Source organism: Bos mutus, chromosome 25 (assembly GCF_027580195.1).
Source record: "Bos mutus isolate GX-2022 chromosome 25, NWIPB_WYAK_1.1, whole genome shotgun sequence".
Classification (NCBI taxonomy): domain Eukaryota; kingdom Metazoa; phylum Chordata; class Mammalia; order Artiodactyla; family Bovidae; genus Bos; species Bos mutus.
Window position 1 is genome coordinate 32,516,818 of NC_091641.1, and position 142,720 is coordinate 32,659,537.

Genomic DNA, 142,720 nt, shown 5'->3' on the forward strand with positions numbered 1-142,720 from the left:
AGGCATCTTCCAGTCTCTGGCTCCATCCGCACATGGCCTTTTCCTCTGTGTCTGTGTTTGACACAGCTTTCTTCTCTGTGTGTGTGTCCTCCCTCCTTCTTATAAGGACACCAGTTGCTGGATTTAGCACCCCCTGCCCCAGTGGCCCCCATGGGTAATCCAGGAAGATGATCTTATTTCCAGATCCTTAATTACACCTGCAAAGACACTTATTCCAAATAAATTCACATGCTCAGATTCCAGGCATTAGGATGTGGACAGATCTTTTCTGGGGCTGCAAGTCAACTTCCTACAGTTATGGTGGGCAAGGAAGGCCTTTGAGGGTGTGTCTGGGTGTGAAGTGTTCCAGAAGCTGACCCCAAGGTGTGGGGGGAGCGGGGTGGGGTGGCAGGAAATGCTACTGGGAGGCAGAGAAGAGAGACCTTGAGCAGCGGGAGCCTGGGGCTCCATCCCACTGGGAACCCCAGGAGGCCGCACAGAACGGGAGTATCAGAGACACCCATCCACTCAGGGATGAGGGCACTGGGGCATTTAGACACCAGCTCCTGAAAGCCATTGGCGCAGGGAGCTCCTGAGGATTCACTGCCCCACTGCTGGGCCTGGAGGCTTCTGGAAGACAGAGAAAGCCCCCAGCAAAGAATGGGAGGTGTTTGCAGGCATGGGAACCACGAGTGCCCAGAGGTGCAGGGTGGGGGTGAGGGGCACCAACTGTGGCTGTTCCAGGAGGTGACATTTGAGGAGCCACTTGAAGAATGTGACACTGTTGGTCTGTGATGGGCATGTCAGGACATGTTGGGGACATGTCAGGCATAGAAGAAAGAGCAACCCCCCTCCCCCACCCCGAGGCAGAGGTGAGCTCCCTGACCCAGAGAGCAACGAAGATGGAAGTACAGCTGATGGAAGTTGCCTGGGGAGGGGTTGGGGCGGCAAGAGCCGGGTGGAGGCATCTCCTGGGGGCTTCACACAGAGCCCAGAGCTGAGATCGGATTATGTGGACAGGAAGCCTTCGGAGAGTCTGAAGCGGGAGTCCCACAGGATCCAGTTACAGTTTGACAAGTCTCGCCTTGAGTGAGGGCCAGAGGGTGCGTTGCAGGAGGAGCAGAGCGAGAGAAAGCAGAGAGACTGAGCGGATCGGGGTCCAGGTCTTCCTCGCCCAGCTGTGTGGCCCACGCCAACGCCTTCCCTTCCCCAGGTGTGAGCTGCCCATCAGAAAAGTGAGGGCCACAAGCTGAGTCCTGTTGGTTGGAGGGGGGCGTCTGGGGATGCAGTTGAGGTCCCGGGAGCAGAAGTGTCCAGAGCACAGCTGGGTGAGGACTTCCTGGCTGTGCTGGGGACAGAAGGGGGGCCTTGACACAGCCCCTCATGCAGAAGTGGTCAATCAGGTTCAAGGTGGGGCCTTTCTCAAGGTCTCTGCCCGGTGGCTGGGGTTTTTCCAAAAGCGAACTGAGTTAAAACTATGAATTAAGGATGCTGTGTCTTAGAGGCACGAAGACCAAGTGAGTCTGAGAAGTGAAGATTGAGTCTTTGAGGTCCCTTGGCCACGTCCAGCCAGCCTGGGGGTTGGCCACTCACCTTGTTCAGGGCTCTGAAAGGCAGGAGCTAATGCTGATTATTCTCTGAAACTGGCAATATGGCACTTACTCAACATTCACACCTGTAGTGTGAAGTGTTTCACTGAATTCTGAGGGAAGCTGAGTAATTGTAGACATTTGGGTTTCCCCAGATGGAGTCCAAGTGTAGTCATGTTGTAGTTAAAATCTCAGTATGCCTGATCTCTCCTGCCTACCAGGAGGTCCAGCCTTGTCTATCGTTTCTCTCCCCCAATATGTCCAAGAACCCCAGCGGTCACTACAGGTACCTGGTAATGCTGGATGCTTATTTATCAAGGGTTTACCATGTGCCAGAGTCAGACATGACTGAAGCGACTTAGCAGCAGCAGCAGCAACCATGTGCCAGGCACAGCGCTAAGCACTTTTCATGAGGGAGGGCTGTCATTCTCATTTTTCAGTCAAGAAGATGGGACCCCAGAGGCATTAACTCACCTTGGGGAAGATGCTGATAGATATCCATCAAAAGCTGTCTTCTCAATTCTCTATAAACATAGGATTCAAGAGGGAGAAGACATATGTACACTTCTGGCTAATTCATGTTGATGTATGGCAGAAATGAAACCAGTATTGTAAAACAATTATCCTTCAATTAAAAAGAAATACCTTAAAAAACTTGATAACTTGATTGGAAAAAAAAAAAAAGGAAGATTATAGCCAAGCACAGAGCTGGACCACCTTTCCCAGCCTCGCTTGCATTTGCGTGTGGTCATGTGACCAAGTTCATGCCAGTGGCATCTCTGCCTCTTCTGGGTCCTTTAAGAGAGTGGGTTCCCTCCCCCGCGTTCTCTTTCCCCTTCCATTTTCTGGGTACGGAAGACAGCAAGATCCAAGGGCAATGGAGCCACGGGATAGAAAGAGCCTGTGTGTGTGCTGGTTGCTCAATCGTATCTGACTCTACAACCCCATGGACTGTAGCTTGGATTCTTCAAAGTGGAGAATATCCTGCCAGCCTGAACATCAACTCAAGGCTATTAAGTGAGCAGGAGAGAATTTCTATCATGTTAAGGTTCAGAAAATGTAAGATCTGTTTGTTCAAACAGCCTAGCCCAAGCTAAATTTCAATGCTCAGAGCTGTGGCGGAGCTGGGACAGGAACCAAATTGTCAGACTCCAGGGGTGTCAGCTGTGATGTGCTCTGGTGTGTGGCCTTGAAGTTGGCTCTACAAGCAATGACACTCCCACACCAAGCTTCAGTCTTTCTTCCATGTCTGCTGGCCTCAACCACCCTCAGCTGCTAGGAAGTTCAGTGTCAGGGGTTCAGAGGGTGGGATCGGGGCCATTTCACAGCTGCCACCGTGAATTCATGGAGCTGCACAGAGCACAGACAGACCAGCTAGTGCTGTTGATCAAGCTGGGATTTCTAGTTCAAACCTTGATGTTCTCAAAGGTCAAGGCTGCCACCTGCCACCACGGCACAGTTCCTCCCTAGGGTCGATGTCTGTGAGCCTCTCCCAGACCACACCGCTGCCTTCTTCAAGACATCTTCCCAGCAGGTGATCCACAGCAAGCCTGCCTGGACCCCCAGGCACCTGCACACAAGTAGCTTAAGTGTTCAGATGACTGGGGTGGGGACCACTTTTATCACCTTTGCACATGCAACCGGGCACCACTCCTGTCTGCCCACTGCCTTCACTGCTGAATCATATTCTCCACTCGAGGACCCTATTTCCTCAGGAAAGTGAGAGTAGCTCAGTCGTGTCTGACTCTGTGCGACCCCATGGACTGTAATCCTCCAAGCTCCTCCATCCTTCGGATTCTCCAGGCAAGAATACTGGAGTGAGTTGCCATTCCCTTCTCCGGGGTGTCTTCCCCACCCAGGGATCAAACCTGGGTCTCCTGCATTGCAGGCTTATTCTTTACCATCTAAGCCACCAGGGGAGCCCATAGTTATCCTCATTTCTGGTGTCCCTTCCTGCTTTCCAGGTGGCTCAGAGGTAAAGAATCTGCCTGCAATACAGGAGACACAGGTTTGATCCCTGGGTGGGGAAGACACCCCAGAGAAGGGAATGGCAACCTAACTCCAGTATTCTTGCCTGGAAAATCCCAAGGACGGAGGAACCTGGCGGGCTATGGTCCACAGGGTCGCACAGAGTCAAACACGACTGAGCATCCACACTGCACTTCCTGCCTACAGATGCCACATTTCATGAGATGTGGTTTCCGAGCTGGGAGTCCCGTTTGTCCCAGGGCTCCTCAGCCCCTATAGGTGAGGCTGGCAGGTATGAGGGCTCTGCACAGCCACCTGCCACCTGTCCTTGAGTACCAGCCGGGTCAGGGTACCCATGGATTGGGGGTGGATGTGTATGGTCCACGCCCACCCCGGCAGCTCCAGTCCAGCTAATGTGGCCCGTATATGGAAAAAGGAAGACCCTGAGACACCAACCCACACCATGCACATGGGTGGCAGATGTGGGCTGAAGGCTCTGTTTTCAGTGTATCCCATGGATGGTGGGCACAGCAGATGCTCATATCTTTCAGATCCCTTCCCACCTTCATGCCCAGCCACCCCCTGTGAACTTTCACTCCCAATAGCGCCAACAGCTCCTCTTTCCTGGAGGACAACCTTCCTGCTGCTGGAACCTGCTTTGCCTTTGTGTGGCCGGAGCTGCAAGTGCCTGGGAATTCCTGACCCTGCTGGGGGCAGCCCTTATCCAATGGCTGATGCGTGGCGGGAGTGGGGTTGGGGGCAGGGGTGGGTATAAATAGTTCTACTCCTTTCCCCCACGTGGAGCCTCTGAGTAAGCCACAGTTACCTTTTGGGCTGCCTTGTTTTCCCCTCCTCCCCACATTCATATGTTAAAGTCCCAGCCCCTAGTCCCTCAGAATGAGATCTTATTTGGAAGTCAAGTCATGGCCGATGTAAATATTTAAGATGAGGGGTAGGGTGGGCCTTGAATCCAGCATGACTGGTACCCCTCTAAAAAGGGGAAGCATGCACACAGGGAGAATACCATGAGAAGGATGGCGTCATGCGGTCACAAGCCTAGGGACCACCAGCAGCCAGGAGAGGGGCCCGGACAGACCCTTCCCTGGTGCCTTTAGAGGGGGCCTGTCCCTATCGACAATCGACAATCTTGACCATGGACTTCTGGCTCCCGGACTGTGAAACGGATAAAAAAAAAAACATCTGTTGTTTAAGCTGCTCCATCTGTGGTACTTCATTGTAGCAGCCCTAGGAAATTAACTAAATTAATGAAACTAAAAGACGCTTGCTCCTTGGAAGGAAAGCTATGATAAACCTAGACAGCATATTAAAAAGCAGAGACAACACTTTGCCAACAAAGGTCTGTAGAGTCAAAGCTATGGTTTTTCCAATTGTCATGTATGGATGTGAGAGCTGGACCATAAAGAAGGCTGAGTGGGGAAGAATTCATGCTTTCAAACTGTGGTGCTGCAGAAGGCTCTTGAGAATTCCCTGGACTGCAAGGAAATCCAACCAGTCCATCCTAAAGGAAATCAACCCCGAATATTCACTGGAAGGACTGATGCTGAAGCTGAAACTCCAATACTTGGCCACCTGATCCAAAGAACCAACTCATTGGAAAAGACCCTGATGCTGGGAAAGGTTGAGGACAGGAGAAGGGGGCGACAGAGGATGAGATGGTTGGATGGCGTCACCAACTCAATGGACATGAGTTTAAGTAAACTCCGGGAGATAGTGAAGGACAGGGAAGCCTGGCGTGCTGCAGTCCATGGGGTTGCAAAGAGTCAGACACGACTGAGCGACTGAACAACAGGAAGATAATACACCTTCTGTGGGACTTTACCTAATATCTCATGTCTGCCTGGTCTTCCTCCCTCTGCTCTAAAACCTCACATTCATATGAATCCTTGTCAGTGGGTTGGGTCTGCTTCTGGGGAGTCCCACCGTAGATGGTGGGTTTTTTGTTTGTTTTTATTTCTGTTATGGTTGTTGCTTTGTGTTTTATTTGGCTGCACTGAGCCTCTGTTGCTGTGCATGGGCTTCTCACTTCAGTGGCTTTTTTTGTTGCAGGGCACGGACTCCAGGGCACGCGGCCTTCAGCAGTTGCAGCATTCTGGCTTAGCATCCCATGGCATATGCGATCTTCCTGGACCAGGGATCAAACCCAAGCCTGCTTCAATGGCAGGTGGATTCTTAACCACTAAACCACCGGGGAAGTTCCAAGACAGTGGGTTTCAAGCGGAAGCAAACTTTTCGGGAGCAGACAGTGAACAGAAATGAGCAAACTCCTGGGTCTAGGGGATCTCATCTAGAGGGGGACAGCCCCCGCTCAGCTCTGCTATAGGGGATGGCAGGCTCCACAATGCCCGAGTGCCCAGTTTCTCAAGAGAAACCAGATATAAGGATTAAAAAAAAAAAAGTGACATCTGATTTTTAAATATTGGTAATTAATTTCATAGACTCCATCTGTTGGCTCTTTTCAGTGACACGGGTCTGACCCAAACATGCCTGGAGACCAAATTCAGCCCCCTGGCCAATGCCATGCAACCCTGGGTCAAGAGCTTGACTGCAGAGCCCAGCATTACATGATGAGCAGAACTCTGATCAAGAGGCAGGAGACTTGAGATCTGTTTGGGGTTTTACCACGTGTTTGCTGTGCCCCTGCTCTAAAAACCTCTCTGAGCCTCAGTCTCCCCATCCATAGAATGGACACAGTCCAGCTTGTCTCCCGGCGTGGTCATAGAACAGACTGACAATTTATTCAGCATACAGGAGAGGCCAGCAATGTTCTGAGCACATAGTAAACTATTAACTCTTTCACTCTCCCCATCAGTCCTCAGAAGGAGATGTCACAAGTATCCTCATTTACAGGCAAGAAAGCTGAGGCTGGGAGATTTAATAACTTGCCCAAGATCTCCTGGCTGAAAAGCAGAGGAGCTGAGCTTCGAATCCAGTCAAGCTGCGAGTCTGTGTTCTCAGCCACCGCACTTGGCTGCCTCTCAGGACTCATTCAAATATCTTACAAACTGCTTTTTGTTGTTCTTTTGCAAGCGAGGAGGCAGGAATGGAGGGGTGGGGCCCCTTGGCTTTTTCTTAAGGCTCCCTCTCAGCCGACAGCCGTTCCTAGGAGGAACTGAGCTGGGTTGATGCGGTGGTGCAGGCTTCCTGATCCCATCTGGAGCGGGGCCAGTGCTGGGTCCAAACAACTCTCAGCCCTTTTCTTCTCATCAGAGCATTTCCCGTAAGTGGTGGCTTTCTGCCTGCTGGCTCTCTGACCTGCCAGGGCTGGCAGCCAGGCGACACATGGGCTTCTCCTCCACGAGACCCATGCTTCTGAACTGGAGCCTGGGCTACCCGGCCCCACTGCCCATCCCATTCCAATCTGAGTCCGTGATGCATGCGTTTCTGGGAAAAACTTGGATTCAGATCATACCCGCCAGCGGGGAGTGGAATCCAGGCTTCTGTTTGCCCTGACCCGAAATATCTTCTGCACAGTGGGCAGATATCTGCTGCCTGGCACATTCCCCAGAGTCTCTCATCTCTTCATTGCTTACTCACCAGACACTGTTCCAACGTCCACAGTGTGCCTGACACTGTCCTCAGTGGACAGAAGGGGCGTCTGTTTTTATTTTTTAAGCTTTTTTTTTTTTATGTGGACCATTTTTAAGGTCTTCATTGAATTTCTTACAATATTGCTTCTGGTTTATGTTTTGATTTTTTCACCATGAGGCATGTGGGATCTTAGCTTCCTGACCAGGGAAGGAACCTGCACCCCCTGCATTGGAAGGCGAAGTCTTAACCTGGACCACCATCTCAGGGTCACCTGTTCTTACGGAGATAATATTCGAGTGGTGGACAGGGGAGGAGAAAGAATGCTTAACTAATAAGAAACCAAGATAATTAGACGTCATGGAAAGTGCTAGAAAGAGGACAAAACATGTCTAGATTCCAGACCCTAGAGAGGGATTGAGCAATTGGGTGGAACATGGGCTGGGAGTCAGTGAAGTCTTTTTGGAGAGAGACCTCAAAATTTCAGTCCTAAGAAAATCTGGGGAGATAGGGCACTCCTGGAAGGGGAAAGAGCAGGTGCAAAGACCCTGAGGCAGGAAGGGGATTGGTGCTTCTGGAAATCTTAGACTCTGGCCCAGGGTTCCCAGAGCATGATGGGTGGAGGAGGGTGAGGCAGAAAAGATCAGTAGGCCCCCACCAAGCAGAGTCCACTGCGGCATCTTCTCTAGCGTGGGTAGGACACAAACTGGACTTCCAGCTGCTGGGAGAGAGACCAGCATTGTGATCTTCCCTGCACTGCACCCATGGGAGGGACCCGCCAAGCTCCCAGCACTCCAACAGGAGGCCAGAGCTCAAGATGAGTACCAACCACCGACCGCTCTCCCTGAAACAGCCCTGCCGTGAACTTGACATTTCTGCCGTTGGCCCAGCCCTTGAGAGGCCTTCCTCTCTGGCCTGTTTACTGACTCCTCCACAGCCTGGGGAGATGTCAGGTGGCTTGGGAGGCCAGGCCGGACACATCAAAGCTTGCCTGTCCCTTTTGTCCCCTGCTTTGGAATTTCCTCTATCCGGGGAGTGGCCTGCTGGCCTAGCGAAGGCCTCCCTTCTCATTCCAGGTGAAAGCAGAGACCAGAGCAAAGAGCAAGCTTCTGGCACAAAGAGGCAGCCTCAGTGGACTTGAGAGAAGAAGGCCTCTGCACGGTTAAGCAGTCAGCAGGGCTCATGCGAAAGGACACGCAGTGGCCCAGCTGCAGGAAGGAGCGAAAGCATCCAGCTCTTTAATTCTCATACCTCCCCACCAGGCAGGGGCCCGTGTCATTAGGACACTGCCATTGGCTAAACAGTCGCACAGCAGGTAAGTAACTCTCAGACCTTGCCAGGCCCTAAGCCCTGCAGACTTTCTGCTCTTTATCTTGTGGGTTAAGGGTGGCTGGTACAGAGGGTTAAGCAGCGAGTAGAGGGTGTTTGATCAGACCCGGAGCTGGAAGAGGCCCTGAGCTGCCCCCATTCCCCATCAGGCGGGAGCAGGGGCAGGAAACAGCAGCCCCATGCCTGTCTTTCCCAGGCCAGCAGCCTCATCTCACACTCAGCCGGGCACTCCTGCTGGATCTGCCTACCTGGCGCCTGGCAGTGCCCCTGCACCCCCCTCCCAAATTGGGGCACCAGATCTAACAGGTAAGAATAAGGGAGCCTGGTGGAATTGAACTGGAGGTGAGAAACTTTTTAGGATAAGTGTGTCCCATGCAATATTTGGGACATGACAGCGACCGTGTTAGTCGCTCAGTCATGTCCAACTCTGCGACCCCATGGACTGTAGCCCGCCAGGCTCCTCTGTCCATGGGATTCTCCAGGCAAGAATACTGGAGTGAGTAGCTGTTCTCTTCTCCAGGGGCTTTTCCTGACCCAGGGATCGAACATGGGTCTCCCACATTTCGGGCAGATACTTGACTGTCTGAGCCACAAGGGAAGCCCATTCGGGACATAGCTATACTAAAAAATTACCGGTTGTTTATTTCAACTTCAGGTTTACCTGCTGTCCTCTACTGCATCTGGGGACCCCATGGCTCCAGGCCCCCGAGGCTGCCCACCTGTTCCCATGCCCTCACCTTCCTGCTACCCCACAGAAGCTGCGCCCACTTCACAGACCTCCTCCCACCTGACCCGGGCCCTGTCCCTCTCCAGCCACGGCAGGTGCCCAGGAAGGCAGGGCAGAGAGCCGAGGCGGGGAGTAGGCTCCTCCCGTGGGCTGCCCGTGGGGCGCCCACACACCTTCCTGACGGCAGTTGGAACACAGAGAGGAGTCCTTGGTTTCTATTCAGATGGACCTCAGCTGTCTGGGCCTCTATTTCCCCATCTGTGAGATGGGTAGGGAGAGAATCGCTGTCCTACACACCCCCGGGGCCTTCACTCACCTGCTCCTCCACTTCCTCTGGGTGTGAGTCTAGACACAGGGTCCTTCCCTCCCAGCGCTGAGATTCTAGTTCTGAGGGAATACGAATGACCAAACAGCAAGCAAGAGGGATGAGTTAGGGGGCACATGAAAAGTCCCTCAAGAACTCAAAACAGAGACAGCAAAGGTGTAGAGACGGTAGCTGGGTCATTAGGCTGGGCGTCTGGAAGGGAGGCTTAGAGCCTCCTTGTTATCAGCACCGCGATAAATCAGTGTGTGCACGAGGAAGCACTGATGCAGAAAAAAACAAAAAACAAAAAACAAAACAGCCTGTGCAAAGGCCCTGAGGAAGGAAAGACCCACGTGGGTATGTTGTAATGACTGGTGGAATCTGGCCAGCATGCAGATGCAGAGTGAGCCTCTGAGCTGAAAGAGGGGAGCTTGTCCTGCCCTGCAAAGCCGTACGAGCCAGGGTGGGAGTTTGGGGTCCACCTAGTGGGAGGGGGAAGGTGGGAACCACTTACCTGAGGATGGAGACCCAGGTTTCCTGCTCCCACCTCTGTACAGGACAGGGTACAGCTCTGGCAGCAGAAACGGAAGGGGTGGAGGGCCCTGGGAAATCTGTGCAAAGTGGAAAGATAAGAGGGCCTGGGAAAGATCTTGTTTTCTGGGGACTCTGATGAGACTCCTGTAACAGTCTGTAGATAAGGCCTAGTCCTTGCTGTTTACCTGGCACCCAGGCTCTGTCGCAGGCTTCCCTGGTGGCTCAGATAGTAAAGAATCTGCCTGCCAGTGCAGGAGACTGGGGTTCAATCCCTGGGTGGGGAAGATCCCCTGGAAAAGAGTATGGCAACCCACTTCAGCATTCTTGCCTAGAGAATTCCATGAACAAAGGAGTCTGGTGGGCTATAGTCCACAGGTTGCAAAGCTGTCGAACATGACCGAACCACATGCTCCGTATGTTCTGACTGAACACACAGCTCTGTGCCAGCCCCTACCTTGCAGTGGTATTTCTTTGGCAAATCAGCTGCCACTGGGGGAGAGCTTGTGGGGTGCAATGCCCTACACAGCAGTCTGAGAATGTGGGGTCCCCCACCCCCAGGGAAGCCACAGGACACAGATCATGAGAAGATGCAAAAGACCAAGGGTCTGGGTCCTCCACAAACACATTGTACGAGAGGAGAGAGGAGAGGAACCTTTTGGTTTAGAGATCTGTCTCTGTAGAGGACTTCCCTGGTGGCTCCGTGGTAGAGAATCCACCTGCCAAGCTGGAGAGGCAGGTTCGATTCCTGGGTCAGGAAGATCCCCTGAAGGAGGAAAGGGCAACCCACTCCAGGATGCTGCTGCTAAGTCACTTCAGTCATGTCCGACTCTGTGTGACCCCATAGACAGCAGCCCACCAGGCTCCCCTGTCCCTGGGACTCTCCAGGCAAGAACACTGGAGTGGGTTGCCATTTCCTTCTCCAATGCATGAAAGTGAAAAGTGAAAGTGAAGTCGGTCAGTCGTGTCCGACTCTTAGTGACCCCATGGACTGCAGCCTACCAGGCTCCTTGGTCCATGGGATTTTCCAGGCAAGAGTACCGGAGTGGGGTGCCATTGCCTTCTCCGCCACTCCAGTATTCTGGTGTGGAAAACCCCATGGACGGAGGAGCCTGACGGGCTATAGTCCATGGGGTCACAAAGAGTCGGACATGATTTAGTGACTAATTAACAACAGTCTGCATTACTCACCTGCATGGCATGGCCCTGCTTGGGGTGGGACTGGAACAAACTATGGGAAATAAAAATATTTATGAGACAATCAGGGAATGAACCCTGACAGGATTTTGGATACGATCTCTAACACAAAGGATGCAATAGAAAGGATGCTAGGCATGATGATATTGAAGCTTTTAAAAATGGACATAAAATTTGAATACTGTACAATTCATCCTTTTAAAGTGTAACATGCAGTGAGTTTTAGGATATTCCCAAAACTGTGAAATCATCACCACTATCTAATTCAGGAACATTTTCATCACCCACAAAAGAAACTTTGTAGTAACCAGCAGCCATCCCCTTGTTCAGTTACTCAGTCGTGTCCGACTCATTGTGGCCCCATGGACTGCAGCACACCAGGCTTCCTTGTCCTTCACCATCTCCTGGAGTTTGCTCAGATTCATGTCCATTGAGTCAGTGATGCCATCTAACCATCGCATCCTCTGTCATCCCCTTCTCCTCCTGCCTTCAATCTTTCCCAGCATCAGGGTCTTTTCCAATGACTCAGCTCTTCTCATCAGATGGCCAAAGTATTGGAGCTTCAGCTTCAGCATCAGTCCTTCCAATGAATATTCAGGGTTGATTTCCTTTAGGATTGACTGGTTTGATCTCCTTGCAGTCCAAGGGACTCTCAAGAGTCTTCTCCAGCATCACATTCTTAAAGCATCAATTCTTCAGCACTCAGCCTTCTTTACAGTCCAACTTTCACATCCATATGTGACTACTGGAAAAACCATAGCTTTGGACTTTAGTCTGCAAAGTGATAATGTCTCTGCTTTTTAATATGCTGTCTAGGTTGATCATAGCTTTCTTTCCAAGGAGCAAGTGCCTTTTAATTTCATGTCTATAGTTACTGTCAGCAGTGATTCTGGAGCCCCAGGAAATAAAATCTGTCACTGTTTCCACTTTTCCCCTTCTATCTGTTATGAAGTGATGGGACTGGATGCCATGATTCCAGTTTTTTGAATGTTGAATTTTAAGCCAGCTTTTTCACTCTCCTCTTTCACCCTCATCAAGAGGCTCTTTAGTTCTTCTTCACTTTCTGCTGTTAGAATGGTATCATCTGCATATCTGAGGCTGTTGATATTTCTCCCAACAATCTCCCTTAACTCAATGAAGCTATGAGCCATGCCGTGCAGGGCCACCCAAGACAAATGGGTTATAGTAGAGAGTTCTGATAAAACGCGTCCACTGGAGGAGGCAATGGCAAACTACTCCAGTATTTTCGCCCTGAGAACTCCACGAACAGTATGAAAAGTCATCCCCTAGCCCTTGGCAAACACTAACCTGCTTTCTGTCTCTATGGATTTGCCAATTCTGGAAATTTCATATAAACAGAATCAGGTAACATGTGCATCCAGCCTCTTTCACTGAGCCTCATGTTTGCAAATTTCACTGAGGCTGTAGCAGGTATGGGCGCTTCACTCTGTTTTTTTTTGCTGGGTCTTCATTGCAGTGCATGTAGGTTTCTCTAGTTGCGGTGCCGGGATTTAGTTGCCCCACAGCATGTGGGATCTTAGTTCCCTGACCAGGGATCGAACCACATCCCCTGCATTGGAAGGCGGATTCTTAACCACTGGACCACCAGGGAAGTCTTCACTTCATTCCTTTCTATTGCAAAAGATTATTCATCATATGGATAGTGTGAGTTTTGTTTATCCTCATCAACTGACAGACATTTGGGCTGTTTCTATGTTTGGGCTACTAAGAATGATGCCTGTCTGAACATTCCTGTACAAGGTGTTTTATAAACATGTTTTCAGTTCTCTTGAGGCTGTACTTAGGAGTGGGATTGCTGTGATTTTGTTTTTCCAAGAGTCCATTTTCAGAGCTATGCATCAGAGTATTAAAGTGAAACGATAAGATGCTGGGGTTTGCTTCAAAATCATACAGAAGAAGGGGACTTTCTCTGGTGGTCTGGTGATAAAGAATCTGCCTTCCAATGTAGCGGACATGGGTTCAATTCCTGGTCAGGGAACTAAGATCCCACAAGCTGCGGGGCAACTAAGCCTGCCTTCATGATGAAACAAACATCCGGCACAACCAGGAAAAGAAAAAATCATACAGAAGAAGGAAATAGGTCAATACAAAAGGAAGACCTGGTTTGAGAATTTTGAACCAGGACAAGTACACAAGTGTTTATTACGCTGTTTACATTTGTTTCAACCTGGGCATAAAAATTCTTTTCAATGCTGAGGCTCAGTTCAGAGTGACTTCCCTGTCCTCCTTTTGAATTCCCAGATGATCACGCTGTAGAACAGAAATGTAATGCAAGCCACATGCGTCATAGGAAGTATGCTCCTAGCCACATCTAGAAAAGTAAAATCAGGGCAAGTTGATTTTAATTGCACTTTAACCCAATACACAATCATTTCAGTATGGGAGAAGTTTCAAAATTATGAGAAAATACGTTACATCCTTTTTGCCTACTAATCCTTTAAACCCCGGTGTGTATCTGATGCTGACAGAACATCTCCATCCGGTCTTACCCCATTTCAGCGGCTCCATAGTGCCTTCCCAGGCTGGACAGGGACATTTGTTTGGGGCATTGAGTGGACTTTTCAGACAACTTTTGTGCCCCTTTTTTTTTTTTTTTTAATTTGGTTGTTTTTATCCATCTACAGTTTTCCCTGGTGGCTCAGTGGTAAAGAATCCACCTGGCAATGCAGGAGACAAGGGTTTGATCCCTGGGTCGGCAAGATCCCCTGGAGGAGGGCATGGCAACCCACTCCAGTGTTCTTGCCTGGGAAATCCCATGGAGAGAGAAGCCTGGTGGGCTACAGTCCATGGGGTCGCAGAGAGTCAGACACAACTTAGAGACTAAACACCACACCATCCATCTACAACTGGAATGTTGGCCCGAAGAGGGCAAGAACCTTGTGTGTCTTGCCAAGTGCTATGGCCCTGTATCTAGACCAGTGTATCCAGCACGGAGCAGGTGAGGGCTGAGCAAGTGAAGGACCCAGGAGTGTGCAAGGCAATGCATCTCTGCCCATTTCACAGATGGGGAGTCAGAGGCCTGGACACAGCTGGGGCCCATATGGGTAGAAATCCAGGGCTCACCACAGGCACCGCCACCCCCCAGCAAGGTGGACGGAGATCCTGAGAGATGCCCCCAAGAAGGGCTCATCTCCTCCCTCGGCCCTCTGCCCTGCCTTCCCGGGTGCCGGCTGTGGCTGGAGAAGGACAGGGCCCAGGTCAGGTGCGAGGAGGCCTGTGAAGTGGGAGCAGCTTCTGGGGGGAAGCAGAAAGGTCAGAGGCCCAGGGACAGGTGGGCAGCCCCCTGGGTGGGAGCCCCCGGCTTCACGGGCCTGGATGCACTCTGACCTGGAGCTACAGGGTGCCAGAGGCAATGGAAGACACCAGGTAAATTCAAAGTTGAGAAAACTGGTAATTTTTTTAGTTGTAAGTACATCCCCAAAATTGCATGGGACATACTTATACTAAAAAGTTAGTTACCTCAACGTCAATTTCACCAGGACTTTTATTTATTTTTATTGAAATATAGCTGATTCAAAATATTATGTTAGTTTCAGGTATACAGCAAAGTGATTCAGTTACACGTTTTTTTCCATTATGGCTTATGACAGGATATTGAATATAATTTTCTGCATATACAATAGGACCTTGTTCTTCATCTATATTATATATAGTAGTGTGTCTCTGCTACCCCCCAACTCCTAATTTTTCCCTCCTCTAGTTCCCCTTTGGTAACCTATGTCTGTGAGTCTGTTCCTGTCTTGTCCCAAGTTCATCGGTATTGTTTTTTATTTTTTAGATTCCACTCATAAGTGATAACATATGATATTTGTCTTGCTTACTTCTCTTAGTATGGTAATCTCTAGGTTCATCCACACTGGTATAGAATGCATTATTTCATTTGTTTATGATTGAGTGAGTAGTATATATATCACATCTTCTTTATCTGTTCATCTGTCGATGGACGCGTAGGTTGCTTCCATGTCTTGGCTATTGTAAATAGCGCTGCTATAGACATTGCTGGAGAAGGCAATGGCGACCCACTCCAGTACTCTTGCCTGGAAAATCCTGTGGATGGAGGAGCCTGGTAGGCTGCAGTCCATGGGGTCGCTAAGAGTTGGACACGACTGAGCGACTTGACTTTCACTTTTCACTTTCATGCATTGGAGAAGGAAATGGCAACCCACTCCAGTGTTCTTGCCTGGAGAATCCCAGGGATGGGGAAGCCTGGTGGGCTGCCATCTATGGGGTCACACAGAGTCAGACACGACTGAAGTGACTTAGCAGCAGTAGCAGCCAGTACTCTTGCCTGGAAAATCCAATGGACGGAGGAGCCTGGTAGGCTCCAGCCCATGGGGTCCCTAAGAGTCGGGCACGACTCAGCGACTTCACTTTCACTTTGCACTTCTATGTATTGGAGAAGGAAATGGCAACCCACTCCAGTATTCTTGCCTGGAGAATCCCAGGGACAGAGGAGCCTAGTGGGCTGCCATCTATGGGGTCGCACAGAGTTGGACATGACTGAAGCGACTTAGCAGTAGCGGCAGCATTGACATTGAGGTGCCTGTATCTTTTTAAATGGGAATTTCCTCCAGATATGTATGCCCAGGAGTGAGATCGCTGGATCATAAGGAAACTCTATATTCAGTTTGTTAAGGAACTTCCATACTGTTCTCCAAAGTGGCCGCACCGATTTATATTCCCATCAACAGCGTAGGAGGGTTCCCTTTTCTGCACACCCTCTCCAGTACTTATTATTTGTAGATGTTTTGGTGGTGGCCATTCTGACTGGTGTGAGGTGACGCCTCGTTGTAGTTTCGATTTGCATTTCTCTAATAATTAGTGATACTGAACATCTTTCCATTGACTTGTTGGCCATCTGTATGTCTTCTTTGGAGAAATCTCTATTTAGGTCTTCTGCTCATTTTTTGTTTGGGCTGTCTATTTTTATTTTGAGCCGTATGAGCTGCTTCTTTATCTTGGAAATTCAACCCCTGTCGGTTGCATCATTGGCAAATATTTTCTCCCATTCTGGAGCTTGTTTCTTCCGTTTGTTTTCAGTTTCTTTTGCAGGGCAAAAGCTTATGAGTTTGATTAGAATTTATTTTTGCTTTTATTTATATTGCTTTGGGAGACTGACCTAAGAAAACATTGATATGATTTATGTCAGAAAGAATTTCGCTGTGTTCTCTTGCAGGCCCCTGACTCTTACTTGCTAGGTCTGGTAACCCGACGTGGGGGAAAGCAGGGCCACTGCCAGGTGCCAGGGGGGCGGATCTTAGGGACCAGTGGGGATGCCAGGCGAGAAGGTGAGAAGGGGCTGCTGCTCCCCATGCCTGAGAGGGGATGAGGGCAGCTCAGCGCCTTTGTCAGCCCCAGGCCTGATCACACACACCCTCCCCACACTCACTACTCAACCCTCTGTGTCACCCACCTTTCTCCTGCAGAATAAAGAGCAGAAAGTCTGTGTGGCTCGGAGCCCAGCATAGTCCAGTCAGGCCGACCTCCCACCTCTCCCAGCCAGGCTCTGGACACCCACGTTTGGCCATATCAATCCAATCCAAGCCTTTGCTTTCCGGTCCAGGCCTGTGGGGTCCTGTCTTAGGCAGAGGGCAATGCAAGGTACCCTGTTCTGGCTGCAGTTTGTCCCAGGAACACACAAATTGGGGAATGGAAGCCCTGTGGGCTGGGCGGCACACACAGGACCTGAGCCTCAGGCCAGAGTCATTCCTTCTGCTGAGGGATCTCCACCGTAACCGGGGGACCAACAGCTGCACATGTAGCTATCCAGCCCACAGGGGTTCCTTGGGCCCCAAGTTCCTCTCCTGATGACCACAGGCAGTATTACCAGGGCCACCATTTCCTGAATCCCTACTCTGAGCAAAGCACCTAACATGTGTTTTCTCTAGTCCTTGCATCATCCCAGCCAGGTGAGGGGAGGTGTGGTCTCTTTTTACAGATGTGGAGACTGAGGCCAGAGAATCGAAGCCTCCTGCCCCAGGCCACCCAGCCAGGCAGTGGTGGAACCACGTTCCCAGCTGGGTTGCCTGACTCTACAGGTCCACCTCCAAGAACCATCCAGAAGCCAGTGCCTGCCTGAGCCTGGAGCCCTTTCCCTTCAGTTGTTCTGGCTTCAGTGCTGGAAGCCACACTGCAGGAACCAGAGCTGGGGGCTGTTTCTCAAAGCTCTGTTCCCTAAGCCTCTCCTGGGCCAAGACAAGCAGAGGTGACTCAAGGCAGGATTCAGTGGTCATATTCAGTGATGCTGGTGTGAGGGGAGATGGTCAGCGTTTCCCAGAAGTCTCTGAACCCAAGGATTCCCCACTGTCCTTATTAAAAGCAGATTCCTGGGAATGGCCCTGGAGCTTCAGGGGCCCTGGAATCTGCATTTAACCTGCAGCCCCAGGTTACTCCATCTGCAATGCAGGAGACATGGTTTCGATTCCTGGGACTGGAAGATCTCCTGGAGAGGGAAATGGCAACTCACTCCAGTATTCTTGCCTGGGAAATCCCATGGACAGAGGAGCCTGGGGGGCTACAGTCCATGGGGTCACAAAAGAGTTGGACATGACTTAGTGACTAAATAACAATTATATATCCATATATTATGTGACCATTTCTACAGTTATCAGCCTTTCAAATAATTTTGGGCTTCCCCTGTGGCTCAGTGGGTAAAGAATCTGCCTGCAATGCAGGAGACACAGGAGACATGGGTTTGATCCCTGGGGTGGGAAGATTCCCCGGAGGAAATGGCAAACCACTGAAGTTTTTTGCCTGGAGAATCCCATGGACAGAGGAGCCTGGCTGGCTACAGTCCATGGGGTCACAAAGAGTCAGACACGACTGAGCATGCAGAGCCCGGTTAAACCACTGCAGCTGGTTTCAAAGCCAATGATGAATTTTCTGCAGAATCCTCGGGCTCTCTGCCCACTCTGAAACTCCACAGGCTGACCCTGCAGAGGATCATCCAGGTGTGGGAGGAAGAGAGGGAGGGCGCTTTCCCCAGAGTCCCCAGTTCTGGCCCCCACCTCTGCACTCTCAGCCGGTGGCCCCCTGAGGGCAGCTCAGGAGCCCGTGGCTTCCACGTGGTGGGGGCTGAGACTCTTCTCCAGGTACCCCTAACCTGAGGACTGAGAATGACAGTTTGACCCCAAATGGGGCTTCCAAGGGGGCTTTCCTACCTCCTCACCTCCTTGAGGACTCTCTGAGCCCCAACTTAACAGACACCAACAGCTGGTGATTCTCAGAATCAGAGGAAAAGCCCCTAAATGTTCTGTAACGGCTTCTCACCCTCACCTGCCCTCTGCTGTGGTCCCTTGTCTCCCCTCCCCCCGTTATCCCTCCCAGGCAGTTGTAGCCAAGCTGGGGAGGGCAGCTTAGGGTACCCTAGCCTCTCAGTATGACACTCTTCTTTGCCTGGAGCAGGCTTTGGGCTGGAAGAACCAACAGGCTTTTCTAGAAAGCCAGGCTTTGGTGGTGGTTTGGTTGCTAAGTCGTGTCCAATTCTTGGGACCCCATGGACTATAGCCCGCCAGGCTCCTCTGTCCATGGGATTTCCCAGGCAAGAATACTGGAATGGGTTGTCATATCCTTCTCTGGGATCTTCCTGACCCAGGGATCAAACCAGCATCTCCTGCACTGCAGGGATTCTTTACTGTTGAGCCACCAAGGAAGCTCTCTGGTGGTTGAGATCCTTACAGTTCAAAGGGTGGTCCAGAGGCCTGCAACATTAGCATCACTGGAGTGCTGTTATCGAGCCTCTCAGGCCCCGCCCAGACCCCCTGACTCCCAAGATGGTATTCCAGGAGAAAGTACCCTCCCTCCGCACACACCTGGCAGACCCTTCGTGGGATCAGTATAGGTAATGGTGGCGGAGGGGGGGGTGGCTGCCTGCCCAAGGCTCAGAGCTTAGGTGCCTTCTTGCACCTCTGCTCCCTACCTCTCCCTCCTGGCAGCCACCCACCCCTGTGGGATCAGCAGGGAGTGAATTGTGTCGGGACCTTGGAAACCACCAGCGCTTTTCTGAGTCACCAGGGATGGAAGACAGGTCCCTACTGCCCATGGCGGGAGGGCAAAGGGCAGGACTAGGGCCTTGGCATAGAGACTCTTTGACCTCTGCTCCTATGTGGGTGGCCAGGAGGAGGCGAGGGCAGAAAGTAGAGGGGAGTGACCCTGTCCCAGGCCAGGAAAAGCTATCTGGTGACAAAGACTTCCTTTGTGGGAGATAACTGGGAAGGCTTTTATATCCATTTGTTGTTGTTGTTACTGTTCAGTTGCTAAATCGTGTCTGACTCTATGGGACCCCATGGACTGTAGTCAGCCAGGCTCCTCTGTCCATGGGATTTTCTGGGCAAGAATGCTCAAGTGGGTTGTCATTTCCTTCTCCAGGTAATTCTTCCTGGACCAGGGATTGAACCTGAATCGCCTGCATTGGCAGGCAGATTCTTTACTACTGAGCCACCAGGGAAGCAGAAACACTACTATTACTGCTAATAATAGTTACATTGTCCACAGTGTGTGTCTGGCACCAGGATGAAGGAAACGTCACGGTGGGCGGCAGTGGGACCCACGCCACAGCTGCAGCAGATTCACCTGTTAAAAGGCAGAATCCGAACTCCACTCCAGGCCTTAGGAATCTCCGCGGTTGGCCTGGGAAATTGTTTTTAATTAAGGCCCTAGGGAATTCTTTGGGGTCGAGTGGGGAAACACCGGCCTTCTCCAGCCTTGAGAGAGGCTGCCCAACACTGACATTCATTCTTGCACTCACTCCCTCCCTCGGTCGACATCTATGGAACATCCACCTGGTTCACTGACCCACTCGCTCTACTGCTCGCAGGATCACCGATCTGGGTTCCCGAGTCCGCCTCTGAGCCCGAATCGTCCCCTCCCTGCCGCCGCTCCGTCTTCACCCTCCATCCTTGCATTGGGCATCAGCTGTCTCTCCTAGGCGGTGTTCCCAGAGAGCCCGGGCAGAGGGACCCTCCCAAGCCCCGCCCCGGCCCGGGCAGTCGAGCCCACCTCCCCCGCCGGCGACTGCGCTCTGGGGCCCGCGCGCCCCGCCCCCACCTGATACCAGCGAGGAGCCTGCACCGGGGGCTCGGGCTCTGACCCCCACCCCACCGCGTCCCCGCGCCCACCGCCGCTGCGCGCCAGGCGTCCCAGCCCTTCCGCAGCGAGAGGTGCAGCCGGAGGCTGGGTTGTGGGCTCCAGGTGGGCTCTGGGAAGGATGAAGCAGGTAGGGCCGCGGGGATGCCGAGGATGGGAGGGTGGTGGCAAGGATGCTGGGAGCCTTCCGGAGGGCTAGGAGAAGCTGGGAGGAAGAGGAGGAGGGAGGGGAGGGATGCGGGAGCCGGGGCTTGGGCCTGCGCTGGACCCCAAGTGGGCGGGAGGGTGGAGAAGGGGAGGGCCCCGCCCGCAGAGAGGGTCGTGGCCAGAGGGCCTGTGCACCGCTGGGAAGGGCCTGTCACTCGTCATTGATGTCCCCAGGCCCTGGTGGATGATACCGAGGATGTGTCCTTGGACTTTGGCAACGAGGAGGAGCTGGCGTTTCGGAAAGCCAAGATCAGGTGCGTTCTGACCCGGTAGCTGGGCAGGCTCACTCAGTGCTGCAGATTTATTCATTCAGGTTCATTCATTCAGGATGTACTGAGTACCCGGTGTGTGCCAGACGTCGGGCTCCCAGCACACCCAGGACAGACCGGACAAGGTCCTGCCCTCCTAGTCTGTGGTCTTGGGGGGAGGGGACTAACAGGTGAACAAAGATGTTAACAAGATAATTAGTGTGAGAAGAGTTGGGAAGAAAACAGGCTGATGAAAGAGAAAGCCACTGGGGAGGCTAGCAGCCTTGTGCTTTTAATTGTGATGATGGAGAAGACTCTGGAGAGCCCCTTGAACTGCAAGGAAATCACACCAGTCAATCCTAAAGGAAATCAGTCCTGAATATTCATTCATTGGAAGAACTGATGCCGAAGCTCAAATACTTTGGCCGCTTGATGCAAAGAGCCCACTCATTGGAAAGGACCTTGATGCTGGGAAAGGTTGAAGGCAAAAGGAGAAGGGGGCAGCGGAGGATGAGATGGTTGGATGGCATCACTGACTCAATAGACATGAGTTGAGCAAACTCTGGGAGATAGTGAAGGACAAGGAAGCCTGGTGTGCTGCAGTCCATGGGGTTGCAAAGAGTCGGACACAACTGAACAACTGAACTGAACTGAGTGATGAGAGGCAGCCAGTCACGGGAGGCTCTGACCAAAACCTTCCTTGAAGAATGAAAAGCAGGTTTAAGGGCCCAGGGCTGTGTTTGGAAGGTCGAAGGAAAGCCACTGTGTCTGGAGGGTAGTGGGGGAGAAGACAGGGGTTGGCAGGAGGCTGGAGAGGTGGACAAGGGCTTGAAGTTTTATTCTTGGCCCTCTTTCAACTCTAGCCAGTGAGATATTGTTGTTTTAGTCGCTCAGTCGTATCCGACTCTTTTGCGATCCCATGGACCTTGGCCCACCAGGCTCCTCTGTCCACAGGATTTCCTAGGCAAGAATATGGCAGTGGGTTGCCTTTTCCTCCTCCAGGGGATCTTTCCGACCCAGAAATCGAACCCAGGTCTCCTGCATTGGCAGGCAGATTCTTTACCATCTGAGCCACCCGGGAAGCCCCCAGCCAGAGGTAGTGTTGGCTTAAAACAACAGAGATTTATTCTCTCACAGTTCTGAAGTCCAAAATCAGTTTCACTGGGCTGAAACTAAAGTGTCCACAGGACACACTCCCTCTGGAGGTTCTAGGGGAAGATCTGTTTCTTGCCTTTTCTAGCTTCCGGTGGTTTGCCGGTTGGTGACTCCTGCTGCTGCCTCTCAAGACGAGCACTGTAGCATCTTGAGCCTCACTTTTATTTCACATTGCTTTTTCCTCTGTAGCAGTCTCCCTCTGCCTTCCTCTTACTGGGTTACTTGTGGTTGCATTTTCGGACCCACTTGGATAATCCAGGGTAATCTTCCCCCCTGAAGATCTCTAATTTGATCACACCCACAGAGGCCCCTTTGCCATAACAACTTAGTCACAGTCTCTGGCGGTCAGGGCCCTGGATTGAGGGATTGTTCAACCTACCATAGTGACCTATGATTGTCTTTACGGAAAGTTACTGTGAGAGAACTGGAATCCTGGGATATCTTCTAGATCATCTAAACTCATGTGTTCAGTGTTGTATTTTTTTTAAATTTAGTTGGAGGATAATTGCTTTACAGTGTGATGCTACTTTTTGTTGTACAACTACATGACTCAGCTGCAAGAAGAGATACATCCGCTCCCGTTCAGACCACCCTCCTTTTGCCCCAGCCCACCCCTCTAGGTCATCACAGAGCACCGAGCTGAGCTCCCTGTGTTCTACAGCAGTTTCTTTCTAGCTGTCTGTTTGACACATGGTAGTGTAAGTCAGTGTACTCTCTCAATTTGTCCCACCCTCTCTTTCCCCCGCTGTGTGCATAAGTCCGTTCTCTATGGCTTATGTCTCTATTTCTGCCCTGCAAATAGGTTCAATCAGTACCATTTTCTAGAGTCCATATATATGTGTTCATATATGATATTTGTTTTTCTCTTTCTGCCTTAACTTCACTCTGCATAACAGACTCTAGGTTCATTCACCTCACTACAGCCGACTCAGTCTTCATTGAGCTCCTCCTGTATGCCCACGTCTGGGCTGGTGGCTGGGGACACGTGGTGTACAGGACACACCGGCTACCTCCATGGAGTGGTCTGGTCTGGAGCAGGGATGGTCAGCCTTGACACTGCTGACATTTGGGGCCAGGTTCCTCTTGGTGGTGAGGATGTCCTGTGCATTTCGGATATTTAGCAGCATCTCTGGCTTCTGTTCACCACATGCCAGGAGCATCCCACCAGTGAGGTCTGCAGACAGTGCCAAGTGTTCCCTGGGAGGCAAACTTTCCCCGGTTGGAAACCATTGGTGTCGGGGTGTAGGGTATAGGCATGTCCATGGCTGTTATGATTCAATGTTTTAAATGCTGTGATTTCAGAGGGGGAAGGAGAGGGTGGGATGAATTGAGAGAGTAGCATTGACACATGTACTTTATCAAATGTAAAATTAGATAGCCCATGGAAATCTGCTGTGTGATACAAGGAACTCAAACTGGGGCTCTGTGACAACCTCAAGGGGTGGGATGGAGTGGGAAGTGGGAGGGAGGTCCAAGAGGGAGGGGACGTATGTCTGCTGCTGCTGCTGCTAAGTCGCTTCAGGCGTGTCCGACTCTGTGCGTCCCCATAGACGGCAGCCCACAAGGCTCCCCTGTCCCTGAGATTCTCCAGGCAAGAACACTGGAGTGGGTTGCCATTTCCTTCTCCAATGCATGAAAGTTAAAAGTGAAAGTGAAATCACTCAGCCGTGTCTGACTCTTCGAGATCCCATGGACTGCAGCCCACCAGGCTCCTCTGTCCATGGGATCTTCCAGGCAAGAGTAATGGAGTGGATTGCCATTGCCTTCTCCAACATATGTATACCTGTGGCTGATTCATGTTGATGTATGGCAGAAGCCCACACAATATTGTAAAACAGTTATCCTCCAAATAAAAATAAATACATTTAAATATAAAAAAAATAAATGCTGTGATTGGCAAAAGCTTGGGCATTTATGCTGGCCAGGGGAGAAAGTGACAGCTAAGCTGAGGCCAAAGGATGGGTAGGAGTTAACGAAGAGACGTGGAGCGAGCACACACAAAGGCTTAGAGGGGAGAGCAAGAGCTTAAGGAGTTGAGACTGGTTTACTGGAAAGTAGTTTGAGCAGAGGCTCAAGGGCAGAAGGAATCACGAAACAGAAGCTGGGACCTTGGGCCAGGACACTGGCAGGGCTGATGGGGGGAAGTGGAGGGGCACAGAGGAGGCAGAATCAGTCAGTCTTGGTGGTGATCAAGATGTGGGTGCAGATGGGGATAGTCAAGGGTGATGCCCAGCCTTCTGGCCTTGGGACCCAGGTGGAAGGGCACTTATGTGGGAAAGATGTTGAGTCCAGGGTTGTCTTTGTTGGCTTGTGGTGGAATGCTCTAATGGCCGGGTTTGATTGGCTGCAGGGCAGAGAGGCTGGATCTGATTGGGCAGAGGGAGGTCATGTGGGCTGCATTCAGAGATCTGGGAGGTAGCAGGTTGTAGACCTGTGTGTGCCTGAGAGCTTCCAATCCCATAATCCTCTGCTGTGCCCAATGCACATCTCTGGTCCAGCCCTGGACCTGCCTAACTGGATTCCTACAGGATGGGCATCTCTAGTTGATTCTGATGCTCAAGAATATACAGAAGATATCATTTATATATGGGATCTAAAAAAAGAGGGGGGCGGGTACAAACGAATGTATCTACAAATCAGAAATAGAGTAACAGATGTAGAAAACAAACTTATGGTTACCAGGGGTAAGAGAGTAGGTATAAATTGGAATATTGGGATTGACATATACATGCTACATATATAAATATAAATATTATCATAAATAGGGCTTTCCTGGTGGCTCAGATGGTAAAGAAGCCTCCTGCAATGCAGGAGACCTGGGTTCAAACCCTGGGTTGGGAAGATACCTGGGAGAAGGAAACAGCAACCCACTCCAGTGTTCTTGCCTGGAGGATTCCATGGACAGAGGAGCCTGGTTGACTGCAGTCCATGGGGTCGCAAAGAGTCGGACATGGCTGAGCGACTTCACTTTCACTTTTCACTTTCATACACTGGAGAAGGGAATGGCAACCCACTCCAGTGTTCTTGCCTGGAGAATCCCAGGGACGGCGGAGCCTGGTGGGCTGCCGTTTATGGGATCGCACAGAGTCGGACACGACTGAAGCGACTTAGCAGCAGCAGCAGCGGTATAAGGTGAGAATTGTTATTTGTAAATTCCATGTTGAAATGGATTCCAGGTTGACTTTGAAGGGAGGTGAGATTATGGAAGGGGTCCTGTAGCAGGAGTCTGGGATTTCAAGGCTATGTCTTCCTTTACTGCTTGCTGGCTTTGTGATTCTGGACAGGGTTCATCTTGCCTTGTTAAGCCGCCATTGACCCATCTGTGAAAAGAGGGAACCTGTACCAACCTGCCCTCCCTACGTGATTGCTATACAGTTTGTTCAGTACATGTTTAGCCAGCATCTGTGTAGAGGTGCTGGTTACGCCCTGGGGATAGAGACTTGGTCCCTTCCCTTGTCCTCGGTTCCAGGTCAGTGAAGTGCAGTGTGGTGGGGAGAGCACCTTGCTGAATCAATGAAGGATGTGACTCTGTAGCACACCTGGGCAGGTAGAGGAAATGTTATTAATAGTGATGCTGGGTGTGTTTTTCCCCAGTGGGCTGCTTTTTTTTCTTTTCTTTTTTACTTTTTTTTAGTGTGGAAAAAAACCCACAACGTAAAATTTACCATTTTTGAATGTTCAGTACTGTTAAATATATATATGTTGTCGTAAAACGGATCTACAGAACTTTTGCATCTACAAAGCTGAGACTCTGTCCCCTTCAATACCAACTCTCTAGTCCCTCCTCCCCCAACCCCTTTTTTCTGTCTTTCTTAATTTGACAACTTAATTTTTTTTTTCCACTTTTTGGCTATGCTTCACAGCGTGAGAGATCTTAGCTCCTCCGCCAGGGATCGAACCCATACTCTCTGCCATGGAAGCATGGAATCTTTTTTTTTTTTTTTAATATTTATTTATTTGGCTGCTCTGGGTCTTAGTTGTGGCACACAGGATCTTTAGTTGCAGCAAGCGAACCCCTTAATTGCGGCATGTGAGATCAAGTTCGTTGAGCAGGGATCCATCCCAGGCGCCCTGCGTTAGTAGCACAAAATCTTAGCCATTGGACCACCAGGAAAGTCCCTGAATTTAACAACTTTAGATACTTCATGAAAATAGAATCATAGAGAATATGTCTTTTTGTGGCTAGCTTATTTCACTTAACATTAATGTTCTCAACAGGAGAAGGCAATGATGACCCACTCCAGTACTCTTGCCTGGAAAATTCCATGGACGGAGAGGCCTGGTAAACTGCAGTCCATGGGGTCGCTAGGAGTCGGGCATGACTGATCGACTTCACTTTCCCTTTTCACTTTCATGCACTGGAGAAGGAAATGGCAGCCCACTCCAGTGTTCTTGCCTGGAGAATCCCAGGGACGGGGGAGCCTGGTGGGCTGCCATCTATCGGGTCGCACAGAGTCGGACACGACTGAAGCGACTTAGCAGCAGTAGCAGCAATGTCCTCAACGTTCACCACGTTCTATCATATGTCAATTTCCTTCCTTTTAAAGGCTGAAGAATATTTCATTGTGTGTACAGACCACACTTTGTTCGTCCATCCATCTGTCAGTGGACACTTTGGTTGCTTCCATGTTTTAGCTCTTGTAAATATTACTGCAATGAACATGGATGTACAAATACCTCTTCAAGACCCTGCTTTCAATTCTTAATAGATACCCAGAAGTGGGCTTGTTGGGTCATATGGTAATTCTGGTTTTAACTTTTTGAGGAACTTTCATACTATTTTCCATAACACTTGAAGCATTTTATGATCCCACCAGCAATGCACAGGTTTCCAATTTCTCTACATCCTCATCAGCAATTGTTATTTTCTGTTTTTTTTTTTTTCAGAGTAGCGTGCAAGCTGGTGTCTTATTATAGATTTGACTGCCTCTCCCTGATGATTAGTGATGTTGAGCTGCTTCTTGTGTGCACGTTTGCAACTTGCACATCATGTTTGGAGAAATGTCTGTCCAAAGTCCTTTGCCTGTTCTTTAATGGGTTATTGGGTTTTTTGTTGTTGTTCAGTTGTTGCGTTTTTTTTTAATATATTCTGGATATTAGGGACTTCCCTGGTGGCTTAGACGGTAAAGCGTCTGTCTACAGTGCGGGAGACCTGGGTTTGATCCCTGGGTCGGGAAGATCCCCTGGAGAAGGAAATGGCAATCCACTCCAGTACTATTGCCTGGAAAATCCCATAAGCTCTTATGAAATGTATGATTTGCAAATGTTTCTCCCATTTCACTGGTTACCTTTCCAATCTGTCGATGGTTGTCCTGCAGTGAGCAAAAGTTTTTAAATTTTATGTAGTTTCAGTTATGATTTTTACTTTTGCTGTCTTTGCTTTTGGTATCATGTTGTGTGTATGGTATACGTTTTTACTGAAACGTTCACATATCATAAACTCAGAGTTTATACAATTCAGTGTGGTTTTTAGTATATCCACAATCCTGTCTTGTCCCAGGATTTTTCATCACCCTGGATGGGAGTCCTGGACCCTTCAAGCAGTCACGTCCCATCTCTCCCCTCCCCCAGCCCCTGGAAACCACGAATCTACTTTCCATCCCTTTGAATTTGCTCACTTTGGACACTTCACAGAAATGGGACCATACAGTATGTGGCCTTTTATCTGGCTTCTTTCACTGAGCATCATGTTTTCAAGGTTCATCCATGTTTTGGCATGTCCTTCACTGCTTTTTCTGGCTGAATTATATTTCATTGTCTGGCTAGAGTACATTTTCTTTATCCTTCATCAGTCGATGGGCACTTGAGTTGTCTCTGCTCTCTTGGTTCTTATGAATAACGCTGTGAACACTCACATGGGAGCCTTCCAGGTGGCTCAGTAGTAAAGGATCCACCTGCCAATACAGTAGATGCGGGTTCGAGCCCTGGGTCAGGAAGATCCCCTGGAGGAGGAAATTCCTCTACATTCCCACTACAGGAAATTCCCACTACAGTATTCTTGCCTGGAGAATCCCATGGACAGAGGAGTCTGGAAGGCCACAGTTCAGGGGGTTGTAAAGAGTTGGACACGACTGAGCGACTGAGCGTGCACACATGCACACACACTCGCACACACGTATGAACATTCAGGTACAAGTTTATGTTTGAATATATGTTTTCAGTTCTCTTGGGCAACAACCTAGAAGCCAAACTGCTTGGCCAAATGGTAACTATGTTTTAGTCATGCTGTGTTGCAGACCAACTTTTAGTGAGTATTCTGGGCTTCCAGCGGCCTTGAGGAGCAGGAGGAGCCTGGACGCAAGTTCAGGCAGTCCCAGGATTGGGTCCTGGCTCCACCATTCCCCAGCCAACTAACTGTGGTTGTGGGTTTGACATGGCAGGCAGCCTCACAAGACATAAATAGGCTTTCATATATGGTGGCAAAGTGATAAAGAATTTACCTCCCAATGCAGGAGATGCAAGAGACATGGGTTTGATCCCTGTGTCAGGAAAATCCCCTGAAGTAGGAAATGGCCCACTCCAGTATTCTTGCCTGGAAAATTCCATGGACAGAGGAGCCTGGAGGGCTACAGTCCATGGGGTCACAAAGAGTCTGACGCAACTGAGCGTACACACATACACATACCTGTTTATTTGGTTCTCTAGAAGGAAACAAGTCAGAGACACAGTATCTTCATCTCATGGAGGGACTCTGCAGCTCCCTTCTCTTATTTTCTCATCTGTAAAATGGAGATGAGGTTAGCTGTATCACAGACTGTGTGAGGAGGACTCAATTGGGTGAAGAAAGTATATGTAACGAGGCCAGCGGGTCAGTTCAGTTCAGTCGCTCAGTCGTGTCCTACTCTTTGCGACGCCATGAATCGCAGCACATCAGGCCTCCCTGTCCATCACCAACTCCAGGAGTTCACTCAGACTCACGTCCATTGAGTCGGTGATGCCATCCAGCCATCTCATCCTCTGTCGTCCCCTTCTCCTCCTGCCCCCAATCCGTCCCAGCATCAGAGTCTTTTCCAATGAGTCAACTCTTCACATGAGGTGGCCAAAGTACTGGAGTTTCAGCTTCAGCATCATTCCCTCCAAAGAAATCCCAGGGCTGATCTCCTTCAGAATGGACTGGTTGGATCTCCTTGCAGTCCAAGGGACTCTCAAGAGTCTTCTCCAACACCACAGTTCAAAAGCATCAGTTCTTCGGCACTCAGCTTTCATCACAGTCCAACTCTCACATCCATACATGACCACTGGAAAAAGCATAGCCTTGACTAGACGGACCTTTGTTGGCAAAGTAATGTCTCTGCTTTTGAATATGCTATCTAGGTTGGTCATAACTTTCCTTCCAAGGAGTAAGCGTCTTTTAATTTCATGGCTGCTGCTGCTGCTGCTGCTAAGTGGCTTCAGTCGTGTCCGACTCCATGAGACCCCATAGACGGCAGCCCACCAGGCTCCCCCGTCCCTGGGATTCTTCAGGCAAGAACACTGGAGTGGGTTGCCATTTCCTTCTCCAATGCAGGAAAGTGAAAAGTGAAAGTGAAGTCGCTCAGTTGTGTCCAACTCTTCTCGACCCCATGGACTGCAGCCTACCAGGCTCCTCTGTCCATGGGGTTTTCCAGGCAAGAGTACTGGAGTGGGGTGCCATTGCCTTCTCCGTTCATGGCTGCAGTCACATATAAATGGTACCTATTCTCTGATCATAAGTGTGACTTGGTATCCTGACTCTGGGCAGGGCTGGGGTGGAGCCTCAGTTGCAACAGGATGTCACGCTGGGATTGTCCCTGGAGCTGGGGACTGTCCCTCGGATGGAAAGTTTGGTTTATGCTTTCAAAGCACTGTCTTCACAAAATTCATTTGGACCCACATGTTGTGATTTCCAATGGATTCCCATCCAAAGTGGGATGATGTCCTCTTGCTCCAGGCAGAGTTATTGGATCTGAGGATGGTCTCAGTTGTTAGGGCTGGTTTGCTGGTGGGGTTTGGTCAGTGTTCCGTGGTTGGTCCTCGTTCAGCCCAATGGGCCTTAAATTGAGGGGACCACTACCCTCTGGTCTCAGGCACCATTGGGAGTTCCCTGTTGGTGGGGCAGGGACCCAAGGCAGAAATCACATGGAATCAAAATCCGCACCTAGCCTGTCAAGTAGGATAATGTTTTGTCTTTCAAGAAGTGTCTCACTGTCCATTCATCTTTCCATGACAGACACGCAAAGCTGTTCCTCAAAACGAGCTCCAGATGAAATTCTTGGCTGCTTTTAAGGGGAAGTTAGATTGAGTGAAAAATAATAGCAAACACTTACTATCGTGGGCACTACTCTCAGTGTTTTACTCATAATATTCATTTAAGCTGTATTACAAACCTATGAGGGCTTCCCTGGTGGCTTAGATGGTAAAGAATGTCTACAATGCAGGAGACCCAGGTTCGATCCCTGGGTCAGGAAGATCCCCTGCAAAAGGAAAATGGCAACCCACTCCAGTATTCTTGGCTGGAGAATTCCACGACAGAGGAGCCTGGTGGGCTACAGTCCATGGGGTCCCAAAGAGTTGGATACGAATGAGCAACTTTCACTTTTTCACAAGCCTATGAAGTTGATACTGTGATTTTTTAAAAAATTAATTTCAAGATGAAAGAAATTGAAGGAAAGAGTTGAGGGATTGGCTCGAGCCGAGGTCACACAGCTGTGCAGTTGCAAGGTGGGGATTTGAACCATTAGATCTGGCTCTGGAGTGGCATCTTAGGTTAGGCTGTGCTTCGGGGAGCAGGTGTTCATGCAGGTGGGGATCCCTGGGGACAGGCACTGCCCTGGGATCAGCATTCTCAGGCTTTCCATCATCTGCTTCCTCCAGGGAGTCCTTCGTATTTTCCTTGTGTAGATGAGAGTGTGGAGTTGCCCCTTTTTGGCAGAGCAGGCTTTCTCAGCCCTTGGCACTGATACACATGTGTGCTCAGTAGTCACTCAACTGTGTCTTGCGACCCTGTGGACTGTAGCCTGCAGGCTTCTCTGTTCATCGGATTTTCCCGGCAAGAACACTGGAGTGGATACTTGGGACTGGCTGGTTCTTTGTAGGGGCTGTCCTGTGTGTTGCAGGATTTTAGCAGCCTCCCTGGACAGTACCCAGTTGATGCCAGTAATGCTGCCCCCCCCACCCAGTTGTGACAACCAAAGATGACTCCAGACTCTGCCAAGTGATGTGGCCTTGGGGCAGAATTGCCCCTGGTTGAGAACGCTGTTTTCATTATTCTCTTGCTGTCTCTGGGGTTTGGATTTAGGGAAATTAAATTTGTATTTAAGGGGACGCAGAGCATGCTTGAGACCTCTGTATTTGACATTGACCCCTGAGAAGCTGATGGTGTGGCGGGACAAGGAAGGAAGTGGGCAGGTGATGGTACAGATATGCCTCAGTGGCTGTCCACTATTCCCAGAAATCAAAACAGGTACATCTCTGATTGTTCCACACACATTGTGCTACAACACACTGATGAGAAGAATAATTTTGTTTTTTCTTTGTTGTTAGAAAATCTGATTGCCTCAATTAGTGAGGACCCCTCACCCAGACCTCTGTATGTGCAACAAATCACTCTGCCCCTGTCCCCACTCTAAAATCTATTTTAAAAAATACAGAAATAATGACACATAAGTAGGTCTCACAAAAGGCTGATTGTTTAATTTTAAGGAAGGTTCACGATTACCAAGGAAAATAACCCACAGAATCAAGGAACTAGACAAATTTCAGTTCTCTTTGATTAGGACACAGAATTACATGTTTTGAAATTAACCCCTTACGTCTCCATCTCCTTTAGTTCCCCTTCTTTATGTTTCTTGTTAACATGAAATTGATTACATAAGCAACGCCAACAATATAGTCACCCAAGGGACATTTCTTCTGAACCATAACTCACACAGTTGAGGAAGGCATCAGGAACCAGGAGGAGGTGGTGGTCAGACGTTGGTTCCTTGATGTTCCAAGCTTGACCATGTGGACCAGGAGTGTTTAACTCATCATTCATTTATTCCACGGTTGACACTATTGACATTTGGGGCTGGACATTGTTTGTGGCAGGGACTGTCCTGTGCACGCTAGGATGTTTAGCGGCATCTCTGGCCTCTATCCACTAGATTCCAGAAGCAGTCCCCTAGTTGCAGCAACCAAAAACATTTCCAGACGCTGCTGGCAAGGGACCCCAAATCACCTCCCATTTGAGAGCCACTGATTTATTCTTTCACTCACTCATTTATTCGTTAAGTCAAGAACACCTTTCAAGGACCTTCGTGTGCCTAGCACTGTTCTAAGGACTGCAGAGAAAACTAGATGGGCATGGTCCCTGTCCTCGTGGACCTGACGTTTTAATTGGGAAGAGACAGTGAATGTATCAGTGAATATCTACACAAAGTAACATCAGAGGGGGTAAGTGCCATGAGAAAGGGGGCCAGGTCCAGGTGGCCCGTTTAGATTCTAGAGGGCTCAGAGAAGGCCTGAGAAGGGGCATTTGGACTGAGACCAAAATGTGGAGGAGGAGCCAGGCATGGGAAGATGCACAGGAAGAGACTTCTGGCAGAGGGAAGAGCAAGTGCAAAGGCCCCGGGGTGGGAGCATAGTCTAGGGATGGTTGGAACCAGGCCAGGGTGTAGCAAGTGGGGAAGTGGGAGGAGGAGGCAGTTGGAGATTTGTTACGGAAGAGCTGCGGGGGCTTTGAAAATTCTGATGGGAAATTGGAATTGCTCTGCTTTGATGGGCAGTCTTTGGAGGGATTTGAGCAGGGGAGAGGCATGATCTGACTGACCCTTGATAATGCTCCCGGTGACTATCAAGTGGCCTGTAGGGCAAGAAGGGTAGCAGAGAGATGTTAGGAGGCTGGTGAAGGGGCCAGGGTGAAAGATGCTGGCGGCCCAGACTGGCTGGACTCCAGGGACACACATGGGGAACTTGGCTTAAATTGACCGTTGTCCCAATTCTGCCACCTGCTGGGACTTCTGAGATTGTACAGTGACGCCTGTCCCTGGGCCTGCATTCCCAAGGGATCTCAGCTCTTATCAGCATCCCCAGTGAACTCAGCAAACAAAGGACCCAAACTTCAGGACCTCCATTCCCAAAGGTGCTGAATCAGTAGGTGTTGAGATGGGTGTGACAGGCTTCTGCAATGTGATTCTGCTCTGAGCGACTTGGCATCTATTTCTGGATTAAGTAGGGAGTGGTGTGTGTGTGTGTGCACGCGTGTGTGTTATGGGTAGGTATTGATAATGGGCTTCCCTGGTGGCTTAGCGTAAAGAATCCACCTGCAATGTGGGAGATGTGGGTTCAATCCCTGGGTTGAGAAGATCCCCTGGAGATGGAAATGGCCACCCACTCCAGTGTTCTTGCCTGGGAAATCCCAGGGACAGAGGAGCCTGGTGGGCTACAGTCCACGGGGCTCCAACAGAGTTGGACTCAGCGACTAAACAACAATAGCAGGTGGTGATGCAAGGCTCAGCCATATATTCTGGCAAGTGATGCTGATGACATCTCCTTAATCAAGACTGGCTCAGTAACTTCGGGTTGGAATCCAAGGGGAATGGCCTGGGGCTGGCCCTACTCCAGCCCGAAGGAAATTCTCTTTACACAGGGGCTCAGCCTTGGGTGTTCCATGGCCGATGACTCACTCCTCACTCATTACGGGAGTAAGGAGGCTTTCAGAATGACTCAGAAACAGCCACAGATTGTGTTAATGGATCCTCACATTTTTCCTAGCATTGCAATACAGATGTCTCTCTCCTCAGGATAGTAAAATACTTTACAAAGTGCAAAGGAACAGTCAGCCAACTGACTCCCAGCCTCTGACATGCTTTCTTGGACCAGGGATAATGATGAAGAGTCGCTCAGTTGTGACCAACTCTTTGCAACCCCATGGAGTGTAGCCCGCCAGGATCCTCTGTCCATGAAGATTCTCTAGGCTAGAATTCTGGAGTGGAAAGCCATGCCCTCCTCCAGGGGATCTTCCCAACCCAGGGATGGAACCCATGTCTCCCACATTGCAGGCGGATTCTTTACCAGCTAAGCCACAAGGGAAGACCAAGAATACTGGAGTGGGTAGCCTATCCCTTCTCCAGGGGATCTTCCCGACTCAGGAATTGGACTGGGGTCTCCTGCATTGCAGGTGGATTCTTTACCAGCTGAGCTATGAGTTCTTCCGTTGGGGGCTTCTAATGCCTGGTTGTCCTCAGCAGCTGCTCATGAATGAATGCGTTGGGGGCTGCAGCATGGTGACATTCTAAGCACACTATCATTCCATCTCCATCTGTGAGCTGAAGTAATCTAGAAAGAGAAACTTCCCCTCTTCAAATAAATTGCAGGATATACTGTACAGAGAAAAGGCATAATAAATGCTCCACGCTTGCCCTTCATTTTTCCATTTTCCAAGTGATGAGTTTTGCTCCCCAGCATCCCCCATAAGTGACCACTGAGGGTTTTGCATAAGTATCACATGACTCACGGATTCAGACATTTTTATTGCTGTTCAGGTTCTCCCATCTTTGGCCAATGGGAGTGTCTACCCGTTGGCCTCTGAATGTTTTGACCTGGCTCTCACAGTCTTTGACAGCTTCCTTGTGATCTGGGATGTTCCGATCCCGTATTCATTTCTTATTCATTTCTCCATCTGTGCCTGGAGGCATCACTTCTCCAGGGAGCTCTGGCTCCTTTGGAGAAGGGAGTTTAGAAGCCACAGTCTGCGTTTGTCTCCTGCGCCAGCTCTCCGGCTCTGTGACCAGGGAGTGCATCAGGCAGGGCTGATATTAATAGCATCTCTTAGTGGATGTATTTTGGGGACTCACTATTGTCACCAAGCCTGTGTCCCCTTTCACTTGCTCCATGGGTCTCTGCGAGACAGCTGACAGGTGGAAACTGACAGATGAAACTCTGGGCGGATTCTGCCCCTCAGAGCAGCTGCTAGCCTGTAGGGCACCTTTGTGCAAATCAGAAGAGATGACCCTTCCACCCTTCCTTGGGCAGATGGTTCCTCCAAGGCCTGAGCTGAAGAGCTGAGCATGTGTAGATTTGCAGCTTCTTTGCTGCTTCTTTGCTCCAGGCCAGGGGCAATTTGCTTCAAGACTCGCTGAGCTTCTGACCCCTCAACTGCAGAGCGGCGCTCTGTCCCTTTTCAGCCTTGCTTATGTCCTCTGGGCTCATTTATCCCCAGGTAGGTGTTGTGGGTTGAAAAATTTATATCCTTCCCAAGAGATACATGTGGGTTTCCTCACCTCCAGGGCCTCAAAATGTGGCCTCACTTGGCAATAGGGTCTTTGCAGATGTGATTAGCTAAGATGAGGGCATCCTGGAGTAGGCTGGGGCCCTAGTCCCATATGATTAGTGTCCTTGAAAGAAGGCAGCTGTGTGAAGACAGACACATGAAGGAGGCCACGCAACAACGCAGGCAGAGGCTGAAGTGATGGAGGTACAAGCCAAGAAATCCCAAGGGTGCCAGCTGACATCAGAAGATAGGAGAGGGGGACTGGGATGGGTTTTCCCCTAGAGTCTCCAGAAGGAAGCAAGCCTGCAGACACAGAGATTTTGGTGTTTGTTTTGCTTTGTTGTTGTTTTTTTTTTTTTTTTTGAGCACAATGAAATGATGGGTTTTAAGACAACATGATCTTGGTGTTACCCAGTTTGCTGTGTTTTGTTTTAGCAGCCCTGGGGAGCAAAAACAGCACTTTCCTATATTCCCTGCTACTCTGAGGGTGGTCCATGGACTAGCAGCATCAGCATCACCTGGGTGCTCATTAAAACGCAGACTCCTGGGCCCCACCCAGACCTCCTGAATCAGAGTCTGCATTTAACAAGCGAGCCAGGTGGTGGCAGTCCAGTGACCAAGACGCTATGCTTTCACTGCTGAGGACCCGGGCTCAGTCCCTGGTCGGGGAACTAAGATCCCACAAGCCTTAAAAAGGAAAAAAAAAAAAAGCGAGAGAGCCAGGTGGTGTGCATGTGGAAAAGCACTGTGTCATGCAATAGTATAACAGGAATGATTAGCCCCCAGGGCAAATGCACAGTTATTTCTGATAAGAGCGGGTATTGAACTCATTATTGAACCAGGCAGTATACTGAGTCCTTCTTTGCCTGTGATTCTCACGTAATCTTCCTGGCAGCTCCGTGCAGTTGGTACTTCTTACTCCAGAGAACACGATTCACACTAACAATGATTGAACGACGTCTCCTGGTTTGTGCAATTCAGTAGTCCTGACTCTTATCCCATTTTACAGATGAGGAAACTGGGACACACGGAGAGGTTAAGTCACTTACTCAAGGTCACACAGGTCCTCAGGGGTGGAGCTGAGATTTAAATCTATGAATTTGTCTCTGAACTTGTACCCAGGACTCTCTCTACTCACCTCGCCTGCCCTCCAAAGGAGAGCTGATGAAGGCAGCATCTCTCTCTTCCTCCCCACCCCAATTTCTTCTCCCTTTTAACTTGTAAAATAACACATAACATCAGATTGACCGTTTTAACCATTTGGGAGTGAATGATTCGGGCTTCCCTGGTGGCCCAGTGGCTGAGTCAGAGCTCCCAGTGTAGGAGGCCCGAGTTCCATCCCTGGTCAGGGAACTAGATCTCAGAATCTACAACGAAGACTTGGCACAGCCAAATAAATAATAAATATTAAAAAAATAATAATGATTCGGTGGCATTTAGGATGTTGACAATACTACACAGCCATCCTAACTGTCTCATTCCGGAATAAATTCATCACCCCAAATGGCAACCCCATAGCCATGAAGCAGTCACTCTCTGTCCTCTGATAACCGCTTACCTGCTTTCCGTCTCTGTGAGTTGGCCTGTTCTGGACTTTTCACAAGAATGGAATCCTGCACTATGGGACCTTTCATGTCTGACTTTTTTCACTTAGTATGTTTCCATGGTTCCTCCGTGTGGTTGCATGCATCGATAGTACTCAATAATTTTTTCATTTTTTTTTCTCAGTTGTTAAATATGCATGACAAAAAAAATCTACCATTTTAAGCATCTCAAGTCGGTGGCAGTAAGTCCGTTCAGACTGTTGTGTCACTGTGACCACCATCCGCCTCTAGAACCCCTTCAACTCCCCACATGGAGATCCTGTGAATGTGAAGCAATCAACTCCCATTTCCTCCTCCCTCCAGCCACCGGGACCCTATATTCTGCTTTCTGTCTCTATGAATTTGCCTCTTCCGGGTAGCTTACATAAATGAAATCTTACAGTATCTGTGTGTTTGTGTCTGGCCTCTTTCACCGAGCCTAAGGTTGTCGAGGTTCGCCCACACTGGAGCAGGTTTCCACGCTTCATTCCTTTTCATGGCTGAGTGACACCCCATTGCACGGAGAGTCCATTGATGGACTTTTGGGCCGCTTCCGCCTCGTGGTGACTGTGAACGTTGCCTCTGTGAAACTTCGTGTGCAAGGTTTTGTTTGAAGGCTTGTTTTCGGCTCTTCTGTGTTCCCGTTTCATTTGAAAATGCTGGGTCTTTAAGGAATCTGGTCCGTGGTTTGCACAGCAGCAGCGGCAGGGAGTGGGCGGTAGCTAGAGTCCGTGGGGAAGAATCACCCCTGGAGCCCTCGAGGAGAAGCTCGGGTCCCCGAAGAGGGCCCAGCCAGGGCTGAGCGGCCAGGGGCCTGCTGAACCATCTCTGGGGGTTCCCTTTGCCCAGCATTTTGCAGCTCTGCATACCCAGCTGATTGGAGAAGGGCATGGCAACCCACTCCAGTCTTCTTGCCTGGAGAATCCCATGGACAGAGGAGCCTGGTGGGCTACAGTCCATGCGGTCACAAAGAGTGGGACACAACTTAGCAACTCAACCACTATACCCAGCTGATAAAGATGGGATGTCTCTTTAAAAAGAAATAAAGAACAGAAACTAGAGGGGAAAACTGTGGCGGCCAGAGGGAAGTCTGTTCTTTTATTCACTTCCATACTCAGATCTCTGTCGTGCTGACCTTTGAATCAAAACTCTGAGCGCTTAGCAACCAGCATCTGTTGAGACATCCCAGCAGCCCCAGGCCTGCCTTCCTGGCCCAGATGTTGGGCAAGGATGAGGATGTGCTGTCATCTGAAACAAGAAGTTGGAGTCTGAAGGGTGATGGCACTAACGTTGCATCTGGAGCATTCTAGAAAAGTCCGTCTAGCCCCCACGGCTCACCTGCTGGGTTAGCAAGGCTTTTTTAAGTGTGGGTTCCTTCCTCCCTCTTTGTCCTCATGACTGAGTTTACCTTGAAAATAGAACAAAGGAGGACTCCTGGATGGCAACGAGCATGCAGATCTCGTTAAAATGAAGATTTGGGCTCAGGAAGCCTGGGGTAGGCCACTGATCCTGCCTTGCTAACACACTCCAGGGCACGAGGGGAAGGGAACAGGTGGATATGGTCTTCGTCGTCACTCTCTGGGGTCCCCTTCCCTGCCACATCTTCCTGGCGACACGCTGCTGTTAGTGTGAGAGCCACCTGACTCTAAGTGGGTGTCAGGGCTGAAGAAATACAGAGTAGCATCCTGCTTCTTTTCAACAATGAGGAAAGAGCATCCAATGGAAAGCATCCGAAAGGATCATGACCGCCAAGGCTTTTTCTCACTTTCTCCCATTCTCAAAAATTTTGACCATGAATGAATCAAACAATATGTAGAGTGATATTAACAACATGTCCCCCTCTGGTCTGGCACCGTAGGTGTTTTTCCTCCTAGAAGCCTTGGCCATCTGAGGTTAAATGCTATTCTCCCATTTTACAGATGAGTAAACCGAGGCTCTGAGCGGTTTAATGCCCTGTCCAGAACCATGTACACAGAAAGGTTGGAGCGTGAGTGTGGATCAAGGCTTTCTGTCTTTCACTGTACTGACTGTCCAGTTTGGAGGTGGGTGGGCATTTTTACTCTATAGAGAGGGGTTGCCTTTCTTTTTTGCAGAGGAACTGGTAAGCCCAGAAGGACAGACCTATTTTCTGGAATTTTCCTTATGCATCCAGCTGTAGCAGCCAGTTACTCAACTGGGGATTTTTAGGTATGATTTTTTTTTTTTTTTGACCACAGATGGCCCCCAGAATAGCAACCTATAGACCTTTTATTCTTTTTCTTCTGAAACGTGCCTTGGCTCGATGCAAAGTCAAGTCTACCTCTGATGATTTCTTTATTTTTCTATTTTTTAATTCAGATTTACATAAAAGTACAGAGAACAATGCCCCGGTGTTCCCATTACTCAGCTTCAGTCATGATCAACACGTGGCCAGACTATTTCATCTTTACCTCCGCCCACTCCCTGCCCCCAGATTATTTTGGAGCAAATTCTAGACATCATTTCAGATGCTATTTTTGTAGCAAAGTAAAGGAAGGAGAAAAGATACTGTCTTTCCTCAGACCTTTGCCACAGTGAAAAGCAGAAGGCGTTTCAGAGTATTTGAAAGATGATAGAATTGATGCTTTTGAACTGTGGTGTTGGAGAAGACTCTTGAGATCAGTCCCTTGGACTGCAAGGAGATCCAACCAGTCCATTCTGAAGGAGATCAGCGCTGGGATTTCTTTGGAAGGAATGATGCTAAAGCTGAAACTCCAGTACTTTGGCCACCTCATGCGAAGAGTTGACTCGTTGGAAAAGACTCTGATGCTGGGAGGGATTGGGGGCAAGAGGAGAAGGGGACGACAGAGGATGAGATGGCTGGATGGCATCACTGACTCGATGGACGAGAGTCTGAGTGAACTCCGGGAGTTGGTGATGGACAGGGAGGCCTGGCGTGCTGCGATTCATGGGTCGAAAAGAGTCGGACATGACTGAGCAACTGAACTGAACTGGAGTATTTAAAATTGGATGTTTGATAAAGAATTAGTTTTCAAAGTATTTTAACCAATAAAGGGCAACTTTTAAAGAAACTATTAAATCACTGTGGAATGGACAATTAAATCAAACTTTTGCCCCCAGTTTGAATGTGCTTTAGAAGTTTGTAGGGGGACTTCCCTGGCAGTCCAGTGGTTAAGACTTCACCTTCCATTGCAGAGGGTATGGGTTCGATTCCTGGTTGGGAAGCTGAGATCCCACACGCCTCTCAGGCAAAAAACCAAAGCATGAAACATGCAGTATTGTAACAAATTCAATAAAGACTTTAAAAATGGCCCATATTAAAAAAAAATCTTTAAAAAAAAGGAAGTTTGCTGGGAAGGGGATGTGTGTGCCTGGGGTACATGGTCCTCTCCAACCCCACCCCTGACTTTACTCTGGCTAGACAGAGCACCACCCCCAACCTGTGACCATTTTTAAGAGTGGTTTTAGGTTTACCGAAAAACTGAGCAAAAAGTACAGAGAGTTCCCCTAAGCCCCTCCCCACCCCAGAGTTCCCCCTATGGTTATCATCTTGCAGTACCATCACACATTTGCTGTGATGAACCAGTGCATTGTTCGATAAAGTCCACAGTTTCTGTCAGGGCTCGTCCTTGACGCTGTACCTTCCCTTGTTGCTGTTTAGCTGCTCAGTGTGTCTGACTCTTTGCGATCCCATGCACTGCAGCACGCCAGGCTTCCTTGTCCTTCACAGTCTCCCAGAGTTTGCTCAAACTCATGTTCATTGAGTCGGTGATGCCTTCTGTAGGCTTTGACAAACGTATAATGGCATGTATCTACCATGACAGTGGTGGATACAGACCAGTGGTCATACAGACCAGTTTCACTGCTCTGAACATCCCCTGGGCTCCAACTATTCATCCTCCTTGTCTCTACACGCTGGCAACCATTGATCTTTTTCCTGTCTCCGTAGCTGAGGCTTTTCCAAAATGTCATAGAGTTAGATCCATACAGTATGTCGTCTTTTCAGCCTGGCTTCTTTCACTGTGTAGCATGCATTAAGGTTCCTGCATGTCTTTTCATGGCTTGAGAGCTCATTTCTTTTTTGTGCCGGAAAATAAAATATTCCTTTGTGTGGATGTACTATGATGTATCCATTCACTTATTGAAGGACATCTTGGTGCTTCCAAATGGGGGAAGTTATGACTAAAGGGCTTCCCAGATGGTGAAAAAACCTGCCTGCCAGTGCAGGAGATGTAAGAGACACAGGTTTGATCCCTGGGTTGGGTAGACCCCCCTGGAGGAGGGCATGGCAACCCTCTGCAGCATTCTTGCCCAGTTAGAGGAGCCTGGTAGGCTACGGTCCATGGGGCCGCAGAGTCAGACATGACTGGGTGACTAAGCAGCTGCAGCAGCGCACATACGGTAAATCACATTCATCCTAAATGTACAGGTGGATGAATTTTTATATAGATGCACATGAGGGATCAAGATGTGGGACATCTCCAGCGTCACAAGCCCTCTTGTGTGTCAGTCACTGCTCTTGCCTTCACTGCTCTGACTTCAAGCACAATCCATTGTTTCTGCCGGTCCGGCAGCTCCTGCCCTATAGCTTTGGAAGTAGGTGGTGAAGTAGCGGGGAGAGGTCATTACTGGCAGTTTGATTCATTTTGGTTTGTCTTTAATGGAGCCTAATTTCATCATCAAATTCTTCCTGCCTGTCTAGAGCAGGGATTGGCATGAGTTCTGGTTAGATATTTTCAGCTCTGCCAGAGAATGAGTGAGCATGGCTGTGTTCAAATAAAACTTTATTTACAGAAACAGGAAGTGGAGTTTGGACGGGAGTTTGTGAGTCCAGGATGTTCTCAGTCGCTAAGTCATGTCCAACTCTTTGGGACACCATGGACTATAGCCCACCAGGCTCCTCTGACCATGGAATTCTCCAGGCAAGAACATTGGAATGGGTTGCCATTTCCTACTCCAGGGAATCTTCCCAACCCAGGGATTGAACCCATGACTCCAGCGTCCCCTGCATTGGCAGGTGGATTCTTTACCACTGAGCCACCAGGGAAGCCCCCAAACCAGGATAGAGCAGTGATTTTCCTTTGTAAAGTTCATGTCCATTTGTTGTTGTTCAGTCGCCAAGTTGTGTCTGACTCTTTGTGACCCCATGGACTGCAGCACGCCAAGCTTCCATGTCCCTCACCATCTCCTGGAATTTGCCTAAGTTCAAGTTCATTGAATCGGTGATGCCATCCAACTGTCTCATCCTCCGTTGCCCTTTTCTCCTTCTGCCTTCAATTTCTCCCAGCATCAGGGTCTTTTCTAATGAGTTGGTTCTTCGTATCAGGTGGCCGAAGTATTGGAGCATCAGCTTCAGCATTAGTCCTTCCAATGAATATTTAGGGTTGATTTCCTTTAAGACTGACTGGTTGGATTTCCTTGCAGTCCAAGGGACTCTCAAGAGTCTTCTCCAGCACCAGAACCTGAAAGCATCACGTCCAGGCCCCACTCCAAATCTAAACCCACATGTCATGGGACCAGGGTAGCCTTGTGAGCATTTTAAGGCCTCCTCAGGTAACTTTCAAGCACATATCATGCAAACCTACTGGCTTTCCCTCCACAGGGGGAGACAAGATGTGTGCTGGGCCCAGAACTGTGAAAGTGGCTTTGAATTTAAACAAAAGCCCAGCTAGACCCTCCTGACCTTGACTTAGGTAATCTCATTTCCCTTTTCACCACCTATCATTCTCTCTTCTTCCTCCTCTTGAGATAACAGGCTTCTGTCCTGGGTTGGAGGGGGCAGGATGGATACTGATCAGAAAATACTTCTGTAAAAGCAGTAAAGAACCCACCTACCAATGCAGGAGATGCACATTTGATCCCTGGTTTGGGAAGATCCCCTGGAAGAGGGCATGACAACCCACTCCAATATTCTTGCTGGAAAATCCCATGGACAGAGGAGCCTGATGGACTATAGTCCATGGGGTCACACAAAGAGTCGAACCGACGGAGCACGCACAGTTGAGGATGAGGAAGTTTCCTTGGTGACAGCAGAGGGGCTGGGGCATTATGGGGGAGATCAGGAGTCTTGGGGGATCCCTGCAGAGATGAAAAGTCAGCCCCTGGGGAATGAGAGAGAGAAAGTGTGGTCAGAGGGGGAATTTTACAGTTTGGCTCCTTGGGTAACGGTTTTGAGCGTGTGTGAGATTGTCAGCTGTTCGCAACGACTGAGCATGGTGTGTGTTTCAGGCACTGTATACCTGCCACCTTCACTTAATCTTTTGAAGCAAATAATCTCGGCAGGGGCTTCCATGGGTCCTCCCATTTTACAGAAGCAGAGACTGAGGCAATGAGAAGTTCTGTAGCTTAGGGACAGCTGCGGAGCTACTCAGAGGTTGGACCCTGGCAGTCGGGCATCTCTGTACTGTTTGCCTGTCAAGGCGCGGGCACCAAGTGGGTGCCTGGGATCAGGGAGCTGGAAGCTGGTGGTGTTGAGAGGTGGAGATGACTGTTGGCTCATATGTGCTCCGAGGCTGTAGAGGTGGCCAGAGAGAAGGCTGAGGGCACAGGGGACCCCATATCAGGGAAGGGTGGGTAGGCTCAAACCATAGCCTTCCAAACTCAGAATGTGAAAGCTGATCTCTGAGCTCACATTTGTGTTAGCGGAGGGAGACGGGTGAGCCGGGGCCCAGGCTAGGCAAACTGCAGGGAGAGGGGGTGAGGGTTTGAAGAGCTGTCCAGAGAACAGCCCATGTAAAACAGGATTAAAGCATTATTTGAAAGTACAACACGAGTCCTTTTCTGCTTGCTTTGGGCTTGGTTTGGATACTTAAAACAACAGCAGCAACAATAATGATACCGTCCATTCAAGTTAAGGAAACAGTTAACCAGGACTCAATTAAAGCAGAACCTTCCAACAAGTGGAATTTTTTCTGCATTTTATTTCAGGAAACCACAGTCAGAAAAAGAAAAATAGTGGGTGGGCAGGGGATTTATTTGAAGGCATAAATTCCAGGTTTCACCTTGGATTAGTGAACACTTGGGCCTCTGTACACCTTTTAAGTCTCTACTGTTCTACAAAAAAGACAGATGTTCCCAGTAAGCCCAAAGGGACTGGATTACAAGGTTCAACACAACAAATATTTGCTGAGAATCTTAAAGCCAGGTGCTCTTGGGGGTATAAAAATGGTCTCTGCCCTCAAAGGACATTGGAAAAGGATTCATTTATCTTTGGGTGAAGGGCTTCCCAGGTGGCTCAGCGGTAAAGAATCTGCCTCCAAGCAGGAGACTCGGGTTTGATCCCTGGGTTGGGAAGATCCCCTGGCGGAGGAAACGGCAACCCACTCCAGCATTCTTTTTTTTAAAATAATTTTATCTATTTATGGCTGGGCAGGGTCTTCATTGGTGCGCGAGGGCGTTCTCTAGTTGCAGAGTGGGGGCTACTCTTTGTTGCAGGCCCTAAAGTACGCAGATTTCAGGAGTTGGGCACATGGGCTTAGTTGCTCCGCAGCATGTGGAATCTTCCTGGACCAGGGAGCGAACCCATGTCCTCTGCATTGGCAGGCGTTTTCTTATCCACTGCGCCACCTGGGAAGTCCCCACTCCAGCATTCTTGCCTGGGAAATTCCATGGACAGAGGAGCTTGGCGGGCTACAGTCCATGGAGTTGCAAAGAGTTGGACACGATTTAGCAGCTAAGCATGCAATGCATGCATCTTTGGGTGAAGGGGGCGAAATTATGTTAAGACAATTAAATCCTCAATAATGTATAAGGCAAAAAGAGGTATCAGAGGTGGACTTCCCTGACGGTCTAGTGGTTAAGACTCTGCGTTTCCACTGCAGGGGGCACAGGTTTTATCCCAGTTCAGGGAACCAAGGTTCCACATGCCATGTGGCGTGATCAAAAGAAAACAGTATGAGAGATTCCCCAGAGTCTTGTCTTCTGGAACAATCAGGTTTGGAAGTGCCATGCGATCACATCTAATTCTTAAATGCCTCTGGTTCGGTCAGATGCCAGGAGAGCTTGGCATCTGAAAGGCACAGGTGAGAACCTTCGGGAGAACAGCTGGCGTTGGGCACAGCCCCTTCTTCCTTTGCAAGAGGAGGAGTAAGTGCCGAGGTCATCACACACCCTGCATCTGAATCTTAGCTGACATCCCCGTGGGAGTCAGGAGCCCACCGTGCTACAGGAGCCTCCACGGTGCTCACCCTGACCGCCTTCCTTCTCGGAGATCAAGCAGGCTCGTCCCCCGAAGGCCTGTTGGCTGCCTTTAGACGTGGCAAGTTGGAGGCTCCCAGGCCCTGTGAAACACAGCCTGCGGCATTTTATTGACATAATTAGTGGCCGTCATTTAAAACTCAGATTTCCCACAGAAGGTCTAGGTTTCTAGCTTCCTGCAGAGATATCGGGTCTGGCAATACTGGGTTAGTTTGCTAGTGTCAAGTTGCCCGCCCTCTTTCCCCAGCAGTGAATTACTACCTGTCATGGGGCAGAAAACTAAGATCACGGCATCTGGTTCCATCACTTCACGGCAAATAGGTGGGGAAACAGTGGCTGACTTTATTTTTGGAGGGCTCCAAAATCACTGCAGATGGTGACTGCAGCCATGAAATTAAAAGACTCCTTGGAAGGAAAGTTATGACCAACCTAGCATATTAAAAAGCAGAGACATTACTTTGCCAACAAAGGTCCGTCTAGTCAAGGTTATGGTTTTTCCAGTAGTCGTGTATGGATGTAAGAGTTGGACTGTAAAGAAAGCTGAGCACTGAGGAATTGATGCTTTTGAACTGTGGTGCTGGAGAAGACTCTTGAGAGTCCCTTGGACTGCAAAGAGATCCAACCAGTCCATCCTAAAGGAGATCAGTCCTGAGTGTTCATTGGAAGGACTGATGTTGAAGCTGAAACTCCAATACTTTGGCCACCTCATGCAAAGAGCTGACTCATTTGAAAAGACCCTGATGCTGGGAAAGATTGAGGGCAGGAGGAGAAGGGGACGACAGAGGATGAGATGGTTGGATGGCATCACTGACTCAATGGATATAAGTTTGAGTAAACTCCGGGAGTTGGTGATGGACAGGGAAGCCTGGCATGCTGCGGTCCATGGGATCACAAAGAGTCAGACACGACTGAGCAACTGAACTGAATGGGGCTTGTAGGATCAATTTCTTTTTTTTTTTTTAATTTATTTTATTGAAGTAGAGTTGATTTACAATATTGTGTTAGTTTCTGCTGTACAGCAAAGTGATTCAGCAGTTATACATGTATATACATTCTGTTTCGTATTCTTTTTGATTAGGTTTATTACAGGATATTGACTATAGTTCCCTGTATACAGGAGGACCTTGCTGTTGATCCATCCTCTATATATAATACTTTGGATCGGCTAATGCATCCTCAGTCCATCCCTCCCCAACCCCTTGCCCTTGCATACGGCCTGCTTTCTGGCTCCAGGGTTAAATGCTGCTCATCACCATCATTCCTTGGTGGCATGGCAAGGAAATGGCAACCCACTCCTGTAGTCTTGCCTGGACAGAGGAGCCTTGTAGGCTACAGTCCATGGGGTCACAAAGAGTCAGACACGACTGAGCAACTTCACTTCATCACCAGCACCAGTGGTTTGGACCTGGACATGCCCACGTGGCCCCCGCTGATGTGAGGCTTCTGAACCCATGGGCTGCATGTGACCACGCAGCTCAGTTACTGGTGGAATAACCCAACATTTCCCTTTGGGGAACTGGTCATTGTTGCTGCTAGGCAGGAAGGCGGTGATCATTGTCATGATACACTTGAAAAGTGACCCAGTTTCGAAGAGGGCAAGTGATATTTGCAGTCAGATTATGGGAAAGTACTGGATTCTTCGAGGGTGGGAAAAATGTTGGTGTGATGAGGACTGTTTTGAGTCTTCTAGGCGAGTGATGCTTTCTCTGAGCTGTGCCCTGGTGGAGTCTGGGTTGAGACGCACCAGGAACATGTGGGTCCTGGAAGCCACAGAGCACGTTCAGCCACTGTCCTTGGGGCCCTGGTCTGAGCGGGCTTCTGGGTTCTTTCCTAGGCACCCGGTGGCCACGTTTTTCCACCTGTTTTTCCGCGTGAGTGCCATCGTCACCTACGTGGGCTGTGACTGGTTCAGCAAGAGCTTCGTGGGCTGTTTTGTGACTGTGCTTCTCCTCCTGTCCTTTGACTTCTGGTCTGTGAAGGTGAGCCCCCCCCCCGCAACCTGTGACTCCCTCTTCCGAAACACGGGCTGCGTTTCCAGCAGCTCACTGACCCTTATGCACACTTGAGAATACTGAGCCAACATCACTTAAAAGCAGAGGAAAAAAGTACATTATATAGTTGAATAAATGGCTTCTGGGTGGCCACTGCCATGCTTGCAGACATGTACTATGTGAGGGAGACAAGTCCACAGGGTTTTAGGGTTTTTGTAAATTTCACATATCATATCATAAATAATGTATTTTAAAATTCTATAAAATAGGCGTACATGTATATATATGACATATGTGTATGTATGTCTGGGGAGTCTGTCTTTTTTGTGAATGGAACTTAATTTTTAAAAGTTTTTATTGGAATATAGTTGATTTACGATGTTGTGTTAGTGTCCAGCATATAGCAAAGTGAATTAGTTACACACACGTCTTCTCTTGTTAGATTCTTTTCCCATTTAGGTCATTAGAGTACTGAATAAAGTTCCCTGAGCTATACTGTAGGTACTTATTAGTTATCTATTTTATATATGGGTTCCCCCGATAGCTCAGTTGGTAAAGAATATGCCTACAATGCAGGAGACCCCAGTTCCATTCCTAAGTCAGGAAAATCTACTGGAGAAGGGATAAAATATATATATTTTACATATAGTAGTATGTATATGTCAATCCCAATCTCCTAATTTATCACTCCCCCACTTCCTCCCCCAGTAACCCTAAGATTATTTTCTGTATCTATAACTAATTCTGTTTTGTAAATAAGTTCATTTGCATTGGATTCCACATATATGCCACGTCATATCTGTCCTTCTTTGTCTGACTTACTTCACTCAGTGTGATAATCTCTGGGTCGATCCATGTTGCTGCCATGGCATTATTTCATTCCTTTTTATGGCTGAGTTATATGCCATTTTATATATGTACCACATCTTCCTGATCCATTCCTTTGTCGATGGACAGGTAAGTTGCTTTTTAAGGTAAGCTTAGTTAAGAATTATAGACCTTAAAACTGATTTCGAGAAAGCCCCACTGTTCAGTCCCCCTCTCCTCAGGTTCGACATGAATTGGTCACTTTTATTCATTCAGGATAAGATGAGGCCTCTTTCTTGACCTGTGATCTGATTAGGAGCATTCTGTCCACTTTTCTCAGAATGTAACCGGACGACTCATGGTGGGTCTTCGCTGGTGGAACCAGATTGATGAAGACGGGAAAAGCCACTGGATTTTTGAAGCCAGAAAGGTATCTTCCAATACTTGTCAAGCTAGAGCCGAGAAAACGGCCGTGGAAAGGCCCTATGGGTTCCTTTCAAGCTCTGCATGATCTGATCCCTGCCGGACACAAGGCCCATGGGGCTGGTGCCCGTTCAGAACCCCCACTGGCAGAAGCCTGTGTGATATTAACGAAAATCAGACCACGCTCCTTTGGGACCGTTCCTGCGAGTTGTGCAACCGAATCTCTTTCTTGCCGTAGGTCTCTCCAGACATGGTGGCTGCCACAGAGGCGGAAGCGCGGGTCTTCTGGCTCGGCCTCATCGTCTGTCCCATGATTTGGATCGTGTTCTTTTTTAGCTCCTTATTTTCCCTGAAGCTCAAGTGGCTGGTAAGGCAACACTTGCTCGGATGTCTGTACAGAACTGGCGGTTGTAGAAGTGGGTTTTTGTTCTTGATTGAGCGATCGGTGGATTGAAACAGCTTTATCGAGAAAGAATTCACATACCAGGCAGTGCGCTCATTCTGTGTGTCTGATTCGGGAGCTTCCCAGGTGGCTCAGTGGTAAAGAATCCACCTGCCAAGCAGGAGACAGGTTTGATCCTTGGGTCAGGAAGATCCCCTGGAGAAGGAAAGGGCAACCCACTCCAGTATTCTTGCCTGGGAAATCCCATGGATAGAGAAGCCTCGAGGGCTACAGCCAGCGAAAAAGCGAAAATCGCTCTGTCGTGTCCGATTCTTTGTGACCCCGTGGGCTGTATAGTGGGGTCACAAAGAGCTGGACACGACTGAACGACTGAACAACAGCAACAAGTCTGTTCTCAGGGTTGTGCAGCCAGCACCACAGTCAGTTTTAGGAAATTTTTATCACCCCTGGAGATCCTGAGCCCTTTAGCCATGACCCTCCCCATGCCTCTGTTCCCCTAGCCCCTGTCGTGAAAGTGTTAGTCGCTCAGTCATGACCAACTCTTTGTGATCCCATGGACTGTGGCCTGCCAGGCTCCTCTGTCCAGGGAATTCTCCAGGCAAGAATACTGGAGTGGGTAGCCAATCCCTTCTCCAGAGGATCTTCCCAACCCAGGAATCAAACCAGGGTCTCCCGCATTTCAGGCAGATTCTTTACCACTGAACCACCAGGGAAGCTCTCCATAAAGGTTGCCGAACACTGGTGAGCGTGGGCCGGAAACACTCCTGCTTGGTTTGGGAGGAACATTTCAATCTGTGCTCTCAGGAGAATGACCTCTGTTTGTTTAAGTGCAGGCCCTCGTGATAGCTGGGATCTCTCTCCAAGCCGCCAACCTGTATGGCTACGTCCTGTGTAAGATGGGAGGCGAGAGCAACATCAGCAAAGTCACAGCCAGTTTTCTGTCCCAGACGGTGTTCCAGACGGTGAGTTACTCAAGTCTGACTCCTGGACCCCTGATCTCCAGACACTTGGAAGTCCTGGAGGCCTGCTGGCAGTGGCAATTTATGATGGTTTTCTGTATCAGCCAGGCTGCCAGTGTTAGCTGGGTTTTTGTTTGTGGTTTGTGGTTAAAATGTGCACAACAAAATTTACCCTTTTAGTCATTTTTAAGCGTACAGTTCAGTATACCCACATCATCATGCTGCCACAACTCTTTCATCCAAGCAAACTCTGTACCCACTAAACATTTAACTCATTCTCCACCCTCCCCAACCCCAATAAACTCCAGGCAACCACCTACTTTCTACCCACAGGAGTCTGACTAATGTAGGGACCTCACGTAAGTGGAATCACACAGCGCTTGTCATTTTGTGATTGCCATTGTTGGTTTAGAGTGATTTCTTTAAACTACAGAGGGCTTCCTTGGTGACTCAAGACAGTGAAGAGTTTGCCTGCAGTGGAGGAGACCTGGATTCGATCCCTGGGTTGGGAAGCTCCTTTGGAGAAGGGAATGGCAACCCACTCCAGTATTCTTGCCTGGAGAATTCCATGGACAGAGCCTGGTGGGCTACAGTCTATGGGGTCACAAAGTGTCGGATACCGCTGACGTGACTAACACTAATACTATTACTACTACTACCCAGGTGGCTCAGTGGTAAAGAATCTGCCTGCCAATGCAGAAGATGTGGGTTCTATCCCTGGGTGGGAAGGATCCCCTGGAGAAGGAAATGGCAACCCACTCCAGTATTCTTGCCTGGAGAATTCCATGGACAGAGGAGCCTGGTGAGCTACAGTCCATGGGGTTGCAAAGAGTGGGACATGACTTAGGAAATGGCAACCCACTCCAGTATTCTTGCCTGGAGAATTCCATGGACAGAAGAGCCTGGTGGACTACAGTCCACAGGGTCACAAAGAGTCTGACATGACTGAAAGACTAAACAACAACAGAATTAAAGCCGTTACAATTTTTTTAAACCTAGCCTGAGTTCTAGAAGCAACAAACAGATCGTCTAAATGTGACCAGGCTCTTCCTGAAATGGTTTGAGCTATCTTAAGTGTGAACAGTGCAGCTTTAAGCCAAGACTTCGAGCAAGCAGCCCTGAAGGCTTTCAGTTCACCGTGGGCTTGCTCTGGCCTTGATTCGGCAGCCAGGGCACGCACACGTGGGACAGAAAGCCAGGGCTATCTCTTCCCCTTGCAGGCCTGTCCCAGCGACTTTCAGAAGCCTGGCCTCGAGGGGCTGGAGATTCACAAGCATTAGGTAAGCAGTGGGGTCAAGATGGTGGCCTGGACGGTGCGGGGCTAGGGGCTCTCGTGGAAGCGTGGCTCCCCTGGGCTCAGCTGGGCCTCCCAGCGGGCCCGAGCAGTCTGTGTGCACAGTTGGGGGCGGGGGGAGACCAACCTGTGTACTGGGCTTTCCTGGGCTGGGTGGCCTCACGGCCCTTTAGAGGGGTCCCACCTGCCTCACCTTAAACAGGTGCAGATTTGACCCTGGGCAGGCCAGGGGGGGCAGGTGAAGAGAGGAGTGGGAAAGAACAGGGGGACGTGTGCCCCTTCCACTTCCGTGCCCGGAGTCAGAGGGGAAACAGGAATTTCCTCTTTCCTAAGCTGCTCTCAGTTCCTGTGAGTCTTTCAAACTGTGAGTGTCTCAGGGCAATAAGGCTCTCTTACACTTTGGATCTCTCCTTTCATGCAACTTGAAAAACCCTGTAAATTGTCGTGTCTGGCATTGGAAATTGCGATATACATGCTGTGCTTAGTCAGTTGTGTCCGACTCTTTGTGACCCCATGGACTGTAGCCCGCTGGGCTCCTCTGTCCATGAGGATTCTCCAGGCAAGAATACTAGAGTGGGTTGCTATGCCCTCCTCCAGGGATCTTCCCGACCCAGGGCTCAATCCTGGGTCTCCTGCATTGCAGGGGGATTCTTTACCAGCTGAGCCACCAGGGAAGCCCACTGCCAGATACAGTAAGCACATAATTCCTGTATGGGGTGTCTGCACTGACCCCCAGTTCTGTTCATGCGGGTGATTCACGGGTTTTTGACTGTGCGGCTGCATCCTGTGCACTGAGCTCGGCCCAAGCCCCAGTGGGAGGCTCTGTCGCTATTTGAATTTTTCCTCTATCTGAGAAAAGCGTAGGGTCTGCGCTACACTCTCAGTGGTAAAGAATCCGCCTGCCAATGCAGGAGACTCGGGTTTGACCCCTGGGTTGGGAAGATTCCCTGGAGTAGGAAATGGCAACCCACTCCAGTGTTCTTGCCTGGAGCATTCCATGGACAGAGAAGCCTGGTGGGGCTACAGCCCATGGGGGCTGCAAAGACTTGGACATGACTTAGTGATTAAACCACAAGAACGACGCTGCAGCGAAACCACACATTCCTCCCTTTATCCCTTTGGTTCTTTTTCAGGCTTATTTTCCGAGGCAGCAAAGGCACAAGTGAGATGTTCTGTGACGGGACAGCTTCCGACAGAGAAGAGAATTCCATGACCCACGAGCTGCTGGGTTTCACGAGAAGCAGGCCTCGGGACAGAGGTTTGAGGAGCTGTTTTTATTTTTCAAATGACGCATCTGTAAAGAATGCCCTTTACATACGTTCTAAAGGGAAGGTGTACAAACGCTAGATGATTAAAGTGTCTCTGAAAAGTGATGTCACGCCACGCCCGGGGCTGGTCCCTTTCTGCCTGTGACCCACGCGCTGTCCCCACGCTGGCCAGGCGTGACGGGATGGGTCGTGCTGCTTCCGTTCTTTCACAGCCTCCTGTCTCAGGAGCCGACGAGGTTCTCTCCTTCTGGCAGACGCTGACTACAGAACTCCTGGATTCCTGGAAAACAGGACGGCAGGCGCAGAAGCACTGGGGGCTTTCGGTGGCCCTGCCCTGTGCTGGCGAGCCCGCGTCTGAATGGGGCGGAGTCCCAGGTGGCTTAATTCACCCCAGAGTCCCATCTCAGCTGATGCCCTGAATCTCTGCAAGTGAGCCCAGTACGCTGGCTGCCTGTCCGTGGTTACAGCCATGGCTGGAGGCCTCCTGTTGGCCCGTTCTCCAGAATGAGGATCCCGGAAATGTTGCTGCTTACACTGGACACCATTTCACTAGGCCGGCAGGGCTCAGCCACAAGCCTGGAGCTTTAACTACCAACACATCTGCCTCAACTTCAAGGCCTCTGACAGCTGCCCATTGACTGAATCAGGCCTGCATCTGGGTCTGGTTTGGCTCACTGTGCTTTTTTTTTTCCCCCTTCTTAAATTCTTTTTACAGTTTTACTGAGGTGTAACATTAATATTTCCTATACTGTAAACTTCACCCTCACCGTGCTTTTAAGCTATGACTTAGTTCATAACACTGATGGACTGGAAGATTTTCCCAGACTCCTGGCTTCCTGGGCTGAGGGGGTCATCCCAGACCCCTCCACCCCCATGTCCCCATGGAGGCGGCATGGCCATTCATGACCCTGAATGGGATCTTCTCACTCCCAAGCCCACTCTGCTCACGTGCGTCCCTTCCTGGCCCCGTGGCCCTCTGGATTCACAGGTCCCCTTAAGCACTTACTCTGAATTATACTTCTGTAGGCGACAGTGGCTGGTGAATCTGGTGCTTCTACCAAAAAAGACTGTCCTTTGTCGCAGCTCTTACCTTAAAGAAACAAAGGAAAAATTAAAACCCACAAAGAGAACACAGTGGTGACCTGAACCTGTGCCTGTGACACCGAAGATCTCGGGCCCACCTCTCTCGTAATGAAGATCAAAGCTGAGACAGAACGTCGGGGTCTCTGGGACCTTGCCTGCCTCCCCTCCACCCAGCAGCGAGTCGGGCTGGCGTTGCCTCATGGCTCTGACCTGTGCCTGGGCAATGCTGGTGTGTGTGTGTGGGGGGTGTGTGTGTGTGTGTGGGTGTGTGTGTGGGTGTGTGGGTGTGTGTGTGGGTGTGTGTGGGCTGGCGTTGCCTCATGGCTCTGACCTGTGCCTGGGCAATGCTGGTGTGTGTGTGTGTGTGTGTGTGTGTGTGTGTGCGCGCGCGCGCGCCTGAGAACCCTCTGGGTGAAGTGTGGCAAATGCAGGTTCCAGGGCCCCATAAAGAACAGATTTAGCAGCTCCTGGGTGGGCCCGGGAACCTGCATTTAAAAAAGATCGATTCATTCTCCAGTAAGAAGATAATGAAGACTCAGAGTGAAAGAGTATGGAGGACAGAAGGTTACACCGTGAAGAATGAGTTCAAGGGAAGCTACAGGGGTGTCAGCTGTCTTTCTAGAAATAAGTAAGTGTGGCGTATGCATACATATACACACACAAGTATTTTTTTTAAAAATGCTTGGGAGGATGCACATATTCCACTCATTGCTTTCTCCCTCTGTAACTGTATCTTGAAGGTCACTGCACCTTGGCATCAACCCATCCAGGTGGGCATGGGGGGTCCTGGGCCGGGGGGAGCTCCTCTCCTGTCTGGTCCTGAGTAGACCCTGCCCCCACCCCCCCAGCCCCCGTCCCTGCTAGAGAAGCTGGATCAGTGGTCCCACAACCCACCGCTGCTCCCCGGCCTCTGGGGGGACCCTGGCCAGGCCAACTGCAGATCAACTGTCTCCCCAGCACGTTGCTGGGTAGGACAGGGACACCCGAGGGTTTGGGGGTGCTGAGAGGGGCCCCATGCACTGGCCTGGACACTGCGGGTAGAAGCAGCTAGGGAAGCCTCCGAGTTCCTGCTCGCAGACCAGGTCTGGGAGGTCACGGGTCCCACAGAAGGCTCGTGGGGCCACTTCCTCCTGATGTTCACCCAGTGTCCTCTCACTCCTCGTCCTCCCCTCCCCAGGAGACCTGCCCGAACCTTCACACCTTGCTCTGGTTGGCTCCCCACCACCACAAACCTACCCTCTCCCTGCCCTGTCCAAGACCGCCCCCCTCATGTATGCCATCCACCCGTGCAGCCCCCACGGTGGCTCCATCACATCCCCACCTAACACGTGAGCCTGAGGCTCAGAGCCCCACAAGGACCTGCCCGAGCCCAGAGCCAGTGGAGGGGCGATGGGGGTGGGGGGTCCAGGCCTGGGGCGAGGGTCGAGGGGGCTGGGATCCCGACACCAAAGCCTGGCAGCTCCCTCGCTGCATGTTTGCACAGGGGCTGCGCATGGCCTCCAGTCTCCCTGGTGATGGGGCGGCTCCCTCACTGAACAAAGCGGTTCTGGGGGCCTTGGCAGCCTCACTGGGCCCTGTCTGCCTTGCCGCAGCCCATGGCAGTGTTCACCCCCATCCCTTCCCATGCTCGCTGCCCCCGGCTGTGCGGTTTCAACTGGAGGCGAGGTTTGGGGAGGTGCGCCCTGTCACACGGGAGTGTGCCCACTGGACGGCACCGTGTCCTTGCAGCTCAGCACTGAGCCCCGAGGCCGCCGTCCAGCCACCTCTCCTACCAGTGCCTCTGAGGACTGAGGCCGCCACAGCCTGCAGCTGGCGGGAGTGAGCACTCAGGCCCGCTGCCCACCCAGCCCTGCATGCTCGCATGGCCAGCCTGCCTCCAGGGGCGGTACCTGCTCCTACGACCCCAAGGGACACGCTGGTCAATGCGAAGACAACACTCGGGAAGGCTGGAAAAGCAGCCAGAGTTGCTTCCCGGGGGGAACCAGGTACCACAGGTGCTGCTGGATGTGGGCACCATCGAGGAGGCTCCAGAAGCCCCCCCTGCTGGGCTCCCAGGCGCTCTGGGTCTTCACGCCCCCCTCCTCGGGGCAGGCCTCCTCCACACTGTGCTCTCGGCCCCCTCTAGGCCGTCCCCCCATCATGGACATGGCCCCCTCTGCTCCTGACCTCTCACCAGCTGACATGCTAAGGCTCTGCCCGTTCCACACAGTGCCAGCAGGGAGCCGGCTCTCCCATGCTCACTGGCCCTGGGTGGCATCCCCAGCTCCCCAGGGGGGTCATGCTGGGCAGCATGGACGTCAGGGACACCTCCTCCTCCCCACCTGCCCCAGCCTGTCGCTTCCCCTCTCTGTGTCCCTTCCTCTCCACGCTGATGCCCGGCTCGGTCCTGCCCTAACCATCTCCCAACCAGTGCAAGTGGCCCACGGCCTCAGCCTCTAAACACACACAGCAACCCCCTCCCCGGTCTCATTTCCTGACAGCTGGGGTCCAAACCGTGAGGCTTGGCTGCAGAGCCGTCCACACCAACTCCCCGACAGTCTCCCTTGCCCCTTAGGCCTCATCTGCAAAACCTCACTGCCCCACTTCCTCGTCACAGACACATCTAACTGCAGCAAGCCCGACTCTGTTATGGTGGGGAAAGAAAGTCGGTGGTGGGTGTCACTGAAAGAGGGGGTGGCTGTCCCCAACTCCACGCAGCAAGCTGATGCCCTGGAGTGAGTGTGGTGTGGAGATGGGGGCCCCAAGGACTCTGGTACCCAGAGAGGTGCACAACCCTTGAAGGCAGGCCAGCAACGTGCCCTCCTGCTCACCCATCCGGGCATCAAGAGGGCTGTGCCGGGCTTCCCTGCAGACAGGTCAAGGTTGGTTGCCCTTCCTCATGGTTCTCAAGGCTAATTCTGTCGATGACTTTCACGTCAGGACCTAATTCCTGTGTGAAACAGGACTCGAATACATGCCCTCACCTCCTCCCCCTCGTCACCCCCGCCTGGCCCCTCTCCATGCTGACTTCCTCTCCTCCCGCCCCCTGCACCAGGTGCCTCCATGACCAGTCTCTCCTCCACCCTTGCGGGCCCTTCCCGCCTCCCCGAGGCCCTCCTGCTCCCTCACCACACGCCCACGTGTTTCCCTGCTGCTCTCAGCTGGAGGGCGCACGGGCCCCATGCGGGAGGGACGCACCCACCTATGCGTGGATCCAGAGGCACTTTGCCAAGCAGCGGGATCTTCAGGTCCTGGCACATGGCCTCCGCACCCCCTGTTGTTGGTGGGAATATCTGAGACTCTCTCTGAAAGGCAATGTGAAAGGGGGAGGAATCCTGAGTTTGTGTCAGAATTGTATGAATGGACCACACTTTAAACAAACTTTAAATAAAAAAAGGCTCTTCTGAGTGTGAAAAGAATTTCCATTAAACCGGCAACAGAGGTTTTTTTTTAAACTATTCCAGTTCCCAAACGATGGGGAAAGCAGAAATGGTTTCCCAGACACCTGACCCCACCATCTCCCCAAGCGTGGAGGCCGGGACCTGGGGGGAATGTGCTCTCACCTGGCATTTGGGGCAGATGAAGCCGCTCATGTTCTCCACCACCCCAATGATGGGCAGCTTCACCTTGTGGCAGAAGCTGATCTCTTTCCGGACATCCTGGAGTGACACTTCCTGTTAAGGTTCCAGAAGACTGGTTATTTCAGAGTCTGGGCACAAAGAGGGAACGATTGCGTGGTGGAGGGACGGCTGCAGGGCCACAGCGTCACTGTCGTGAAGCTTTAGAGACTCTGTATGTAAGGGCTTCCCTGGTGGCTCAATGGTAAAGAACCTGCCTGCCAATGCAGAATTGCAGAGAGTCAGACACGACTTAGCGACTGAACAACAACCGTTCCATGAGTGTTTCATGCAACCACGTGTGAGCCCTGTTTTAGCCCGGGGCGGGGGCAGCCTGCAGGCTTGCCTGGCTGCCCTGTTTTCGTAGATTGAGTTCTTCTGGAGCACAGCCTGACCTCCACATTACCTCTGGCCACTTCATCCCATAATGGTACCACTGGGGAGCTGGGACAGAGACCCTGTGATCCGCAAAGCCTGAAATAGTTCCCCTCTGGCCCTTAACAGAAAAAGTCTGCTAACCTCTGACCTTGGTTATCATGACCACAACTTTATGGACCAAAAGAAAATAAGGAATATTACCCGGTTTGGAGCCCTGCGAATTCACTTCTGGACCCTATGTGCCTTACAGCGAGAGGAGCGTGGGTAATCAGAGCTTAGTACCCTCCCCAATCCATCTGTAATTTTATTGCAGACACATGTCCAAGTGTTGTGTGCTATCAAGCACAGCTCTAATAGTCGTGGGCCCCCAGTGGACCCGGGCTTTGAGTCTATTCTCCTGAGGCCCACGTTTGCCTCTTGAGCCCTTGGAGGCTGGGGTGCAGACAAAAGGGCTTGGCTAGAAAGTAAACCTTCTGGTACTAAGCATCTCCGTAGGGTGCCTCTGGTTCTCTCCCTAGTGTCCTCTAAAAGCCCTGCTTCCTCAAAAATGACCCCCAAAGAAAGCCAGCTGCTGCATGTGCAAGGCTCCGAGGGAGTGGGTGTGCCCAGCGTGAAGTCCTGTTTTCTGGAGAAGTGACAGATACAGAAGCAGACACAGCGCACCCTCGCCGCTTCCGGAACGGCCACTGCCCTGCTCCTGAACCTAAGGGGGGCTCTGTTTCCTTTCACAGTAAATGTGGTATTGGAGAGGCCACTCTTGTGTCAACTCGATTGCTGCTGTTGCTTTTGACCATTTTTAGAGTGGTTTTAGGCTCACAGAAAGCACACAGTCCCCACACGGGAAGCCTTGCCCGCTGTCAGCACCTGCCGTCGGGGTGGACGTCCCAGCTCCACTGTCCCTGAGGTCACTTCTTTGGGACTTGCTCTCGAGAGCACGGCTGGTCTAAGGGTCTAAAAGTGCAGGGCTGGTCGCCCAGCTCTGTTAAATATCCATCAGGAAACATTTCTAATGAAGCATCCGTCTTCTCTCCACCGCCATCCTTGGGCCAGGCCCCCTTCCACACCTGCTCTAGCCAGCCCCCATCCCAGCCACCTCATGCCTCCCTGTCCACCGACAACGGCTGAACTGAAGACAAACATAAGGTTTCTGCGGATCCCAGCCAGGGTGTTGGGGGGCCCAGGGCCTTGGGCAGTGGGAGAAAAGAGCCCCCTCAGTGCGCTGCAATGTGGACCCTGCTCCGCCCGGCCCTCACTCACCTGCGGCGTGGTAATGATAACCACCCCGTCGATGTGCGCCGTGGCCAGGTACTGCACCACTGAGAGGTGTTCGTCTGAAGTCCCGGGCGGGGTGTCCACGATGAGGTAGTCCACCTCGCCCCAGTCCACATCGCGGAGGAACTGCTTGATCATGCCTGTGGGGGAGGCCACGGTGATGCACACTGGCTCCTGTCCTCTGACCCTACAAAAGCACAGCTCCTGACCCTTACGCACAGCTCGTCTATGCGCTCCGTCGGTGGGGTCTGGCAGTGCCTGGGGGCTTGTCCAAAACTAGGGAGGGTCCTCTACTCGCCTCCAGGGTGGCCAGGGAACTGCTAACACCCTGTGTGGAGGACCGTCCACCCCCAACTTCCCCAACAAGGGATTGTCTGGCTCGGAACATCACAGCACAGAGGCTGAGGAGCCTTGCCCAGGTTGGCACTTCCGTACCTGCAGCCTGGACACCCTATCAAACTGGTACTGACTTCACCCCATATCCTCTTCTCTCTGACAAGAGCACAAACCACCAGAGGGATCATTTCAGGATTAGGTGGGTTTTCAGGAGAGAAAAACCCATCAGAGATACGAAAATTTGTAACATTACATTTATTACATAAAATTGGAATTTCTATGGGCTCTCTTCAACCAGTGAAGAAAGAGGCCACCAGGGACACAGGCCATCCTGATGGGATGGGATTTGCTTCTGCCCCTGGAAGGACGTGATGAGAGACAGAAAGCAGAGTGACAAACCATTTTTCTTTGGTCCCCTCCAGATGACAGCATCGTCGGGGCTGCTGAGTAAGAAACCCACCGACATCACCCCCAAGTTGTCTTCCAGGAACTGGAAAGGATGGTGCAAGAGACATTTTACTTCAAACCACAGTGCCAGGCACTTCCCTATGTCTTGTGTCTGAGCGCGGGTGGAAGAAATTGAGGGGGCAAAGTTACTATGTGATGTGAGTATATATTCACTTTTTGAATCCTTAAATCTCTCCCACCCCCAAAAAAATCATTAAAAAAAAAGGTTACCATATTTGGGGGGATTGAAAGAATCACCATACGGCCCTAGGTGGCAATGACAATGAACTCAGCTGAAATAAACAAATACGGTCTCCTCTGAAGGAGGTCACAGAGGATGAGATGGCTGGATGCATCATGACTCAGTGGACATGAGCTTGAGCAAACTTGGGAGACAGTGAAGGACAGGGAAGCCTGGTGTGCTGCAGTCCATGAGGTCGCAAAGAGGCGGGCATGACAGAGCGACTAAACAACAACAAACTTGCTGTTTTAATCTGGCTGGCCCCACTTCTGGTTTCGTACATAAAGTTTTATTGGAAAAGGGCCACAGTCATTCATTTGCATATCACTACTTTCCATCTACAATGGTGGCAACTGTTTGGCCCACAAACTGAAAAGAGCTACTCTGAGCCAATCTCTGGTCGTAACTGGATCCCCCAGGCCCAGGAAAGTGCCTCAGTGACTACCCATTGGCTGAGAAATAGCCACCGACTGACTGCCCACCACTATCCCTTATGTACACACCACCCTGAAGGGAAGGCCTGGGGTGGGCACTCACCACTGGAGACCAGCCCGAGCCGCTCTGGTGAACCTGTGGGAACAGGAGCCTGTCTCATTTGTGAGAAATTACACACCCTGGTCATGCTTTACACGCAAAGTTTATGCAGTAGGAGGGCAGTTTTATAAATTACGATTCGTTGTCTTAAAGGCTGCCACTGAATTCTTAACAGGGAGTGAATACCAGGGGGTCAGGGTTTGGCGATACAGGTGCATGCTCAGTTGCTCAGTCATGTCCGACTCTTCGCAACCCTATGGGCTGCAGCCCACCAGGCTCCTCTGTCCATGGGATTTTCCAGGCAAGAATACTGCAGTGGGTGGGTTGCTGTGCCCTCCTCCAGGGGACCTTCCCAACCCAGGAATGGAACCTGTGTCTCTCATGTCTCCTGCATTGGCAGGCAGGTTCTTTACCACTAGTGCCACCTGGGAAGCCAGAGATACAGATGATAGGGTGCATACACTTTCCCCTCCCAGGTTGGGCGATCTGGGAACTCTGCTTAAATATCGCGTCAGGGAACTGATGTTCATCAGAGTCCAGTATGATCTGGGGGATTTTAAAAGCATGACAGAAACCGGTTGGGGGTTGCTGCGAAGATGCAGGTAACTGAGTGGAGGGACGCCCCTGAGTGACGCAGCGGTCACGGAACCCTCCCGCTGGTGGTCTGAGCTGCTGCCCCAGGGGACAAGGCCTGGAAAAGGGGTATCGGTGGGAAGCTGGGGCTATTTCAAGACCCAGATGCTTTCCAGTTAGGTGTCACTAACTGCCAGGGTGAGGGCTTCCCTGGTTGTTCAGTGGCAAAGAATCCACCTGCCAAGGCAAGAGACTCAGGTTCCATCCCTGGGTTGGGAAGATCCCCTGGAGAAGAAAATGGCAACCCACTCCAGTATTCTTGCCTGGAGAATCCTACGGACAGAGAAACCTGGCAGGCCTTAGTCCCTGGGGTCAAAGAACAGTCGGACACGACTTATCGACTAAGCAACAACAAACAGCCAGGGTTGAAGTCCACTCCGACGCTTCTCTATGAAACTGGAACTTACGCAATTTCTAACTGCACATCAGTCTTAGAAGTTATGCTTCAGGCAACTCTGGAGCCAAAAGAGAAGGCCCATTTTTCCTGGTGACATCTTACTTTTGTAAACAGTTGACTCAGATATAATTCACATACCACACAGTTCACCCAGTTAAAGTGTACACTTAAATGACTTCAGGATAGTCACAGAATTGCACATCCATCACCACAATCAACGTCAGAACATTCTGTTTACTCTAAGAAGATACCTTGCACCCCTCAAGTGTCACCCCCAACCACCACGCTTCCCCCCACTCCTAGGTCACCATGGATCTACTGTGTCTACAGAGGTGCCTGTCCCCAACATTTGACAGAAATGCAATTCAGGTAATATGTGACTCTTTGTCACTGGCTTCGAAGTCATACTTCAAAAAAAAAACAAAACATTAATTCCTATTAATAATCATTCTCTAAGTCACTGGTCTTGAAAGAGGGGGTAAACCCGATGATCCAACGGTACAGGAGAAGAAAAGGGTGGAATTTCTCACCATTTACAATGTTCAGTTTTTATAAACGACTTGTGCGCCGGCTCAGTGGGTAGCACGTGTGTGTGACTGACGATGAAGGGAGACCCATGCTCCAGAGCCTGCTGCCCGCGGGTACGCGGTCAGAGCCATGGTCCCGCTGCTCTGCCCTGACCCCGCACGGCATCAGCACCTCTCAGCACATGGAAAGCAAGTGCCAAGCCCTGACCAGAGTCCCCAGGGGCTGGTCCCGTCCACCTAGGCTACTCTCTGCCACCCTGAGGGCCACTCTGCCTGGCCCCACAGGCTACTGGGTATGAGGACAGTCCCCCAGCCCAGCATGCCTTCCTCCTGGCTTCTCTAAGCAGGGTGCCCTTGACCACCTCCTCCCAGAGAGCAGCTCCCCGGGCCCCCTCCCTGCCATCTGTCCCATCCCCTCGCTTCACGTAGATTCCTATTGTCACCCGTCCTTCCCATGAGGGCAGGGTCTTTATCTGCCTCGTTCACCTCTGAATGGCAGCACCCAGTGCTTCGTAAAGAATGAACCCATCCCGACAGCCCCGGACAAGGCTGGTCCTCCAGGCTGGCTTCAAAACGCAACCCTCTGGGGAGCCCCTTCCTGGCTGGCTCTGCGCACCAGGGTGGGAGGAGGCGGTGGCACCTAGTTCGGCTGCCCCCCATCCCCCAATCCCACGTCACCCGCCTGCCTCGCAGTCTCACTTCCCCTCACTTCCCCAGTGACCACAGGGGCAGAAAGATTCCCTTGCTTCCAGCCTACGGAGCCCTCGCCAGCCCTGCTCAAGCTTTCCCAGCCAGGACCAAGTTTTCGTGTCTGACTTCTGCATTTGACTTGCTCTTTCCCTTCCCCTCTAAGACGGCATCGAAATGAACACTTCTCAGATGGCTTGGATGAACTTACAGATGGGTTGCCCCCCCCAATACACCCCCAAACTCACAGCTGTTGTTAAAAGTAGACCCTCGACTGAACCCTCCCTGATGTGGTCACATCCAGGTAAAAATGCACGTGCTCCGCTGACCCCCTGGCTTAGGGTGCACAGCTCAGGGCTCAGGTTCATTATAAGAAAATATTTCCCAGCGTTTTTAAAATTTTGCTCTTACCTGTTCTCCTTCCAATCCCATGATCTTGGGAATTGACGGCCCGCATATATCGATGTCTAGAAGAGCAACCTGGGGAACGAGAAGAGATCAGGGCAGTGATGCAACGCAGGTCCAATCCTCTGGGTGTGCACAATCGGGAGGGGACGGGGTTCGAGCAAAAGAAGGGAGGGGAGAAGACACAGAGAAACCAGGTGGAACATGGACTGAGTGGAGTCTCAGAGTTACAACATTCACTTCCGGGTCTTGGAGACACAGTCAAGACACCCAACAAGTGCAAAGTACATCAACACCCCCATGCTCCCCCCAACCCCTGCCACCCTCAATATGGCCTGTTTTCAAGGTGAGCTTATGAACCAGGATGTCAGGTTGTTCGCAGATTCAGGTCCAGCCGCTGTTTACCTGGTCTTTACCACATCCTGTGGGGGCGGTGGTGTGTGTGTGTGTGTGTGTCCTGGGGTGTGTGTGTATGTGTATCCTGGGGTGTGTGTGTGTGTGTATCCTGGGGCGTGTGTGTGTATCCTGGGGCGTGTGTGTGTGTGTATCCTGGGGCGTGTGTGTGTGTGTCCTGGGGGTGTGTGTGTATCCTGGGGTGTGTGTGTGTGTATCCTGGGGCGTGTGTGTGTGTATCCTGGGGTGTGTGTGTGTGTGTATCCTGGGGCGTGTGTGTGTCTGTCCTGGGGTGTGTGTGTGTGTATCCTGGGGCGTGTGTGTGTGTGTGTGTCCTGGGTTGTGTGTGTGTGTGTCCTGGGTTGTGTGTATGTGTGTATCCTGGGGTGTGTGTATGTGTGTATCCTGGGGTGTGTGTGTGTGTGTGTATCCTGGGGCGTGTGTGTGTGTGTGTCCTGGTTGTGTGTGTGTGTCCTGGGTTGTGTGTGTGTGTGTGTCCTGGGTTGTGTGTGTGTGTGTCCTGGGTTGTGTGTGTGTGTGTGTCCTGGGTTGTGTGTGTGTGTGTCCTGGGTTGTGTGTGTGTGTGTATCCTGGGGCGTGTGTGTGTGTCCTGGGTTTTGTGTGTGTGTGTGTGTGTCCTCGGTTGTGTGTATGTGTGTGTGTGTCCTGGGGTGTGTGTGTGTGTGTGTGTGTGTGTGTGATCATTATATCTGCTTTACCAAAGAAGAAACTGCGGCTCAGTCTAGGGGTGTGTGTGTGTGTGTGTGTGATCATTATAACTCTGCTTTCCCGAAGAAGAAACTGCAGTTCAGAGATGCCCAGAGACTTGTTCAACAAGCAAGGAAGAGAGCTGGGACTTAAACCAAGGTCTCTGGACTCCAATACCAGGGTTCTTCCCACGGATCCGGGGGCCTGGCTAGGAGGGCCAGAGTGGACCCTCCAGCTGAGTTCTGATCAAGCCCTGTTTTCCTGTAATGCTGAAGGTTAACAGTGGCGTAGGTTCAACTTCTAAAGGAGAAAGTAAGAATAAGGAAACACACAGAAGTTCTTTGCTAGTGACATGTCCAGCCCAGGAGGACTCTTTCCACCCCAAATGCCCCGCTTTCCTCATGTGATACGTGAAAAGGTCTGACACAGCTCTCAGAAACTCTCTAAAGAGCAGAGCTATTCATCCTGAAAGCTCTTATGTCTTAGATCCAAAGTGCAGCACCTCTGGGTAACTTTTTAACTTGTCCCAAATTCGTTTCTTGCTTCCCTCTTCCATTCTCTCAACAATCCCTTATGATCGCCTCCTGTGATCCTCACATGACCTCACACCGGGGTCAGCAAAGGGGTTCATACACTGGATCACCATCTGCCTCCTGCGCCCTCTGCTGGACCTCAAGAAGAATGCAACAGAACTCATCCTAAAGACCATTCTTGAGGCTTCAGGCTGGTGTGTGTTTAATGGTCCAGAGATTTTACATCAGAGCCTGAGGACCTGGGCAATTACACCATCCCTACAGCCCTAATGGGAGACTTTTGTCAAGGCTCTTGAGTTTCTAGCCTCTCGGTCTAGAATGTCTCACTCTCTTTTGGGAACAGTTTAACCCGTTTCCTTTTAAGGAATTATTAATACATCCCCTCCACCCCCAACAGAAGGGGTATCTTGAGTGAAAGATGCAGGAAAGATATCCCGTGCACTCATTCCCGTGGTGGTCTTCACCCCCTCCATACTCCAGGGAGTGGAATGAAGAAATAATGATGATGACTATCAGGGACACTGACTGAGCACTTCCTATGCATCTAGTGTCGTGTTAAGCATTTTACAGCTACAGGTATCACCTCACTCAGGACTGAGTCCCATTTTACAGATGAGAACACTGAGGCAGAGAGTCTGATAACCTGCCCACGGTTACAGCAGTGGTGTGGGCAGTGCTGGGAGGTGATGGTGGGCAGACCGACTCTAGAGCCTGTGTTCTTGGCCACCACACTAGACCTCGCCCCACTCTGGCCCCACAGGTTCAGCTAGACTTCGGACCCTCCCTCTTCTCCAGCAGTTAGACCTGCTACTCCATCTCCCCAGCTTTGCTCTCATTTCCTGCCACTGGTTTCAGCCACCGCACTAGCCGTGACCTTGTGGCCCCTCATGGAGACAAGACCAATGTTTCTTGCTGGTTCACCATCACCCTCTGACAACACTCAACTGCTGCTGTAATAACATTCAGACCATGCCTCTTTCCCACGGGAATGTCCTCCTTGGGCGTTAAAGCCTCCTGGGCTGGCCCAGCCCCATTCTCGGCTCCTCCACCGTAGCAGCAGCAGCAGCGGCCCTGCCCTGCCCGCCTGTCCAGTCTGCTCCGGCGGTTCTGGCTCTGGCCTCTGCCTATACCTCCTCCCTCCACCTTCCACCAGCTGCCATCAGAGCCCAGAGGACGCCTTCTCCAACCTGCTGCCCAGCTGGCTCCAGGCAGTCCCTTCTCCCTTTCACCAGATCCCTCGAGCACACCTTAGGTAACAGAAACCAGACTTCAGAGAAGCCCACATCCGTCAGGCAGGCCAATGGGAGTGGCTCCACACATCATAAAACGATCAGAAGAGAAATGAGTTACAAGCGGAATTCAGAGCCACAGTCAATGAGAGAAACACCAAGCTTTCCAGACCCCCTAGTCCCACCTCAGCAAAGTCTCCAGAAGGCCACGGCCTCCCCAGCATTTCAGTCCTCCTGCAACAAAGTTCTTCTCCAGCCAGCACCGGCGCAGCTGGGCTACAAACCAAACCACCAAACCAGGGGCTGGCGAGCTGCAACCCGGGGGCCAAACCCAGAATGCCACCTATTTTTGTACAGACCACAGCTAAGAATGGCTATTATGTTTTTAGAGTAGGGGGAAAAAAATAAAAAGAATATTTTTATTTCATGACATGTGAAAATTATGAAATTCAAAGTTTTATTAGAACACAGCCACAGTCACAGGCTGCTTTTGTGTTAAAGGGGCAGAACTGAGAGTTGCTACAGAAACTGTATAACCTACAAAACCTAAAATAATTACCATCTGGCGCTTTATATAAAAAGTCTGCTGACCTCCAAAATCAACTCTTTTTTAACCCAATGATTTTAAAAATATATATATTCCTGGAGTCCTCGGTGAGATGTCTAAGAGGTCATTGTGCATTTGTGTATCTGTGTGTGTGTACACACACTGAGGGCAGGCTGGAATGGTGGGCTTCATTCCCCTGCCCACGGTAGCTGCCTTTACTGGGTTTTTTTCATGCAGGAAATTTAGCCGTTATTTTATTAAGAACTTAGGATGCTATTTCATACTGGAATAGAATGGTTTATCTCACACAAGTAGAAAGTACTGGCATTTATCCAGTTTTTAGTTTTAAAAAAATAACTGGCAATATAGCGCAGTTTTGAAATGTCAATATTAAATTAAAAGTACTCTACAGTCCCTGCTAGTACTATCTTAATAAAAAAGCCACATAAAAGGGAAAAGCCATTAGTCAGTTATAAGACAAATGTGAAAAGTTAGCCTTTATACATATAAAGTAAATTTCAACATTGAAAATGCAAAAAGAGAAAACTAATTTTCAAAAACTCATCAGTGTATGCAAGAAGGCACACACCAAGGCAGTGGAAAGAACTGAAAATGGTCTGGAACAGCTTTCAACATGAACATAATAAAACTGTTTCTATGTTATACCGAATACCCCTGCAAGGCCCCAAACAGTCCTCTAGTGGAAAAACAGTTGGCAATCTATGCAGAGTTTTGGCAAAACCAAAAAGGTGGAATGCATTCTGCGTTTAAAAAAAAAAAACAAAGAGTATTCATGGTTTCATCAGGTATAACACCATCAGTTCAGTTCAGTCGCTCAGTCGTGTCCGACTCTTTGCGACCCCATGATTCGCAGCATGCCAGGCCTCCCTGTCCATCACCAACTCCAGGGTTTTCCTTAAACTCATGTCCATTCAGTCGGTGATGCCATCCAGCCATTTCATCCTCTGTCATCCCCTTCTCCTCCTGGCCCCGATCCCTCCCAGCATCAAGGTCTTTTCCAATGAGTCAATTCTTCGCATGAGGTGGCCAAAGTATTGGAGCTTCAGCTCCAGCATCAGTCCCGCCAATGAACACCCAGGACTGATCTCCTTTAGAATGGACTGGTTGGATCTCCTTGCAGTCCAAGGGACTCTCAAGAGTCTTCTCCAACACCACAGTTTAAAAGCATCAGTTCTTCGGTGCTCAGCTTTCTTCACAGTCCAACTCTCACATCCATACATGACCACTGGAAAAACCATAGCCTTGACTAGATGGACCTTTGTTGGCAAAGTAATGTCTCTGCTTTTTAATATGCTGTCTAGGTTGGTCATAACTTTCCTTCCAAGGAGTAAGCTTCTTTTAATTTCATGGCTGCAGTCACCATCTGCAGTGATTTTGGAGCCCCAAAAAATAAACTCTGACACTGTTTCCCCATCTATTTGCCATGAAGTGATCAAAGTGAATACTGGGGTCATGTTCTATGATCAAAGCAAAACTGTATGAGGCCCAATGAATAACATGTATTTTCTTTTTTTTAATATCACAGGGACTTCAAATTTCCAGTTGACCTTTTTGGTAAAAAATTTTCTCTTCCTCTCCCTCTCATACCTCTTATTCAAGCTGAAATTCTGAGAGCAGCCCTGGGGAATCTGAATTTTCCTGTCCTCTGTGTACGTGGGTGTGAGTGAATGGCCTAGGTCAGGGGTCAGCAAATGTTTTCTTCAAGGGCCAAATGGAAAGTGTTTCAGGCTTTGTGGGAAAAATCCAGGATGATATGTAGGTTCTAATGTAATACTGTAAAAACAACCATTTATAAACATAAAAACCACCAGAGCTCACAGGCCATAAGACAGGCTCTTGTTGGCAGACCCCTGGCTAGAAAAGACAGAAAGGGGGTTTCATAAAGACCCATAAAGAGAAAGAAGCTTGAACTGAACATAATATATAATCAGCAAGACTAGAAAAATGTACACCTGGTATCCATGTTCATGGCTAGAGAATCCAATGAAATATTCATTTCATTGCTCAACTCCCTTGCATTTCCTTGTTCCCTCTGCAGGGATATAAATTCCAAAGAGGCCAATTCAGCTGCTGCTAAGAGTCAGCCCCCTGCCAGCCATCATGAGCCCTGAGAAAGGAAGGAGCCTCTCCCAGTTTTCCCCAAGGTCCCACCTGCGTGTTTTCATCCTCCGCTAGGCCGTGGGCCAGGTGGGCGCTAAATGTGCTTTTCCCAACGCCGCCTTTCCCAGACAACACCAAGATCTTGTGTTTCACGGTCTTCATTTTTTCTTTGATTTCCTCTATGGCTGCAAAGAAAGCAAGTCAGGTGACCAAACTCCTGACTCAGTCTTTCAGTTTTTAAGTTTTTACTGCAGTAGAGTTGATTTACAATGTTATGTTAGTTTCTGCTGTAAAGTGAGTCAGTTATATCTGTACATATATCTACTTTTCTTTAAGATTCTTTTCCCATATAGGTCATTACAGAGTACTGCTCAGTTTCCTGTACTATACGGCAGGACCTTATTAGTTACCTATTTTATATATAGTGGTGTGTATATGTCAATCTCAATCTTCCAATTTATCACCCCCCTGCCCCGCCCCAGTACCATAAGTTTGTTTTCTACATCTGTGACACTATTTCTGTCTTGTATATAAGTTCATTTGTACCACTCTTTTAGATTCTACATATAAACAATATCATGATATTTGTCTTTCTCGGAATGTCGCTCTTCCGATGGGCTGGAAGGAGGTAAGTGCTCGACTATTTCAAGGGATCGTGAGTGAAACAGCACCTCACCAATGGTAGTAATAAGAGCTACAAAAAATCCAAAAAAGCCCCCAAAACAAACCCACAAGGCTACTAGCACATCTGAGAGTTCCTTACTTCTTGGTTTACTCATTTGTCTCCTCTGCTGCTGCTGCTGCTGCTAAGTCACTTCAGTCGTGTCCGACTCTGTGTGACCCCAGAGATGGCAGCCCACCAGGCTCCCCCGTCCCTGGGATTCTCCAGGCAAGAACACTGGAGTGGGTTGCCATTTCCTTCTCTACTAGAATATAAAGCCCATGAAGCAGGGAACTCAGCAGTGTTCATACTATATTCCCAGGTCCAGAACACAGCTCTGAATGCAGCAGTGATTCCCAACCTGGGGGCAAACCCCACCAGGACGCATTTGGCAGTGTCTTGGGGTATTTTTGGTTGCCATGGGAAGGAGTGCTGCCCACATGTAGCCGGTAGAGGCCAGGAATGCTGCTAAATGTCCTACTATGTTCAGGGCAGAGACACACTCACAACAAAGAATCATCCAGCCCTGAATGTCAGGAGGGCTGGGAGTGAGATGCTGACAAATACTACAGGCACTTAGTACCTGTCACGATAACCATCATTATTACACATTTATAATACTATGTCTTCAGTATTTCCTCCTAGTTCAAAGCCTTAAAACACTGTAACTGTTTTTCGCCAGTTTGCTGTGGAAACGGAGGGTCAGAGAGGTTAAGGCTTAAAAATAAGACAGATGACCTCATCTGTCTCAATCACAGCTGTGTACCCAGCACAGAACACTGTGCCTGCAAGTGATTAATTCATACTTCTGTTGAATTCATGGGAGAAGAGCTCCTCAAAAAGAAAGGAAATTTTGTCCAAAAAAAAACCAGCTGGCAGAGCTAGGATCTAAGCCCAGGCTCCCTGACTTCAAAGTTTATATCCTATTCAGGCTGGTGCCGCCCTCCTTCCGACCAATTCCACTTGCTGTCACTCAAACTTTTCGTCCCACCCCCTCACCCTGCCCACTTTCACCCCTGCCCCGCCCCTCCCGAGACCCCTATGGACTCCACGCCAGTCACGGATTCAGGCTCCGCCCCGACCCCCGCCGATCTTTTCCACGTTCTTCCCCTCCGGGCTCCGCTTCTGTCACTCATTCCTCAAGCCCCGCCCCTTATCTGCAGGCGTTCCTCACGCCCGCCCCCTCTGGGCCCCGACCCTGTCACTCATCCCTACCCCTCCCACTCCACCTACGCCCCGCCTCTTCCGGAATCGCGCTTTTCACTTCCCATTCAAGCCTTGCCCCTTTCTCACCCGGGTCCGCGGCAGCACCAGCTCCAGAAGCGCAGAGCCGCTGGTTGGGGCACCCCTGACATGAGGCCCCTCGACCTGCCTGGGCACTGTCGGCCCCTGGACAGTCTGCGCGGAGACAGGATCACAGTTAGAATGGCTCCTCTCCTTTCAGCTCCCCCTACCCGAGCCCCCTCCGCGCGCTCACCGTGAGGCACCTCCTCCATTCTGCTGCTCTGGACGCTTACGCGTTCACCGGAAACCGCGGTTGCATATTTCCGTCTCGTGGCGCTCAATCTGACCCTCCAGCTGCGCGATATAAGTCTCCGAAAGAGGACTTTGCGCACGCGCAAACCCTGTGGCAGGTGCTTAGGGAGGTTTTCTGTTCCTTTTAAAACTGAGCCTCGGTTATCTATCATAAATACTTAAGCGTGTCTACTAGAAACAAAGGGGTTTCCCTACATCAATGCCATTTTCATACCCAAGAGATTTGATTGACGCAAAGCTGTTAGCTTATATACACTTTTATTTTCAAGTTATGGAGGAGCCTGCCATCCTCGCTCCCCCAATCCCCTTGATTAAATTCAGGTTAAAGTTTTTAGCAGAATGCACTTGAAGTTGTAGCACAGCAGGAAGCGCATGATACCAGTTGGTCCCATTATTGGTGTTATTAGGGCTTGATCACTTAATAAAGATGTTGAGTGCTCAAACAGAAACACACCAGGGAATGGTACCATTTTCCATTTGTAATTAATACGGACTTTGTGGGTGACATGTTGAAGTCACGTGAATATCTTGTTCTCAATCAACCTTTCACCCAGTGGTTTTAGCCTCATTCTTTGCCCAGTGGCAGGGAGGAAAGCATCTACTGTTCTCTAACATTCCCCTCCCAACTCCTCCTCACAAGTCTGTAAGAGTGACGGTGAAGTAAAATAAAATCAAACAAAGCTTCTCTCAGCTTTGTTCCAGGTCTCCTACTCTCCCAGCCAAACTCCTGTGCCTCAGCTGGGATGGAATTTTCCATCTGTTGTGTTTGGGAGCAGAAGGCTGGAAGCCAGGTGGCAAAGCAGATTCCCCAGGCCCATCCCTGACCTACTTAATCAACAACTAGAGGGATGGGCCTGGGAATCTGCATCTTCACATTCTCACCAGATAGCAATGACATCCACTTAAGTTTGAGAACCACTTCTTAGCACGAGCACTCAAGACTCTTTTCTTGGACGACTTTTAGTGGAACTTTCCACATCTTCTGATATCCCATATGAAACATTCCCCAGTCTCCAGCTCCTATTTCTCACTAAGTTCAAACCTATGTATCTCAATCGATGCCTATTGGATTTTACTGCATGGATGTCCTGTGAGCATGACAAACATGTCCACAGCTTTCTCAAACTAGTTCCTGTCTCTGGAGCTCTCATCTCAGAGACTGATGCTACCCCTGCTGAAGCACTCAAGCCATCAGCCTGAACACCAGCCTCATTTAGTTCTTTCTGTCTCCCTTGTATCGGTTAGCAATTGCTGCGTAACAAATTATCCAGATATCTAGCGGTTAAGACAACAGTGGTTTCTTATTTCTCATGACTCCTCTGATTTTATTTGGGCTCACTCATGTGGCTTCATTCAGGCAGGGGCTGACTAGAAGATCCAAGACTCTCTCATGTCCCTCTGGATTTCCCACCACATGGCACCTCTCCACACGTGGTCTCTCATCACTCAGTGGTCCAGCCTGATCACCTTTCCATGGCCACTGGGCAAGGCTGGGATCTTGCACAGGCTCATGCTCTCACATTCTGTTGGTCAGGGCAAGTCACAAGGGCAGCCCAGGTTCACAAGGTGGGGAATCAGACACCACATCCTGATGGGTGCAGTGGCAGGCAGGCACAGGGATGGGGGTAAACATTGGTACTCACTGTTGGAGACATCCGTGGTGTCTCCCCTGACAGTCATTCAGGCATCAAGTCCTGTGGCTTCCCCCCTGGGGGGTGTGGTGGCCTGGCTGTGCAAATGGCCTGATTCTTCACCCTCCTCTTTATCTGTGTGCTTTGCTATCTGGCTTTGCAGTGCATTCTGTTCTGTCATTGACTCTGGGCTTAGGGATGTGTGTTACTTAGGTAATGAGATGTTAGCAAATGGGACCTAAGAAAAACGTCGTAAAAGCCTGTTTTCACTTCCCTCTCATGTCCCTCTGCTGTGACAGTTAGGCCATCTTTGGGCTAAACCATGGAAGGTTATTCGTGGAGCTAAGCCAAGTCACTCCAGGGGTCCTAGCCAAGGCCATTCCGAACCAGTGACCCTGAGACATGCAGGACCAAGTGCTGCAGACACACAGATGATGATAGGTGTACGAGTGAGTCCAGTCGAGTCCACAAGAGCTGCCCAGCCCACCCAATAAACACTGTTTTAAACCGCTGTTTGGGGTGGTGACAGACACGTCCCAGGCCGCCACTTCCATCATCGCTACTGCCTAGGCTCAGGCCCTGTCCTCCTGGGTCTGCGATAGTTTCTGTATCTGCCGGTCCAGGCTACGCTGCCCGACATCCCCCAGGCTGTACAGGCTCAAGGCAGCAAAGTTTATTTTTGGCTCCGGCTTCATTGAGAGAGGCCTCTGCTCACGGCTGCTCAGGGATGCAGACAGAAGTGCCATCATGTGATGCCGCTACCATCGGAACACAAATCTTCAACGGTGGAGAGTGTGAATTGGAGTGAATTTAAGCTTCTGTTGAAATACGTCTGCCCAGACATGAAAGCTGTCTGCTCACTTTCCACCAGCGAGATTCAGTTCCCACGGTCACCCCCAGAGAGACGCAGGGAGTGCAGCTCTAGACGCCTGGGGGAAGAGACCTAGAGGGTGGTGGGCCCTGACTGTTGCCCATAGATCCGCATGAGGTTTCTCTACTAGAGATCTATTGGGCTTTCCCCATACAGATCTCATGGTGTCACTCTGCTGCTCTTAAATCTTCAGTGGCTCCCTATGGCCCACAGGCTAGCACCCAATCTTCACATGACTCTCAGTGGCCTCTATGACCCAACTGACCTGTCCAGCCTCATTTCTTGTCCTGGGGTAAAGGCTGGGCCCTAACTACTGAACAGCTGGTGTTTCCCCGGGGACCCCAGCCCATTACTCTTGCTCACAGAGGTCCTTCTGGAGGGACCCCCCCTACCCCCAGACCCTTGCTGTCCATCCATCACCCAGTCCCCCCAGGAGATCTCTCAGCATCTTCTCACAGGTACCGTTCCTGGTCTGTGAAATTTGTGAAACTGACTGCGCCCCCTTTCCCGAATTCAGTGTGTTCCAAAGGTCCGAGCCCAGTTTTCTCCTTTAGGAACTTTTGAAGTATGAGCTAACTTACAAAAATTGGCATTTGCAAGTTGACATTTCCTTTACATTTATTTAGTCTCATGAGTTTGAAATAAGACTTTAAAATTTTCATTTCAGCCCTCCTGACTGTAGATGGCCACGATGACTAAAACAACAAAATTAAAGTTTAGGGGGTTCCTAAACTTTAATTCTAGTGGTTAGCACTCTGGGCTTTTATTGCCATGGTGCAGATTCAATCCATGGTTGGGGAACTGAGATTTTGCAAGCCCTACAACATAGCTCAAAAAAGACCAAAAAAAAAAAAAAAAAAAAAAAACCGAGAGAGAGAAACAAGAGAAATAACAGAATTAAAGTTTAAAACATTGTAGATTTAAATAGCTAAATGTTTAAATGATTTTAGAAATAAGTTTGTAAAACTATAGACAGTGAAAAGATTAGTGGTTGCCAAGGGTTGGAGAAGGGTAAAGAGAGAGTGACGAAAAACACAGGGGTCTTTAGGGCAGTGTCAACAAAAAAAAAAAAAAAGAAAATGTGAGAGTTGCAAGTTAAGTTTTTTTTATCTGGGGCAAAATGAGGGCTGCAGCCTGGGAGCCAGTACCTCAGATAGCTCTGAGAAACTACTCCAAAGAGGTAAGAGAAAGGTCAGTATATATGTGATTTTGGTGAAGGGGGTGTGTGTGCAATCAAGCACACATTTTTTGCCGAAGGTTCCTGCTGGTCATGAAAAGTCATCGTGAAGGATTTTAGTGCTTTTCTAGATACGAGGAGATGCAAGAATTAGGCTCATAAAATCAGCTCCTAAAAATATCTATCTGAAGACCTGTCCTGCCAGTTTCCCAGAGCACCGAGTGCCTCATTTCTGCTCTCCGCCCTGCACTCCTTTCAGGGGGTGTTGAAGGTCAGCAGCTGCAGCAGCACGTGATTTGATCCTTGCAGAGGTGGATGTTCACGAGTGCACGCACGCTCAGTCATGTCTGACTCTGCGACCCAAGGACTGTAGCCCATCAGGCTCCCTTGTCCGTGGAATTTTCCAGGCAGTAATGCTGGAGTGGGTTGTCATGTCCTTCTCCAGGGGATCTTCCCAACCCAGGGATTGAACCTAAGTCTCTTACGCCTCCTGCATTGGCAGGCAGATTCTTTACCACTGCACCACGTGGGAATCGGCAGAGGAAGACGGTAAATGCCCATTTGTAGCTGACAGCACTGAAACCATTCTGTGTGAACTGTCATGGTGGCCACAGGACATCATACATTTATCAAATCTCACAGCAGATGCGTTAAGAGTGAAACCCAACATAAACCATGGACTTTAATACTAATGTATCAATACTGGTTTACCAATGACAACAAATGTCCCACACCAATGCTTGATGTTAATAATAATGGGGCAATGGGGTGGGGGGGTTATATGGTAATGCTTTGAACTTTCATAAAGTTGTTTTTTCTGCACACTTAAAACTGCTCTAAAAGCAAAACTTGTTTATACTTCTGAAATTATTAGAGCTTAAATCTGCACTAAGACTGGATATACTGGGACCCTGGATATATATTAATACTTTCTACAGCAGAGTTTCTCCACCTGCAATGCAGGAGACCCCAGCTGTATTCCTGGGTCAGCAAGATCCCCTGGAGAAGGGATAGGCTACCCACTCCAGTATTCTTCCGCCTCCCTGGTGGCTCAGACAGTAAAGAATCCGCCTGCAATGTGGGAGACCAGGGTTCGATCCCTGGGAGGGAAAGATCCCCTGGAGAAGGGAATGGCAATCCACTCCAGTATTCTTGCCTGGAGAATCCCATGGACAGAGGAGCCTGGCAGGCTACAATCCATAGGGTCGCAAAGAGTCGGACACAACTGAGCGACTAAGAACAGCTCTACACAGTATAATCACCTGAGGTATTTTATGCAGGGGTCCTTCTCCCTGACACCAATTAAGTCACAATCTTGTGGGTGAGGCCTGGGCTGGTAAAGAGGTTCTGAACACAATTTCTAATGTGGGAGGTAGGTGTGTGTGTGTGGGGGGGTTTCCCCATACCAATGAAAAATGCCCTGGACACCAGCTGGGTGGATTATACTTCAACAACTTTGACACTATTGGAGTTAGCATCAGAGTTTCAGAGTTCACAGTTTAAGGGCTCAGTCTTACAAGGGAATGACAGAGGATGAGATGGTTGGATGGTATCACTGACTCAATGGACATGAGTTTGAGCAAGCTCTGGGAGTTGGTGATGGACAGGGAGGCCTGGTGTGCTGAAGTCCATGGGAAAAAAGTGAGACACGACTAAGCGACTGAACTGAACTGAACTTACAAGACTGCCCTCCTCCCCAAGATGCCAGTTGCAAACCTGTGCTTCAGACTGCCTGGTTATAACTCAGAGGTTCCCATGACCTCCTTCCCTTTTTTTTTTTTTTTTTTTGTGGACCATTTGTAAAGTCTTTATTGAATGTGTTACACTATTGCTTCTGTTGTTTTTATGCTTTAGCTTTTTGCCCATGACGCATATGGGATCCTAGATCCCTGGGCAGAGATCCCCAGCGTTGGAAGGTGGAGTCTTAACCACTGCACCACTGGGGAAGTCCCTCCCCTTTGGATTTGATTAATCTGCTAGAACAGCTCACAGAAATCGGAGAAACATTTTACTTACTAGATTTAAGTAAGTTTACCGAGAGGGCCGCAGTCACCTAATTAACACAACAATAGACACATTTCTCACCCTCAGTCCTTAGGAAATTCGAAGGATTTTAGGAGCTGTGTGCCAGAAATGGGGACGAAGACCAAACATACGTTTCTTATTATAAATCATATCACAGCACGTTTTTAAAAACTCCTCCAGAGTTTCTAGCAAAGGCACTACAGACTTCCATGGTTGGGGTGGGTAAGATGAGTGAAGGCACAAGACAGGTGTTTACAGTTCCTGCTCTGAGGTCAGACAACATGTGTTCAAATCCAGACTCTAATGAGCTGAGTAACTCTGGGCTAGTCCCTTCGTGTCTCCAGCCTCAGCCCGCTCATCTGTAAAACAGGGGTAAGAGCAGTTGCCCCATGATGTTGCTGTGGGAATAAAATAATTTGATTTATGCAAAGCAGCAAGCACAGAGATCCACCATATGTTTCTGTTTGAGTTTATGTTGTAGGAGAGAGTTGCAATGGTGAGATCCGCATCCTTGTTTACAGATTGGGAAACTGAAGCCTAGACAGGGAAAGTTGCCCCTAATCACACAGCAGGTTAGCAGATGAAACAAGACTAGCATCAGTGTCAAACCGGTTACAAATTCAGATGCTAATTCAGCCGAGCCTAAAACACGTTGCAGGTGGTGAAAACACTACCCTTTGGAAAGCACAGGAGGTGCATGCAGTTCCCAGTATTACCACTAGGTGACGTTCTTACCCTATCTATGACCAAAGTAGTCAGGAAATGGACAAAAATTTTAAGTACAAGAGTAGAGAATTTCCTACCTCTTCCCTGTGCGTGCCTGCTAAGTCGCTTCAGTCATGTCCAACTCTCTGCGACCCTATGGACTGTAGGCTTCCAGGCTCCTTTGTCCATGGGATTCTCCAAGCAAGAAAATGAGTGGGTTGCTGTGCCCTCCTCCAGGGGATCTTTCTAACCCAGGTATCAAATCGACATCTCTTCAGTCACCTGCATTGGCAGGTGGGTTCTTTACCACTAGCGTCACCTGGGAAGCCCACCTCTTCCCTGCTGCTGCTGCTAAGTCGCTTCAGTTGTGTCTGACTCTGTGCGACCCCATAAACGGCAGCTCACCAGGCTCTGCTATCCCTGGGATTCTCCAGGCAAGAACACTGGAGTGGGTTGCCATTTCCTTCTCCAATGCATGAAAGTGAAAAGTGAAAGTGAAGTCGCTCAGTCGAGTCCAACCCTTAGTGACCCCATGGACTGCAGCCCACCAGGCTCCTCCGCCCATGGGATTTTCCAGGCAAGAGTACTGGAGTGGGTTGCCATTGCCTTCTCCAACCTCTTCCCTAGGATCCAGCAAAAATATTTAACAAAGGATTTTCTATACTGTAGGCACTTAATATATAACTGAGTCAAAAATAAGGTTCAGATCCATTATCTACAGAATTGACTCCTGTGCTGGTTAAGAACGTAGATTTTTGAATGTCTGAGTTCAAATTCCAGCTCCCTATTTATCAGCTTTTGAATCTTTTCTTCATAGTTTCCTTGGTTTCTTCCTCTGTAAAATGACAATGATAATATTGACTACCTCGGAGGGTTAAATAAATTAACGGGAGTAAAACAAGTTTTTTTAAAAATGCCTCATACATTTGAGTGGTATATGGGTGTTAGCAATTGTTAGTTTATTTCTCAAACAGCGTTATTGAGGGATAACTGATAGAAAACAGACTGCATATATTTAAAGCATACAGTTGATAAGTTTTGACTTACATATACTGTCTGGAGAAGGAAATGGCAACCCACTCCAGTATTCTTGCCTGGAGGATCCCATGGACAGAGAAGCCTGGTGGGTTATAGTCCATGGGGTCGCAAAGAGTGGAACACAAACTTATCGACTAAACCACCACCACCATACTGTATCTTGAAACCGTCACCACAATCAAGATAGTGAACTGTGAACTGAAAAATTCAGTCACAACCTGAAAGGAGAGAGTTGTTTTATTCAGTGGGAATTCTTAGGACTGCAAGCCGGGGAGGCAGCATCTCAAGTGGCCCCGAGCGAACTGCTCCAAGGAACTGGGGGAAGGAGTCAGTTTATACAAAAGTTTGCAACAACAGGCAGGTAGGCTGAACGTCAGAGATGACTGTTGATTAAGGAAAACCAGGTATCTCAAGTTAAGGCATTTAGCGCTCGTCTATGTGTGGGAAGATGCAGGCATCTGGGCTCATGGAAATCATTCCATTCACATGCATCTCAGTTATCTGGGGCTCGTATCCTGCTTCTAGACTTTATTACATCCTTAGTTCCCATAGGGGCTTCCCTGGTGGCTCAGACGGTAAAGAGCCTGTCTGCAATGTGGAACACCTGGCTTCGATTCCTGGGTTGGGAAGATGCCTTGGAGAAGGAAATGGTAACCCACTCCAGTGTTCTTGCCTGGAGAATTCCATGGACGGAGGAGCCTGGTGGGCTGTGGTCCGTGGGGTTGCAAAGAGTCGGACGTGACTGAGCGACTAACACTTTCTTTCACTTTAATTACTGTAGGGAGTGGTAGCTGCTGGATTGCAGGCATTGTTCTCCTTTTGGCAGTGGGTTCTCAGGGCTCAGACATTCACTTTTGGTGGTTCTCAAATCGCTGACGGCGTGATCAGCCTTGTTTATTGATATGGCAGGAGATATTCTATTTCACAGAGCACACATATCATTCCCCCCCAAATTTTCTCATGACCTTTTGCAAACCTGTCCATGATGCAATACCACCCCTCCTCCAATCACTAATCTCCATCGATTAATGTAGATTTTCTAGAATTTTCTATCAGTGGAATCATATGGTGTGTGCTCCTTTTCTTCTGCCTTTTTCCAATTTGCCTCTGTTTCCTTATTTTTGGCTGCCCTGGGTCTTCACTGCTACACATGGACTTTTCTCTAGTTGGGGTGCCTGGCTTCTCATTGTGGTGGCTTCTCTTATTGCGGAGCAGGGCTGTAGAGTGAGCGGGCTCAGTAGTCATGGCGCACAGAATTTTTTTTTTCCTCCAGTGTTTTTTTTTATTGGCACCAACCCAGAAGAACAATGAGTTCTCCTGCACAGCACCTGTCCTCTGCACTAAGAGCTTGGAAAAATGTTGAAGCTTAACCAGATGCCCACCTTGGATAGTCAGCTCAATTATACCCTTAAAAACACCTAGGTGTGAGCAGTGTTACTTTCTAGAATACCTTCCAAATAATCTTTTTTGAAATGAACGTACATCCAAAGTAACAGAACGCCTCCGGTTACTCTAAAGTATATAAGCGTTCAGGAACTTCCGAGGCCAATTAGAGTAGCTGGCCTCTGGGTTCCCCTTCTGACAGTCAGTTAGTTGCTGGAGGCGTGTGGGATCTTCCCGGACCAGGGATTGAACCCGTGTCCCCTGCATTGGCAGGTGGATTCTTAACCCCTGAACCAAACCAGGAAGTCCGTGGCTTCTTTCAGCGTGTTTCTTTCAGGTTCATTCAGATTGCTGAGTGGGTGAAGTTCATTTCTTCTGGCTGGCGTTGGGTGATTACAGCACAGTTAATCCACGTACCCGTGGATGGACACGTGGGTTGCTTCCAGCTGGGGGATGTTACGGATGAGGCTGCTGTGAGCACTGCTGTGCGAGTCTCCACAGGGATGCACACCTTCATTTCTCTGGAGTAAACTCCTAGGGGTGGGGTGGGAGGAAACTGCCAAAGTGGTTCAGAGATACTGTTCATCCCTGCTCGCAGCGTCTGAGGATTGTAGTTGCCCCATACTCTTGCCCACAACGAGGGTAACCGGCCTTTTGGGGTTTTGACATTCTAATAGGTGTGTAGTGGTATCTTTGCTGTTGTTTAGTTGCCTTGTTCAGCTGCTCAGTCGTGTCCGACTCTTTGTGACCTCATGGGCCACAGCACGCCAGGCCTCCCTGTCCATCACCATCTCTCGGAGTTTGCCCAAGTTCATGCCCATTGAGTCAGTGAAGCCATCCGAGCATCTCATCCTCTGCCATCCTCCTCTCCTTCTGCCTTCAGTCTTTCCCAGAATCAGGGTTTAGGTTTAGTTGTTTACTGTGGTTTTAATTGGCATTTCCCTAGTGAGAAATTATGTTACCATCTTTGCTGGTGTTCACTTGCCATCAGCGTATCCTCTCTGCCGAAATGTTCAGATTTTAAGCTCATTAAAAATTTTTTTTCGGCTGCTTAAGTATTGAGTTTTGAGAACACTGTATATATTCTGGATACAAGTTCCTTGTCATTTATAGGTTTGGCCAGGTTTTCTCCTAGTCTGTGGCTTGAAAATGGAAATTCCCTTATTAATGTCTTCGGAAGAGCTGTTGTTAATTTTGATGAGGTCACGGGGGGCAGTGTCCTCATGACAGGATTAGTGTCTTTATAAGAGGAGACACTTGGCTTGCTACTTCTCCACACAGGAAAGGCCTTTTGGGGTCACAGTGAGTGAGAAGGCGGCTGCCTGTAAGTCAGGTAGAGAAACGACACCGGAAGCGGACGGTACTGGTGCCCTGATCTCAGACTTCCAGAACCGCGAGAAATCCACTTCCGGTGTTTATGGCATGATGTGTCTCCGTGGTATTTTGTACGGCAGCCTCTGTTGACCAAGTGAAAGTGAAAAGTGTTACTCAATTGAGTCTGACTTTTTGCAACCCCAGGGACTGGAGCCCACCAGGCTCCTCTGTCCAGGGAATTCTCCAGACAAGACTACTGGAGTGGGTTGCCATTTCCTTCTCCAACGGAATCTTCCCAATCCAGGGATCCAACCTGGGTCTCCTAAATTGCAGGCAGATTCTTTACTGTCTGAGCCAGCGGGGAAGCCCATTGACTAAAACATACCTTTAATCTCATCCTGTGCATTTTTCATCTCAGACATTGTAGTTTTCATCTCTAGAAGTTCAACTCAGGTTTTTGGTTTTTTAAATATCTTTCATGTTTCCACTTAACATGCCAACTTTTTCTCTGACTTCTTGAACACATAGAATGCAGTTATAATAGCTTTTAAAATGTCCTTGTCTACGAATTCTGTTATCCATGCCATTTCTGGTTTGGGTTTAATTGATTGATTCTCCCCTGTCACTCTTGTGGATCCTGGTTTCCTACCTCTTTGCATGCCTGGTATTTTTTTTTTTTAATTGCAGCCGTCTCCAACATTTCTGCACCAGGGTTTTGCAGAGGACATTTTTTCCATAGACTGGAGTTGGGGTGGGGAAGGTTTCAGGATGATTCAAGCTCATTACATTTATTGTACATTTTATTTCTATTATTATTACATCAGTCCCATCATAGATTGTCAGGCATGAGATCCTGGAGGTTGGGAACCCCTGTTTTATTAGACATTGTGAATTTACCTTATTTTGTGCTGAAAATTTCTTGTATTTTACATTCTTCATCTTTTTTTTTTTTTTTTTTTTTTTCCTGCACAGGGAATGGACTGGAAACATTTTAATGTCTGGGGTTCTATTTTTAAACTTTGTTAGGCAGGACCAGAGTGATATTGAGTCTAGGGCTTGCTGTTTTTTGGTCGCTAAGTTGTGTCTGATTCTGCGACCCCATGGACTGCAGCACGCCAGGCTTCCCTGTCCTTCACTATCTCCCAGAGTTTGCCCAAACTCACAGGGCTTCCCTGGTGGTTCAGATGGTAAAGACTCCATCTGCAATGCGGGAGACCTGGGTTTGATCCCTGAGTTGGGAAGATCCCCTGGAGGAGAGCATGACAATCCACTCTAGTATTCTTGCCTGGAGAATCCCCATGGATAGAGGAGGCTGGCAAGCTACAGTCCACGGGGTCGAAAAGAGTCAGACATGACTGAACGACTAAGCACATGTTAATCAAGTCGGTAATGCAATCCAACCATCTCATCCTCTGCCATCCCCTTCTCCTCCAGGTTTCAATCTTTCCCAGCAACATGGTCTTTTCCACTCAGTCGGCTCTTTGCATCAGGTGGCCACAGTATTGGAGCTTCAGCTTCAGTATCAGTCCTTCCAATGAATATTCAGGGTTGATTTCCTTTAGGATTGACTGGTTTGATCTTGCTGTCCAAGGGACATTCAAGAGTCTTCTGCAATACCATAGCTCAAAAGCATCAATTTTTTGGCACTCAGCCTTCTTTGTGGTCCAACTCTCACATCCACACATGACTACTGGAAAAACTGTAGCTTGGACTATCTGGACCTTTTTTGGCAAAGTGAGTCTGAGGCTAATTTTGCCCTAATCCTGAGGCAAAACCCTCTGGCTATTTGACCCGATGTCACACAGATGATGAAATCTACTGAGCATGGTGTGATGGGGAACAAATCCCAGCCTGGGGGATGGGGCTCTGGGGATGGCTCCCTCTGATGCTCTTGGGTGGTCCTTCCCCAGCCCGGGTCATTTCCTCACAAGTGTACACTGATCTTGCTCACCTGGAGACCCTTGGACAGTCTCTCTGGGCAGCATCCTCCTCTTCGGAGCTCTGCCCCTCAGACTCTGCACACCTGGTGTCCCACCTCCCGGCTCCCTTAACTGGAGACATTCTCCCTGCACCACGGCCTGGAAACTACCTGTCCAGGTGGTGAGCTTGGATGATAGGGGGACTCACCTCATTTGTTTCCCATCAGAGAGGACTGTCCTTCATGCCTGATGTCCAGTGTCTTGAAAATCATTGTTCCATATATTCTGGGTGTTTTTTTGAGTAGTTTCAGATGGGAGGATACAGTCAATCTCCATTATCCAATCTTAGCCAGAAGTTGATGCCCTATTAGGTTACATATATGAATATATTACATATAATATATAGTATACTATTTATGTATTGGGGGCTTCGCTGGTGGCTCATTTAGTAGAGAATCCACCTGCTATGCGGGTGACCCAGGTTTGATCCCTGGATGAGGAAGATCCCCATGGAGAAGGGAATGGCTACCCACTCCAGTATTCTTGCTTGGAGAATGCATATATTATATAGATACTAAAATAAAATTACAATGATCCTTGAACAACATAGGTTTAACTGCACATGTCTAGTTATACCTGGATTGATTTTCAATACTAAATGTTATAGTATTACACAGTCTACAGTTGGTTAAACCCAAGGATATGGAATGGTGGATAATTAGGGCTGACTATAAATTATACTTGGGTTTTCGGCTGTGTTGATGGGTGGTGCCCCTATCTCCCCTACACTGTTCCAGGCTCAACCCTGTATGTATATCAGTTTGAAAGGTTTAATAAAAACAAACAAACAAAATTCTCCCCACGTGTGTTCATTCCAGGCCTGTCCCTGCCCAAGATAATCATTCTGACTTCTGTGTATCTTTCCAGAAATGTTTGTCATTATACAATTATCTAAATATCTGCTTGTGTGTGCGTCCTCAGTTATGTCTGACTCTTTCTGTCCCCGTGGACTATAGCCAGCCAGGTTCCTCTGTCCATGGGATTCTCCAGGCAAGAACACTGGAGTGGCTTGCTGTGCTCTAGGGGATCTTCCTGACCCAGGTATCGAACCCATGTCTCCTGTGGCTCCTGCATTGCAAGTGGGTTCTTTACCCACTGAGCCGCCTGGGAAGCCCATGTATCTGATTAAGTGGTATCCTATTATATGCATTGTTCTATATCTTTCTTTCTTCACTTATATCTTAAAAATCTTTTCCTATGGGCAAATATAAGCCTAACCTTTCTTTTTTTTTTTTTAATGCTGCAGAGTTCTCCATAGAATAGGTGTTTCATATTTCATTCAGCCATCCTGTACCAAAAGCCATTTGGTTTTTTCCCTGTTACAATTAATGTGGCAGTGAGCACGTATAGACATATGTTTTAGCATACATGTACGCTTACTCCTTGGAAGAAAAGTTATGACCAACCTAGATAGCATATTGAAAAGCAGAGACATTATTTTGCCAACAAAGGTCCATCTAATTAAGGCTATGGTTTTTCCTGTGGTCATGTATGGATGTGAGACTTGGACTGTGAAGAAAGCTGAGCGCTGAAGAATTGGTGCTTTTGAACTGTGGTGCTGGAGAAGACTCTTGAGAGTCCCTTGGACTGCAAGGAGATCCAGCCAGTCCATTCTGAAGGAGATCAGCCCTGGGATTTCTTTGGAAGGAATGATGCTAAAGCTGAAACTCCAGTACTTTGGCCACCTCATGCAAAGAGTTGACTCATTGGAAAAGACTCTGATGCTTGGAGGGATTGGGGGCAGAAGGAGAAGGGGATAACAGAGGATGAGATGGCTGGATGGCATCACTGACTCGATGGACGTGAGTCTGAGTGAACTCTGGGACATGGTGATGGACAGGGAGGCCTGGTGTGCTGCGATTCACGGGGTCGCGGAGTCGGACACGACTGAGCGACTGAACTGAACTGAACTGATGTGTGTGTCTGAAGGGAGATTTCCAGAAAGACTGCCATGTCGTTGGACACCAGCCAGGACCAGTGCGCTAAACACTGAAAAGACATCTTTTGAAATTCAAAGTGAAAAAAAAAAATTAAAAAAACTACATTGTAAAACATAAATCTCATGTTTGAATGATACAAACTGACAAGGATGCTGAATTGAAAGCAGCTTCTTCCTGGACTTCTTTCTCTCTCTTTCCTGTGTTTGCCCTTATTATGCTGGCTTTTCTAAGCACTGCTTAGAGCCACCGCCTGTGAGATTTTGGCTTCGGGGAAGGACAAGTGGCAAATTCTACCTACCTGCAGGGGGCACCCAAGGAACGCTTGCTGACTTGCTGCGTTGATTTGCTCGTGGCCGGAAGTTAGTTCTATTGCTGGACAGCACTCCTCCAGCGGTCACCTAAGACAATCTCCAGGCCTTCTGTAGGCAGATGGGTTTCACGTTAATTTCACAGAGGCGGCGCTGTCCCTTCACTGGCTGGGGAAGTCAGGCAGTCATCTCAATGCGGTAGCTGCAGAGAGAGACAGAAATAAAACACAGTCAGTGGGATGCTGGCCGGGAGGGAGGTTCTGATGCCGTGGAGGCTTGGGCACACCAGTCAGGTCGTGAGTCAGGTCTCCCGTGCCCCATACGCCAGCCTCGCCTAGTCCACTTCCCCCAGATGATTCAGAAAGTGAATGCGTTTTCCATCAGCCAGAAAGTGATTGAAAAAAAAAGTTACAGTGGTGGATGTGGAATCTCTGGGCTGGTGCTAGTGGTGAAGAACCTGCCTGCCAGTGCAGGTAGATGTAAGACACTTGGGTTTGATCCCTGTGTTGGGAAGATCCTCTGGCATGGCAACCCACTCCAGTACTGTTGCCTGGAGAATCCCATGGACAGAGGAGTCTGGCAGGCTGCAGTCCATGAGGTTGCAAAGAGTTGGACACCACTGAAATGGCTTAACACGCATGCAGGAGGGATTTCTAAGCAGTGGTTTATCTAATGTATTTGACACCCAGAGTAGACAGTGATTTTAACACCTTTCTCCTCTACACAACTGTATTTCCAATAATAATTATATTCCTGCTTAGTGTCTTGGTTTTGCTATAGTTGAAAGATATATAGATTACATTTCAATTTTTTTTTTTGGCTGTGGGGCGTGTGGGATCTTAGTTTCCCGACCAGGGAATGAACCTGAACGAACCCTGTGTGTGGAAGGCAAAGTGTTTAATCACTGGACCACCAGGGAGGTACTCAGTCCAGTAAAAGCCTTTGTGCATGAACTAAAATGTCCACGTGCCAAACAAAAATATCATACCTGGAGGGTCACGCTCTGATTCACTGTTTTGAATTCTAGACACAAGTAAGAACTCCCAGTGGTCACAAAGGATGACAGATGGAAGCAGCCTCTGTTCTGGTTTCTTGGTTTTCCCATCACACCTCACCTTGTGTGTGTTGAGTCTACTGTCTGGATGCAGGGGGCAAAACACCCCAAGGGTTTGGAGAAATGAACTGAGCCCAGAGAGAGAAAGACAATTCCCAGGTGTCAGGAACTTACTGTCTAAAGCAACACGTGTGACCTAGCCTGAGTGTGAGGGGGCTGACTGTGTTGCTGGAAGTTTCCTGAGTTAACTTCTATGGATAACACAATATTTATTAAAAACCAAGTAACAAAAAGTGCTGATTTGCAACTTGGTGTTGTTGCTCAGTTGCTCAGTTGTGTCCAACTCTTTGCGACCCCATTGACTGCGGCACACCAGGTTCCCCTGTCTCCCAGAGTTTGCTCACATTCATGTCCATTGAGTTGGTGATGTTATCTAACCATCTCATCCTCCTTTGCCCACTTCTCCTTTTGCCTTCAATCTTTCCCAGCATCAGGACCTTTTCCAATGAGTCAGTTCTTTGCATCAGGTGGCCAAAGCAGTGGAGCTTCAGCTTCAGCATCAATTCTTCCAATGGAATATTCAGGGTTGATTTCCTTTAGGATTGCCTAGTTTGATCTCCTTGCAGTCCAAGGACTCTCAAGAGTCTTCTCCAGCACCACAATTTGAAAGCATCAATTCTTCAGTGCTCAGGCTTCTTTTATGGCCCAATTCTCACATCTGTACATGGGTACTGGAAAAACCATAGCTTTGACTACACAGACCTTTTATTAAAACTCAACAGTAACCAAAACAGAATTACCATATGACCCAGTAATTCCACTTTTAGGCATCTATTCAAGAAAATTGAAAACTGACATCCACACAAAAACTTTGATGGAAATGTTCAGAGCAACATTATTCATACCAGCCAAAAAGCAGAAGCAGCCCAAATGCCCATCAATGGACGAATGGTAAACAAAACGTGATCTAGCCATACAATGAGATAGCATTCAGCCACGAAAAGGAATGGAGTACGGACACCTGCTACACTGCGGATGAACCCGAAACACCCCGCTGCCCATCCTTTAGGACACGGGCACTGTCCAGAAGTTCCCCAGCTGGCACACTCAACGTATTTCAGGATTTTCTTCTTTCTAAATTTTTAAAAATTCCTTGGGCCTTTCAGACTGAGTTATCACATTTTACTATTCATTTTTGCTGAGTGTTGGCTGAACCATGGCCAACTTTTGGAATTTACCTTTCTCATTTAATGGCATTTGAAATGCTGTCACTTCATCCATTCATCCATCTGCCCACCTGAGGCAGGAGATAAATGCCCCCCCACTGCCCCCGCCGAGGTCAAAAGGGGAGTGATGCTACCTGATGGTAACTCCCCATAGGCTTCTTTGGTAGAATCCATCTTAGCTGAGAGATGGGTGTGCATACCTGGGAGGACCCTGCTGCTGCTGCTGCTAAGTTGCTTCAGTCGTGTCCAACTCTGTGCAACTCCATAGATGGCAGCCCACCAGGCTCCCCCATCCCTGGGATTCTCTAGGCAAGAATACTGGAGTGGGTTGTCATTTCCTTTTCCAATGCGTGGAAGTGAAAAGTCAAAGTGAAGTCGCTCAGTCGTGTCCAACTCTCAGCGACCCCATGGACTGAATACCAAATAGGGACTCAGAACAGGCAAATCAAAATGATTGCCCAAAGGACAGCCGGAAGACATGCCCCATAAAAGTGATTCAAAGACCACGAGGGCACAACTCTCTCTCTGAGCCCACTCGAGTGTCTATACACACATGCTGTATTCTTTTTCCTCCTAAGAACACTTCATTTGTTTCACTACTTTCCAACTTTGTGGGAGTTCTTTTCTGCAAAGCCTAAGGGTCAGGGCCTTGTCACTGACCCTGGGTCTAGTGGGTAGGATTTGGTGCTCTCACCACCACGGCCAGACCTCAATCTCAGGCTGGGAACTGAAGCCCCGCTTCGAGTGGCTGCAGGATGAGGCCACCCTAGATGGGGGTGAGGTGGGGCCACAAGCCAGAGGATGCGGGCAGACTCTGGAAGCTGGAAATGTCGAGGAATCTGATTCTCCCTGGAGCTTCCAGAAGAAACCAGCCCTCCTCACACCTTGATTTGAGCACCTTGAGCCTCATTTTGGAATTCTGACCTCCAGAGCTATTAATAGTTTAGCCCACTTCCCTCCCCAGTTCACAAACAAAGAGGCTTGAAGGTCACCTAACCAGGACGTGGAAAAACCAGACTCCACGTCCGTGTTTTCTGATGTCACACTGATTATCTACAGAAATGGTAGGATTGTCATGATAATCAACAGGCATTCTGTTGCATTTGGAATCACGTGGATTGTTAACTAGACATTGTGATGACTTGGTAATGTAGACAAATTTATTTTGTGTGGTGTGAGGTCACTAACTTTGTGGTGATTTGTGACAGCAGCCGTATGAAGTGAACACAACTCTCACCCATGGCACGAATCCTTTTTTTTTTTTTTTTTTTTGAGAAAAAAATGGCACTTAACACTGTATTCGCTTCAGGTGTACCACATATTAATTTGATGTTCATCTACACTACAAAGTGGTCACAATGTCCAGTTACCATCCACATGATTCCAAATTTAATGGAATGCCTTTGATGATCATACCTACCCTACCATTTCTCTAGAAGATAGGTGTGACTTCAGAAAACGTGGACATGGAGTTTGGTTTTTCCACTTCCTGGTGAACTTCAAGCCTCCTTTGTGAAATCATCAGTTTCTCACCCTGCTCCGTGGAGCTCTAGGGACTCACATGGAAGGGGCCCCAGCTCCCGTTCCCTCCAGCCAGAGCGTCTCAGGGCCCTATGTTATGTGCTCTGCTTCTGTGAGAGAGTTTGAAGATAACCTTCCATTTTAGACAAAATGAGGCTCAAGGGGCTCAAATCAAGGTGTGAGAAGGGCTGCTTTCTTCCTGGGTCAGGAAGATCCCCTGGAGGAGGGCATGGCAACCCACTTCAATATTCTTGTCTGGAGAATCCCATGGACAGAGGAGCCTGGTGAGTTACAGTCCATAGGGTGGCAAAGAGTCAGACAGGACTGAAGTGACTTAGCATGCACGCATAGCCAATTAACCATGTGATAATTTCAGGTGGACAGCAGAGCAACTCAGCTACACATATACATATATCCATTCTCCCCCAACTCCCCTCCCTTCCAGGCTGTCACATGACATTGAGCAGAGTTCGATGTGTGATACAATAGGTCCTTGTTAAAACTGCTGCATTTAAAAAATTGTTTATAGTAGGGAATTCCCTGGCAGTCCAGTGGTTAGGATTCCATGCTTTCACTGCCAAGGGCAAGGCTTCAATCCCTGGTCTGGGAACTGAGATCTCATGTAGCATGGCCAAAAAAAAAATTTTTTTTTACAGTAAAATGGGGGAGAAATAGAAACCCAATATCACTGATATGTTCTCTGAGCTCCCTCTCAGCCCCACTATAGGCACATTTAGGGTTTTTAGCTGACTCTCCTCCCTGCCCCCTACCTTGAGAGAAACAGAGGATACTACCTGAGCCATTTCTGAAGACTCGCTGTGTGCCCTTGGGTAAATAAAGGTAACTCTCAGTTTGCCCCCTGTAAAATGAGGGCAGGAATAATGCCATGATCAAAAGGATTAATGCAATGATGTGGCGAAGCATAGTATAATAATAATAGTAATGTCAGCTGTTGATCACCCACCATGCTGAGTACCTTGCTAGGTCTTTACTTGATTCTCATAACTTCCCTCCACAAGGCATGATTCCCAGCATTTTTCCAGGCTGGAAGAGGGGGCTGGGATTCCACTCGACAGAATGGCCTCCTCAGTCAGGACAGCACTGAACGGATTCCCCTGCGTGAAAATTTCCTAGCCACACAGCCCCTCAACCGCTGTCACTGACTCAGCAACCGACGGTTTGTAAGCAGGTTGGAGTGGAGGCCAGGACAGTGATCTGTGGATCCGAAAACATGATTCATTGAGATCAGCCTCTCCCCTACTCTCCACCCCTGTGAGTGCAAGTTCGTGTGCCCGATGCACAGGGCGGCCAAACAGACTGAAACGTTGGAGTTTGGAGCAGAGAAAGGTTGATTGCAGGGCCAGGCAAAGATAGATGGCTTAGGCCCCAAAACACTGCCAGCTCAGCTTTTGGCAAAGAGTTTTTAAAAAGTCAGGTGATGGAGGAGTTCACAGGGTATGTGATCAGCTCATGCACAAGTTTCTGATTGGCTGATGGTGAGGTGTCACAAGGGTTAACATTAGATTCCAGGAGGCCTGGGGCTGCACTCATCTGGTCATCATGTAGTTAACATCTTCTTTTTGTTGGAGGGAGGGAGGAGTTTTAGAAACTTGCATCCGAGAGGAGCTAAGGCTGAGGAGATGGAGAAATCCTGGTCGGTTATACCCTTGCATAGATTCCTGTCTCTCTTTACAGCAGAGAAAAGATGCACTTGGGTCATATAGATACTATGTATATTACAGATGAAGTTCTGTATCAGGATTTTGAGCTGAATTCTTCTCTTCAGGGAGCCCCACCTTGCCTAGGAAAATCATGCCAGACCCCCCCATGGCTGAAAGGCAGCCAGGTCGGTTTCTCTGATGACAGTTTAACTTTGTGGGTTTTCGTGGGGTTTGTCCTGAACACCTCCCCAGAGCTTTCAAGCAAGCAACCTGGAACCCAGGTGAGCAGGACCCCAAATAGATCCCAGCCTGGGGCGAGCTGTCTAGCCTATCTGGGTTTCTTTAAGTCCCCGCCCCTTCTTCCCCAGCAGTCCTGTAAGTGGTGCTAGGCAGGAGGCTGTGGTGTTCGTGCCTGGTCCCTCACATGTACAGCACCAGGCTCCTGGCCAAGGGAAACAGGCAGGAACTGCCACCTCTGACAGTCTAAATTAGAAGCCATCGCCCCAGAGCCCCACGGGTGGGAAAATCTTCAGGACAATAAACAGGCGTATAAATAATATATAGAACATATATACCCAGAGGCCCAAAGGCAGAAAGCCTTCAAGATAATACATATTCATATTAAAAAAAAATGCATGCTTTTCTATCCTGTAACTTCTTCTGGAAGTTATGCTCAGACATGCCCAGAAATGTATGTGCAAGGATGCTTATCGCTTTCAGGCAGAACTACTAAAGTGGGACGTTCCTGGTGGCCCCATGGCTGGGACTCTGTGCTCCCAATGCAGGGAGCTTGGGTTTGATCCCTAGTCAGGGAACTAGATCCCATATGCTGCAACTAAAGACTCGGTGCAGCCAAATAAATAAATTTTTAAAAAAGGAAAAGAACTACTAAGGGAAAGAGGCCAAGCTTAAAGGACTGTATTCTACACGATTCTGTTTATATGGCATTCTGTGGGGCTACCTGGGTGGCTCAGAGGTCAACAAACGGCCTGCAAGGCAGGAGATCGGGGTTTGATTCCCGGGTCTGGAAGATCCCCTGGAGAAGGAAATGACAACCCATTCCAGTATTCTTGCCTGGGAAATATGGACAGAGGAGCCTGGCAGGCTATGGGATTGCAAAGGGTCAGACAAGACCGAGCGCACATTCACACACGCACTGTAGGGATAGAGGACACGTCAGTGGTTGCCAAGTTAGAAGCAGAAGGAAGAGCACGATCTGCCCGGGTGGTGGGGACAATTTCATCCCGGTGGTGACCGAGGGCCTGTGTACCTTCAAAAGCCTGCATGCACCAGGTGATCCACTGTGTGGAAATTGTACCTCCGAAAACCCGACATAAAGAAATGCGAATGGCACTGATATATTTTAAATGGATAACCAGCAAGGACCTGCTGTACAGCACAGGGAACTCTGATCAATGTTATGTGGCAGCCTGGATGTGACAGGAGTTTTGGGGAGAGTGGGTATATAGGGCTGAGTCCTTCACTGTCCACTTGAAGCTATCACAACATAGTTAACTGGCTATAATCCAATAAAAAGTAAAAAGGTTTTCTTAAAAAAAAAAAAGAAATGCAAGAGGTAAGACATTTATTGCAGCAATGTTTAGAGGAAATACCTTTAAATGCCCCATTGTAGAGAATGATCAAACAAATCATACCACCTCTGTATAATGGAGGGATGCACAGCTACTAAATGGTAGAAAGAGAGGTTTATGGACCAAAATGAGATGATCTCCAAGAGTTACAATTATGTGGAAAACAGTGGGTATGGTGTTTATCATCTATGTAAAAAAGATATAGATTGATATAAGCTTGTATGTTGGAGAAGGCAATGGCACCCCGCTCCAGCACTCTTGCCTGGAAAATCCTATGGACGGAGGAGCCTGGTGGGCTACAGTCCATGGGGTCGCTAAGAGTCGGACACGACTGAGTGACTTCTCTTTGACTTTTCACTTTCATGCATTGGAGAAGGAAATGGCAACCCACTCCAGTGTTCTTGCCTGGAGAATCCCAGGGATGGGGGAGCCTGGTGGGCTGCCGTCTACGGGGTCGCACAGAGTCGGACACGACTGAAGCGACTTAGCAGCAGCAGCGGCAAGCTTGTATGTGCATAAGATATCTCTAGAAAAATGCAAAGATCTGATAACTGGATTTTATCTGAAAAAACTGAAAGTAGCTGAGTGGTGAGAAAATCTAACCTTTACACTCATAGATATTGCTTACATTAATTTTTATTTATTTATTTTTGTTGAAGTGTAGTTGATTTGCAGTGTCATGTTGGTTTCAGGTGTACAGCAAAGTGATTCTGTTTTGGGTATGTGTATATATATGAAACTGTTAGTCTCTCAGTCTTGTCCGACTCTCTGAGATCCCGTGGACTGTAGCTCGCCAGGCTTCTTGTCCATGAAATTCTCTAGCAAGAATACTAGAGTGGGTAGTCACTCCCTTCTCCAGGGGATCTTCCCAACTAGGGATTGAACCCTGATTTCCCGAATTGCAGGCAGATTTTTTACTGTCTGAGCCATCAGGGAAGCCCATATAGATTCTTTTTTGAGATTCTTTTCCATTTTTAGATTTTTTTTCCATCATGGGTTATTATGAGATACTGAATATAGTTCCCTGTGCTATACTGTAGGGCCTTGTTGTTTATCTTCTATTTATAGTAGTGTATATCTGTTACTGCCAAATGCCTAATTTATCTTTCTCCCCACCTTCTTTCCTCTTTGATAACTATAAGTTTGTTTTCTATGAGTCTATTTCTATTTTGTAAATAATTTCATCTGTGTCATATTTTAGATTCTACATATAAGGGATATCATATGATATTTTCCATCCTAAAGGAAATCAGTCCTGAATATTCATTGGAAGGACTGATGCTGAAGCTGAAACTCCAATACTTTGGCCACCTGATGCAAAGAGCTGACTCATTGGAAAAGACCCTGATGCTGGGAATGATTGCGGGCAGGAGAAGGGGATGACAGAGGATGAGATGGTTGGATAGCATCACTGACTCAATGGACATGGGTTTGGGTGAATTCCGGGAGTTGGTGATGGACAGGGAGGCCTGGCGTGCTATGGTTCACGGGGTCGAAAAGAGTCGGACACGACTCAGTGACTGAACTGAACTGATCTGATATTTGTCTTTCTCTGACTCACTTCACTTGGTCTGATCATCTCTAGGTCCGTCCATGTTGCTGCAAATGGTATTATTTCATTCTTTTTAATGGCTGAGTAATATTCCATTGTATATAGTATAATGTATATATATATATACATGTTTTTAGATACGTGATCACATTGATACTATTGCCATTAACATTTAGTGCTTTATAAATACCCTGAGGCTTTCTGGACTATTTCTTGGAATTCTTCAATACAAAAACACTTCCTGGGTGGGATGTCCCATCTCTAACGATCCTGCAAGCACTCTAGGTCCAGAGGGGGCCCAAAGCCCACCCTATAAGATGGGAATCTCAAGCTTTCTTACAGTCTCACTGTGGAAATGAAACAAATGAGTTTATGTAAAGCCCTATGTATACAGAGGTGCTTAATACATTTCTCTCTGCCTTAATCATCTAGTACCCACTGCATTTTTCAGTCCAGGTTTTAGGTGACTGGGGAGAAAATTCATGTTAACCATCACACTCCACTAACAAGGGCCATTTGAGGGTTGACTGTATCGTCTTTCTCGTTTCAAAAGACGGAAGAATACAATCAGTAGAATAGGGTTACGTGTGTGTGTGCTAAGTCGCTTCAGTCGTGTCCAACTCTCTGCAACCTCATGGACTGCAGCCGGCCAGGCTCCTCTGTCCATGGAATTTCCCAGGCAAGAATACTGGAGAGGGTTGCCATGCCCTCCTCCAGGGGATCTTCCCGACCCAAGGATTGAACCCACATCTCTTACATCTCCTGAATTGTCAGGGGGGTCCTTTACCACTGGGACCACCTGGGAAGCCCTCAAAAGGGAGAGGGGACCCCACAAATCAAGCACCCCTCTTGTCGAATATCTTGAGACTTTATTGCCACTCCCACCAACCAAGGAGGGGAGGAAGTTTCTTGATGGAATGAAAGTATTGGTATAGAATGGAAGGTTGAATGCTTTTTCTGGAGTAACAAAACCCTCAACCTAGACTCCCATTCATCCATTTAGTCCTGTGTCAGGTGCTGGGAGTTAACGGCGAAGCCAAACAGACGTGGCAGAGCCCCGCCAATGAGCTCACATCCCTCACCTTCCTTCTTAAGTTCAGGTTTGTTGAAGTATAATTTACATACAGTAAAAACCATCCCTTTTTTTGTTGCTCAGTTGCTCCGTTGTGTCTGACTCTTTGTGACCCCATGGACTGCAGTGACCCCAGGCTGTCCTGCACTATCTCCCAGAGTCTGCTCAAACTCATGTCCATTGAATCGGTGATGCCATCCAACCGTCTCATCCTCTGTTGTCCCTTTCTCCTCCTGCCTTCAATCTTTCCCAGCATCAGGGTCTTTTTCCAGTGAGTCAGGTTTTCACATCAGGTGGCCAAAGTATTGGAGCTTCACCCTTTTTAGTGGATGGTCCTATGAGTTTTGACAGATAGTTGCATAACCCCATCACCATCAAGATACAGGACAGTGCTGCCATCATTCCCAAATTTTCTCCTTCCCCTCCGGTCAATCTCCCTCTCACCGCCAGCCCCATCGATCTGTCTTCTGTCCATGCAATCATACAGGATGTGAGTCTAGCTGCTTCCACTGAGCTTAATCCATCTGAGATTCATTCCTGCTCTTGTGTGTGCCAAGAGCTCATTCTGATTTTTTACCCCTGAGTGGTATCCCATGATGTGCATGGACCACTCTGGTGCCATCCTGGGGACAGAGAGAGAAGGGAAACAACTAGCCTTGACCACCTTGACCCTGAGTTGATTGGAGGTACTGGAGTGGACCACATTCTCCCATAGGCAGAGTTAAGTGTGGAAAGGCAGATTTGATTATTTACTGAAAATATACAAATGCCATTTCTTGCACCTCCAACTCTTGTCGACTGAAAAACTCATTCATGTTGTTGGTTGTTTTGTTTGGGTTTCCATTGGGCTGCTATGGTCCCAGCAGGGGGTAAGTGAGCCGGTGCAGGGTGGGGACGGCCAGGGGGCCGCCCAGGAGGGCACCACTCCCAGGCTTTATGACAACAGCACCGAGTCATAGAGGCCCTGCCCATCCCTAAGAGAAGCCCCTTCCCCTTCCTGTGGTGCCTTGGCCTCCCCAGGGTAGACTTTTGCCCTAGCGGGGCTGATGGGGGAAGATGGAGTTTCTTGGAACGACTCAGACCGCCACTTACTGTGGTCCCAAGAAACCCTGTGGCGGGAGCGCGCTGCCCTCGGTGGCGTCCGGCCCGACCGTCCAGGAGTGCTACCAGCCCTACTACTTGCCAGGGTACCGCTACCTCAACGCTTGGAGACCCAGCCTCTTCTACAAGGTGGCCAATGCCCAGACCTGCCTGGACGAGGGGGCCACCTGCCGCAGCGCCCTGCGGCCGCCCACCATCCTGCCGGCCGTCCGCTCCGCCCTCTTCTGTCGCTACAGCCCCCAGGACTGGGACCAGTCCAACCGGCTGCAGTTATGTGGGGCTGAGGCGTCACGGCTCTGGGCCGGCCGGATGACGGGCGACTCCATGCGGCTCATGCAGGACAAGGATCAGCTGACGCGCCAGATGCAGGAGGGGACCTGCCGGAACCTGGGCCAGAGGCTGTCGGACATCGGCTTCTGGAAGTCGGAGCTGAACTACGAGCTGGAGAGGCTTCTGAACGAGAACCACAGCTTGGATGCCATTAAGAGGCGGCTGGAGTGTGCGGCTGAGGAGCTGGGGTGTCCATTGCAAGTGAGCATGCGGCAGGGAGGGGGTCCTGGGGGTGACTGGGATGTCAGCCCTGCAGTACAGTCCCACACACCTCCCTTGAGTGAAGGTCAAGTTGACAGGCATCTTGAAGCTCAGTTTGAGCTGCATCATCATCTATCAGTTCAATTTAGTCGCTCAGTCATGTCCAACTCTTTGTGACCCCATGGACTGTGGTACCCCAGACCTCCCTGTCCATCACCAACTCCCGGTATTTACTCAAACTCATGTCCATCAAGTCGGTGATGCCATCCAACCATTTCATCCTCTGTTGTCCCCTTCTCCTTCTGCCTTCAATCTTTCCCAGCATCAGGGTCTTTTCCAATGAGTCAGTTCTTCACATCAGGTGGCCAAAGTATGGGAGTTTCAGCTTCAACATCAGTCCTTTCAATGAACATTCAGGACTGATTTCCCTTAGGATGGACTGGCTGGATCTCCTCGCTGTCCAAGGGTCTCTCAAGAATCTTCTCTAGCACCACAGTTCAAAAACATCAATTCTTCGGTGCTCAGCTTTCTTTATAGTCCAACTCTCACATCCATACATGACTACTGGAAAAACCATAGCTTATGGACTAGATGGAACTTTGTTGGCAAAGGAATGTTTCTGCTTTTTAATATGCTGTCTAGGTTGGTCATAGCTTTTCTTCCAAGGAGCAAGCGTCTTTTAATTTCATGGCTGCAATCACCATCTGCAGTGATTTTGGAGCCCCCCAAAATAAAGTCTCTCACTGTTTCCACTGTTTCCCCATCTATTTGCCATGAAGTCATGGGACCAGATGCTGTGATCTTAGTTTTCTGAATGTTGAGTTTTAAGCCAACTTTTTCACTCTCCTCTTTCATTTTCATCAAGAGGCTTTTTAGTTCTTCTTTGCTTTCTGTCCTAAGCGTGGTGTCATCTGCATATCTGAGGTTATTGATATTTCTCCCGGCAATCTTGATTCCAGCTTGTGCTTCATCCAGCTCAGCGTTTCTCATGATAAGTTTCTCATGATAAGTTAACTCTGCATATAAGTTAAATAAACAGGGTGACAATATACAGCTTTGATGTACTCCTTTCCCGATTTGGAACCAGTCTGTTGTTCCATGTCCAGTTCTAACTGTTGCTTCCTGACCTGCATACAGGTTTCTCAGGAGGCAGGTCAGGTGGTCTGGTATTCCCATCTCCTTAAGATTTTCCCACAGTTTGTTGTGATCCACACAGTCAAAGGCTTTAGCATAGTCAATAAAGCAGAAATAGATGTTTTTCTGGAACTCTCTTGCTTTTTCAATGATCCAATGGATGTTGGCAATTTGATCTCTGGTTCCTCTGCCTTTTCTAAAACCAGCTTGAACATCTGGAAGTTCGAAGCCTAGCTTGGAGAATTTTGAGCATTACTTTAACTAGCATGTGAGATGAGTGCAATTGTGTGGTAGTTTGAGCATTCTTTGGCATTGCCTTTCTTAGGGATCAGAATGAAAACTGACCTTTTCCAGTCCTGTGGCCACTGCTGAGTTTTCCAAATTTGCTGGCACATTAAGTGCAGCAGTTTCACAGCATCATCTTTTGAAATAGGATTTGAAATAGCTCAACTGGAATTCCATCACCTCCACTAGCTTTGTTCATAGTGATGTTTCCTAAGGCCTACTTGACTTTGCATTCCAGAATGTCTGGCTCTAGGTGAGTGATCACACCATCATGATTATCTGGGTCATGAAGATATTTTTTGTACAGTTCTGTGTTTTCTTGCCACCTCTTCTTAATATCTTCTGCTTCTGTTAGGTCCATACCATTTCTGTCTTTTATTGTGCCCATCTTTGCATGACATGTTCCCTTGGTATATCTAATTTTCTTGAAGAGATCTCTAGTTTTTCCCATTCTATTGTTTTCCTCTATTTCTTTGCATTGATCGCTGAGGAAGGCTTATCTCTCCTTGCTATTCTTTGGAACTCTGCATTCAAATGGTTATATCTTTCCTTTTCTCCTTTGCCTTTTGCTTCTCTTCTTTTCACAGCTATTTGTAAGTCCTTCTCAGACAACCATTTTGCCTTTTTTCATTTCTTTTTCTTGGGGATGGTCTTGATCCCTGCCTCCTGTACAACGTCACGAACCTCCGTTCATAGTTCTTCAGGTACTCTGTCTATTAGATCTAATCTCTTGAATCTATTTCTCACTTCCACTGTATAATCATAAGGGATTTGATTTAGGTCATACCTGAATGGTCTAGTGGTTTTCCCTACTTTCTTCAATTTCAGTCTGAATTTGGCAATAAGGAGTTCATGATCTGAGCCACAGTCAGCTCCCGGTCTTGTTTTTGCTGACTGCATAGAGCTTCTCCATCTTTGGCTGCAAAGAATATAATCAATCTGATTTTAGTATTGACCATCTGGTGATGTCCATGTGTAGAGTCTTCTCTTGTGTTGTTAGAAGAGAGTGTTTGCTATGACCAGTACATTCTGTTGGTAAACTCTATTAGCCTTTGCCCTGCTTCATTCTGTACTCCAAGGCCAAATTTGCTTGCTATTCCAGGTATTTTTTGACTTCCTAGTTTTGCATTCCAGTCCCCTATAATGAAAAGGACATCGTTTTGGGGTGTTAGTTCTAGAAGGTCTTGTAGGTTTTCATAGGTCTTTTCAGCTTCTTCAGCATTACTGTTTGGGGCATAGACTTGGATTACTCTGATATTGAATGGTTTGCCTTGGAAATGAACAGAGATCATTCTGTCATTTTTGAGACCACATCTAAGTACTGCATTTCAGACTCTTTTGTTGACTATGATGGCTCCTCCATTTCTTCTAAGGGATTCTTGCCCACAGTAGTAGATATAATGGTCATCTGAGTTAAATTCACCCATTCTAGTCCATTTTAGTTCGCTGATTTTACTCCTCTGATTCCTATCATCATCTATAGTCAGCTTTAAGTTAAATATATATGTATGTATATATATATATATATATTTACATGTGTGTGTGTGTGTGCTTAGTTGCTCAGTCATGTCCAACTCTTTGCAACCCCATGGACGGTAGCCTGCCAGGCTCCTCTGTCCATGGGATTCTTCAGGCAAGAATACTGGAGTGGGTTACCACGCCCTCCTCCAAGGGATCTTCCCAACCCAGGGATCGAACCCAGGTCTCCCACATTGCAGGCAGATTCTTCACTGTCTGAGCCACGAGAGAAGCCTATGAGCACTGGAGTGGGAAGCCAATCCCTTCTCCAGGGGATCTTCCTGACCCAGGAATTGAACTGGGGTCTCCTGCATTGCAGGTGGATTCTTAACTACTAAGCTATGAGAGAAGCCCATTTATACATATGCATATATACATAATATATATTGTTGTGCATATATATTATGTATGCATACATATATTATGTATATATACATGCATATTATATACATATAAGTTATATATAACTTAGTCAGTTGACAATAATCCCAGTGCAATCAGGGTTCCTCAAACTGAATGGAATTTCCTTTCTCCTGAGGTTACAGCAGAATCACAGGTGCTTCATAAAGACATCACAAGCACACATGTATGTATATGTACGTGATGGTTTTTAGAAGACGTGTTTCAATTAACTGCTTTATTTTTCTCCGTAGCCCTTGAGACCCTGCTAATATACTAGATAATTTACATTTTTTTCTTATTTACTGTTTTGCTCCATGCACTAGAATATAGGCTCCTCGAGGGCAGGGATTTCTGTCCCCTTTTCCAGCAAAGACTGCTGTTCAGCTGCGAGGGACCAGTATGTCTATGAAAAGTGAAATGAAAGTGTTATGTCCCACTCTTTGCAACCCCATGGACTGCAGCACGTCAGGCTTCCCTGTCCTTCACCATCTCCTGGAGTTTAGCCCATTTGCTAGAACTCTTATAGGCTTCCTGGCTGCAGAGGAGTCTGAGTAACTGAGAATTTGTCCCTGGGTCCTGGCCCAGACATTTTGGGTGGAGGGACTGGCATTATCCGCCTTGGGCTGTGGAAGATTATTGTGGCCACACGAGACAGTGTCCTGCTGCTTCCTGGAGCACGTGGGGACGCAGACATCCTGCCTGCCGACCTCCTACATCTGCATCTGCTCTTTGTCAGGCATGGGGACACCTGAGGGGCTCTGCCTCCAGATCCCTTGGAGACATGGAACAGGTTCTGACCACTATGGGGTGGTGGGGGTCCCAGCTGTTTCCCTACACCCCCAGGTTGCCCACCTGGAAGGACAGTGGGCAAGGACTGCCACTCAGAGATCCAGGGTAGCATCCGAAATCCAGAGCTCCCCCCACTGCCTCCAACCCTCCTCACTCATCGAGCCTGTCTGGAAAGCCCAGCTCTGCCTCATTATGTATGGCCCCCTGTGACAGCCAGATGGAGGCACAGGGACCAGAGACATATTACTTCTATGCACTTGTTTCCAAGTCCAAGCTGACCACCTTGTTCCAGGTGCTTCTCAGTGAACCGTGATGACAGCCTCCTTCCTGGCCTCCTGACTTCTGCTCCCTTCAACCCATTTTCCAGACAGTAGCCAGAGGGATGGTTTTAAACATTAAACTAGATCTCTGCTCCTGCCCACTAAAACCCCACAATGGTTTCCTCACGCATTGGAGGGGTTAACATCCGAGTTTCTTGTCACAGCCCCAGTGCTTCCTGTCTGCTGCGCCTCCTACCCCAGTGTCTTTGCACCAGCTGTTCCTGCTTCCTGGCACAGTATCCCCATTCATTTCTGCTGCTTCTCATAATTCAGTCATGATCTGCCACCTCCTTAGGGAAGTCCTCCCTAACCACCCGGTCATTCCTTCACCACCCACTCACAGTCCCTTATTTTCATCCCAGCCCACATCACAGTCAGAAACAACTGAGATTCCTTTCTCTGTTCACGTGTGTTTATGTTCTTGCTTTTCTATTCAAACTCCACATGAGCAAGGGCTGTCTGTTTAGTTCACGCAGTGCCCCCAGTACCTTGATGGATGGTGACACAGAGAAGAGGGGGCCGTCAATTCTCCTGAAATCAAGGGCTCCTCCCCCTCCTTCCTGAGTTCCCAGATGTTTTTGCATCCCGATGCCAGATGTCCTGCTATGCTCCCTGACCCCTTCTCCTCCCATGCTCTTTGTGACACCACAAGCCCATGGCCCGTGACCATTCTTTCTCAGTCTGCTGCTGCAGGAGCTGCTCTGAGCATCTGCTCCCCTGACTGCTATTCCACTCTGCTCATGTCACATCTTTCATGGCTCGTAAGGGCCATGTGGCAGGGTTGCCTGGGTCTCACTTGGCCTCAGCCACTTTCCAAAGCTCTCCCCCCATTTAGAGATCTCCAAAGAGGGGTTTTCACATATCGTATTCATCGGTGATACTTACAGACAGTATTTTAAGTGCTTTATACTTGTCGAGCTGACTTAACCAGCATGACCTACTTGAGGTGTGCACTAATTTTACACCTGTGTACCATCTCAGCATCCCACAGCCCCCATCTCCCTTAGCATCTCGAAGCCCCCCCCTGATGGAGAAGGGGAGGCAGAAGCCCAGTCAAACACACAGTAATGGGGCCCCATGAAACATCCAGGTTTCCCAGGAATGAAACACATCATGGCAAAGGTATAAGCGAGTCACTTCCACTCAGGGTCTACAAACAGCCGCAGGGAGAACACACGATTTCTCATCACTCCATGCAGGTGGCCCTGGAGTGTCTGTACCAGCGAGAGAAAAGGATCGGGATTGATTTGGTCCATGACAACGTGGAGAAAAATCTTATCCGGGTAAAGTGCCCCCTGGGTCTGGCCAACTCCCTAAGGGAAGTGGAAGATCAGCTGGTCAGAGAGGTTTCTGAGCTGCCAGTCAAGAGTAGAAGCCACATGAGTCCCCCCCTCCCCGACCCAGCCCCCCCCACGCCATGCAAAGTTAGGACTCAGAAAGTGGGGCAGGGGTTAGGTTGCAATTTAGAAATAGTGAGAGATGAGGTCATTTGACCTGTTCATCTCCACAGTGGGCATTATGATAGTGTGCGCTGTGGTGTCACTTCAGTCATGTCCCATTCTTTGGGACCCAGTAGCCCACCAGGCTCCTCTGTCCATGGGATTCTCCGGGCAAGAATATTGGAGAGGGTTGCCATGCCCTCCTCCAGGGGATCTTCCTGACCCAGGGTCAAACCTGAGTCTCTTGCATCTCCTGCATTGGCAGGTGGGTTCTTTGCCACTAGCTCCACCTATCATGATAGTAAAGTAAAGTACAAAGTAAAGTAAAGTTGCTCAGTCGTGTCCGACTCTTTGCGACCCCATGGACTATAGCCTACCAGGCTCCTCTGTCCATGGGATTTTTCCAGGCAAGAGTACTGGAGTGGGTTGCCATTTCCTTCTCTAGGGGATCTTCCTGACCCAGGGATCGAACCTGGGTCTCCAGCATTGCAGACAGACGCTTTACTGTCTGAGCCAATAGCCAGTGTTTATTGAACACCTATTGCATGTCACACACTGTCACATATCGTTTCATACGCATTATTTAATTCAATGATAAGATGTTCTATGCATGGACCCGTGGCACATAGTAGGTGCTGCATCTTCTTTTATTCTGGAGGTATGTAAAGGAAAGGACAGGAGGGACATAGAACGTACAGCTTCCACAATCGACTGTCAGTTGCCCGGCCAGGGGATCATGCGGGTTGAGGCTGGAAATGGACTCCACCCTGACATTTCACCTCATGGGATGGAGAGTGGGCAGTGAGAGGTGAGGGGTGGGGCGCTGGCCTGGGAGACAGGGTGCTGAGTTTCTGAGCTCTTTCTGACATCTTTCATTGCAGGAAGTAGATATGATAAAATGTTGCCAAGAACAGATGAGAAAACTAGCTCAAAGGATTGATATCCAGATGCGGTAAGAGCTGTTTTCTCCTCCTCCTCTTGGAGTTTGTTTGGGGTATCCCAGGTTTCTAGGGGGCAAGACGGAAGGGTCCCCCATCTCCACGTGGTTCTTTTGATCAGTGGTGTGTTGGTAAGAGTTTAACAATCAGCTCTCCCCAGGAAAAGAGAGAAATCCTGATTTGTCACGTTTGTCAATTTCAGGGATGTAAATACTACCCCCATGGCTGATCTCAGTCTACCAATAGGATGCTACTGATTGATTTTCATGAGTCAGCACATCACTGGTGGTTCTTGTTGGCAGTGTGAGTCCTTTGGCAAAAGAAATTAGGTTCCCTGAGGGTCCTCTTAGCCTGTGGCTTCCCCGTGTGAGTCGTGAACTTTGGGATACATCCAAGAGTGAGTGGCATTGGCCATCAAGGTGAGGGGGCCTGGGAATCTCCAGAAGGGAGCTGATGGACGTCTTGAGCCATCATTCCTTTGAGTCTTCAAAGGAATCAGCTTTTTTTTTGTTGGAAGATTATGCACCTGGTGTCATGACAAGCCAGGAACCACCCCACCCCGAACCCCCCCAGCCCCCCTATAATTGAAGGGGAGGCTTGAGTTTTACAGGACTTGTGAGATTCATAGCTGAGCCCTTGGCACTCAGATCGCCTGGAGGTAGCAGCCTGGTTCTTGAGCTGGGCACTTGCAGGGCAGGCTGTTCTACTGGTTTCTCCATTCTTCATTTAGATGGGCTGGCAACCTTACCAGGACTGCCCCTTCCTGCTGTGTAGGGCAAGTGGGCAGCCTGTATGGGATGCTAAAGGGTCTGGGAGCTTATACTCAGGCTCTGGGAGCTTGGTACCCTGGTCCGCTGTATCCCCAGAAACAGCAGTCACCCCCACCTGATAAACACAGCAGCTCCCTGACCCCACTGAGGCTGTAAAAAGGGTGGCAGGGTTGGAGAGAATTGTCCAGGATAAAATGTCATCCAGGGCAATGTCGAAAAGCTACCTGCAGATCTAAGGGTGCAGTCAGGGACAGAGGAGCTGGGAAGACTCAGGGAGACCTCAGAGGTGGAGAAATGTCAAAATGAGATGCAAATACAGTGGTGACTGAGGTGGCAGTTGAATGGATGAAAGGAGAGTTGAATACCATATTTGTGCTTCTGTCCTGATTTCTGGCAGTTCATCTACTGCTTGGACTAAATTTGCTTAATATTTGTCTATAAATTAACTAACTTTTAAAAAAGGCTTCAGCAGTTGTATTTAGAACAGGAAAGTTTTAACAAAGAGAATTCTCTGGGCAGCAAATGTCTTTATTGGATTTTTCTTACCTTTATGTTTGTTGATGTTGTTGTTGAGTCGCTATGTTGTATCCGACTCTTATGAGATCCCATTGGACTGTAGCCCACCAGGCTCCTCTGTCCATGGAATTTCCCAGGTAAGAATTCTGGAGTGGGTTGCCATTTCTTTCTCCAGGGGATCTTCCTGACCCAGGGATTGAACCCGAGTCTCATACATCTCTTGCATTGGCAGGCAGATACTTTACTACAGAGTCACCTGGGAAGCCCTGCCCTTATGTTTATGATTGCCTATTTTTTTTTTTTTCCCAGCAAAGGAGCATGCTTTTGCATTTGTGGTTGTCTTGGGGCTGTGACAAAATTCTGTGTCGGAGTGACAGGAGGCCTGTAGTTTGGGAAATGGGACAGTTTGAGCCGAAAAAGTGAACAAAATCCAAGACTTGAAACTGGGGAACTGGACCCTGGAAGAGAAATCTTGAAACTGGAGTGAGCAGAGGGCTGCTTGTGCAGGAAAACTAGAATGACCAGCGTGGTCTCCTTGACTGGGAGACATAGGATGAGAGAGACAGAGCGAGAGCTGGTGTCAGAGGGAGAGAGAGACAGAAAGAGAAAGACATGAAGCTGTAAACAGAGAGAGATGACGAGCAGAGAGACAGAGGGCCAGAGAGGGACATAGACATGCTGGACAAACAGAAAAATCAAGACTGAGAGAGCTGGAAAAGACAGACACGGAGAAAGAGCAAAAGAGAACAGGAGAGGCTGGGAGGGAAGCCGTCGAGGCAGTGCAAGTCTGGGGGAGATGAGAGCAGGTGGACGGGACTCTGCTATTTGCCAGGATCAGAGGTCTGCTCACCCTGGAGAGAGTGACCTTGGGCAGCGGCTGACCTTGTGTGTCAGAGGATGCCTGTCATCTCGGAGGGTGGTGGCTCGAGTGGCCAGGGCAGCCCGGCTAACCAAGAACTGGCCGCAGCCTCATCAGAGGGTCAGAACTCAGTATGCCCTGACCCCGTGGGAAGGCTCTATCACTGACCCACCTGGGGCCACCCTGGCCCTGAGCAGGTGCTGGGCTGTGGACTCAAGGTTTTCTAAACGAGGCCTGAGGCCTGCATCTGGGCAGGGTTGAGTCCTCACCTTGCCAGATGCCCCAGCAAAGCAGAAAAGGCTTTCCTGACTGGGCAGGAGCCAAGTTCAGGCTTTTCCCGGTGGGACAACGGTAGGACAAGCTTTGGCACTGGCCAGAATCTCCTACTGGGGGTGACGGGCTGCCCCCTCCTTCCCTGGGCCTCATTAGCTGGGGTTAGGAGCTGGACCGACTAACCCGTGAGTCTGAGGCCCCAGGTCCTCCTCTGATGCTCTGGTATGCGTCTCTCCTACATTCTGGTCTTTTTTTTTGTTTTTGTTTTTTTAATCTTTTGGCCTTGCCACGTGGCATGAAAGTGAAAGGGGCTTCTCTCGTGATGCAGATGGTAAAGAATCTGCCCATAATGCAGGAGACCTGGGTTCGATCCCTGGGTCGGGAAGATCCCCTGGAGAAGGGAATGGCTACCAACTCCAGTATTTTTGCCTGGCGAATTCCATGGACAGAGGAGCCTGGTGGGCTATAGTCCATGGGGTCACAAAGGTGCATGTGGGATCTTATTTCCCAGACTGGGGATCGGAACCCATGCCTTCTGCAGTGCAAGTATGGGTTTTAACCACTGGACCACCAAAGAAGTATCCCATTCTGGTCTGTCTTCACATTCTGGTTCATAGGGTAGGATGGAGCCCCATTTCTCCATGGCTTTGCCAATTCCAATGGCCCCAAGGGCCCCAGTAGGGCTCTTCCTGCCCCAACATGACTCTCGGTGCATCCTGATGGGGGGAGACCCAGCGTGAGGATTTAATTTATTTGCTCCTGACCTGTTTTTGAAGCCTTAGGTCAGCAAACTACAGTCGGAAGGCCAGAACTGGCCCACCATCTGTTTTTGTCAATAAAGTTTTATTGGAACCCAGCCATGACCATTCATTTACAGATTAGCTATGACTGTTTTCCTACATAGTTGAGCAGTTAGTTGCAACAGAGACCACATGACCCGCAAAACCTAAAATATATAGTATTTGACCCTTTACAATAAATGTTTACTCTCTCCTGTTCTAAGTGACAACAGGTCTGTTTGGACTGGGGGGATGGGAGGGAGAGTGGGAGGAGGCCCTGGGTGTGTGGTGGGGCCTTAAGGTGGGAAGAGGGCTGGAAGTTACTGGGGGTGGACAGAACATCCTCCTGGGGTCCAGAGACTCGGTTTCCAGCAGTGGCTCTGCACTGATCTCCCCTGTGACCCTGGGTGAGGGACTCTGGGTGGAAGCACAATCTAGGGACACGTCCTTGCCTCCTAGTGATAACCGAGATGCTCAGCATGCCCTGGAGAGGGACCTCGAGGACAAAAACTCGGCCGAGTTCATTGATGAGAAGTGCCTTAACCTACGGAACACGTCAGACTGCATCAGCTTCTTCCACGGGGTGGAGAAAATTGATGGCATGTAAGTACCGGGCTCTCAGTCCCCACCTGGCTGTGCCCGAGGGGAGCCACGAGGGGGCTTTGGGTCCACTCCTGCCAAGGAATGGAAAAGGGGCATCAGGCCCCAGTCAAGTGTGGAGCCGTGGGCTGAATGGGTCGTGGGTTGAATTCAGTTGCATGCCACAGAATCCGATTCTGGCTAAGCTATGATGGAATTTACTGGAAGGCTGTCAGGGAGCCTGAGGCTCCAGGGGAAGGCTGTAGGGGGAGGTTCTGGAAGCCTGAATGAGCTAATCGGCTTTGGTGTTGGAGCACCACTGTCTTGCCCACTTCACCAAGACCCAAGTTCCAGGAAGGGAGCACAGCTGATTGGCTTGTGAGGGTCCCACAGCCGCTGCTCTTGGGGTACCTGGGTTGGCAGGTGCATTGAACAAATTACAAGACAAGATGGCTTTAACCAGGAGGAGGAGGAACAAAAGCTTGGTTGGGAGAGCCGATTGATGCCTGCCCACTCTGGTTAAGTGTGAGTTCTGGGACTTCCAGGGCCTAAAATTCCATACTTTCAATGCAGGGGGTGAGGGTTCAGTCCCTGGATGGGGAACTAAGATCCCACATGCCTCACTGTGTAGCCAAAAATAATATAAAAAGCTTAAAAAAAAGAGTGGATTCTGGAGCCAGGTTGCCTGGTTTCAGATCCAGGCTTCAATTAACCCTCAGGACAAAGGACTTAATCTCTCCGGGCTCCATTTCCCCGCCTCTACCACTGGAATAAAAATAACATCCACCTCCCAGAGTTTCTGTGAGAGTGGAAACGTGGGCGTCTGAGGCACCGAGCACAGATCCTTGCGTCGGGAATGATGATGGCTAACATTTATTGAGCGCTTGCTGTGTGACCTGATTTTCTTGTCACAACAACCATAAAATAGGTGCCTCCTGTCTGCCTGGACTGCTGTGGGCATGTCCCAGCATCACGGAATTGCTTGAAAATGAAAGCGAGCTTTCCCCATTGGTAGTTTGAGGCCTGGGATAACGACGGATGGAGAGATATGCTCTGGGTACACGCAGAGGATGGGGTCTCGGATTTCCTTCAAGAAAAAAACCCTCTAGCACATAGAATTGTGCTTTTCACATAGTCAGTGTGCAATAAATGTCTGTTGACTGAGAAAATGAATGAAAGGGAGGAGGGAGGGAGGGGAGAGAAGGAAGGGACCCTTGGCTCATGCTGGGGTCGCTTTCTGGATTGTATTAAACATGCGGCTATTGAAAGAACCCTTTGGGGTTTCCTGCAATGACAACTTCCAGGGGCCCTTCTCCTTGTCTGGGCAAATTTGACTTCCCCACGGCGGTGGCAAGGTGAACAAGGCCTTGAGGGGGGCCCAGTCCCCTCAGCCACAGCTGCCTATTTGGACAGGGAATCTGGAAGGTTCCCTTCCCAAGTAAATGTCTTCCTGGAAGCTGGGAGGCCAGGCTGGTTGGTGGAGACTGATTTCCATGCCCACGAGGGGTCTGCTATTTCAAGGAGTCTGCTATTCCAGTGACTCCAGCTGGAAGGCCAGAGCTGCCATTTGGGATGACTAACTGCTCCCTAGATGTGCTAACTCGAGGCTTTGTATATGGTTTTTTTTTTTTTTTTGCCACACCTGGCTGCACGTGGGATCCTAGTTCCCCAACCAGGGATCAAACCCAGGCCCCCCTGCATTGGTAGCATGGAGTCTTAACCACTGGACCACCAGGGAAGTCCCAGTGGGGTTTCTTAAGGCGAGGCCATGTCTCGGTAGGTCACAGCACGTTTGGAGTTTGCATTGCCGTAACTCTGTTCATGGAATTTCTCATCACCTTGGATGATGTGGATGAAGATGCTAGCCGTTGCCTTTTACCCGCTGTTTGCTATAGGCTGGGCACTATGCTGAGCCCCTCCAGAGCATTTCGTGAAAAATAAACATTTATCAAGTGCTTTCTATTGTCAGGTGCCATGATAGGGGGTCTCACATTTAGTCAGTCAGCAGCCTCCAGGGAAGGCACCATTTTTATCCCCATTTCACAATGAGGAACCTGAGACTCAGAGACGTATAGTGACTGGTCCAAGCTCACACAGCAAGTGACAGAGCCTCAGTCTGAGTCACGTGGGACACTGGGACCCTGTTTTACCACCGTGCCTTCCTGCCTTCCCAGCAAAGCCTGCTGTGTCCTCCTGTTTTTAGAGGACACAGGCTCCAGAAAGCATGTCCCCCCCTCCTGAGGCACGCCACCCGTGAGGAGACAGGCTGCCGCGGCAAACCTCCCCAGGGAGAGTGTGAATAAGTGGGCTATTTTCCCTGCGGAGCTCAGCTGTCTGCTCCTGGGGAGGGGGGCTTTGCAGCTGCTGCCCTTGACTTTGATAGCATCCCACTGAACAGCAGCAGGTACCCTCAGAGTCCATCTGTGGGTGGTTCTTTGCTCTCTTTGGTGCCTCCTCCTTCCTCGATTGATGGTGAGTAGCTGTGTGACCTTGGGGAAGACACTTCACCTCTCTGAGCCTCAAGTCAGTGTTGGATGAAAGCTCTGGATCAGACTCAGTGGCCTCTCACATCTCTAGAAGCCGAGACCTCTCCAGAAGTTTGATTTTAACTCCTGCAAAAGCCAGACAAAACAAGCACATGTTGTATGCTTTTTAAAATATTTCTAGTCACCATGCAGTCTAAGTGCTTTAAAATGTCCTGAAAGAGCCTTCTATTTCAGATGATTGAATCTCTTTTTTCCTGCTGTCTGAGAATAAAAATCTGCTTTATTTTAAGAACTGGAGACTTCCCGGCTAGAAAAGACCTCAAAAATGTATCTAATCTGGTTTACCTGGGGACTGAAGTCAGCTCAAAGGAACATGTGTATGTGTCTCTCTTTCTCAAAGGCTTCCCGGAGGAGAAAACTCTTATTGCACGGATTTACATACTCAACCGGGAAGAACTTTCTCTTCCCTAAACTGAATCCCTTATGTGTCACCGCCTCCAAGAAGCCTTCCCAGCCTGCCTTTTCTAATGTAGCCTGAGCTCTCTTCATCCTTCCAGATCCATTCTCTAGCTGCCCTGGTGTGAGTCCGATAGAGGAGTTTGCCCTCTACAAACTGCCTTTCCTGGGTGTTTGCCATCTGGTTCCCAGCAGGGTTCAGCCAATAAGAGGGTCACCAGAAGGAGATGAAGGAGAAGGATGTTGAGGATTTATTCTCCATGGCTTCCTCTCTTTTCCTTTCACAGCTGGGGTGGTGACAACTTTGTGCACTCGCTAATCTATGAGCCCCTCCGTGTTCTCTGAGTATAAATTCCATCTATTTCCTTTTATGACCTAGACTGACACATAATGACCCACTCTACTTGTCTCTCTTCCTCATTCTGCTTCTAAATTCCTTCCCAGAACGTAACACCAGGTGTAAACATCTTATTAATTTATTGTCTATCTCCCTCCCCTGGAAATTCATCACCATGAGGACGAGGATGTCACCTGCTCTATCCCAGGTGACTGGAAAAAGTCTTGGCGTGTGGTAGGTGTTCAGAGAACATTTGCTGAGTGAATAAGTCAGTGCAAGTAGTGTGGCCACAGGCTCATCCCTGAATGGAAGGGGCCCTGCAGCCAGCAACATGCCTGATGTCCCCTTCTTGAATCTATGTTTTTGGTGGAGAAGGAGGGAAGGTTAAAGAAAAGAACCCATCCAGGGGATCTCTCCCCTCTTGCAATTCACCAAGTGCCCTTTGAGGAAGCCAGCCAGGCTGCAGTTGCTTTATCTGTAAATGAAGGGTTTGGATCAGCTCAGTGGCTCAGCTAGGGGTCATTGTTCCTCCTCCTCCAAGGAACATTTGGTAGTTAGTGTCTAGAGACATTTTGGCACCCCAATCCAGTACTCTTGCCTGGAAAATCCCATGGACAGAGGAGCCTGGTAGGCTGCAGTCTGTGGGGTCCTGAAGAGTCAGACACGACTGAGCGACTTCACTTTCACTTTTTACTTTCATGTATTGGAGAAGGAAATGGCAACCCACTCCAGTGTTCTTGCCTGGAGAATCCCAGGGATGGGGGAGCCTGGTGGGCTGCCGACTATGGGTTGCACAGAGTCGGACACGACTGACGCGACTTAGCAGCAGCAGCAGCAGAGACATTTTTGACTGTAACAGGGAGAGAAGCATTACTCCCGGCATCTATCTAGTGGTTAGAGGCCAGGGATGCTATTAAACATCCTACAGAAGACAGCCCATCATCCCCACCCCAACAAAGAATTGCCTGCATGTGTACTAAGTCGCTGTGTCCAACTCTGTATGACCCTATGAACCGTAGCCTGCCAGGCTCCTGGGTCCATGGGATTCTTCAGGCAAAGATACTGGATTGGATTGCCATGCCCTCCTCCAGGGGATCTTCCCGACTCAGGGATTGAATCCGAGTCTCTTACGTCTACCTGCACTGGCAGGTGGGTTCTTTACCACTAGCGCCACGAGGGAAGCCCCAACAGAGAATTATCCTGACCCGAACGTCAGAAGCGCCAAGGCTGAGAAACCCCGGATGCAGAGATCTCCAAGCCTGCCGCAGATCCCCCATCCTCCTCGCCTGGTAAATTCTCTCTCCTGCCTCTCCTAGGATCTCCGTACCAGAGACGTGGGCCAAGTTCAGTAACGACAACATCCGGCACTCGCAGAACATGAGGGCCAATTCCATCCGGCTGCGGGAGGAGGCGCAGAACCTCTTCGATGTGTTGGCAGACCAGCTGTGGAGGCAGTTCACCAACACCAACCTGGCCTTCAACGCTCGCATCGCGGAGGAGACTGACGTGAAAAACAAGCTGCAGACGCAGTTGGCTAAGGTAAGCGAGATGCCCGGGAGGACCGTCGTCCACGCTGCCAGGACCTCACCACGTGCCTCCCCTCCCCCACTCCTGGATCTCCGCGGCTTCTGGTTGCTGCTGCAATGGTCCACGGTTTATGAGCCTGTTCACCCAAAAGGGGGTGGAGGCTGTGAGCTTCCTGAGGAGACTCCAGCATCCTGTGGGTAACTCTTCCTTGCTCACTAGATGATGGAGCTTGGCCTAGCTGGCATAGCAGCACCCAAAGAGGCTGCTGATGGCCCCCAGGGTCCTTCAGTCTACCTGAGGGCGACGTGGCTGAGCGTGACCAGTGAGAATGGTTGTCAATGCCAGACCCCCAGGAAACAGGTCTGAGCTAATCTTAAGATCTTAAGAAATGTCACATCAACATCTTAAGAAATGTAACCTCTTGACCTTCAAAGGCTTCAAGGGCACCCCCGTGGAGGGGTGGGGTGCTTTTTGAATTGGAGGAGCCACAAGGATAGCTTAATCCTGCCAGAATCCTCTGCTATTTCCTCACCGACAAGCCCCTTTCCTTACTGCTGCATCTGAACCATCATGCTGTTTCCCAACCCTGGGGGAAGCTCTGCTGCATGGAATCTATCCTCTCTGCTAAATTTAGAGCACCTACTGGGTACCAGATGCTGGGCTAGGGACTGGAATGAGAAGAGGAGCCACACGAACAGTCTCCTGGTACCCATCTTCAGGGGGCTTATGGTAGCTGTGGTGGGAAGCAGTGGTGGCTGCCAAATTTATACACAGTAAGGACTTAGGGATGACAATCTGGTTCGGGTGCGGGGGAGGCAGGGGACTAGCATTGAACCTGAACTTGCAAACACTACCCCTTTTTATTGTATATATGTTTGGTGAGGTTTAGTGGGCTGCAGCCAGGGTTTAATGGATATTATGGGGGCACTCTAAGGCCACCCACATAGGCCACCCTTTGGCGTGGAGTATGGAGTGCTATGCTTAGTCACTAAGTCATGTCTGACACTTTGTGACCCCATGGACTGTAGCCTGCCAGGCTCCTCTGTCCATGGAATTCTCCAGGCAAGAATACTCGAGTGGGTTGTCATGCCCTCCTCCAGGGGATCAAACCCAGGACTCCTGAATTGCAAGTGGATTCTTTACTGTCTGAGCCACCAGGGAAAGCCCAAGCATTCTGGACTGGATAGTCTATCCCTTCTCCAGGGGATCTTCCTGACCCAGGAATTGAACCAGGTTCTCCTGCCTTGCAGGCAGAGTCTTTACCAACTGAGCTACCAGGAAAGCCCAGTGTTAGTCGCTCAGTCGTGGGGTCACAAAGAGTCGCTCAGTGTTAGCCGACTCTTTGTGACCTCATGGACTGCAGCCCGCCAGGCTCCTCTATCCATGGGATTCTCCAGACAAGAATACTGGAGTGGGTAGCCATTCCCTTCTCCAGGGAATCTTCCTGACCCAGGAATTGAACCCAGGTCTCTGGCATTGGAGGCAGATTCTTTAGTTTGAGCCACCAGGGAAGCCCATAAAACAGAAGTTCCTCTAAATAATTGCAAGGTTGTAATAAGTGTTAGTGAGAGAAGAAGCAAGGAGATTTGCCAGAGATCTCCTGGGGTCCTTACTTCAGGTAGATCAGACAGGCAGTTGTCGCAGTTACATCAAGAGCAGGTGGATAGGGAGTTAGGCAGCCGAAGGACTGGGGTGGGGGCGAGTGTTCTCAAGATGATGCAGGTGGGATGAGTTTGGAGGGAGGGGAAGACACAGGAGGTCATGCGGATTCTTTCTTTCCTCCCTTCCTTTCTTCCTTCTTCCTTCCTTCCTTGAAAAATCAGTCTATTATTGTGATAAAATATACATAACAAAGTATTTGCCATTGTCTTAGTTGCTTTGCACTGCTATAACAAAAATACCATAGCCTGGGTGACTTATAAACAACAGAAATTTGTATCTCAGCCTTCTGAGGACTGAGAAGTCCAGGATCGAGGCCCCAGAAGGCATGGTGTTTGGTGGGAACTCGTTTCTTGGTTCTTGGATACTGTCCTCTGCCTGTGTCCTCACATGGCAGAGAGGTGTGGAGCTCCCTGACCTCTTTCAGAAGGGCCCTACTCCCATTCATCAGGCTGCTGCTGCTGCTAAGTTACTTCAATTGTGTCCGACTCTTAGCGATCCCATGGACTGCAGCCTACCAGGCTCCTCCGTCCATGGGATTTTCCAGGCAAGAGTACTGGAGTGGGTATTCATGAGGCTACTGCTGACCTAATCACCTCCCACAGACTACTCCACTTCCCAATACTGTCACAATGAGGGTTAGGTGTCAACATCTGAATCTGGGGGGACACAGACATTCGGTTCATAGCAACCATTATTAAGTGTATAGTTCCATCAAGTCCGGCTTTCCTGGTGGCTCAGATGGTAAAGAATCTGCCTGCCATGCAGGAGACCCAGGTTCAATCCCTGGGTCAGGAAGATTCCCTGGAGGAGGGCATGACAACCCATTCCAGTATTCTTGCCTGGATAATCCCTATGGACAGAGAAACCCGGTGGGCTACAGTCCATAGGGTTGCAGAGTCAGACACGACTCAGCGACTAATGCTTTCCGTCATGTTATGTATCTTCACATGATGCAAACATCACCACTATCCATCTCTAGAACATTTGTCATCTTCCCAAAGTATAAAGAACCCTGTGTTTAAACTCTGTGTCCATTAAACCATGACTCCCCATCCCCCTCCCTCTCCCCTGGTGACCACCAATTCCACTTTCTGTCTCTATGAATTGACTAGGTACTTTAGCTAAGTAGAATCATATGGTATTTGTCCTTTTGTATCTGGCTTATTTCACTTAGCACAATGTCTTTAAGGTTCATCTGTGCTGTAGATTGCATCAGAGTATCCTTCATAAAGCTGAATGATATTACATGGATGTATATACGATTCATCCCTCGATGGATGCTTGAATGGCTTCTACTTTTGGGCCGTTTGTGCAAGTGATTTCTTTAATTTGGTGTTTCCTGTAGCGGATCAAATACAGTTCATCATCAGGTTTTACCACATGAGTCTGAGGCCTGGAGGTGACTTGGGATTAAGTTGGGTCACAGCGGCTGGTTTCTCACCTGTGAAACTGGGGGTCAGGATTCCTGTCTGATGCCGACAGTGTGAGGATTAGTGAGTTGATCTTTATGGATCCCTTAGAATGTGCTTGGTACACAGTAAACTCTCAATAGAGGTGTTTATTAATCTATTTAATTAATAAAATCAATACATTATTGATAAAGAAAAAGGGATCTTTTGGGTGAGGGTAGGGAGCAAACATTTCCCCTTTCCGTGTATCTCCAGGGAAGTTTTCAAGGATTACTAACAGCCTCATCACTGCTGATCAGTTTTTGCCACCAAGTGGATTTTTATTAATCATCATTATTTAATTACCAGTTCCTTTGCAAACAAGCCAGTACTCATTCTTGCCTGGAAAATCCCATGGACGGAGGAGCCTGGTGGGCTACAGTCCACGGGGCTGCAAAGAGTCTCAGACATGACTGAGCAACTAAGCACACAACTATCTTTTTCTGTGCTGCACAGCAATTATTGACCCGGTGGTCATAGGAATTCACTTTGAAAGACCAGGTCTACACAGTTCCCTAAGCAGATTTTGAATGTCCCAGTGGTTCAGGGCTGTGTAGACAGCCTTAGCTGTCTACCATGATCATGGGGGTCTATCCCCTAGGCCAAACCCCAAGCCTTGGAACTTATCCTGGGTCCTCACACTCTGGGGCCTTGGGATGTCACCCAGTCGTACTGACCACTGCTTAACGAACGGTGGGTGGCCTCTTTGAGCTGAAGCAGTTGATGGTCACAGAGTGAGTTGCGGCCTTTGAGAACTGATAGCTCCTGAAAACCAGGCTCCCAGTGGGGGGCGTGGCTAGGGAAGGGGCGAGGCCAGAGGAGGGGCTTGTCTCTGGATTACCCAGTCCAAGGTGCCCTTTACAGGGAGACTCAAAGTTGTGGGGCGAGAGGGGGTGGTGGGGAGGGTGGAAGATACAAGGACCTCGGGGGAGGGAGGAGGGGGGAGGGGAGGCAGTGGGGGAGAGGCGCTGCGGTCCCACAGAGCTTGTTCTGCAGTTGTGGGCGTGAGGTCCCGGCAGGGGAAATGACTGGGTGTGTAAGCAAGGACGCAGCATTAATAGCATGCAATCACATGGTGAGAAGGTATTTCCTCCTTCTTAACGTTTTGGCTGTGCTGGATTTTCACTGCAGCATGTGGGCTCTTCACTGGGGTGCACAGGCTTCTCTAGTTGTGGCACGGGCTTTGTTGCTCTGCCTCAGCACGTGGGATCTTAGTTCCCAGACCAGGGATGGAACCCATGTCCCCTCCATTAGAAGGCAGATTCCTAACCACTGGACCATCAGTGAAGTCCCCTTCAACCCTTGTGATGCTCTCAAGGGGAAATTCTCCATCGGATGCTAGAATGCCTTCCTCAGCTCTTTAACTCCAACTGATCTCCCTTTGAAGCAGAGGATGTGGACCTCAGGCTGAGACCTTTGGGCTGGCAGCTGTACCCAGAGTTTAAATCACACGCTTTTACTCTCATCTTGTTCGTACATTTTAATGGTTATTTCCCTTATGGCAGATGATGCCAATTTTCCACTGATAATAGTGATATAACGTTTTATTTTTAAACAGATACATTTTTTTTTAATTTTTAAAAAGACAGTTGATTTTATTATTTTTTTTTTTTTTTTTTGACAGGTAATAGAACACACTTTATTCATAAATAAGTCTCCATGGAGTTAAAAGCAGGGGTAGTGTCTTTTTGAAAAAAAAAAAAAGATAAGAAGGCAACATGCCATTTGATTTAAAATAAAAAATTAGCTTTTTGAAACAGACAATTGGGTATCATTCAGTTCCATGCCAGGTCCTCTGATTTCTATAAAACACACTAAATCTTCAGTCCTAAACAGTCATTTCAGAAGTTGCCTTTGAACATAGATCTCATTTCTTCTCTTCTAGTAAGTTACATCATTTGGCACACAGAGAGAATATAGTATTCAGATCGTTCTGTGACTGCATTATGTAAGAAACTTCCATGTCTTCAGAGCTGGTTTCATCATCTCCACTTTCAGTTTCATTTGACAAACGGTACATGCATGCTTGTTTTGTGACGACACACGAAGCTGTGTCTCCGAGTTACTTGACATATACTTGATTTTAGTCTGAAGCAGAAGAGTCTCCTGGAAAGTCTGACCAATCCCCAGCACAAGTCCATGTCAAAGAGAAAAGGACTAAGAGTCCTCTTAATCCCGAGGAAGGCTTCATTGGCTGAGATTGGAAACGAAATCCCACTTGAGAAAAAGACAGTTGATTTTAAAAGATTATTAACCATGTTACAAATGGTGTGAAGGGATATGCCTATAGTGGTAAAGATGGTGGGTGAAAGCCTGACTCTTGTGTGCATAAGTCGCTTCAGTTGTGTCCAACTCTTTGCAACCTCATAGATTGTAGCCCACCAGACTCCTCTGTCCATTGGGTTTTCCAGGCAAGAATACTGGAGTGGGCTGCCTTGCCCTCCTCCAGGGGATCTTTTCAACCCAGGGATCGAACCCATGTCTCTTATGTCTCCTGTATTGGCAGGCGGGTTCTTTACCACTAGTGCTACCTGTGAAGCCCCTGACTCTTGGAGAACAGCAAAATAGACTTGGGTCTCAACTATTATTTTCTGTGCTGAAATCACCCATGTTACCTGGGGATTGCATCGAGATGCAGATCCTGACCGAGAAGGTCTGCAGTCGAGCCTGAGAATCTGCACTGTGAACAACCTCCGGGGTCCCCAGTGCTGCTGGTAAAAAGCAGGCAAGAGTGCAGGTTGTAGAGCAAGTTGATCTTGACAATTTTAAGCTGTCTGCTCTTCTCTCACCCCTTCCTCCTCCCTCTGTCTTCCAGACTCAAAAATATTGGGAGAACCAAATCTTTCCAAGAGGCAAGGCACAGTCATCCCATTCTAATCAGATTTTCTCTAATTGCATTTTACTTCCAAGCTTCTGAGCCAAGCCCAGCCGTTCTTCCCTGGAGGGATCCGGCTGGCTCAGGCCGGCTCAGCCCGCCACACAGATCTTCCCAGGTTTATGCAGATGTATATGTCCCTCTGGGGCTTCTGCCGTCCCTCTGAGATGCATGCCCTTGAATCAAAATCTCATTTTCCATCTTGATTACTAATGTGGTGGGAGCGAATGATGTTAGGAGCTGGGGAGTCAGGATGAGGCAGAAGCTTAGCGTTGACTGGCTGTCAGAGAGAGGAATCGGATTTCTCTGCTTCTGCTCAACAGCCTCCCCCCTCTACCTCCCTTCCCCCCACCCTCACTGCACCCCCCCCCCCGCCGCCCCTGGCTGAAGGCTTTCCTGTAGCAAACAGAATGAGCCAGCTTTCAAGCTGGGAACTTTCCTGTTGGCTCTCCTTCACCTGGAGCCCCTTCCCCCATCTCAGTTAGTAGCTCTCACTTCCAGATGCTTCCAGAAGCTTCCAGGGCTCAATCCTGAATCTCAGAGTCCACCTGGATGCCGCTCTTTCTCTCCCACGCCCCCATCCTCTCCATCAGTAAATCCTGTTGGTTCAAATTTCAGAAGCTCATCACTACCCCTCCTCCTCTGCTTCCGCTCTGACCTGAGCCTCCATCATTTCTTGCCTGGACCATTGCTGAGGCCTCCTAAGTGCACTGCTTGCTTTTGATGTTGCCAACTAATGGGCTGGCAGCTTGTTGAGAGGGCATTCGGTTCTTCAATAGGCCGACTAGATTTACAGAGAGAAAAAGTTCAATTGCTTTAGATTCTTCAGGAAACCTTGAGAGTTTAACTGGAGAATACAGGTAACAGGCTGTCTCTGCCACCATCTTCACCTTGGCCAGGCCCCTCTGCACCACTGCTGTCATGGGAATTTCTTACCATGCCTTTGCAACCTCAGTGCCTCCCAAAATGCACGGTGCCTGATGAAGTCTAAGTAAATGAGGATGAAGTGGTTTTTCTTTTTTTTTTTTTAAGATTAAAAAAAAAAAAATGTAGACCACTTTTAAAGTCTTCACTGAATGTGTTACAATATTGCTTCTGTTTTACGTTTTGATTTTTTGGTCATGAGGCATATGGAATCTTAGCTCCCTGACCAAGGATCAAACCCTCATCCCCTGCAAGAGAAAGTGAAATCTTAACCACTGGACCACCAGGGAAGTCCCTGGAGGATTTTATTTTTATTTTATTTTATTTTTTTCTAATTTTATTTTATTTTTAAACTTTACATAATTGTATTAGTTTTTACAAATATCAAAATGAATCCGCCACAGGTATACATGTGTTCCCCATCCCGAACCCTCCTCCCTCCTCCCTCCCCCATACCATCCCTCTGGGCCCTCCCAGTGCCAGGGTGCATCGAACCTGGACTGGCAACTCGTTTCCTACATGATATTTTACATGTTTCATTGCCATTCTTCTTCCCACCCTCTCCCTCTCCCACAGAGTCCATAAGACTGTTCTATACATCAGTGTCTCTTTGCTGTCTCGTACACTGGGTTATTGTTACCATCTTTCTAAATACCATATATATGTAGTATACTGTATTTATGTTTTTCCTTCTGGCTTACTTCACTCTGTATAATAGGCTCCAGTTTCATCCACCTCATTAGAACTGATTCAAATGTATTCTTTTTAATGGCTGAGTAATACTCCATTGTGTATATGTACCACAGCTTCTTATCCATTCATCTGCTGATGGACATCTAGGTTGCTTCCATGTCCTGGCTATTATAAACAGTGCTGCGATGAACATTGGGGTACACGTGTCTCTTTCCCTTCTGGTTTCCTCAGTGTGTATGCCCAGCAGTGGGATTGCTGGATCATAAGGCAGTTCTATTTCCAGTTTTTTAAGGAATCTCCACTGTTCTCCATAGTGGCTGTACTAGTTTGCATTCCCACCAACAGTGTAAGAGGGTTCCCTTTTCTCCACACCCTCTCCAGCATTTATTATTTGTAGACTTTTGGATCGCAGCCATTCTGACTGGTGTGAAATGGTACCTCATAGTGGTTTTGATTTGCATTTCTCTGATAATGAGTGATGTTGAGCATCTTTTCATGTGTTTGTTAGCCATCTGTATGTCTTCTTGGAGAAATGTCTATTTAGTTCTTGGCCCATTTTTTGATTGGAGTGTAGGAGTTGCTTGTATATTTTTGATTTTTTGTGGATTTGTTGAGCTGTCTTTTCACCTTGCTAATTGATGTGCAGAAGCTTTTAAAGGTTAATTAGGTCCCATTTGTTTATTTTTGCTTTTATGGAGGGATTTTAAATTAGAGGATAAATACTTGTAGTCCAGGGGTTAAACAAACTTGGCCCACATATTATTTGGACCCTCACGTTTTTCTTTTAACAGCTCTATTTTTACTTGACATGTAATTAACTGTTTATATTTCAAGTGTAGACTGTAAGAAGCGTTGACACACATATGTCATGAAGCTGCCACCTCAAGCAAAGTAGTGAACATACAAAAAGATTTCCTTGTGTCCCTTGTCATCTCTTCCTCCTGACCCGCCCCCCCCCCATTCCCAACACAACCACTGATCTGCTTTCTGTCACTACAGATTAGTTTGCATTTTCCAGAATAATTACATAAAGGGCACCATACTCTAGCCACTCTTTTTCATTAGGCTTTTTTCCATTCAGCATAGTTGAGATCCCTAGTTTGTTCCTTCTTATTCCTGAGTCTTACGTGTCTTGAATGGATACTGTGTTGTACTGATAGGTACTATCCCTGGTATATATTGATACACCACAACAACCCTGATATTCCTCAACAGCTCTCTTCTCCTCTTGCCCTCAGTCTTCCCCAGCATCAGGGTCTTTTCCACTGAGTAGGCTCTTCGCATCAGGTGGCCAAAGTACTGGAGCTGCAGCTTCAGAGTCAGTCTTTCAAATGAATATTCAGGGTTGATTTCCTTTAGGGTTGATTGGTTTGATCTCCTTGCTGTCCAAGGGACTCTCAAGAATCTTCTCCAACACCACACTTCCAAAGCATTAATTCTTTAGCGTTCAGCCTTTCTTATGGTCCAATTCTCACATCTGTACATGACTACTGGAAAAACCATAGCTTTGACTATACAGACCTTTGTCAGCAAAGTGATGTCTCTGCTTTTTAATATGCCATCTAGGTTTGTCATAACTTTTCTTCCAAGTTGCAAGCGTTTTTTAATTTCATGGCTGCAGTCACTGTCTGAAGTGATTTTGGAGCCCAAGAAAATAAAATCTGCAACTCTTTCCATTTTTTCCCATCTTTTTCCACATCTGCTCTGTACATTGGAGGAAATGCAAGAAAGCAGCCAGGCCTGGAAAGGACTGTAGAGAACACAGGGGCTCTGAGTTTTCACCTTGTAAGGTTTCTGCTTTCACTCTGAAGTTTCTTTGAGGTTTTGACTTCCAAGGGGTCATTCACACCAGCAGAACCTCTCCTCCCCTGGGAGGGTGTGGGGCAGTAGGGTGTGCGCTATCTATGGGGGTGAGGACCTGCAGTCACCATCTGAGGGCCCCAGTGCCTGCTGCCAGCCCCTCTATTTGTCCAACAAAGCTTGGACCCCATGGTGGAGTGGGAAACGCTTTTGTGCTTCGCAAGCAGTCGGATCCCTTCCAGCACCAGAGCCGGCAGCCAAGCTCCTGACAGCTCGTTTCCAAAACCAGCCAAGCACAAGTGCTGAGGAGCCGGGCTGCCTGCCCCTGTGCCTTGACGGATAGACTGGTGAGGAGTGGATGGGCCAGGCCTTAAAGACCATCGTGTCTACTGAGCACGTTCTTGTTTCAGGTTCCTTCTGTCAGTCCTTCCAACAGTGTCGAGCAATGAGGCCTGATGTGACACTAGTCTGTCTCTGCCATCTCTCTTTTGTTTGGGAATCTCCCTTTCCAGGCAGACTTCAAGTCTCAGGCTGCGCTGACCCTTTGAAATTAAGGTCTTTTCCCATCTTCTCTACCATGATGGGACCCTCTATCTATGGCAGGAGATACTCGCTTTCTACATATGTGAAAATTGCTCAGTTGTGTCTGACTCTTTGTGACCCCATGGACTATAGAGTCTATGGAATTCTCCAGGCCACAGTACTGGACTGGGTAGCCATTCCCTTCTCTGTGGAATCTTCCCAACCCAGGGATCGAACCCAGGTCTCCCTCATTGCAGGTGGATTCTTTATCAACTGAGCCACCAAGGAAGCCCAAGAATACTGGAGTGGGTAGCCTATCCCTTCTGCAGTGAATCTTCCTGACCCAGGAAATGAACCAGGGTCTCTTGCATCGTAGGTGAATTCTTTACCAGCTGAGTTACCAAGGAATCCCTTTCTACATATGGCAATACTATAAAGATGCCATTTCAAATACATTTGTTCAAAGCTGAAAAGGGCATTGATTTGAAGAAATAGATTAAATAACTAGGGGTTTTCCAGGTGGTGCAGTGGTAAGGAATCCACTTGCCAATGCAAGAGACACAAGAGATGAAGGTTGGATCCCTGGGTCGGGAAGATCCCCTGGAGGAGGGAATGGCAACCCACTCCATTATTCTTGCCTGGAGAATCCCCTGGACAGAGGAGCCTGGTGGGCTACAGCCCATGGGGTGGCACAGAGTCGGACACTACTGAGCCATTGAGCCCTTGTGGGTATGTAGATATGGCAGGGTAACCGTCAGGAAAAGCCCCGTGTGCAGTAGGTCTCTGCCTGATGCTCGCCTTAGTACCAGCAGGAATCAACGGTTCCCTGGTGTCATGTGGGCTCAGGTCTCATCACTTTTTTTTTGTGGGGTTGGGGGGGGGTGTGCCTGAGGACACCCAGCATGAGGGGGTCTATGAGAGCTCAGATATAGGTGGCTCTGAGGGCTGTGCCAAATGGTGAGGTGATGGAGGGGGTGCCATGTCCACCAGTTATCTGTTCATGGTGACACTGTGCCAAGTGAGAGAGATGCTGCTGGAATCAGGAAAACAGAGCCAAGGTCCAGAACTGGGAAGGTAGCCAACAAATGCAGAAAGCTGGAGGGACCAGACAGGAGAGTAGGGAGAAAATGAGCAAGGTTAGCTCAGCCAGGGCTGGAGCTGGGGACGCTACTAATGAGGGTGTTTTGAGCTCACTGATGCTCAGGGAAGCTAGGACTGCACTTTGCAGTTGGTATTAGCCAATCATATGCTTTGACTGGAAGCCATGGGCAGGGCAATCCCTGAGATTGGTTACTGCTGAGACAAGAAGACAGTAAGATGCAGCCCAGAGGAGGCAGAGGGCTGCCTGGGTGCCTTCTGGGTATGGGTGTGTGCCAACAGTCTCCGAGTTTCTTCCAAGTTGTGACATCTCCCTCTTTGGGTCCTCAGCTCCTTGCCTTCTTGAGACCCACTGCCCAGCCTCACCTCCACTCCTGGCTTTCACATGGGCTTGCCTCCTGGTCCAGTCTCCCCTTCCGTCTCCCCATGCTTCTCCCACACGTGAGCCCGCACAGTGCCGTGAAGATGGTTGGGTTCACTTCTGGCTCCAGCACTTCCTAACTACGTGGCCAAGGTCAGGTTGCCCTACCTCTTCATGTCTCAGTCAAATGGGAGGAATAATGGTTGGCAAATGTTTGCTCTGGGAATAAGAGCATCCACGCTGGTCACTTCATAAGTGCTCAGTGACTATTAACTGTGAAAATGGTAAAACAAACAAACCACCCTGTGGTCTGATTTATAACCTGCGCTGACAGAGAGGGACAAGCAAACTGAAAGGAAATGGCCTCTGGGATCCAAAGACCAGAGTTGCATCTGGTAAACTAACTAACTCCTCTGAGTCTCAGTTTCCTAATCTCTGAGAGAGGAATAATCCTGTGAGAATGAAAACAAAAGATTGTTGTTGTTCAGTTGCTAAGTCGTGTCCAGCTCTTTGGGACCCCATGGACTGCAGCACACCAGGCTTCCCTGTCCCTCACTGTCTCCACGAGTTTGCCCAGGAAAAGATACAGCTGAGCAATTCTCAACACTCACATGTTGGAATTACCTGCATCTCTAGGGATTGTGACTTGATTGGTTGGGATGTAGCCTGGGCATCCAGCTTTTTAAACTCCCCAGCCAAGGTTGAGAATGAAAGGATCAGCATTCAGACCAGTGGTTCTCAAGGTGCGATCCTGAACCAACTGCATCAGTATCATCTGGGAACTTGTTAGAAGGAAGTGCACATCCTTGGGTCCCATCCTGGACATCCTGACTCAGAAACTCGGGTCCAGACATCCAAGTTTTCACCAGTGCTCCCAAGTGTGCCTGCCAGGTGCAAATGTGCAATAAGTATTTACTAATCCAATCCTCTCTCCCTGAGAGGTATTGGTTTAGCCAAAAAGTTCGTTAGCGTCTTGCAGAAAATCCCGGATAAACTCTTTGGGTGACCCAGTATTTACTAAAAGCACACCCGGTGTGCTAGACTCTGAGTTAGGAGCATGGGGTCCAAGGGGCCCTGCCTATGAGCTTATGTTCTAGTTTGTTGTTTAGCCACTAAGTCATGTCCAACTCTTTTGCTACCCCAGAAATTGTAGCCTGCTGGGCTCCTCCATCCATGGAATTTCCCAGGCGAGAATACTGGCATAAGTTGTCATTTCCTTCTCCAGGGGAATCTTCCAGACCTAGGGATTGAACCTGTGTCTCCTGCATTTCCTGCATTGGCAAGTGGATTCTTTACCACTGTCCCCCCAGCGAAGCCCTATGTCCCAGTGGGACAGACCATTTTTTTTTTAAAGTGGGAACTTTCATGGTGGTCCAGTGGCTAAGACTCTGGGTTCCCAATACAGGGGGCCTGGGTTCACTCCGGGAACTAGATCCCACATGCCAAAACTAAGAATTTGAGTACTGCAACTAAGACACAGTGAGGCCAAATAAATAGATAAATACTTTTTTAAATAAGCGAAAACCTCATTAATGAAAATGGTGATAAGCGTTAAGAAGATGCCTGAGGGCCTGAGATACTGGATGCCCGTGAATTTTCACAGAGTCGTACAAGTGTCCTCTGTAGCAGGGAGCCTCCGCCCCTCCAGGACTTTCAGGACACCTGAACCCAGATGACCTCTGAGCAGCTGGGATGTGTACTGGCCTGGCATTGTCTGAAGGCAGCCTCTGGACAGAAACAACTGTGACTCGGGTTGACTCAACATCTCTCCTCGGAGTAGTAATTCTCACCCTGGCTGAATTTACTCCCCAGCGGCATTTGTCAACGTCTGGAGATATTTTGGTTGTTACAACTTGCCATGTGGAGGGGGAAGGGGGCAGCGTGCTCCTGACAGACACAAACAGTGGGTGGAATCCAGGGATGCTGCTAAACATGTCGATGCACAAAGCAGTCCACCCTCCCGACAACGAAGCCGGGGCCCCAGACATCAAGTGGGCCGAGTTTGAGACTCGCTGCTCTGGCTCTTTCATGACTTGCATTTCTGGCCAAGTCCCTCTGGAGCCCTCCTCCACTAGCTCTCGCCCCTGGGCTCAGCTGCCGTTGAAAATCTTCCACCATTTGACCAGAAAAAGGATTCCAAGCTGCTTTCTGCCTTCCGAAGCTGGGGAAACTGCACTGAGTCAGGCATCTCCTTGGAAACCCCTTGGCTGCACGCAATTTGGAAAACAATAAATTTGCAAGGTTGCACAAAGCATGCAGAAGCCCAAAGCTGGCTGTAACTGCTAAATCCCCCTTTTTTCCCTTCACATCAAAAATAATTTCCCGGTCCTGGAGGCTTTGTCTGCTGTCACAAGATGCAGGCAGATGTTTTGAAATGACCAACACCACTGCCAAAAGCGTCCCCCCTTTCAAAGCCCTTGGGTGGATTTCTGTTCCAGCTGGGAACATCAGAGCACTTTTCCACTGAGCTGAGGTTGGTTTCGTCCTAGGCACACCTAGCAAGGACGTACCTTGCCATTTGGGGCCAAAGACCATTTCCAGCCAGGACTTAATCGTTTCCCCAAGCCTGGGACTGGAGCTTGCCGTCACAAGGTCTGAATGTGGATGATCACCATCTAGTTTGTCATCCTATTGCAAGTAGAAGGTGAAAGAAAAAACTCTCCATCACAAGAGGCATATTAACCTCACTCCGTGCAGCTAGAGTTCTAAGTGCTTTTCTAACGTTAACTCATTTTCCCTCCTACAACCCCGTGTGTGTGGTGTGTGTGTGTGTGTGTGGTGTGTGTGTGTGTGTGTGGTGTGTGTGTTTGTGTGTGTGCACGCTCAGTCATGTCTAGCTCTTTGCAACCCCATGGACTAGAGCCCACCAGGGTCTCCTGTCCATGAAATCTCCCAGACAAGAATACTGGAGTGGGTTGCCAACAACCCTGTGAAGAAGGGATTACTTTTAGCCCCATTTTACAGATGAGGAAACCAAGGACAAATATTTTCCTAAAGCCCTTACCTAGTGCAGCTAGTAAATGGCAGAGTCAGGATTTGAATCTACGTGTTCTGCTCCAGAGTGTATTCTTTAAGTCAGTGTGAGCATCTTCCCTGCTCCTAACAACAACAACAACAATAATGTCTAGATCAGTGCCCTCCAATGGGACGATTTTACACCAGGGAACATCTGACAATGTTTGGAGACACTTTTGGTCGTTACGACTTGGGAGGGGCTGCTATTGGCACCCAGTGGGTAGAGACCAGGGATGCAGCTGAACACCCTGCAGCACACAGGGAAGCACCACAGAATAACAGAATAACCCTGCCCCAAATATCAATAGCGCCAAGACTGAGAAGACTCGGTCTCCTGGCATTAAGGTTTGACTTTTTAAAAAAAAGAAAGGAGGGAATTCCCTGGTGGTCCAGTGGCTAAGACTCTGCGCTCCCAATGCAGGGGGCCTGGTTTGATCCCTAGTGAGGGAACCAGATCCCACATGCTGTGTGCCACAAATAAGACCTGGCGCGGCCAAATAAAGAAAGGATAAAAGGTAGAAGATAGGTAGACATGGATGGATACATGGATGGATGGATGGATGGATGGATACGTAGGTGTATATATGGATGGATGGATGGATGGGTACATAGGTGGATATATGGATGGATGGGTGGATGGATGGATGGGTACGTAGGTGGATATATGGATGGATGGGTACGTAGGTGGATATATGGATGGATGGATGGGTACATAGGTGGATATATGCATGGATGGATGGGCACATAAGTGGATATATGGATGGATGGGTGGATGGATGGATGGGTACGTAGGTGGATATATGAATGGATGGGTGGCTAGATAGAAAGTGCTGAGGTCTACAGAGTGCTTGTTAGGTGGCAGCCATTGTGCTTAGCAAAGGGTACCTAAATTAACCCTCACAGTCACCCTCTGAGGTAGACATTGTTATTATCTCCATTATACAGATGGGGAAACAGGCCCAGAGAGGTTTGGCCATTTGCCAAGCCCATGTGCTCAGTGGTGTGGTGCTGGCCTTTGAACAGCAGCCTTCTGATTTTAGGGGCTGGCACTTCCTCCCTCAGCTCACTCAGACCATTACGGCGCACCACATTTTGCCCTTCGTGTCCTCTCGTGACCTTGTTCCCTCTGCGTCTCTCCATCTGGACTCGGTGTGGGCCCTCCTGCCTCTCAGTTCCTCACTGGCCATCTTCTTCCCAGCTTTGTGCCCTCTGCCCACCCTCCTAACGGCAGCCGGAGAGATCTGCCTCAAACAACAAACCCGACCATGTCCTTCTGCTTTAAAACTTTAACCGTGCATGTGGTCACCTCAGCATTTTGTTAAAATGGCGCAGCACTTTGGGAGGTCTGGGCTGGGGCCCGAGACTCTGCGTGTATGACGAGCACTCAGAGTCCAGCCATGCTGGTCTGCAGACCACCCCTTGAGTAGCAAAGCTGTTGGAGAAATTACTCTCTGAACGTGGGAAACCTTGAAGAAGCAGCAGCCTGTGCGTGATGGGAGGCTTAGAGGGATCAGGACTTCCTCTGTGATGAGCTACAGCCTGCGTGCACGCTCTGTCATGTCTGACTCTTTGTGACCCCCATTGGTCTGTAGCCCGCCAGGCTCCTTGTTCATGGGATTCTCCAGGCAAGAATACTGGAGTGGGTTGCCATTCCCTTCTCCAGGGGATCTTCCTGACCCAAGGATCCATCCTGCATCTCCTGTATTGGCAGGTGGATTCCTTACCCATTGAGCCACCTGGGAAGCCCATCAAACTATCAGCCCTGGGGCCAAATCTGCCCCTCCCCCGACTGTTTTTGTAAATAAAGTTTTATTGGAACACAGATTCCCCCATACATTTCTGTATTGTCTGGGGTTACTTGTGCACTACCTTGGCTGAGTTGAGCTCAGAAACTCAGAAACTATATGTGACAGAAACTATATGTCTAAAACCGAAAATATCTACTTAGAGAAAAATGTGTCCACTGTCTACAGCATCTTCAAGGTGCTCCAGAAGGCTATGTACTGGGACTCCCAGCCATCTGAGGGGGGTTGACTTGAAGACTTAAAATCACAGACGCATACCTGCACATACACACATGTGCACACACACAGCCACACCTGCAGCTCTTAACAGCAGCTCTCAGACTGCATCTCAGAGGACGTGGCTCCGGGCACACGGAGGTGATGGTGATGGATTAGAGCTTGAACTTGGTCCAGGAGCACTTTCAGTGCCCTAACCAGTCAGGGAGACAGGTCTTGAGTCCCCATTTGCTGGATAAGGAAATTGGGGCCCCCACAGCCCGGGGCTCTGAGTGAGGTATGAGTTCCACAGCTGGTTTGTGTTAGGGCTTGGATGGGACCCCAGTCTCCTGACTTCCTGCCCAGGACTCTTACCTCCAAGACACCCTGCAAGGAGGCCCCCCGTGGCTGAGAATCTGCCTGGAGCAGGGGCGGGGGGCGGAGGGGGGAAAGGGGTGGGGAGGAGAGTGGGGAGTTGGGAAGGTAGAGGGGTGTGGTGAACAAAACGCTCTTTGGTTCCTCAGGCAGGGCTGGGGGGCTGGGGGGTTGGGGGGTTGGGGTTTGGGGGACTGACCCACCTTCTACCTTGAGCCGACCCTCCCTGAGCCGCATTCTAGAAGCTGAGAAAGAGGACACTCCTCCTCCGCTGCACAGGCAACCCCTGCCTTGACCCCTTACACCCTAATAAGTGGGTTGATGGAAGTTGAGCCCTGGACTGGACGTCTGAGGGGACTGAAGTCACCTGCAGAGACAAACTCTGAGGTTCCTATTGTCTGACATTAAACAACAACAATTATCCCAAAGGAAAAACCTCCTAAGGGACTGAACACTGCAGGATGGGAGCTGGGCGGAGGGTGGGCAGGAGGGACAGCCTCATGGCACGTGTCTGCACTGGACTAAGCATTTTATATACAGTATCATTTAATCTGCACGGTAACCTGGTGGGTGATTTGTTATTATTATTATGCAAACTTTATAGCATGATAATAAAAGCATGGGTTTCCCAGGTGACTCCATGGTAAAGAATCTGCCTGCCGAGCAGAAGATGGGGGTTCTGTCCCTGGGTTGGGAAGATCCCCTGGAGAAGGAAATGACAACCCACTACAGTATTCTGGGCTTCCCTGGTGGCTCAGTTGGTAAAGAATCCGCCTGCAATGTGGGAGACCTGGGTTCAATCCCTGGGTTGGGAAGATCTCCCGGAGAAGGGGACTGACTACCTACTCCAGCTTTCTGGCCTGATCTCAAAGAGTCGGACACGACTGAGCAACTTTCACTTTCACTTCACGTTCACAGTATTCTTGCCTGGGAAATCCCATGGACAGAGGAGCCCTGTGGGTGTATAGTCCATGGGATGGCAAGGGGTCGGACATGACTTAGCAACGAAACAACAACAACAACAAAAAGAACAAGTGTCCTGTACAATGTCTGGCCCCATAGATGGGGCTACTGAGTGAAGAGGCTCAGTGGATATCGAATACACGAATATATACGGCACAGATAGGGTAAGCGACCGGTTGAAGGGCACACAGTGGGGAAGAGCCGGAGCTGGTATTTGAACCTAGATCTGTGTGACTGCAGAGGGACTCAGTGAGCTGAAGGGACCTGCCTTCCTTGCCCCCTGTGCCTGGCACACGGGAGGCTTAGAACTACCCCTTTCTCAGTCTAGGGCCTGGGGACCCTCCTTCCCAACTGAGTTCCAGCTTTGGACCAAGGCTGCAGAGATTCCTCCCATGGGGTGAGCCCCTGGGCCAATCCCACAGCAGGCAGCCCTTCGCCCTGCCCCAGGAGGTTTCCCCAGCTCAGGGACTGGGGAGAAAGGCAGACAGGGAAGGAGGGCGAGAGCTCTTTAGCTGGCCAAGGGAAGATGGAAGGAGGGGCACGATGGCTTTTCCCAGGGCGTGTTTGTGGGAGGAACACGCACACACAGGCACGGGCTTGCTTTGGGAAGAGCAGGACTTGGTGCCAAGGCTTTTCAAGTTACCACAAAGGAGTGTCACTGGCTTCGTGTGCCAGCAGTGAAGGGCTTTATATACTTGCTAAGGTTTCCAAGAGCTCCTTCTCCAAGGCCTGGCACAATGGCCTCACCTCCACTCTGTGGAGTGGCTGTGATCCCCATTTTACTAGAAAGGCTCAGAGAGCCTAGGACACTTGCCTAAGGTCACCCAGCTTGGATGTGCTGGGGCTGGGATTTGGAGAGATTCAGGTTGTCTGGTGCCAATGTCTCTGCTTTCTACTTAAGCAAACACCTCATGGTGTGCATTGGTCCATCCAGGGAGGAAGTGTTCATTAAGCATCTACTAATTAGTCGGTGGGCTTCCCAGGTGGCACAGTGGTAAAGAATCTGCCTACCAATGCAGGAGACTTGGGTTCTATCCCTGAGTCAGGATACTTGGGTTCTATCCCTGAGATCCCCTGGAATAGGAAGTGCAACCCACTCCAGTATTCTTATCTGGAAAATTCCATGGGCAGAGGAGCCTGGCAGGCTGTAGTCCACAGGGTCGCAAATAGTTGGATGCCACTGAACGACTGAACAATTGGGCAATACATACAGCTTTTAGCAAAATGCCTGGCACCCTGTCAGCACTATTTTAAGTGTTAGGTGATATTATTACTATGTCCCGGGCACTGATTGGTTTAGGCAGTGGGAATTCAGCAGAGAGCAAAACAAAAATCCCTCCCCACATGGAGCTTACTCCCTGGTAGAGGATGATGGACAACATTAATGAATTGTTGTTCAGTTGCTCAGTCGTGCCCAACTCTTTGCGACCCCATGGACTGCAGCACGCCAGGCTTCCCTGTCCTTCACTATCTCCCAGAGTTTGCTCAAACTCATGTGCATTGAATCGGTGATGCCATTCAACCATCTCATCCTCTGTTGCCCCCTTTTCCTCCCACCTTCAATCTTTCCCAGCATTAGGGTCTTTTCCAGTGAGTAGGCTCTTTGGATCAAGTGGCCAAAGAACTGGAGCTTCAGCTTCATTATCATTCCTTCCAATAAATATTCAGGGTTGATTTCCTTTAGGATTGACTGGTTTGATCTCCTTGCTGTCCAAGGGATTCTCAAGAGTCTTCTCCAACACCAGAGTTCAAAAGAATCAATTCTTTGGCTCTTAGCCTTCTTTATGGTCCAACTCTCACATGACTCATGGTCTAAATACGTACATGACTACTGGGAAAACCACAGCTTTGACTATATGGACCTTTGTCGGCAAAGCGTTATTTCTGCTTTTTAATACGCTGTCTAGGTCTGTCATAGCTTTTCTTCCGAGGAGCAAGCATCTTTTAATTTCATGGCTGCAGTCACCATCCACAGTGATTTTGGAGCCCAAGAAAATAAACTTGGGTTAATAAAATAAAGACTGTTTCCATTGTTTCCCCATCTATTTGCCATGAAGTGATGGGACAGGATGCCATGATCTTTGTGTTTCGAATGTTGACTTTTAAGCCAGCTCTTTCACTCTCCTCTTTTACCCTCATCAAGAGGCTCTTTAATGAATAAAGCACAGTATGTCAGAAGGTATAACGACTATAGAGAAAAGAAAGCAGAATTTGAACAATTGGGAGTGCTGGCTGGTTTGGGGGTTGTAAGTTTAAAGGAAATGATCAGAGAGAGGTCTTCTGGGCATTTTAGCCATAACCAGAAGGGCATGAGGGCATGAGCCATGTGGAGATCTGGGGAAGGAGCGTCCCTGGCAGCGGGAACAGTCTATGCAAAGGCCCTGTGGTGGGAGCATGCTGGGTTAGATGTGGATTGTGAGATGCACCAGCTCCATGGGCAGGTGGTGGGTGAGTGGGTAATTGAATGCCTCAAACACCTCTATCTTCTTCCCCCTGCAAAGGGTGGTGAAGGTGTTCGAGACGCTCATTCCGTGTGTGTGTGTGTGCGCGCATGCGTGCCCACATGCATATTACAGGCGCCTTGGGTCTGAGCGATTCTGAGCTGCAGAGCATGTACAGACTTGCCCGGCAAGGCTGCCTGTGCTCTGAGCTTCCTGCCTGCCTGGGCTGGGGTCTGGATTGCCTAGGTGACCACAGTGCGGGACAAGGGCACAGCTCTGGGCTGAGCACCAGGATTTCCAATTGCTGACATCAAATTTCCCCCAGAAACTTGAAAACCCTGTGATGAAGCAGCCTCCTTTCCCCCAGGCCCCTTGCTGGAAACCCAAGCCCATGGTGCTCAGGTCACCCACATGCACAGCTCCAAAAATATTTTCAAGGGATGAAATTACTCCAGTGACTCCACCTGGAGTTTTCCTGCCAAGATGGACAGTCTTGAGTTGCACATCCAAGTCCTCAATCCATCTCCTTCCCCTTGGGACTCTTTAGCATTTGCACATCTCTATCACCTGCATCAGTGTTTCGTGACTCTGGCTGCACCTGTAGGGAGTTCCTAAAACCTTTTGACACCCACTGCATCCTGGGCCAATGAAATCTGAACCTCTGGTGGAGGGGGCAGACAGCTGCAGTTTAAAAAACTGTCCAGATAATGCTAATGGGCAAACAAATGCAAGAATTAACACCCATTACAATTAGATAGCATTTTGTCTTTAATAGAATTTCTCCCTTAGAAAAGTTATTTTAAAAGGAAACCTTAGCTCTGATAGGATTATGGGGATTTTTTTCTCCTCTTTTGATCCTGGGGAAGAGAGGTAAGTTTATCATACGTCTTGGCTCCTGGCACATGTGTTTGTACAAAGCCCCTCATTTCCTTGTTTATACCCTTTTATCCCTAAACTTCAAGGTAACTCCTATTCTCCCATAGCTGACCTTGCCCTCAGGGACTATTTGAATGAATGAATGAATATGACCTCTTTAAAGAATGTTGACCTATTGATTTAAATGTTGTTCAGTCTCTCAGTGGTGTTTGATTCTTTGCAGCCCCATGGACTGCAGCACATCAGGCTCCTCTGTTCTTCACTATCTCCCAAAGTTTGCTCAAATTCATGTCCATTGAGTCGGTGATGCAACCTAACCACTCCTCCTCTGCCACCCGTTTAAATGTGTTCTTATAAAAAACGTGGATTGCCATTGCTTGTGCATGGATCTTTACTTTTCTCAAAAGGGATTGTATCAAATAGCTCAATCTGTTTCCCAGTTTCCTCACCTTGCATCGTTCCTATGGATGTGAGGTTAATCCATCTATGGGCTGCCAAAATCCTCCACCTGCTCATTTACTGTTTTTTACATGTCCGTCTCTGTGGTCACAAGCAGCTGGGTGCTGCCAGCTCACTGAACCTCCTTGACACGTATGTTCCAGAATGGTCTTGGGCTCCTTCAGTGTATATAGTATAGACCAGGAGTGGACATGCTGGGATATGTGGATTACCCTCTTGGACTCCAAGTTCTTCTCCTTGGGGGACATCATGGAATTTGGGGTCTTGGGACCAGAGCTCAGTCTTGGCACCTTAGCTTCCTGCTAAGCCTGAAGGCCAAGGCTGTTCTGTCTCCAGCCCCTGCCTCTGGTCAGCCCACGTGGTCTCTGCCTCCTGTCCCTTGGGGGTCACATTCCTCAAACTTCTGGAAGCTGAGTCACTGCCTCCAGGGCTTTTGGAGGTGCACAGGTTGGCAGGACTGTGGTAGGCATCAGGGGCTGCCCCCAAGAAGGAGTGTGTGTGTATCTTTTTTCTCCCTTCCATTGAAGAGGACCCTGGCTGTGAGTGATGGAGGCTGGACAGGAGGTTTGGAGAAATATTTTCTCGGCAGAGTTTAGACCCGCCTGGGCAGATTTGCCTTGGGTGTGAGTCATCAGTGGGTTCTAGAACAGCCAATTCTGGAAAACCCCTTCTGTTCTGGAAAATCCACAGGCAGGCCTGTTCAAGAAATGCAAGGGGGTGGGGTGGGGTGGGAAGGGGTGGTGGCATGGGGAAAAAGCAAGAGTCGGTTCCAGCTGCCCCACCACGCCGCCAAAAGCCAGCCCCGAGGAGGAGACGGGGGGCAAGTAGCTTCACAGTGCCCCTCAGCACCCTCCTTCACCGTCACCCTTCCTGATTTTACCTGCCTGCCCCTCCCCCACCCCCGCCCCGCCACCTGGGCTGTTACTCACTTTACATGTTTCATTCACGTGGTAAAATGTAATTATGTTATTCTATGGATGGAAAACCAACAGCGTTTGCCAGGAGTAGAGAGTAGCTCAGTCTCCCGGGTGGCACAAGTGGTAAAGAACCCGCCTGCCAATGCAGGAGACATGAGATGTGGGTTTTGATCCCTGGGTCAGGAAGATCCCCTGGAAGAGGGCATGGCAACCCACTCCAGTGTTCTTGCCTGGAGAATGCCATAGACAGAGCCTAGCATGCTACAGCCCATAGGGTCGCAAAGATTCTGACACACACACACACACACACACACACACACACACACACACACGTAGAAAGATACATATAACGAAAGCAGAGCAGGCTTGTTAACATGTAACTGGAGCCTGTTGCCTGCAGAAGTCTCTGGATCCCCCAGCTGCTCTTTGCCAATCAAGGGAGATGAGCAAGTGTTGGGAGGCTGTGCCAGGACAGACTGGCCTCATGCCCCTGGAAGTGGTCCTCAGGTTTGAAAAACAATTAGTAAGCTTTAGTTTTCCCTGAGAGCTGCTGTCTTCCTGCCTCACTGCTGGGCTCACATGAGAGTTCCCAGAAAACTGAAATGTACTGGATGCCTCCTAGTGATGGCATCTCCCACCAATATCCTGCACACTAAAGGCATTCAAATTTGTGTTGTTAACAGGGAGAGAGGAACTTGAACTTCTGTGATGGCAAAGATGGTCACTTCCCAGGTGATGCTACTAGTGGTAAAGAACCCAGCTGCCAATGCAGGAAACGTAAGAGACATGGGTTCAATCCTTGGATCAGGAAGACCCCCTGGAGGAGGGCATGACAACTCACTCCAGTATTCTTGCCTGGAGAATCCCATGGACAGAGGAGCCTGGCGGGCTACAGTCCATAGGGTTGCAAAGAGTCAAACACGACTGAATCAACTTAGCACAGCACAAAGACGGTTGCAGTTGTAGTAAGGGCTTATGGGTGCTAAATGTGTGTGCGTGCTTAGTCACTTCAGTTGTGTCCAACTCTTTGCAACTCCATGCACTGCAGCCCACCAGACTCCTCTGTCCCTGGGATTCTCCAGGCAAGAATACTGGAGTGGGTTGCCATGCCCTCCTCCAGGGGATCTTCCTGACCCAAGGATTGAACCCACATCTCCTGCATTGGCAGGCAGGTCCCTTACCACTAGCACCATCTGGGAAGCCCAGGTGCTTAATAAATCTTGCCTAAAGAAGTGGGCAAATAATCCACTAGAACAGGGGTCCCCAACCTCTGGGGGATCTAATGCTGGATGATCTGAGGTGGAACTGATGTAATAATAGTAGAAATAAAGTGCACAATAGATGTAATGTTCTTGAATCCTCCTGAAACCATACCCTGCCTCATTGGTCCATGGAAAGCCTGTCTTCCATGAAACTTTTCTCTGGTGCCAAAAGGTTGGGGACCGCTGTACTAGAATGTAACTCCTTGAAGATGGTGTTTTCTACCTGTTCTGTGCACTGCTGTGTCCACTACCTACAACAGTGCTTAGCACCCAATAGGTGCCTCATCCACAGTTAAGTCAAAGACTGAATCAGTGAATCCATAAATTAGTGAGTGAATGAAGAAATCAATGAGCATGTGAATGAATGTCCGCCTATTCGCTAGAGTCAAGGGATAGGCCCTTTCATCATCAAAGAAAATCTACAGAAAATAAATGCTGGAGAGGGTGTAGATAAAAGGGAACCTTTCTACACCATTGGTGGGAATGTAAATTGGTGCGGCCACTGTGGAAAAACAGTATGGAGGTTTTTCAAAAACCTAAAAATAGAGTTACCATATGATCCAACAATCCCATTCCTGGAGAAAACTCTAATTCAAAAAGATACATATACTCCAATGTTCATAGTGGCACTATTCACAAAAGCCAAGACATGGAAATGACCTAAAGGTCCATGGGTAGATGAATGGGGAGAACATGTGGTATATAATGGAATGCTGCTGCTGCTAAGTCGCTTCGGTCGTGTCCGACTCTGTGCGACCCCATAGACGGCAGCCCACCAGGCCCCACAGTCCCTGGGGTTCTCTAGGCAAGAACACTGGAGTGGGTTGCCATTTCCTTCTCCAATGTATGAAAGTGAAAAGTGAAAGGGAAGTCAGCTGCTCAGTCGTGCCTGACTCTTAGCGACCCCATGGACTGCAGCCTTCCAGGCTCCTCCGTCCATGGGATTTTCCAGGAAAGAGTGCTGGAGTGGGGTGAATGGAATGCTACTCAGCCATAAAAAACAATGAAAGAATGCCATTTGCAGCAACATGGGTGGATCTAGAGAAGATTATCACACTAAGTGAAGTAAATCAGAAAGAGAAAGACAAATACCCTATGATGGCCCTTATACATGGAATCTAAACTATGATACAAATCAACTTATTTACAAAACTGACTCACAGACACAGAAAACAAACTTATGGTTACCAAAGGGGGAAGGGGGTGGGAGGGATAAATGAGGAGTTTGGGATGAGCAGATACAGGCTTCCCTGGTGGCGCAGACAGTAAAACATCTGCCTGCAATGCAGGAGACCAGGTTTGATCTCTGGGTCAGGAAGATCCCCTGGAGGAGGGAATGGCTACCCACTCCAGTATTCTTGCCTGGAGAATTCCGTGGACAGAGGAACCTGGTGGGCTATAGTCCATGGGGTCACAAAGAGTTGGACACCACTGAGCTACTAACACTTTCACTTTGGTGATGTGAGTTGAGGGTCCACACACTTCTATGTATAAAATAAACAACAAGGATCTCCTATACAGCACAGGGAACTGTGTTCAGTATCCTGTAATGAGGCATAAGGGGGCTTCCCAGGTGGCTCAGTAGTAAAGAACCTGCCTGCCAAAACTCCTCCTGCTTGGCAGATGGATCCTTTACCACTGAGCCACCTGGGTTGGAAGGCCCAGTTTTCTTCTACAGTGTGTTCGGCATGCTCTCTGAGCTTTGCATACCTGTATATCCAAAGGGTAAGTTTCTGAGAAAAATCCCCTGGGCTTCTAAGGAGCTGTTCTCCCCGCTCAGTGGAGTGTTTACCTTCCCATGCTGGGCACGGAACATTCTTATGGGATAGCGTTTAACCAGCCTCTGGTTGGCATTGCTCTGGTCTGGGTGGCCCACTGAGGACCAGGTGAGGGGCCAGTCTCCCTCCTTGGTGGGATTTGAAAGAGGCAGTGTAGCACCCCCTCCTACCCCACCCTCAGATAACTCTGCCTCTGTCTCAGCCCAAGTAGGAAAAGGGCATCCTTTTGTTCTCTTGAAACAGAGACGTGTTCTCTTTGTAGGCTTTTTTTTTTTTTTTTCCGTAACATAGGGCTTCCCAGGTGGCTCAATAGTAAAGAACCCACCTGCCATTGCAGGAGACACAGGAAACTTGGGTTTGATCCCTGGGTGGGGAAAATCCCCTGGAGGAAGGCATGGCAACCCATCCCAGTATTCTTGCCTGGAGAATCCATGGACAGAGGAACCTGGCAGGCTACTGCTCATAGGGTCGCAAAGAGTTGGATGCGACTGAATGACTAAGCCGCATGCAAATTCATTATTGACCAGGGCATGCTGAGTGGTTTTTCCAGAAACTAGTGCCTGTGGCTAGGGATTTTTATTTTGGCTGGCCAAAATTAATTCCTGTTATTTCACTAACACTCTGTGGGTTATTATATTCAGTAGTTTCCACTGTGTGTGTGCGCGCTAAGTCGCTTCAGTCGTGTCCAACTCTTTACGACCCTACGGAATGTAGCCCACCAGGCTCCTCCGTCCATGGGATTTCCCAGGCAAGAGTACTGGAGCGGGCTGCCATGACCTCCTCCAGGGGATCTTATTGACCCAAGGACTGAATCTGTGTCTTTTGTGTCTCCTGCATTGGCAGGTGGGTTCGTTACCACTGTGCCACCTGAGAAGCCACACCTGTAAAGTCTTCTCCAGCACCATGAGTTTCATTTTCACTTTCCATTTCAGAATCCATCCCTAAGATTTTTTGTCTTTTTTTTTTGGTCTAATATTCACATCATCTGAATCAGAATTATAATCTGAAGAACTGTCATCTTCTAAGATACTGGTATATGTGTTGCTCAGACAATCAGAAAAAGTATCTGCATAAAATTCAATGAAAAATACTTCTTTACTCAAAATTTTGTAATACATCACTTTTGAAAATTTTTGGTAATAAACTTGCATTTATAATATACATAGTTCAGTTCAGTCGCTCAGTCATGTCTGACTCTTTGCGACCCCATGAATCGCAGCACGCCAGGCCTCCCTGTCCATCACCAACTCCCGGAGTTCACTCAGACTCACGTCCATTGAGTCAGTGATGCCATCCAGCCATCTCATCCTCTGTCATCCCCTTCTCCTCCTGCCCCCAATCCCTCCCAGCATCAGAGTCTTTTCCAACGAGTCAACTCTTCGCATGAGGTGGCCAAAGTACTGGAGTTTCAGCTTTAGCATCATTCCTTCCAAAGAAATCCCAGGGCTGATCTCCTTCAGAATGGACTGGTTGCATCTCCTTGCAGTCCAAGGGACCCTCAAGAGTCTTCTTCAACATCACAGTTCAAAAGCAGGAATTCTTCGGCGTTCAGCTTTCTTCACAGTCCGATTCTCACATCCATACATGACCACTGGAAAAACCATAGCCTGACTAGACGGACCTTTGTTGGCAAAGTAATGTCTCTGCTTTTCAATATGCTATCTAGGTTGGTCATAACTTTTCTTCCAAGGAGTAAGCATCTTTTAATTTCATGGCTGCAGTCAGCATCTGCAGTGATTTTGGAGCCCCAAAAATAAAGTCTGACACTGTTTCCACTGTTTCCCCATCTATTTCCCATGAAGTCATGGGACCAGATGCCATGATCTTCGTTTTCTGAATGTTGAGCTTTAAGCCAACTTTTTCACTCTCCTCTTTCACTTTCATCAAGAGGCTTTTTAGTTCCTCTTCACTTTCTGCCATAAGGGTGGTGTCATCTGCATGTCTGAGGTTATTGATATTTCTCCCAGCAATCTTGATTCCAGCTTGTGCTTCTTCCAGCCCAGTGTTTCTCATGATGTACTCTGCATAGAAGTTAAATAAGCAGGGTGACAATATACAGCCTTGACGTACTCCTTTTCCTATTTGGAACCAGTCTGTTGTTCCATGTCCAGTTCTAACTGTTGCTTCCTGACCTGCATATAGGTTTCTCAATAAGGTTGGATCAAAAACCCCTGAGGGAGAAAAATGTGAATGATAATGACAGAAGTTGGATAATGAATCTTTGATCAACTTTAAGTTCTAACAACTTCACGCAGTGATGTTAATTGTATCACTGTCTAAAAACGTATTGATACATCTCCAGTCAATAACATTTGGGTGATAAAAGATATATTAATACGTCTCCAGTCAATAACGTGTTAAGGTAATAGGGAAGCCAGGACTTTACTTCTTTGGGGAAAAAATCTCTTTTAAGCAATTTCTTGTTGCCCATAAAATATGGGCCCAACCCAGGTAAAATAGTCATGTTATGATTTGTGAGTATTTCATCAGTTCAGTTCAGTTCAGTTTAGTCGCTCAGTCGTGTACGACTCTTTTTGACCCCATGGACTGCAGCACGCCAGGCTTCCTTGTCCATCAGCAACTCCAGGAGCTTGCTCAGATTCATGTCCAAAGAGTCGGTGATGCCATCCAACCATCTCATCCTCTGTCATTCCCTTCTCCTCCTGCCTTCAATCTTTCCCAGCATCAGGGTCTTTTCCAGTGAGTCAGTTCTTTGCATCAGGTGGCCAAAGTATTGGAGTTTCAGCTTCAGCATCAGTCCTTCCAATGAATATTCAGGACTGATTTCCTTTAGGATGGACTGGTTTAATCTCCTTGCAGTCCAAGGGACTCTCAGGAGTCTTCTCCAACACCACAGTTTAAAAGCATCAGTTGTTCGGCATCAGTTGTTTCTCTTTCTCATGTCAAAGAGAAAAACAATATGGTTACAAAGTCCTAAAAGTGAGACAGGGTCTTAGACTTGCAGTCCCCACCACATTCAGGAGCACTGGTATACTCACATGTAACAGTTCTCTGCATATTAAAATCTGTGACAGGACCATATACATTTCAGGGCACACTGGTCCAAAACTTCAGTGTGCATAAGGACCCTTGGGCAACTAACTAAAAATCTAGACTTCGAGGTCCCACTGTGATTCATTCGTTCATTCAATGGATGTTTATTGAGCTCCTACTATGAGTATGAGCATAATAAAATTCTATATTTAGCAAATAAGAATGCAGGATGTCCAGTTCAACTTGAATTTCAGATCAACAGCAAACAACTTTCTAGTGTAAGTATGTGTTATGCAATATTGAGACATATCAGTAAATCCCCTACATATGAACCTTCAAGTTGTGAACTTTCAAAGATGTGAACGTGCATTGCATTAACATCAGGAGTGAGTGAAATTGCAGCTTGCCTTCCTGGGTCAGGAAGATGCCCTGGAGGAGGAAATGGCAGCCCACTCCAGTATTCTTGCCTGAAAAATCCCATGGACAGAGAAGCTTGGTGGGCTACAGTCCAAAGGGTCGAAAAGAATCAGACACGACTAAGTGACTATGCACACACTGTCTCCTATTACTGACGATCCTTCGGCTCTACCATCTCCCACCTCCTCTGCTTCCTCGAGTCAGTAATTCTTCTTGCCTGTTCACTTGATGCCAGCCCCTGTATGGCAGCTGTAGTACTGTAGTACTGTAGTTTCAAGGTACTGTACTGTAAGAGTAAAAATGTTTTATTTTATTTTTTTATCTATTATTTGTGTGAAAAGTATTATAAACCAATTATAGTACAGTACTGTATCACCAACTGTGTTAATTGGGTATCTAGGCTAATCTTGTTGGATTTAGAAACAAATTGGACTTACTGTACTAAAAATGCTTTGTTGTTGATCTGAAATTCACATGTAACTGGGTGTGCGGTATTTTATCTGACAGCCCTCACTCTGCACTAAGCTCTGTGCCTGGCGATGGGTGGAGGGGATGCAGCAATGGATAAAGCAAAGCACCTGACCTCTTGGAGCTCACATGCTAGGGAGGGAGACAGACAAGCCCATAGATTAATCGAAGGAAGGGTGTTGAGGGACACTGTGGCAGGGTGTACCATTCCAGGCTTGTCCAGAACAGAGCACACGTCACCTCGTTATTTGTTGTTGCCGAGTTGCTGAGTCGTGTCCAACTCCTTTGCGACCCCAGGGACTATAGCCCGCGAGGCTCCTCTGTCCAGGGGATTTCCCAGTCAAGAATACTGGAGTGGGTTGACAATACCTCCCCATTGGGCCCTGACAAGTCTGGGAGGGGTGTCAGCGCAGTCCACCTCTAAAGAACCTTCTCTCAGGTGAGGGGCACCATGAAAACTAGAACTGCTCATACATAGATCTAGAGCTGCCGGAGATGACAGGGAAGAGAACGGACGTTTTATACACGGTGGCGTGTCATACTTTTAGTACACTCAGTTCTGGGGGGCACTTATGGTTGGTTAAGTGCAAGTTCTTCCCTGGTGGCTCAGTTGGTAAAGTTGGCCTGTGATGCAGGAGACCTGGGTTCGATCCCTGGGTTGGGAAGATTCTCCTGGAGGAGGGCATGGCAACCCCCTTTAGTATTCTTGCCTGGAGAATCCCCATGGACAGAGGAGCCTGGCGGGTTGCGATCTACGGGGTGGCAAAGAGTCAGGCACGACCGAGCGACTAAGCACACAAATGCAAGTTCAGGTTCCTTCTGATACCGCAAATGTTCCCCGAAGACGCTGCAGGAGATCTTCCAGACGGAGAACACCATCATGCTGCTGGAAAGGTCCATCATGGCCAAGGAGTGCCCGCTGAAGGTGGCACAGACGAGGCTGGAGTGCCGGACCCGGCGCCCCAACGTGGAGCTGTGCAGGGACAGCCCCCAGTTCAAGTGAGTAGCGGTGTGGGGGTCAGGGGCCGGCAGGGGAGGGGCAGGTCTCAGGAACTGGGAAATGGACCCTCCACCCATCAGGAGACCGGGGTCTACGACTCCACAGCGCACTGGGGGCCTGGGGCTCTGAGGATGCCCTTGGCAGTCTCCCCACCAATGGAGGCCACCCCTTTGCGCTGCCGCCTTCTCATCTAAGTGAGGACGGTTTTGTAGGCCTGTTCTGCTGCGGGAACTCTCCAAGCCAATGAGAAGCTGCCGCCCAGCCTGGAGGCGTGGTCCTTGCCCTTTGATCGCTCCAACCGCCCCCCACCCTGCCCGCCCCGCCCCCCCAATCCCCGCCCCGTCTCTCCAGGCTCCTGTGAAAGAGATGCCCAGCCCACACCTCACCCATCCTCCAGCGCCCTTTCTGTGAAATTCTCACCTGCAAGCCCTTGCTGCTAAGTCACTTCAGTCGTGTCCGACTCTGTGGGATCTCATAGACGGCAGCCCACCAGGCTCCCCCGTCCCTGGGATTCTCCAGGCAAGAACACTGGAGTGGGTTGCCATTTCCTTCTCCAATGCATGAAAGTGAAAAGTGAAAGTGAAGTCGCTCAGTCGTGTCTGACTCTTCGCGACCCCATGGATTGCAGCCTACCAAGCTCCTCCGTCCATGGGATTTTTCAGGCAAGAGTACTGGAGTGGGGTGCCATCGCCTTGGAACAGCCCAATCCTGCCCGTCCCACTTAGCTAAGGAGGAACTGCTTCTTTTGACGGGAGAGTGGCACAAAGCTCACTGCAGGCCCAGAAACAGGGTTTTTGGAGTCTAGGGGTGGGGGTTTGGGATGGCACGATGATCAGGCAAGGAAGGAAATGGCCACTGGACTTGGGGAGTGTTTTTCCTGTGACCTGCTGTGTGACTTGGGGCTGGTCGCTTGACTGCTCTGTCCCCTCCAAGCTCAGGACACTGTCTTCATTCTCTGTGGCCATGTGACAGGCTTCCCCCACAACTCAGTGGCTCGTCTTCCTTCTGAGCTGAGATAATGA

The 142,720-nt window shown here is 49.0% G+C and overlaps 3 protein-coding genes across 4 annotated transcripts in view; 2 read left to right on the forward strand and 1 right to left on the reverse strand.

Moving 5' to 3' along the window:
• Positions 1 to 8,171: 8,171 nt before the first annotated feature.
• Positions 8,172 to 51,998, forward strand: TVP23A (trans-golgi network vesicle protein 23 homolog A). Of its 2 annotated transcripts, none has more exons than XM_070362375.1 (9): positions 8,172 to 8,397; positions 19,685 to 20,405; positions 20,657 to 20,736; positions 46,688 to 46,832; positions 47,992 to 48,081; positions 48,313 to 48,441; positions 49,311 to 49,439; positions 50,657 to 50,716; positions 51,864 to 51,998. In XM_070362375.1, exons 2-8 carry the CDS (start codon positions 20,397 to 20,399, stop codon positions 50,714 to 50,716), a joined length of 642 nt encoding a protein of 213 aa, XP_070218476.1. In that variant the 5' UTR covers positions 8,172 to 8,397; positions 19,685 to 20,396; the 3' UTR covers positions 51,864 to 51,998. The 2 variants fall into 2 exon arrangements, with proteins under 2 accessions (XP_070218476.1, XP_005889323.1); XM_005889261.3 differs by having other exon boundaries at positions 20,007 to 20,405.
• A 5-nt stretch (positions 51,999 to 52,003) lies between these two features.
• On the reverse strand, positions 52,004 to 70,273 carry NUBP1 (NUBP iron-sulfur cluster assembly factor 1, cytosolic). Its single transcript, XM_005889262.2, has 11 exons — positions 70,204 to 70,273; positions 70,020 to 70,124; positions 68,117 to 68,250; positions 62,541 to 62,609; positions 59,889 to 59,921; positions 59,063 to 59,153; positions 58,313 to 58,467; positions 56,624 to 56,734; positions 56,263 to 56,365; positions 53,005 to 53,088; positions 52,004 to 52,278 (listed from the first exon to the last, which is right to left on the reverse strand). Exons 1-11 carry the CDS (start codon positions 70,220 to 70,222, stop codon positions 52,220 to 52,222), a joined length of 963 nt encoding a protein of 320 aa, XP_005889324.2. The 5' UTR covers positions 70,223 to 70,273; the 3' UTR covers positions 52,004 to 52,219.
• A 25,094-nt stretch (positions 70,274 to 95,367) lies between these two features.
• TEKT5 (tektin 5) overlaps positions 95,368 to 142,720 on the forward strand; it is a 49,893-nt gene continuing 2,540 nt past the window's right edge. The window contains exons 1-6 of the mRNA XM_005889263.2: positions 95,368 to 95,943; positions 101,591 to 101,674; positions 102,712 to 102,782; positions 106,425 to 106,568; positions 111,140 to 111,362; positions 141,543 to 141,697. Of these exons, the coding sequence (XP_005889325.1) occupies positions 95,368 to 95,943; positions 101,591 to 101,674; positions 102,712 to 102,782; positions 106,425 to 106,568; positions 111,140 to 111,362; positions 141,543 to 141,697 (1,253 nt within the window). The remainder of the gene's footprint in view (positions 95,944 to 101,590; positions 101,675 to 102,711; positions 102,783 to 106,424; positions 106,569 to 111,139; positions 111,363 to 141,542; positions 141,698 to 142,720) is intronic.

What these genes read in the sequence shown, in the direction of transcription:
- TVP23A (XM_070362375.1), top strand. An exon ending in GGATTTTTGAAGCCAGAAAG is followed by an intron (nt 48,082 to 48,312) that starts GTATCTTCCAAT and finishes TTCTTGCCGTAG; the next exon opens with GTCTCTCCAGACATGGTGGC. An exon ending in CCCTGAAGCTCAAGTGGCTG is followed by an intron (nt 48,442 to 49,310) that starts GTAAGGCAACAC and finishes GTTTAAGTGCAG; the next exon opens with GCCCTCGTGATAGCTGGGAT.
- NUBP1 (XM_005889262.2), bottom strand. An exon ending in TGGTGCTGCCGCGGACCCGG is followed by an intron (nt 68,251 to 70,019) that starts GTGAGAAAGGGG and finishes CTTTCTTTGCAG; the next exon opens with CCATAGAGGAAATCAAAGAA. An exon ending in TTATCATTACCACGCCGCAG is followed by an intron (nt 56,735 to 58,312) that starts GTGAGTGAGGGC and finishes GAACCTTAACAG; the next exon opens with GAAGTGTCACTCCAGGATGT.